At 33.1% G+C, this 144,179-nt stretch overlaps 1 protein-coding gene across 1 annotated transcript; it reads left to right on the top strand.

Annotated features, from left to right (window-relative positions):
• The first annotated feature begins 38,901 nt into the window (after window positions 1-38,901).
• Window positions 38,902-110,813, top strand: LOC126880712 (uncharacterized). Its single transcript, XM_050644755.1, has 3 exons — window positions 38,902-40,832; window positions 101,463-101,861; window positions 110,606-110,813. Exons 1-3 carry the CDS (start codon window positions 38,902-38,904, stop codon window positions 110,811-110,813), a joined length of 2,538 nt encoding a protein of 845 aa, XP_050500712.1.
• The last annotated feature ends 33,366 nt before the right edge of the window (window positions 110,814-144,179 follow it).

Below are 144,179 nucleotides of genomic sequence, written 5' to 3'. Positions count from 1 at the left end.
CTATCTGTTTTTGACACCTGATTCCTATCATTTCCCTGATTCCATTCAAATCTGTTTTTATCTCATTAACATGGGATACACAAATTTCGTTTGCTTTTATCTACCTACCAAATGTGCAACACTTTTTTTATTAATAATACATAATAAATAACAATTTTTTAATTAACATCTGTGAGGTAGGAAATGGTGTAGATATCTGGTTACAAAAAATACTATACCTTTAATCAATTAAATCATTCAGACACTGATTTCGTAAACATTCGAACGGCATACTTTCATTTATTTTTTAATAAACTAGAGTATGTCGAAATTAGAAATCTATTTTGGCCCCGTAGTCTCAAAAATGCAGCATCTATCTGCCTTGTTCGTTTTAAGGTCAGTTTTTTGCGTTGTGTTCCATGCAGTCATTCATCATGCAGTATATTATCAATACATACAATACGTTTCTAGAGAAAAGTGATGAGCATATTTACTGAATTATTTACTTAGCAAAATTGATAACATACTACACTAAATGATAATTCCGAATTGTTCATGAAAATTCTACGGAAAAAAATGTTCCTTAAATTTCTTAATTCTCTTCTTCATCAATTGCCCTCTTCTAATGAAGTTTGGTGATGACTTCAACTATTGAGCTCTTGAGAGCAGCGGTAGATAGAGTAAAGATAGTAATGTTGATATCCGACCTCCGATTGGCAGACGACACTTAAAGAAGATGGGAATATTGTTATCTTTTGTTTTAGCTAAACAACTCTTAACAGATTCAGACTACCGAGGAAAAACAAATGAACAAAAATTTTTTATAGATACCCAATTTGCATTCACAAATGATACATACATACACATCCAGTCTACATGTAAGAAGAGTTTCTTGAGAGTTGTTTTTATTGTTATTAAAAGGTGTAAGTTTATTTTCAAAATAAAAAAAAATATATTTTAATATTTGTTAATACAATCTATTTTATTTACAATTTTTAACTGTTTAAAAGAAGCTTGTACGTATTAAAATTTTTCCTGCAAATTCCGTTAAATGTCTTTAATGCTAATGTCAAAAACAGGTATCAACAAAGAACAATCATTTGGTTATCAACGTTTTTAAACGCTTTAGTCCCGTTGGGATGTCATAATATTAATTTGATCTTACATGACGAGCTACTCCAAATTTTATTGTTCTAACCTTTAGTGGTGGTAATAGTAGTATACCTACATTTCAAATCGCGATTGAATTCCGCCGTTGCGTTAGCCGCCATATTGAATTTAAAGGAGAACAGTTCTCCTTTAAATTCAAAATGGCAGCGGGATTCAGTCGCAATTTTAAATTTACACTACTATTGGCTCCCCCTAAAGGTTAGAAAAATAAAATTTGGGGTAGTTCGTCAAGCAAGGCTAGGCCTTTTTTTAATTTCCATTTAGAAACCATATTTTTATTTACTTATATAATTGTCAAACCAATAGAAATTAAAATATTTTATATAATAAATGATGGTTTTGCTTGTTTTCGACTCAGAGAGTTGCACACCCGCTAGACAGGCTGTTTCTACCATTTCAGGCGTCATCAGTAGCTTTGTGTTAGCGTGCACACCTCTGAATCGAAAAATAGCTCCACCATCATTTTAAAGGGAATCTGAAAAATAATTCAAATTTCCCATTAGACGCGATACAGCGACATCTCATAACAAATTGAAGAGTCTCAGATGCAGAATCCAACAATTTAATAAAAATTAAAATGGTAAATAGTAATTTAAACCTGAGACTTTTTGCGTTGAAAGTTCTTACTGGTACATCCTTAATCTGCGACTTTTTCAATTAATAAGACAGCAGACGACGAATATAGAAAACGAAAGGGAAACGATCACATTCCGCCTTCATTTTCATTAGGAACTTTATGTACTCAAACCGAGTAAAGGAAATAAAATAATAAATTATGGTTTTGCTTGTTTTCGATTCAGAGGGTTGCACACCCGCTAGACAGGCTGTTTCTACCATTTCAGGCGTCATCAGTAGCTTTTGTTAGCGTGGACACCTTCAATTTAAAATATTTTATTTTATATTTACATATTATTGATATATTTTGAGTGGGGGAACTCATTCCAGATTCACATCTGCAGTAGAGTATGTCCCTGCTCTGTATGTAATTATATTAGTATACAAAAAATTATTCAAAATCCCTTATAAAAGGTCCCTTTCTATTAGAAAGACCCTTTCGGACCACATCACACAACGTTTTCGGAATGGCAATCATATCATCAGTGCTTCTTACGAGGTATACATACTAGAGCCACTAAAAATATTTTTCAGGTGCTATCTAGTGACCAATTATTGAGGTTCCCCCTCAGGGCCTGCAACCCTCATAGTTGGGATTTCTGTGTTGGCTTGATATAAAATCAAGGAAAAATCACATAATATTCATATATCACATTCAATATCATATATATTTTCACTAAAATATTTTAGTTGCTAAAGCATGCATATCTATATCTTGTAAGCAGCCCTGATGATAGAATTGTCATTTCGAGAACGTTTTGTGATGTAGGCCGAAAGGGTCTTTTTTAATATAAATATACGTTTTATAAATTTTGTTGATGTCGATTACAGTAAATTCATTTTTCCTTGGGGGTACTAGTATACCTACTAGGGTGGCCCACATTATAATGTTAATTTTTCAAAGTTATATTAGACACCTGGGCACCCTCTAACTTTTTTACTTATAATATTAATAGTATTTATGCAAAATTTCAAGATGATATTCCATTTGGAAAGGAGTGCTCAAAGACATTTTATGTTGGGCATAATTTTAGAAAATCGGAATATTTGAGGGAATTAAAAATCAAGAAAAAACAGCTCAAAGTAAGTAAACTAAATGTATTTTATTTACAGTATAAAGGTACAATAAAACAATGCAATGATATTCATGAAAAGAATTTGCTGTGGGCGATCAATCCTTTGTTGATATTTTCAAACTATCGACGATCGCTTGTTTTGTAGTCTTTGTAGGCACCATCTTTCTGTTAGCTTCTATGACCTGGAGAAGCACCTGCTTTTCATCTTCATCATTTGTTAACAGATTGTTAAACTCTTCAAACAGCTTTACTCCTCTTTCAGCCAAGTCATTAACAACTTTCAGATTTCTGATGATGTTTTGACCTTTGATATACTCTTGGTCATCGGTCCATTCATCTGGGTTTTTGGTGAAAAAATTGGTATTGATTTCCAATTTCTCAAGTAACTGCAGTGATCTTTTTGAAGCAAAATCAGCCAAACGCGCTTTCTCAGTTAGGAGTGCTGAATTGCCTCTCACTTTCCGTTCAGCAGGCTCACATTTCATTTTTTCAACGATTTCCACCTTATCATCAACAGATACTTTTTTTGAGAACAGACTCAAACCAACCAACTCATCCGAAAGATACCAAAGATGAGATTTGAAAGCCTTTTTGACAATTTCAGTTACTTCAGGATCAATATCATGGTACTTTGTCATATCATTCCACAGTGAGAGATCTGACCATGGAGCATTTGAAGCTAAAGGAGCTTCTACCCAGTACTTGACGTAGACAAGAACTCCAAATTTCACAAAGCGTTCAAGCTGAGCTTTCTCCCTTTGCGTTGTCACGAAACCACTGTCATCACGAAACAAATAGATTTTGATGCCATATAACAACTTAGCCATCCAACGGGCGTGGTGTACCGCACCAGGAGCTCTCCAATGAATTTTGGCTGGAGTGTGGCCTAAAGCAATTAAAGCCAGCTCAATCAACTCCATATAGTCATCCCGAGGCTGATTTTTGCCTTTTAAGGCAACTTGGAGAACATCAACTGCAGATTGTTTGAAATCTTCACTGCCAGGAATGTTTCCCAAAGACTGATAACTATCTTGTCTGATATATTGCCATGATGCTTTGAATCTTTTGAATATAGGTATATCAGGTGAACTGGAGGGACCAAAACAGAAAGTAAATACTTTACTGAGTACAATCTCTAAAACATGGTGTCTGCATGCTAGCCATAACAATTCTCCTTCAACTAGGTGTTCAATCAGAACACAAGCTCCATTTTTCAACCCTGTGTTTACAGATGTTGTGTCAAAACACATACCCACTACCTTTTTACCCAAACCCCATTCAGTAAGCTTTTTGTAAACAGCATTAGCTGAATTTTCACCAGTACCACCAACTAATTTTGGTACACCAAGCAATTTATCTGTATTGTCAGCAGGACAAGATACTATGACAGGCAAACGGTCTACCTTGTCACTTCCCAAAATATCAGGAAGAATTTTTCCATCCCAGTGTACAATGACGGGATTATCAAAAGAGGTAGATTCTTTAATAGTTTGAACTATAGTTTTTCGTGCTTCCTTCCTTTCCCGTTGAATAGTGCTTCTTGAGAGCGGCAATTCACTGGGATCATGACCGAGAGCTGCTGCGATAGGAGCCATTAATCTTAAAGCTTCCCTATCAGAAACTTTGTTGCGATCCAATGCACTAACAACATGTGTGGAAAACAAACTTCTCTTTGCGATTGGTGGAGATGACAAGTCTGTGTGTGAATCTCTTTTGTTTCTTTGGGATGCCGAAGATGATGATGATGGTTTATACAGCTCTTCTTCTGATGAGCTGTGTTTTACTGGAGTACACTCATCTGATGAATCATCCTCTGAACTTTGGCAGGAAGCAGTCGGAGTCACCAGAGGCGAAGCGGTTCCCTCTTGAGCTTTTTGAAGTCTTTTTTGTTCTTTTAACTTTCTTTCAAGGATTCTCTCCTGTTTTTTTTTATATTCCTTGTCTTCTGATGTTATGATCATTTTTCTGTCAGTTCTTTGATCTATTAGAAACTGTCTGTCCTCATCTACTTTACACATAACCAGGGCTTCACTGTGAGCAATATCAAAAAGCTGATCGAGCTGCTCTACAAACAGATTTTGTCTTTTGTTCTGGGCATCGGAGTTTCTTCCTTTATTTTTCTTTAGCATAAGCCATTCATTGTGTATTTTCTCAACTTTTTCAATACAATGTTTTTTTAATCTGGTAGGAATCGCAGGCTTTTGCCATACTGACATCACTTCTTCCAAGGTTAAGTGGCTAGCATTCCTTATGGATTTTTTCTCGTTTAGGAAAAAATGAAATCTGAGAAGAACTTGCCTTACAGAAGGTAGTTGGTTCAACTGAGATATGGGTTCTAATTCTCTTATTCCAATTAAAAAAATATTGTCTGCTTTACGCGTTGAAGTGGAGGGCGAAGCCATGACTACGCACATGCACAAATCACAGTTCTTACTTTTGTTCACTTTTTGCACTTGACTCGTATTTTCTACTAGTAACAAAATGGTCTTTTAAGACAAATATTATCAGTTTTTATATATATATATATATATATCAATTACTTAAGTCTTTAAATGCACAATTTTCACAATTTCAGCATCTGAAACAAAAAAATAATGTAAGATATTAATTTTTGAAAATTCGACGAAATTGCGAAATTTTCAAAACTTTGAAGACTTTGAGCACTGCTTTCCACTCCACCTATGACATTGAAACTTTAGGGATTTACTTCTATTAGGCAAAGTAAAAAAATGAGAGGGTGCCTAGGGATGTTCTACAATTTTGAAATTTTTGGGCCACCCTAATACCTACATGTTTACTAGAATTATGATCACATTTAAATAGCCGATATTATGTTGTATATAATATATGATGTTTAACGGATCATGCAGTAAAAACAGCAATTTATCAAATGATATTTGACAAGTGACATTTGGCATTTTGACAAATAACATTTGGCATTTTGACAAATGATATTTGACATTTTGAGAAATGACATTTTGACAAATGACATTTGATAGATATGCCTTAAAACTTAGAAATATAGTTCATTAATTGAATCGAAGATGTTGGGGAGATGTGGAGATATATGTTGTAAGAAGCCCGTTAACCACATAACCGTAATGACCTCTTATTAAGTCCTTTTTTTGTGTATAATGAAATTTCGAATATATGTTTCGATACGCGAAAATAGATCATTTTTATAGTTTATTTATTTATATTGTAGATAAAAAAATAGAATCTTTATTATTTGCGCGATATTTTTAGTTTGGACTCCGGTGGAAAAAACTTTATGAGGCCAGTGCAAAACGTGCAATTGTTTGGGAGCTTTAGGACTTCCGTAGTGAAAAAAAAAATAACACGAACTAAAACCCGGGTTTAAATTTTTTTTATAAATATTTTATATATTTTTAAAAGATGTGGCTGAGAATGTCTTCGGCGTCGGCTTCCCGATTTTGGAAAGTTGAGGTCAGTGAAAACATTTTTGTTCTAAGAAATGTGTGTATCGTTGGTAAATCATTGGGGATTTTTTAAAACACTGGTTTGGCGCGAATAATATAAAATACCATAAAAATATTTTAAAGTTGGTTATTTCAACAGTAGAGTTCACAAATTGTCCAAACATTTCGCAAAGCGTCTATTGAATGAATCAACCAATCAGCGCTTTGTTCCATGTTCATATATAATAATCCTAACCAAAACAAAAATTCTGTTATTTTTTAACATGCAAAAATTTGTAAAAGCTTTACTGATTTTGAAAATTTTAGTTTATGAAGTTTACGAGAAGTTCGCAAGTTTATGAAGTTGTTTTTTCACAAAATCTTGCTCTAAGACTGCTTTCACTCTATAGTTCGTCATTAATCCTTAAAAGAATATCTGAATAATTTGAAAAATTATTAAAACTAATCATGAATTCAGTTTACGTTTTACTATCTAAATAATAAATGAATAAAAATATAATGAGGGAATTAGTAAGCATGAAACATGTGCAAATATTATTTAATTCGAGATGTGGATGTTAAATATTTAAGAAAATCAGGCATTCGAAGAATAAGAATATTTTTATCTGTAACGTAAAGAAACGTTTCATTTAGGACTGTTTATATTTGGAAGATGAATAATTTAGATGTTTAAAATGGCCTTGGCTTTGATACAAAAATAAAACGAATTTAAATAAAAACTCCTCAACAATACAGAGAAAACAAAAAGAATGCTAGAAACAACAGAGATGAAAGCCCTTAGAAAAATATTTGGTAAGACACTATGGGACATGGGACAGAGTAATATAAGTACAGATATACGACAGAGATGCAAGATGGAGAACATCAAGGATTGATTAAGGAAGAGTAGAATGGAACGACCACATAAGCCGAATAACAACAAATATAGTTGTAAGGACGGCCAGAGACGGTTCCCCAATAGGAAGACCACGAAAACGATGAAATGACAACTTATTGGAGACACATTAAAAACAGACAGAGCCATCTCTTAACAAAAAAAGAAGAAGAAAACTTGTGAACAACAAATTATCTGTCTAAGTAATAAACATTTGACGAAATAGAATATTTACAGAACAACGATAGCATAATAACAAAAGAGAATTTTAGAAACAAGCTAGGAAAAACAAAGACTATAATATAACAACTGAACCCCATGATGGAATGCGAAAGGGCCGAAATGTCATAGTAGATGCACTCAACAAACAAGGTTGGACAGAAAAAGAAATAATAACATAAGAGAGAAGAAAGACAACAAATTAAATAGATGGATATGTAAAAAAGAGCAAAGCACACCAGATGAACTAACTATAGGAAAATAATTTCCCCTAGGTATATAAACGGAAGAGAAATCTGTACGAAAATAATGGAGAAATAAAGAAGAATTTATTCTAAAATGGAAGAAGCAAAAATGGGAATGAAAATGATAATATCCCTGAATAGTATTAAATAAAAGTAGAGGAAGAACTAACTTGTCCAATGGAAGCTGGCAATGGGATAAGACAGGGGTAGGTATTCAATGAGTTCATGAATGAAATATTAAAAAAGTAACTAAAAGAGGATACCTACCAAGGAGAAAAACAACCTACAATAATCTGCTATGCAGACGTCGCAACATACTAATCTACCAGATTGAAGATAATTTACAAAGTATGCTGCATCAATTTAATATAATCGGTAGAAAATTTAACAAGTAGTTAATCTCCCCACAAAAGTCTGAATTAGAGCTGGAGGGTCAGATAATAGAACAAGTGATGGATTTTAAATATCTAGGCATTACACTATCTAGCTACAAAAAGCTAGAAACAGAAGTGGAAGATCAAGTAAATAAAGCAAACAGGGCCTTAGGCCCTGTGTGAATGAAGCAATATGGGGAAATAATAATATTGGTCGAATTTACAAAACACTCATTAGACCAATAATTATACGCGGCAAAAATACGACATGACACAAAGAGGAGAAAATAATGCTAGAATCGATCAGTGGGAAGACCACGAAAATGATTGAATGATTGATGTACTGAGTCATGTCTACACAAAAAGAAGATAATGAGAATATTAAATAATAAAAGTATGAAAGCATGCATATTATTGCTAAGCAAATATGTATAAATGAACCAAAAGACATCTAAGGGAAGATGAAAAAAGGTCATAAGAGGCAAATTTTAAAGTTAATTTTACCACGGCGTTGTAGCAATAAACAAATTTACTAGTGATGAGAAGGAGAAACTGATATTGCCGCTAGTCATATTTTGTAATTAGTCAATTTCTACTTAAAATATTAATGTCGACAATCAATATCTAAAATAAGAAAATAAGAATACTATATGTAAAGTCTGACAAGCTATCTAAGATACTCATTAATATTCAGCTGAGCGGGGTGCTCTTGTTCGAGGTGTGAAAATTCATAAACAAGGGATCTGCCTGCTTCATGAAACGATCCCTTGTTTATATAATTTCACACCTCGAACAATAACACCCCGCTTAGGTGAATATTAATGAGTCTCCTAGATGGCTTGTAAGACTATAATATTACTTAAAGTTTTGTTTCCTATATTAACAGTGTATTAAAATTTGAACTGTCAAACTGGTGTTTTAAGAATACCCCCAATTTCAAGCTAACCCGAATGAGATTTTTAGAATATTTCCGAAATTTTGTAAAAAGGTTCTAGTTAGCTTGTTAACAAGATTTTAGTATACTTAGAAATTTTTGTGTTACAAAAAAAGCATGCAGATATTTTCTTAGATTTTGAACCCGTACTATTCTGGATGGTGTCAGTTTCAAAGAACGTTCCCCGAGTCTAACCTTCCATTCCATGTTTGACGTACTATTTTTGAGAGAAAAGTTTAAAATTGTAAAACAATTATTATTGATTTAATCTGTAAACAATTAAGTTATAAAAATGTTAAAAAATGAGCAAAGCTAAATAATCGTATTTTAGACTAAATTTTGAAGCTACATGTATGTATTTACACTGTACTTATAGTTCTGCAATCGAACTAAGAAAGTCATTAATATTCAGTTCAGCGGAGTACTATTGCTGGAAATGTGTATTTAAATATACAAGGGATAATTCCATAAAACAGGTAGATCCCTTGTTGATATAATTTCACTCCTCGAAGAATAGCACCCCGCTGAGGTGCATATTAATGACTCTCTTAGTTCGATTGTAGAACCATAAAACAGTTTGCATCAATTTTTGTCTACGATTAATGTTGGACTACCTTAACCTTTTGTTAGATTTTTATATTCTAAACACAGCCAATCTAGGCTGTGTTTAGAATATAGCATCACTAACATCAGAGAATTGGTAGATATTAGTAGTCTTCATGTCATGCGGTCATCTGGTACCAGATCTTCTGCATGTATTTACTCATTGCAATCTGAAACTAAAAAAAAATATTTATTATATAATGAATTAAAAAAAAACTGAATGTTTAACAGGATATGCCTCTTCCAATAATTATGAGGTAAAGAATTTATTCTATTTTGAAATATAATATATGCGTTTAGTAATAAGTGTAATGACGTCATTACTCTGGCGGTTCAATGATAAATTGCTATGCAGGTTGAATAAAAATCAAGTTAAGTTTTAAAATATGGTAAAAAAATATAATTTTTGGATATTGTTCTTAGCTTTAGAATAAAGACTCAAATTCAGCATGTTTATGTCTGCAACCGCAATAATACCTAACTTGAAGCTTTAAAAGTATCATCGAAATACTTACAAAATATTTCTGTGTTTATATGTTTACTCAAATCTTTACATGCATGTCTGTGAGCTCATCTTAACCCCGAATATTGTGATAAGAGTAAGTTTTAAGCTTGCTCGTTGAAACTGACACCTCCATAAACCTTCAGGTGTCTGCTGGCTGACTGGCAATGTAACTTCATCGACGACGTACTCAAAACGAATCTGCAACTTTTTTGAAATATAGTAAACAAACTACCTTTATGAAGTGTTCGAGAAAATGGACCATTTTTCAGAAGACACCAATAATATCTAGTTGAGGTAGTTAAACGTGGCTTAATCAGGTGTTTTTTGTATATATGTGTGTTTGTTTTTAATCTGATTTTACTTACCTATTAATTTCTGTAGTTTTTATCTTTTTAATATGAGTCAAACTGGCAACAGGTGCATGTTCTCAAAAAACTTGATAGTGTGTAAAATTACACACTATTAAGTTTTGTGAGAAGATACACCTGTTGCCAATTTGATGTATATTTTGGAAGTGTGTATACCTACTGTGCTTTTCCAATTTTTACATAAAACTACGCTTACTTGCTATATATGGTGCTTTCTTTGACGAGCCTCTTATTATTATGTTAATGTTGTTCCCTAGTCGTATGGTTCAAGCATTTTTGTATTACCAACACATTGTGTTTTTAGTTTAATTTTTTGTAATCTTATACACGACAATCTTGATCTGTGATGAGATTTATCCTTCCTAATTTTTTTGTTTACGAAAGCAAGAAAAGGAGCAAAAAAAAGAAAATATACAATACTCTAGGTGTAAAGCAAGAAGTTTTAATTTCCATGAAAGTAATAACATTCAAAGCTATCTCTGCATGTTTCTTTCTTACTATTCCTCTCTATCTCACTCTCCCTCTTTATCCCTCTACAGCTTCACAACTTGGGTCTATGCAGTTCTGCTGCCAACATTATTTACCTCTATTTGTGTCAGCCATAATAGCTTCTGAAATTGTATGATCTTGTATTTCAATCGCATGTCAATCTTGTGTAAGTATATAATAAATATATTTAGTAAAATGTTACAATGTTGTCACTTCATCTGTTGAGCTGTTGTCCGATCCTACCGATTGGTGAATTATCTCTTGCGATTTTGACCACACGGGCGTCCCCCATTCTGCTTTTGTGGTTATTCCATTCTTTTTTTTTTCTATTTAGTGTCCATTTGTTTAGACTGTACGTTACCTACTCTTCTGTCTTAACTCCTCTTTCCATTTCTCAGCGTATTTCCTGTAATTTTTCTTAGTACATACTCTCTAACTCTCTTCCTGCCGTTTTAAATAGTCTTTATGTTGTTGATCTGTATGTGATGCATATCCATGATTGTTTCTGATTATATACAATTCAGATCTATTTAATTTATACAATTCACATGGGACGTTATCAATACCTGAAGAGTTGTTATTCCAGTAATGTTTGTTTGACCTCTTCTTTCGTCGGGGGTTACATCTTTTTGGTGTCTCCCTCCATTCATGTTCATATGCTCTTCATTTTCTTGCGTACCTAAAATAATTTGGAAATCTTTTTTCCAGACTAGTTTAATTTCTGTTAAATCGCAGGGTATCTATCTATCTTCGATTTCTGAAAATATAGAGTTGGGGTAAAATATAGAGTTGGGAACCAAGCAAATATCTTTGAAACGAAAAGAACAATATTCATGAAACTTTGCATGCAAGTACAGTGACGCAAAAGACGTCTGATGCCATATTTTTGTTACTACTCCACTTCCGGTTTCACCGGAAATACCCTTAACTTATTTACTTTAAATGAGACACCCTGTATATTTTTGCCGATTTTAAAAGAACTTGTTATTTTTAATTCATACATACCAAGTTTGGAAGAAAAAACTATTAAAACAAGAAATAAATCTCTTTCTGCAGTTAAAAAATTAGGTTAATTTATTTACGTTAGACCAATGATATTAAAAATAAACAAAATAATTTCAAATGTTGAAAATGTTTACTGTTCACCTGCTGACAACGTGCAAGCCTATAAATAAATTCGTGAGTCACTTCTTGCAAGATTTCTCCACGTATTAGTTCACATTCATCAAGTATTCTGTGTCTCAAATCCTGCACGCATCTTGGTCGCCTAAAGTAAACACGTGATTCTAGATAACCCCAAAGAAAAAAAGATCTAACGGGTTGAGGTCCGGAGAACGAGCGCGCCACTCTATGAATCCTCTACGTCCAATCCATCGATTTGGAAAATTCACTTCCAAAAAATGAAAATTCACCATAACCGATTATCGCATTAATATTTCAAAACGATCTTTTTCACTTATATGAACCATTTTTAATACAACTTATTTCTGTCAATTAGTTCAGTAACAGTTTTTCGTACTATACTAAATTCAAATAAGTCATGCAGTGCATGTAAACAACAATTTTAGTCTACAGTATAGATGGTATAAATATAAGTATAGATGGTATAGATGGTATAATACTCGTTTATTGCCTACTACATTGTATTAATACAAAAATTATATACAGACACTTTTTAACAAATTTTTTCTACCGAATTTGGTATATATGAATTAAAAATAACAAGTTTTTTTTAAATCCGAAAAAATATACCATTTAAATTAAATAAGTTAAGGGTATTTCCGGTAAAACCGGAAGTGGAGTAGCAACAAAAAATATAGCAACAGCTTTTGCGTCACTGTACTTGCATGCAAAGTTTCATAAATATTGTTCTTTTCGTTTCAGAGATATTTGCTTGGTTCCATACTTTATCCCAAACCAGTATTTGTTCAAAGTTTATATCCTCCTCTTATTTCATGCTGCTTCATCAAATTTACTAAATTAATTTTAAAAATGTGCGATGGTTTAGTCTCATGGCGTTCTCCTACTTCAAAAACTGCAACAGATACCAAAATACTGATAGTGGATAATTCGTCATTAGAAATTATGTGAAAAAATAATGACTTTTTACAACCTTTTCCTAAAATCCATATTAGATTAAAATCGGAAAAAGTATATAGAGAAAAAAGCCAGTACTCTCTACTTTCTAACATAAAATGTTTCTCCCTACTTAATAGTTTTGTTTTATTAAAGAAATATATCTTAGCTTTCTTTTAGCTTTAACTAGCTAATCTCGAAGTTCAAGATTCTTCATCAGCAAAGACATGAGATCATTACCAAACGCAATGTATGCTGCAAACTATATATTGCTCTTTCTTATATTTTCAATCTGTGAACCTTTTTTTATATACGTATGTATCTACGTACAAGCACATTTATTTAAAAAGCACCAAATAAAGTCACAATACAGCACATACTTACTCGTATTTGGTTAACTCCAAACAGAACTCCTTTGCTTCTTCTAAGAAATGGTCCACTGGTAGCATTATTTATTAACATGTAGATATCCTTTCTGTATATTTGGTTGAAAAATAATTTATAATATGAATGATGTATATAAATCCGGAAAGAAAAGGATATGAAATATACGATATTATTAAAATTATGCACTTTCATGCCAAAGTTAGAGTAACGTTATCCATGTAGGATGATAATTTTAAATACTCAACATACGTAATATGTTTATAACACCATTTTTCTAGCGTGTAAGCAAATGTGTAACATTCAAGAGATAAGGAACGTTGGCATTTGGGCAATTCGTACCGCAGATATTCAAATCTTACTACTTACTTCTTAATAATGCTTACTTAACTTACTTCATAAACTACTTTCAAGTTAGTCAAAGTAGGAAGAATCTAAAAAAATCATTATTTTGTCAAAATTGTAATTAATTTATAATGTAATATCATTATTTAGACCCCATTGATTGGGCGCAAATGTTGAATCAACAAAAATGAAATATATGAGCACAGGAATATTTTAGAACGATAAACTAAACTTAGAAGACGCAAAGGTAATTTCTTGATGTTCTAACGTGGTGTTCCAACGTTCCAACTCATTAAGAAAACGGAACAAAAACTCCTTGTTCTGGAAATAGATTTTTCACGCAGATTGGCATATATACCTAGAATGATACACGTAACACATAAAAATAATACCTCCATCATAGAAGAAATACAACAAAAACAGCTTAGTTGGTACGGACATGTTCATAGAATGACTGATCAACAAATGACAGCTTAGCGAATTTAATATTGGATTAGCAGCCAGGTGAGCGAAAAAACGAAGAAGGCCTAAAACAACATGAGCTTGATGGAGCCCAAAGGAAATGTCAGAGAGAGATCTATGACTAGGAGACTGGACCGATAGACGTGAATGGAGACCGGAAGATGCAGGACACTGAACCGGACATTATATCCGCCTATTTTGTATATCGAAAATGCTTGCTTCCATTCATTGGCTTATACATTTACATTTTAACAATTTTAGATTCCAAAAAGGTCGTGTGACATCGTAGGCCTCTCCACACCACGATCTGAAATATTTTTGTTTATCCTAAATCCATGTTTTAGTTCAAAAGACCTAGGCTTCCCAGAATTTTGGAGCTACGCTTGTTACCTAGTCAGTTTCTAAATTGACCCCTCCCAGATACTTATGACGTTGACGAGCAATACCAAATCTGCTTGTTGCTCTATCCACTTTGCCCATTTGACAGAAATGATATCTGAGTGGACAGTATCCAATCGGAATAACTGATAAATTTTGAGTTCGGTCTTTTCCAATATTATTTTTAAGTAGCTAGCAGAAGGTTTTAATGATCTTTATTGCCTAGATAACTTCATTTTCCGATTTTCAGACACCTTCCAGGATCCGGACTGTTTAAAGCTTGAATATCGAATATTAAGCTTGATGTCTCATGTCCTTGATTGGAAACACGAGAATCTCTTTTTGTTTTAAATGTGTTACCAGAACGATGCAGAGACATAAATATAAATGCATATGCATGGTTTATTGATTATCGAAAAGCATTTGACTGCGTTAATCATTAAAAGAAGATCGAAATTCTAAGAACAACTGAAATTGACGAACAAGACTTGCGAAATATCTCTGAACTATATTGTCACCAAACGGCAACAATTGAAATAAGACACACAACATCCGAAGATATACGAATTCGACAAGGAGTGCGACAGGGTTGCGTCTGATGACCGCTATTATTTAATCTGTATTCGGAATCTATATTCAGAGAAGTATTAGACAAGGTTCAAGGTGGAATCTAGATTAACGTAACCATAGACTAGACAACATTAGGTACGGTGATGATACCGTCCTAGAGCAAGCAACGCACAATACTTACAAAATATAACCAATGCGGTAGTTCGTCATAGTGAAATGTTCAGTTTACATCTAAACGTTTCCAAAACTAAAAGTCTAGTATTTTCAAAGAAACCAATAAACGTACATCTGTATACCAGGGGACAAATAATAGAATAGGTAACTTCCATAAAATTGTCTATCCACAGTATCCACAATATCCAATGTAACCCAAAAATAAATCCTATCAAAAATCGAATATGCGAGAAAAACACTCATGATCATCAATAAAACATTTGTTACAAGAATCAAGAATCTCAGAATCGAATGATCAGATATTACGTTTTCTCTGTCTTGCTCTATGGCTTTGAAAGCTGAACTTTCGAGATTATATCTACAGATGGATGCTGAGAATTCCATGGGTACAAAAGTTACCAACGATAAGATATTGAATACAAGAGTACTTAGTACAGGGATAAGATAGGAAACGATATTCTATGATATGATATCTAAATCACAGTTACAATATTTAATATGATATTATGTACTTTTTGTTTGATCGTTTTGAAATAACCAAATATAGTTTTTAGTAAAGTCTCTATTGTCTAAAGCGCTTTTTTTTAGAGTTGTCTGACTAGGTTTCGGTGTTACTATGCGAGTTCAATAGGAGATTTCACTAGGTCAACGAGAATACATGAGTCATTCTGTCAAATCTGTCATCAGTTAATGCCATAATGAAACATAACTTAAAAATACATTTAAATATTTCTGCTCTCATAATACAATAACTTACAAACATGAAAAATAAAACAATAAAGGGGACTATCACGATCAAGCAATAGCGAATTATGCACCTACAGTGATCAAAAGAACAATCGAAACAGAAGGAAACACAACAGACGAACAGACAAACCAATGAGCTTTTGCTTGTGCAAATAGTTTTGCTTATTGATATTATTAATAACTAATATTAACTCTTCTTTTTAATTTTTGCACAACATATTTGTTTGCTTACCACAGTCTTACCCTTACCACAGTTTGCTGATCAGTTACCATCTGATCTTCCTTTTTGACTTAATAATCAACAATCTTCTACAGAAGTATCATATTATTTGTTATATACTTACCTACAATATTTGATAACATATTTTTTTGGTATTTAATAGAAAATTAGACATATGAATCGACTACGAGTTGCCTAAATGCCAAATTTAATTTTAAATTTTATAGATTGACAAATTTTAAAAAACTATTTTGTACATCAGAAATTGGATTTTGCAGTTCCAGATCCTCAAAATGGAATTATCAGAATTGCTAGTGATAATAGTAACGAAAATACGTAAACCTATGCTACAAAAAGAAGTATACGTAATTATTTTACTATGACAAAAATTGTATTTTAAGGTTAGGCAAGTTAAATAGGTCCTTATCGTTTCCAAATCATTGATACTCATTAAATACGTAATTTATACTAAAACTTTTGCAACTAAAACAAATCCTATTTAAATTGGTTAACCGTTTTTTGGAATAAAGAATATTTATACTCTAAATTTTAGGGATATAGATCGGTCTGTAGCTGGACCACAACAGAAATAAGGTGGATTAGTGATGTTTGTTTTACTTTTTTGTTTTAACAGAATAAATGTAAATAAGTAAAAAATTTGTTTCTTTTTATAAAATTCGTAAATATCAAAATAAAGAAAATAGATTTTTCAGTAACCTTTTCTCTCTAATAGCATAACTTTAACATATTCCATCTTTTGCCTCTTCTTCTTTTTTCATGCACTTCTTTCAAACCTTCCAGTTATAGAAATATTATCCATGTTATGATTATCAGCTAAAGTAACAGTCTTTTGTATTTTGATTGCATGAAAAATGGCCAAACTATTCCTATTTTGTGTCAAATCTTCGTTGAACAATAAATCCAAGACATTCTAATACTTGGCCCTCTATGCTTTAACTCTTGAGTTTTTTAATGGAATGTTATAGAATATAATAGAATTTAACAGAATTGTTTGACTTTACGTTTCCAATAGCACTTTCGGACTAGGCTAGCATCATCTATTTGAATTTTTTGATAGCATAGTATACTTTTGGGAGCATTTCCATCTAATATGTTACCTTATTTGTGTGCTACATAAAACTGGTAACTTAGCCACTAAACAATTGAAAAATATACGTAATATACACGTGCCTTATGTACCATTTTATAATAATATTTCCTGCCTCATGATCATATTATACATGTTCAAAGTATCAGCAGCTAAATAATTTAAGAGTGAACAATTTATGTCATTTGTTTAAAATTATTTTTAATACTGTGATGTTCACTTTATATAGCGGTAAACAATCAGAAATAAACTACAACTAGATGGAAGCAAAATATAAGTGGAGCTGATAATGAAGATAATGTTGAAAAATAAAATTATTAAATACTACCATTAACTTAAACTTCATTCTAATCGGTTATACATATTTTCAGATAAAATCTTAGTCTGTTCTGTTAATTTTATTGACAGATAGATGGTCTGGATAGCTTGAGTACTTTTACTTTTAGTCCACTAGAATATTGGAGCAGATTGCAAAATTTACGTTGGAATCAGATTATATCATACCAAAGAATTCATGCCTCAAGATACTCGCTGAAATACTGACCTAAAGCACTGTACTATATAACTAAGTAAGTGTGTACTAACCGCACTATTAAGTTTGATAATATAATAATAAATGCTTTATATTTGATATATCTACATTTTATGTAGTTTAGAATCTAAGCTCTCTATCCTGGAATTTATTTTATTCCCAAACATATTTAGTGTACAGAAATAAATTTTTTTAGCTTTATCCTATTTTCTGCGCCAGTTTGAATCTTTTTAGTGATTTTCCTGCATAACTTCTGCCAATTAATAGAAGATTGCTATGTCTTAAGCGAAACGAAACAAAAATAGATTATTGTATTTAAGGTTTATAGTTTTTTACCCAAAAAAGGTGAAACAAATATAAAAAGAAAAAGCCCAATTACTCTTTACGCCTGTCTACAGAACGATCTATCTTGCAGTGGCATGCTGTATATTTGTACCTATATGGATAAAAAATAGAATTATAGTTCTTTGTGCTGTGGTGTAATATTTTAGATATTAGAAGTACTAAGTTTTCGACAGATATCTGTTGTTTCGAAGGAAAAATGATTTTTTTATTATTTTGTAAATGACGTTATTGTAATATAAATGATTATTTTTAACCAGCATATAAAAATTTATATTTTGAGTCTAAAATACTTTAATACCTGGAGTTCTGTCTTGTGGATTTCATCTTATATATACCGTACATATATATTATATGTAAAAATAAATATTACTGTAAATTTATTACGGTCTTTTATATCAACACCTTTCGTACCTTTTAAAATTAACCAAAAGCTTGATGATATATCTGATAAATGAAGAAAACAAAAAACGAAACCTAAACTACGAATTGTTATATCTAAAAAGTACCTATCGTGAGTGTTAACGCTAGGTTAAACAAGCCAACAATCTTATGAAGATCCAAGAAAAAAGTAAAGACTTAACATGTAGGATCTTAAATCTTTTATCTATTAAGAATCTTGTTCTACTACAAAGAGGTTAAGATCTTACTGGCCCCACGTTGGGTGCCATTATAGTGAACTTCGGGTTTTGGCTGAACACAATAGGGATATGTTATTCCCTTGTTTGTTTCTGCGTTTAATACTTTTTATTCTCCTTTTCATGAACATTTTTCAGTGCGTCACAAATTATAGAAAAAAAGGTAAGTCCGTGATAATACATATTTATGACATTTATTCTAACGTGACATTTTAGTTAAATCTGACAGTTGTCAAATTTTATTTTCAATTTGGAATAAAACCAAATCAATTGTGTCTATTGCATTTATAAAATGGTATTTTCTTTCATTTGTATAGTCTTATAAATTGTACAGATTATATTGATAATATTATTATTTTATTTAATAAATAATTCTTTTTTGATTATGGCGCCATCTATCGACAACTAGAATAATCACCGAACTAGAATAATTACCGAAGTATTCCCAGACGTGCCTTTTTTTCTGTCACATACAATTTAATGCGTTAGAGAGAAATCGAAAAACTGTGACGCACTGAAAGATGATCATGAGAAAAAGAATACACTGAAAAGAACAATAAAATAAAAATTATTTAAGCAAATTTATGATAATCAATAGTAAAGTCGATACGTTTGAGTAGCCATGAATTAATGACAGGATACAGTCATACCATTTACGTCAGTTCTCGGATGGTATTGCTGCCGTATATTGTGTTATTACAACTACTACTGTGTTATTGTGTTAAACAACTGTTTTTGAGTTGCCGAAAGCCAGTCAATTGGAAGGCAAGTCCCAGAGCAGGACATTTAATACCTATTTACAATACACAATTGGACAACTTTGAACCACTTTTTTACGTACGAATAAAGCTTATAGCTTTACTGATTCTCTGATGGACTATATAGTTATAGTTATTGATATATTCTAAAAGGCAACAATATTTGTTAAAATCATGGAAACAATGAGCCCATTAAAATAGACCCGAGAATCAAAGAGTGTAATTTCGTATCACCAAAACTATTTAACCAAGCACTGGAAGACCCTTAAAAAGCTAGACTGGAACAACTCAGATATTCACATAAACGGACAATATACATAGCTTGATGCTATGTCTGCAAACTTGATGATGCTTCAAATTTTTTAAGTAAATTTAATGATTTGTGATGAGGAAAACTTTTATAGTTAATGGAAACATAAATTAACACAAGGCATAATTTTCGTTGGATGCGTGAATGCGTTGGATGCGTTTTCGGTGCACACAGTAGGTATCCAGAAAAACTTAATGTATTGGTTAGAATAAGTGGTGAGAAAATAGTTGGTCCCTTTTTCTTGAGGGAAATTTAAATGGCCCGGCGTATGTAGATCTATTGAAAACTAGTGCAATGTATGAGTTGGCTTGGTTATTTCCAAATTCAAGTAAGTATTATCAATTATATTTTAATGCATATTTCATTATTGAAACTTTCAGACAATTACAATATCCCAAACGACAAAATTTGTCTGCAACAAAATGGTGCTCGACCTCACTATGAGCACGTAATGAGGCAATATCTAAATGATCAAAGACGTAGTTTTATCGAGTGGCCCCCGCAATCACCCGACATGAATCCATTAGATTATTTGTGTCCATTGATTCTCTACGAAATTCCATTGACGATCCCGTGAGCTGACTTCAAAAACATCGTTTATAAAAAAACTTGCCAATATTTGGGAATTAAAAGATATGATCACTGATCACCACAGAGATAAGAAGAATTGAGCTGTCAAGGATGTTGCAGAATATATTGCAGACATAGAGTCGCCCAAATTGTTATCAGTTGTATTAGGAGATGCTTTCAAAATACTGAACTGGGAGGACAAAGGAATTATTATTGAAAAAGAATACTTAAATAATCTTCGTTTTGCAGATGACATTGTAGTGTTACTAGCGGGTGACTACATATAAGGAATCTAAAAACATGCTGAAAGAACTTTTTCAACAATAGGAAACTTTGGGTTGGAAATTAATGAAAGCAAAACCAAAATGGTGGACGTTCAACCAGTGTATGTCGACAGTCCTTATACATGGAACAGTGGTATTACTGTTGCCAAAAGAAAAAGAACATTGAGACAGGTTAAGAAATGAGGAGATACGTAGAAATTCAAAGGTGGATGATGTTCTCGAACACAATACAGGGCTTTAATAGAGATGATGCGTTTGTAAAAATGAACAATTCTCTGCAACAAAGACTATAGAATTAGAATTAGAACTGAGACTAAGAGCTCTGAAATGCTACGTTTTTTCGATACTGCATCATGGACTTGAAAGCTGGACATTGAAGCAAGAACACGTAAATAAGCTGCAGTCATTTGAAATGTGGTGCTACTTAGGAGCATGGACACAGAAGAAAACGAACACGGAAGTATATCGAGAAATAAACAAAGAATACGAAATAATAAACACGATAAAAATAATAAAGTTACAATATATGGGACACGTAATGAGGGGATAGCAATAAGAAATGTTAAGTCTGATAATAGAGCATAGGCGTAACCAGGATAATCCTAAGGGAAGATTACAACTACTGGAATGTCTCCGAGGGTATGGTGTTAAGCGTATAGAGCTCAAAGTACATCCCAATGGGGGGGGGGTTATAACCCCCAAAGCCCACCCTGGTTACGCCCCCCCCTAATAGGGGGCAAGATAAGAGGAGGAAGGAGTATAGGAAGAAGGATAGTGTTATGGTTAAAGAATTTAAGGGACTGGTTTAAATGTTGGTGAAATGGTGATTACGATTGTATTGATGGTTTACAAAATATTATTTATCTATTAATATCCCATTCTAAGCGTTAGTCCCGTTTGGTATCCTTTTGGCTCTACTACTCTTTCTGTAATATATTATTTGATTTTCTTTAGTTCTTAGCTATGTTCCTGCGTCTTGCAGTATTTGTATTACCTGCCTTTCAATTTTGTACTGATATTTTGTTCATTTGACATTTGATTTACAATTTTCTGGCTTAAAAATTCAGAATATTTAAGTGATGTTAAGTCCACTTTTATATTCTAATTGGTATTACATGTACCTATCATATTGTCCAATTATTATTTTTAACTAATTGAGTTGGTATAGGTACTCATGCAGGTTTATTTTTGGTGAAATGTTTTGTTTTCTCTGATCTACAGAAATATATTCTCTTCTGCTAACGTAAATACTTTTCTGTAAATCTCCGATATTAATTTTCACTTACAGGAAGTGCAAGTTAGTATTAATACAAAACACACATCACTTATTGCTTTTGTGTTGTTTCTTTTTAGAGCTCCACGTGTATGTCTAGGTTTCCACGTGGTGAGTAAGCGGCGAGGGTTCCTACATGCCAAGTAACAGTAATCAATCAAAACGTCTAATGTGGATGGATAGGCGGAGCCTTAGTCAGTGACAGAGCCAATAATACACCCTTGTAAAAGTGGCCATCTTGCCTTATTATAGACATACTGCAATAATTTCATTAATCACACAAATGAAAGTTTCATTTTTCATGTGGACACTTTCTGGGAAATGATAGGGTGGTTTTAATGGATTTTCTATAACACCCTAAAATAATTGTGACAAAAATAGCGTTAGAGTAAAAAGGAAATTAAAATAACAAAGAAGAGACGAATAGAATATAAATACACTTAGCAAAATATTTACTTATTGAAATATTCTTGCTTTTTTAGGGGTATTAGTTGTCTGGTAGGTATCTGATCGTGAAATCTTTGTAAAACCCAACCTTTCTTTTACCCCAACCCAATCTTTTACTTAACTCTGTCATTTCTAACACCTCGTTTTCAAATTTATGATTAATTGAGGAATGTAGTACTTTTCGTTACGTAGCAAATGACTCTTTGTTTTTAGAGACCACGACTCGACTATTTGTTTGATATCGATAGTGTATCACAGAAAAACAAACGTTGAGAATTACCGACCAATATCCTTACTACTATAAATTACTAGACAAAAAATAATCAACCGCCTAACAAATAAGTTCCACTTCTATCAACCTATAGATATAGGTATCGAGCAGGCTGAATTCAGAAAATATTTTATTACCATAGTCCTTTTGCATACCGTAAGAACACTAATAAAAAAGTGTACCGAGTATAATCTTCCAACTCATATTGTGTTTGTGGATTTTCAAAAAGCATTTGACTCCATCGAATTATGAGCTGTGCTTGAATCTCTAAAAAATGCATGTACTGATTCAAGATGTACCTACCTACTGATGTAAATAAAAATATACAGTGCTAGTCAAAAGTCCGTACCCCCCTCGTATCTTTTGAACGGTTATACTTATAATAGTGGAATTTGGAGGGAGGAAATAAACGGATATAGGCTTCTTAACTAGTCATGACAGGTGACGTAATAGTGGCAGATGACGTTACAGCGCCACTATGACAGATAATTTTAAATGGGACCTTATGGCAAGTGATACCTCGTTTGAAAGGTATTGAAAATACCTATCCAGTCATACTATTTTTTTTGGGTTTAAGTTGATTTTGATTTTGGTGAATAAATTAAATAAATATAACATTGTAGTTTCGTATTTAACTAAAAAAAATTCAAACGTCCGCCTATGGTTTTTTTGTCAAAAAAGTTGACGTTTTTCAGTTCTCTAGTAGTTTTTACGTCAACGTCAACCTTTTTGACAAGTAATCATAGGCGGAGGTTTGAATTTTTATTAATTAAATGCGAAACTACAATTTTATATTATTTCATTTATTCATCAAAATGAGCTTAAACTCAAACAAAATTAGTATGACTGAATAGGTATTTTCAATACCTTTCAAACGAGGTATCACTTGCCATAAGGTCCCATTTAAAATTATCTGTCATAGTGGCGCTGTAACGTCATCTGTCACTATTACGTCACCTGTCATGATTGGTTAAGAAGCCTACATCCGTTTATTTCCTCCCTCCTAATTTCACTATTATAAGTATAACCGTTCAAAAGATACGAGGGGGGGTACGGACTTTTGACTAGCACTGTATAAAATACCTATTCAGTCATACTAATTTTTTTGGGTTTAGGTTGATTTTGATTTTGGTGAATAAATTAAATAAATATAATATTGTAGTTTCAAATTTAATTAATAAAAATTCAAATGTCCGCCTATGGATTTTTTGTCAAAAAAGTTGACGTTTTTTAATTCTCTAGTAGTTTTTACGTCAACGTCAACCTGTTTGACAAGTAATCATAGGCGGAAATTTGAATTTTTATTAATTAAATGCGAAACTACAATTTTATATTTATTTCATTTATTCATCAAAATTAGCTTAAACTCAAACAAAGTTAGTATGACTGAATAGGTATTTTCAATACCTTTCAAACGAGGTATCACTTGCCATAAGGTCCCATTTAAAATTATCGGTCACAGTGGCTCTGTAACGTCATCTGTCACTATTACGTCACCTGTCATGACTAGTTAAGAAGCTTACGTCCGTTTATTTCCTCCCTCCAAATTTCACTATTATAGGTAAAACCGTTCAAAAGATACGAGGGGGGGTACGGACTTTTGACTAGCACTGTATATGAAAATACCACCAAACAAGTAACATAATATGTAACAGATATAGAAAGAGTATGATGTATACCTACTGATTTTATAACGAAAAAGGTAAAGAAAAAAAGGGACAAAAAGATTAAACCAAAAGATGTAATTAAAATTTGTAGGTTTATTAAAAACTATTATTATAAAAGCCAATCACTCGGGTACCACGATAATACTCGTATACGAGTCTACGATAATATACTCGTATACGAGTTCTATAGAAGTCATATTAAGTATTTTAATATGTAGTAAAGTCTCGTTCTTTTGGAAAAATCAATGATCACATTGATAACAATGTACCTACAGTATCAAAAATAATTTTAGAGACCTTGTGGGGCCTTGAAGAGACGAGATGCCAGGTGAGTGGAGGCTGTAACATAACCAGAAAGTCCAAGCACTCTAGGAGACCAAAATGTAATACGAATATTAAGGAAAATCCTATATGACGGGCAGAACATGTAATGAGATCGAATGATGAAAGACTGGGAGATGTGAGATTACGGGAAAACAATGGGAGATTATGGCAAAAGACCGGTAAGAATGGGGAGGTAAATAAAAAAGGCGATTGAGACTGAATTAGAGTTATAGAGCAAAGAAAGAAGAAAAAGAAGATCAACAATAATCTTTAAATTAAGTAAAGTGCACAGACTTGCTTTTCTTGGAATTACAAAGACTCTGAGGTGCACACCAGCAGCAGTTATGGAGGGTATACTAAACCTTCCTACTCTGCTCTGCTCATTGCTGTCAAACTGTCCGAGGGCTGAAAAGCCTGTATGCGAACTCAACATAATTGTCACTGGGAAAGAATATCCAGTTAAGCACATGGCAAAATGTATATTCGACGGAAAACAATCAAGAATCAGATTAGAATCTTCAACGTTTTTCGTGTTATAGAGGCGCCAGTCAAGGGTCACCTGCATGTACTGAGCTATTACGTAAAATCTATGCAAAATATAGTTGACTGTTTCGGGTTTATTCCCATGGAGTCTGTATAACTTTAATTTCATTGAGTTTAATTTCATTAAGCTGCTACAGAAAATCTGGAACAGTCAACTATAGTTTGCATGATTTTGAGACACGATATCGGAGATAGAAACACTTTTTGGAGACAATCAAGTCACTCCAAAAAAACCATAAGTAACCCACCCCCAAGACATATGCAAGCTGGTACAGGGTTCCAGAATTCCCAAATTTGAATGGGTATCACAAATCAATGGCAAATGCAAGATGACTTCCAGAAAAAAGTCCTATCAAAGACTATAATTACTGAAAACTGTCAAAACTTTATCTCTCAGCGTACTTTCGTTGTAGCTGTAAGTTATAATATACTTACTGTTGTGTTAAATTTCGTTACATCTTTTCTTTTATACTTACTTTATATTTGAGCTTAAAAATTGCTTGCAAGCAAGACTTAATAATCTTTTGTTCTATTATAAAAATAAACTCTATTCTTAACAATTGTATTTAAATGTTAACAGAAATTTTGTCAAATACCCACTACCAGCATTGGAGAAGAAACTGCAACATCTTTTCCGAACTCCCAACATTTTCTTTATGGGTAAGACTTATAAGTTTCAAGAATGCCGTTTAGAAAATCAGTGTCTAAGCATGATGAAGATGATTGATAGTAGCATGTATAAACTATAGTATTTAGGGTGTCAATTTCCATTCATTTTTTTTTATATGTAGATTACTTAGTTTGTTTGATATAGTTTTTTTAATGTAAGTAAATTTTACAGTTATAGATAAACTAATCAAAAGTTAGAATATACGTATATAATTGGTTAAAAGTGATAGGTTTTTCTGTTTTGATGTAAGCATGAGGAAGTAGCATATTTGTGAATAAAAGCTGTATATCTTACTGACATTATCACATATTAAAGATGTGATTTGTTAAACAATTGTAATCATTATATTCTTGAATTTATAAAAGACTAATGCCTGGTTGCACCAACAGATCTTAAGCTCCAGCTTAGCTAAGCTCTACTTTTAGATAGGGTCTCCTTGAGTATTACTTATGTTGCACCATAATTTTAGATTCTTACCTTATTATCTTTTATATTTATTATTGAATTATGGTATTCTTATTATAATATATATTATAATTATATTATATTAATTCTTATGATATTCTCGACTTAAGCTTAAGATCTGTTGGTGCAACCGGGCATAAGACTGTTGTTGTTCCATACAATACTTAACATTATTTTCAAGCTTTTCGGAAAAGATACCAATTATACAGCTTCTCCATATCTCTATGTATTTTTATTAATAGGCCAATCAAGTTAGGTTTTTACTAGACATAACGGGAAAGACGAGGTTTGACAGTTGAAATGTGTAGTATGAGATATTACAAAAAGACTACCATCTTGGGCTTCATCAATTTTTTAGTGGAACATTTTTTAAATAAACAATCAAAACGTCAAACTTAGTTTTTTACTCATAACTTAAAAACTTGTTTATTTAGAAATTTGACGTCCACATGTAACTTTCTCAGAAAAAAAAAGATACATCGAATGAGATACGCTAAATAAAAATCGGTTAATAAACAAAAAAGTTATTGCAAAACGGACGACAAAATCACTGTTTTTGAATATTGTTAATAACAATTTTATTGTTTGTTAAAATACGTTATAATATACCCAAAATTGACGGCACTATGGTGTTTGAATGGTGTGCAAAAAATGGTCCAGATCTGTTAAATAGTTTTCGTAAAATTGAATTTGTTCATAAAATTTTTTGAAAAACGAGCTAATTTCTGAGGCTGGTCCAGTTAATATGGCTGAATGTATCTCAATAATCCGGGGCTCATTTCCTTTGTTAAGATGTCTACTAAGAGCTTATGAAAAAAAAAGTAAAAAAAAATTACATATACGTACACAAAATTATTTGTTATTAAATAGCAGTTTTTAAGCTTATAAACAATTACAATAATTTCGTAGAAATTAGATCAAATTAAATGGCAATAAAAGATACGGAAAGCTGGTTAAAATACACAACTTTCAAAAAAAATTTTTAGGTCCTACGACCCTTGGGGTCTGAGATAGCCCCTTTTTTTGAAAAAATCACTGTTACGTTAATTAACAACACTAAGAGCTGAAATTAACCAATCTTTTATAAGAAAAGTCAAAGTTTTTAACAAAGTTTTTAGTAAGAAAAAATGTTAAAAATTGTTTAAATAGGAGTGTTATAAACACAGAGTATTTTGCGTTCCGACTAAAATAAAAAATAGCGGGCGTAGTCGACTGACTGAATAGTGGGCGCGGTTGGCGACCGGCATGCGGCAGCAACTATTAAAATTACGTTATCCCGACCACAAAAATCCACTTTAAGGTGAATGACAAATTTTCGTCATTCCTTATGTTTTCGAGGTCTCTGAATCCGAATATGGAGTTAATTTTTTTCTAGAATTAGTGGAACATGTTCAAAAATCAAATTTTATGCAAAAATGCGAAAAATCAATTTTGATGATTTTTCAATTTTAACTCACTGTATTTTTGGTCGCTGTAAATATTTCCTTTTGAAAATTTTACTGTGTTATCTTTGAAGCATTTAGATAACAATGAGATTTGTCCAAAATGACTCAACACGTTAAAAGAGAAGTTGTTAATTTTTAAACATTTTGTCGTCAGATTTCGTTAGTTTCATGTTTACTTAAAAAAGTTGAGTGACAAACTTTTTAGTTAAAATTTTAATTAACACAGAAATAAAATATAATTTATGAAGAAGTTTTCCAAAAAAAATTTAATTTAAAATATGCAATAGGAAAAATGTTATGTGACTTTATAGACGAGCGGCACCCCCCAAAAAAAGCTTATTTCTCGAGATACTGATACTAATTTTGGTCATACTTTAAATTTTTGATGGTGCTCAAAACTAAAATTAGGGTTGTTTTGAATTTTACGTGAGGGAACATTATCAAAATCGCAACTTTACCCTAAAAATAAAAAAAAATCACGTTTTTTTGAGTTTAATTTGCTACAACTCTGTTCCATTGTAATATTTTTTTCTGATATTTTTATAGTATATATTTCTCACCTTTCTGAAGACAATGGGACCTGTTTCAATATTTCTGTCTTGCCATAAAGAAAGTTATAAATTGTTTGAAGTAAAAGGTACAGATTCTTGAATTGCAAAGTTTAATCGCAAAAGTTGAGTAACAAAATTTGAAATTTAGCTGTTTAATTAATTTTAAGTTAAAATCTAGAGTACAGAGAACAAAATGTTTTATAGAAAGAAAGTGGTGTAACTTTTAATTTTAAGAAAAACGTGATTTCATCTTTTTTTTATTTTTAGGGTAAAATTGCGATTTTGACAATGTTTCCCCATCTAAAATTCAAAATAAAACTCATTTTCGTTTTCAGCACCATAAAAAGTATAAAGTAAGACCAAAATTAGCCATTCACCACACCGTGGTTGATATCTCGAGAAATGAGCGTTTTTTTGGGGGGTAGTACCACGTACCACTCGTCTATAAGGTCGCGTAACTTTTTTTCTGTTGCATATTTTGACATTGTGGCCTTTTTATTGTTATTTTTTAAATTTATTTATTTAAAATATAATTTTACTAAATAGATGTGCAACATAATAATATTCATAAAATTCAAGTCTCTACCAAAATATATAAATATAATATTAAGCTTCAAATCCGGCATACTGTCAATGTTAAAAATGGGCTGCAACGGTCTAGCGCTAGCGAATGCTAGTCCGCGAATTTATTCTCATTCGGCTGCGCCCATCATTTTTTTTTTTAAAATCCACAAGGAAAAGAAAAGGTTTTCCTGTAGTTGGCTGTATACCATCAATCACAAAATTGGAAAGAAATCCTTTGTAAAAGGTATAAAATTTTTTTATTAAAAATCCCTTAAAAGGGCTACATCACAACAAAACCTTTTCGATTTTTATAAAAAATCATCATCAGTGTTCGATAAACTGGATGCTAGCTGAGCCACAAAAGAAAAATATCTGGGTAAAAACCCTTTACATATAATATAGATGCCTTAAAAGTGCATACTTCGATAAAAAGGCCTGTGATGGTCACATGGCAAACAGGATAATGCCCTAAGGTAAGGTATACAGGTTTCCCAACACGTGGGATCCAAATTGAGTTGATCACATTTCAATGACTTAATGGCAACTCGACGACTAATGGCCAGTTGCCATTAAGTCATTGAAATGTGATCAACTCAATTTGGATCCCACGTGTTGGGAAACCTGTATACCTTACCTTAGGGCATTATCCTGTTTGCCATGTGACCATCACAGGCCTTTTTATCGAAGTATGCACTTTTAAGGCATCTATATTATATGTAAAGGGTTTTTACCCAGATATTTTTCTTTTGTGGCTCAGCTAGCATCCAGTTTATCGAACACTGATGATGATTTTTTATAAAAATCGAAAACGTTTTGTTGTGATGTAGCCCTTTTAAGGGATTTTTAATAAAAAAATTTTATACCTTTTACAAAGGATTTCTTTCCAATTTTTTTTTACTTTAGTCGGAACGCAAAATACTCTTTCTTTATAACAATACTATTTAAACAATTTTTAACATTCTTTCTTGCAAAAAACTTTTTTAAAAACTTTAACTTTTCTTATAAAATGGTTAATTTCAGATCTTAGCGTTGTTAATTAACGTAACAGTGATTTTTTCAAAAAAAGGGGCTATCTCAGACCCCAAGGGTCGTAGGACCTAAAAATTTTTTTTAGAAGTTGTGTATTTTAACCAGTTTTCAGTATTTTTTTATTGCCATTTAATTTGATCTAATTTCTACGAAATTATTGTAATTGTTTATTAGCTTAAAAACTGCTATTTATTAACAAATAATTTTGTGTACGTACATGTATTTTTTTTTTACTTTTTTTTCATAGGGTATTAGTATACATCTTAACGAAGGAAATGAGTCCCTGATTATTGAGAAACATTCAGCCATATTAACTGGACCAGCCTCAGAACTTAGCTCGTTTTTCAAAAAATTTTGTAAACAAATTAAATTTTGCAAAAACTATTTAACAGATCTGGACCATTTTTTGCACACCATTCAAACACCATAATGCCCTCAAGTTTAGGTATATTTAAACATATAACAAATTAAATTTTGCAAAAACTATTTAACAGATCTGGACCATTTTTTGCACACCATTCAAACACCATAATGCCCTCAAGTTTAGGTATATTTAAACATATTTTAATAAACAATAAAATTGTTATTCACAATATTCAAAAACAGTGATTTTGTCGTCCGTTTTGCAATAACTTTTTTGTTTATTAACCGGTTTTAATTTGGTGTATGTCATTCGATGTATCTTTTTTTTCTGAAAAAGTTACCTGTGGACGTCAAATTTCTAAATAAACAAGTTTTTAAGTTATGAGCAAAAAACTAAGTTTGACGTTTTGATTGTTTATTTAAAAAATGTTCCACTAAAAAATTGATGAATCCCAAGATGGTAGCCTTTTTTTAATATCTCATACTACACATTTCAACTGTCAAACCACGTCTTTTCAATTATGTCGAAAAACGGCTTATTTTTTACTAACTTGATTGGTCTATAAAGGCGAAACTAAACCAAACAAAATATCGGAGAGAACCACAAAAAGCAAGTGGTGCATGAGGAAAGTCTGTTGCGAATAAGCCACAAAACCGGCTTATTCCCAACTAAAATAGTAAACTGATGTTAGAAATTATTAATTTGTAAAATTAAAATAATACTTCTCATTAATGCAATTTGTTCACTTTGTAATTTTTTTTCTCGGTACCTACTGTAATATAATACAAGGAAGCTAGAACAAATAATCCCCGGACAAATAATCCCGGACAAAAAATCCCCTGACAAATAATCCCCGGGCAAAAAATCTCGGACAAAATATTCCCACAAAAAATTCCTGACAAAAAATCTCCAAGAAATATTCGCTGTCAAATAGTTCTCTAAAAGGTTTCCTGAAATTTTACCAAATTTCGAATTCCAATTCCATGCTGAACAATTTAAATTATACATGACAAAAAAGTGTGAGTTTTTTCAAAAATCGTGGAAGATATGGGGAATGAGCTAAGGTCCCGTTTTCATGACAGGCGCTTAACGCTCGTTTTTATAATGTGCGATTACTACATACATTTTTACTTAAGACCGTTCACATGCCAACGTGCCTCTTAATGACCTAAAACGCGCGTTAGCATGTGAACGGTCTTCAGTAAAATGTATGTAGTTGTAAACGCGCGTTATAAAAATGCGCGTTAAGCGCCTGTCATGAAAACGGGACCTTAGCTCATTTCCCATATCTTCCACGATTTTTGAAAAAACTCATTCTTTTGTCATACAAAATTTGAAGTTTTCAGGATGGAATTGGAATTCGAAATTTGTTAAAATTTCGAGAAAATTTTTAGAGGACTATTCGGCAGCGAATATTTCTTGGGGATTTTTTGTCCGGGAATTTTTGTGGGGATATTTTGTCAAAAAAATTGTGAGGATTATTATTTGTCCGGGATTTTTTGTGCTGATTTTTTGTCCAGGGATTATTTGTCCGGAGATTATTTGTCCGGGAATTTTTTGTCCGGGTATTTTTTGTCCAGGGATAATTTGTGGGGGTTTTTTGTCCGGGATTATTTGTCCGGAACCCGTTTAGCTGCACTGAGCTTCACATATTGAAGAAATACATAAATACTAACTGAAGCAAATGAAGCTTCTTAAAGACAAGACCCACAGTTTGCAGTACCAGAAAACATTTATCTGTAGAACCAGTGACTGCAAAAAATTGTAAATCATCTACATTAACAGTTGTCAACAAAATTAAAAAAGAGCTAACAGGAAAATTACTCAAACCTAAACAAATTTACTTAATCGTTAAGCAACTAGTTTGACGAGTTCTTCTAATTTTATTCATAAGTACTACCAGAGCAACTAAATGGGTTTTCGTAAAACGTAAAAATACATTTAATGTTTAATTAATTTTTATAGAAAGTTGCGAAATTGCAACACTTGCAATTATTGACGAAAAACAATAGTCACAATTAGAGATGCATCAAGTCAAACTAGTTTGATTTTACTCAACAAACTTGACTTGACTTGAAAATCAAACTTTTTGTATAAAAAAGTTTGACTTGACTTGATTTCGATATCTTTAGGTTTGACTTGAATTCAAACATCTTCAAACAGTTTGAAAAGTTTGAATATTACGCAACGTGTTTATTTGTTCAGTGGCGGATCAACGGGGGGGAGTAATGGGGTGGGGGAGGGGTAGGGAAAATCCCCCAATCCCAACAAAGTCCAAAAAATTTTGACAAATTTCAATAAACAGAAATGTATTGACTGATATGATATTTAAACCGCAGACAGACAAATAAAACCCAATAAGCGCGCCAGTTAGGATAATAATTATTAAGAAAGCTTATAGCGTTTTATAGTATGATACAATTGATCCAAATAATGGCATAAACCAGACATCCAAAGTGAAAGTTATCATCCAACACCAAATGTTCTATATGGTCCACATAATGTTCAGAAAAAAGTCACACCATTTTGAGCGTAGGGTTTGAAGGGAAGAGGGGGGAGAAATCGGTAAATTCGTAGTTTTTTACGTTTTTCGTCAATATTTTTAAAACTATGCGATTTAGCATGAGCAACCTTTTATACAAAAATGTTCTACATTCAATTTGAAATAAAAAAGGCCCATTGCATAATCCTTCTAAAATGAACGGTTGGTTCCAAAGTTACGGAGGTAGTATAGTATAACTGGTCAAAAAAAAGGCCTAACCCAAACATCCAAAGAAAGAGTCTTCCTCCAACACCAAATTGTTCTATATGGTCCACATATTGTGCAGTAAAAAGTTACACCATTTTGAGCGTCCGGGTTGGAGGGGAGATTGGGGAGAAATCGGTAAATTAGTATTTGTTTTACGTTTTTCGTCAATATTTCTAAAACTAAACTTTAGCGTAAACAATGTTCTATACAAAATTGTTCTACATAAAATTTAAAACAAAAAAGGTCCTATATATAATTGTTATATAATCAACACTTCCAATTTGGGCAATTGATGATGATTTTGGGTGGTGAGGTTGACGTTTCTTCGAGGGCTTATCACTAACATGCCAATGAAATAGCAAATTTTATTTACAAAACACAATCCTGTTAAAGAAAATTTCTTTCATCAGTAATAATATTATAAATTTCCCAAAAAATATAAAAAGTATCGAAAACTTCCACTTTTCACCCTCCGTAACTCTGGAACCTCTGATTTTATAACAAATATGTATAGGACCTTTTTGTTTTAAATTTTATGTAGAATCCTTTAGAAACCGCATAGTTTTAGAAATATTGACGAAAAACGTAAAAATCTCCGAATTTACCGATTTCTTCCCCCTCTCCCCCCAAACCCGACGCTGAAAATGGTGTGTGTGACTTTTTTCTTAACATTATGTGGACCATATAGAACAATTTGGTGTTGGAGGATACCTTTCACTTTGGATGTCTGGGTTTGGGACTATTTATAAGTTATACCATACTATTAATGCATATTTATACATTAATTTTTAAAAAATTTAAACCCAACATTTGTAGCCTGTCTCCGAAGACATTTAAATTGTAGATAAATGTAGGTAAAACCATATAGACCTGGATCCCGCGTACCAAAAAAAAGTTGATTAATAGCAAGCTGAAAATTTGTTAACAGATTAACGGTGTCTAGTCAGACAAACTTTCATGTATGGGAACACTGGAACAGGGAAAGTTTTAATTGTGGAACAGGTTAAAAATTTGAAACGACAGACTACGTAAACGTTCCATGTATTTTGTCGGATAGAACTTCCGATTGATTAACATCCAATTGATTTGTTACCCTTTCATTAAACTCTCATGCAAAAATCAGACTGGTGTTTATCATCAACTGGGCATTTTAATGAGTGGAACATGAAGAACATGTCAAATGACAGGAATCATGTTGGTTAGTAATAGCAGTCTGATTTTTGCATGAGAGTTTAATGAAAGGGTAACAAATCAATTGGATGTTATGTCCGACAAAATACATGGGACGTTTTCGTAATCTGATGTTCCAAATTATTAAATTGTTCCACAATTAAAATTTCCACCGTTCCAGTGTTCCCGTACATCTAAGTTTGTCCAACTAGGCACCGTTAAGCTATTAACAAATTTTCGGCTTGCTATTAATCAACTTTTTTTGGTACGCAGGATCCAGGTCTAATAACCCAATGGTTAGTTTTGAATTTTAAAGAAATACCAACAAATATACAGCAATACGTTTGTATTGTATTTTCGAGTGAACTAGCAGATTGGTATGTACCAGATGTTTTTCTAACTGGCCCTTAAATGCCTTTTTTAATAAAAGAAAGTCATAAAAATTCCAAATCATTTTATTTTGAGCTGTCCATTGAGACACATGTTACTGTGCTTGACTGCTAAATACAAATTTTAAGATTTTTTCACTTGAATACTATTTTATCCTATTGTAACATTAGCGGAGGTGAGGGGGCAATATAATACAATCCAGGGGTTCTATGTAAAATATAAACGAAAGTTGGAAAGGTGGAAGATTGTGATTCGGTAGTTTTTTTTTATTTAAGTTAAAAAAACAATGTTACGTAATAGTGATGTAACGAATATTCGTATTCGTATTCGCATTCGGGAATATCCGCATCTTTTTGCATATTCGCATTCGCGTTCGCATTCGCAAAATTTGTGCCAATGTTTTGCGAATATGAATATCAGAGAAGAGAAATAATAATTTGAAAATAAAGTTAGATTAATAAAATTAAAATCTATTCTCTTTCTCATCTTTTTTATTAAAAAAAGGTAACTTAACCTCGTATAATCAGATTATCAGCCTTCACGTTGTTTTATTATTTGGCATAAGGTAATAAAGCTTAAGGTTCAGATTGATTTACACTAAATATCAATTAACTTCTCATTACAAATTTAGAAAACATTTCAAAAATAAAAACAAATTAAAAAAACTGAGCATTCGCATTCGCATCCGCATTCGCGAATGTCGTTATTAGATATTCGCATTCGCATTCGTATTCGCGAATGTTCAAAAAATTACATTTGTTACATCACTATTACGTAATGCGCTGTTCGAACCATCCTACCCCCTCCCCGTGTAACGCGCCGTAACGTTTTACATGACCCCCCCCCCCAACTTGCGTTACGTAATACTTGAACCTGAACGCTCCCCAAAGTAGATTAAATTACACTTTGTATGATAAAAAAACTATCCAACGAATTCTTTGTTTTATTCTAGTAACACTCAGATATAAAAAAGTTATATGGATAAAACGAAACTTGCCAGCAAGCAGGTTAAGCATTCAGGAATCATTTTCAAGAAATTTAAATTTACGACCCTATTTTGATTATAATCGCTTCCCGTATTAAGTTACTTTTATGTGGCACTCATTGTATTGTTAATTTTCTTATCTTAATTGGCAACTAACATGTCAATCTCGACAAAAAAGTATATCTACTAAATAAATTATTTTTCAAACTCTTTCAAACTAGTTTGACAAACAGTTTGAATTTTCAAACCTGGACGATTGACCAGTTTGACTTGACTTGAAATATTTGTCAGAAGGATTGACTTGAGTTTGACTTGAAATTAAGTCAAACTCAAGTCAAGTTCAAACATTCAAGTCAAACTTGTGCAACTCTAGTCACAATAGAGGTAAAAGAGGAAAGGAACATTTTGACGCCTGTCAAAATTTTCAATATATTTTAAATGTAATCGTTTTTTTCGAATCCTGAGAAAACTAATAAGTATTTTTGAAAAATTTAAAGGCAGAATGAAAGACTACTGTATTACCGAGGGCCGAAAGTCTCTTAGAATGAATAAAAAGTTTCTTTTGAATGAGATATTAGAAATTAAAGATCACACTAAATTTTCTCTTAGTTTTTCACTCCTGTAACTTATTAAAATAAACAATATAGAAGTTTTCTGGAACTTTCGGCCCTCGGTAATAACGTAATCTTTCATTCTGCGTTTAAATTTTTCAAAAATACTTATTAGTTTTCTCAGGATTCGAAAAAAATCAATCCCATTTAAATAGCATTGAAGTAGAAAGTTCGTACCCATCTCCTTAACATAATTATAGTAACGGTAAGAAACAAGGGTAAGAGAATATTATAACTTGATAAAAAATTAATTAAATAATGCCAGTGCTAAAGACACATAATGAAAGTTGTAGAAATAAATCATAGGTTTCATTAATAATATAGGTACAATTGTTGGACTTAATTAAACAAGAAATATTAAACACTTAAAAATAATAATCACAGGAAAAAGAAATTTAAAAATAATAGACAGGAAAAGATGTGTTTAAAAAATAAACTAATTGGCAAATTTAAAAATAAATAGTTACAATAAGAAAAATAGACGAAGAAAACAAGCCACGAGAACTGATGGAGCGATATGGAATAAGACTCTAACCAATTAAAACAAACAAAGGATTTTTCAGAGCATAGTGCTGAAAAGTATCCATAATATATATAAGATCAGTTGAATTGGATTTTATGAGAACATGTTTACAAATCACCAGAAAGGATAGAATAAGAAAAAACGAAGAATGGGAGTCAATTACAAAAAAGTTAGAAAACAGAGCCCTGCAGTGATACGGGCATGTACAAAGAATGCCAGAGCACAGGTGGCTTAAAAGAATGGGGTCCGGACAAATAATCCCGGACAAGAAATCCCCACAAATTATCCATGGACAAAAAATCCACGGACAAAAATCGCCGGACCAATAATCCCCGGACAAAAATCCTCACAAAATATCTCGGAAAAATAATCCCCACAAATTTTTTTGGACAAAATATCCCCACTAAAAATCCCGGACAAAAAATCCCCAAGAAATATTTGCTGCCGAATAGTTCCCCAGAAGTTTTCCCGAAATTTTAACAAATTTCGAATTCCAATTCCATGCTGAAAACTTCAAATTTTACATGACAAAAGAGAGTTTTTTCAAAAATCGTGGAATATATGGGGAACGAGCTAAAGCCCCGTTTCCATGACAGGCGCTTCACGCGCGTTTTGATAACGCGCGATTATAAACTACATACATTTTACTGAAGACCGTTCACATACTAACGCGCGTTTTAGGTCATTAAGACGCGCGCTGGCATGTGAACGGTCTCAAGTAAAATGTATGTAGTTGTAATCGCGCATTATCAAAATAAACGGGGCCTTAGCTCGTTCCCCATATCTTCCACGATTTTTGAAAAAATTCACACTCTTTTGTCAAGTAAAATTTGAAGTTTTCAGCATGGAATTGGAATTCGAAATTTGTTAAAATTTTGGGAAACCCTTTAGACAACTATTCGTCACTTCGGCAGAAATACTTCTTGGGGATTTTTTGTCCGGGATTTTTTGTGGGAATATTTTGTACAAAAAAAATTGTGGGAATTATTTGTCCGGGGATTTTTTGTCCAGGGATCATTTGTGGTGATTTTTTGTCCGGGATTATTTGTCCGGGGATTGTTTGTCCTAGCTTCCTTAATAGATAGAGAGCTCGAGCTCAGAAAAGGTGACTGGAAAAATGCCGCATTCATAATGGGAAAAAGCCGAAGAAGAATAAATCGACACCCCCGTCGAACAAGATTGTAACTCAAGTTACATCTATTTTCAGATTTCTGTTAAGTACATTGACTTTGAAATTTATTAGACTCTGCCAATTATTGTACAAGTGCGTATTACCGAAGATTGCCGAACGAAGTGACCCAAGTTCATTTGCCAGGGTTACTGGGTGACGAAAAAGTACATAACGACGAGAATACACACAAAACCAACGCTTCGATGAACGAACATTTTTACTCCTTACATTCAAGTTATTGTAATTTGTTTTAGATCTGTTGTATTAAAATTTACGTGAAATTCTGAAAATTCTTCACCACATCCACAACTATTGGTCCTTCGAACTGCGAATCTACAGTGCCAGCAGAACTACAAAGAAAATAGCAGCTTTACATTCTACGAACCGACGTCGTACTTGACCCGCTGTATCAACCCCAGGAAGCTACATTTACAACACTGAATACTGAATCCTTTTTATAATTTCACATTTTTTCAGTCTCTATTTGATAAATATTTTAAGTACATGAGTTTCAATCTAAATTAATATATTTATTTCGAATAGTGACATATTTGACGTTTTACCTACTCTCGTATTCATTGTGAATGTGCTAGCTGATTTTTTATTTTATTCTGACAGATCGTAACTAAACGTTAATAATAATTCTTACGTACATAATAATTGAATTACAAAACATTTATTTCCGTTTTCTGCACTTGAATAAATCATTTCTTTTTATTTAATTACATTCATCGAAGATCAAATATTTATTTCTTGAAACATCAAACACAGTTTGATTGTTTATATCTGTATAATATACGTCACATACATTAGATTACTAAAATTACATAATTTAATTAACATACATACATAATATTTAATTATTTTGCATCCTCGTACATTTTGGTCATATTGTCAAAAATGTCAGACCAAAACAAAACAAAGAGAATGGCCACTAAAGGTGCTCTTACACGTTTAACAACATATTTTAGAAGTATAGAAAATAATGAAATTATCGACCTCGTAGATTTAGAAATGCGATTATCCAAAGCCGAAGAGCTTTTAGATGTTTTTAATGAGGTTCAGCTGCTTATTGAAACTGATGATCCTGACTGCGAGGAAAATTATGACACAATACATGCCATTGAAAGGCAGACTTTTGAGGACAGATATTTTAAAATAATATCTGACATCAAAAACCTTATTTTATCTAGACGACCTACTGACACGTCTGATTCACGTAGTGTCAATGGTTCAATAGCAGCTGGGCCTACAAATACAAGTAACATTAAGTTACCTCCATTGAATCTAGCTACATTTGATGGATCGTTTGATCAATTCCTCTTCTTTCGCGACAGTTTTAATTCTATTATTAATGATGATACTTCACTTTCCAATGTACAAAAGTTTCATTACTTACGTCTGTCATTACGTGGCATAGCTGCCGACACTATTAAATCTTTGCAAGTCTGCGATGCAAACTACGACATTGCTTGGAGTTTATTGATCGAAAGATTTGAAAATAAACAGTTACTTGTAAACAATCACATTAAAGCTCTCTTTAACCTACCACTAGTCACAAAAGAATCAAATCAAGGTCTCAGACAACTTCTAGACAATACACAAAAACATTTACGTGCTTTAGAAGTTTTAAAACGCCCCACTAAACACTGGGATGATTTGATTATTTATTTGTTAACAACAAAATTTGATAACTCAACAAGACGCTCTTGGGAGTCACAAAATTGTAAAGACAACCTACCAGTTTTAGATGATTTACTGAAATTTTTAAAAGAACGATGTCGTATCTTAGAGTCATTAGATAACTACAATGATAATAAACAGGATCAAAATTCACCACGATACAAAGGTAATAAGTCTGAAACAAGAGCCTTTGTTTCTAACACAGAGAATAGGTTTAAATGCAACTTTTGTAACAAGGAACATAAAATATATTATTGTCCTGACTTCTTAAAACTAAATCCTACTAATAGGTTAAACAATGCAAAACGTCTACGTTTATGCCTTAATTGTCTTGGCACATGCCATCGTACTAAGGATTGTCGTTCTACTGGTTGTAGAAAATGTGGAAAGATCCATCACACTCTGTTACACTTCGAGAATTCACAATCCTCAAATTCAGTTTCCACAGAAAACAATTGTTCTCAATCTTCATTACCTTCCAATGTTCCAAACACTGGGCTGCAGTCAAATGAATCTACTTCTACCTCTAACTTCTCTTCAACACATCATATAAGCTCAAGTGTTCACACTGCTATTAAACCGTATATTCTACTCTCAACTGCTGTTGTTAACGCTTTTGACAAGTTCGGCAACTCACATAAATGCAGAGTACTCTTGGACAACGGAAGTCAATCCAACTTTATATCTGAGAAATTTTGTGATATTTTACAACTTTCAAAGGAAAAAATCAACACTTCGATCTCGGGAATTAATCAATTAACTCACAATATTAACTTCCGGACATCACTAACATTTAAATCAGATATTAACAATTTCTCGAAAAAAATATCTTGTCTAATTTTGCCCAACATAACAAGTAATTTACCTTACATACAGATCAATCGTTCCCAGCTCAATATTCCAACAAAATTACTTCTAGCTGACCAGAATTTTGAAAAACCTGGTCCAGTAGACCTTCTTATTGGAGCTGACACATTTTGGGATATTTTAAGCGTGGGACAAATCAAACTTGGTCCTGGGTTACCGATCATTCAAAAAACCACTCTTGGTTGGATAATTTCTGGCCCAATTCCAACAAATATTCAACACCACCCCCAACATAATTGTTACTTTTCTTCTACCAGTGAATTAGATTCACAGCTCACAAAGTTTTGGGAACTAGAGGAGTGTCCTAAAACTAAGTTTGTTTCCGAAGAAGACATCTATTGTGAAAATCATTTTAAGCAGCATATTTCTCGCCATTGTGATGGTCGTTTTATCACTACTCTTCCACTAAAGGAATCTCCATCAGTTTTAGGGGATTCTCTAACTACTGCCAAAAAACGTTTTTTAAACTTAGAGAGAAAACTTGAAAATAACATTCAATTGAAATTAGAATATCATGACTTCATACGTGAGTACATTAAACTTGGTCACATGTCCCTAATAAATGACACTAATGATAATTCTGGATTCTTCTTACCTCATCACTGCGTTTTAAAGGAAACTTCAACCACTACAAAGTTAAGAGTTGTATTTGATGGTAGTGCGAAAACTACCACAGGCTACTCATTAAATGACATCATGTATGTCGGCCCTCATTTACAAGATAATTTATTTTACATTTTACTTAGATTTCGTCAACATAAATTCGTAATGGGTGCAGATATAACTAAAATGTATCGTCAGGTTTTCCTTACTCCTGAACAACGTTACCTTCAAAAGATCCTTTGGAGATTTAATAAAAATGATGAAATTTCTGCTTATACACTGAATACTGTTACCTACGGTACTGCATCAGCAGCGTTTCTTGCCATTAGGTCTCTTCATGAAATTGCTCATCGACATATTTCCGAATACCCAAAAATTTCCTCTATAATTTTGCACGATTTTTATGTAGATGATCTATTAACTGGTTGTGACACATCGGAAGAACTCCGAGAAATCAAGGAAACTATTTCATATTTATTATCTTCATACGGTTTTCCTCTGAGAAAATGGACTACCAATGATTCGTCTCTACAAAATCATTCTGATCCTGATTTTTTGCATTTTGGTTCTGACGAACATAACAAAACACTAGGATTACTTTGGAATCCGTCTTGTGATTCCCTACAATATTCTATAAATATCTCCACAATTAACTTAAAGATTAGCAAAAGACAGATTTTATCCTGTACAGCACAAATATTTGATCCTTTGGGGTTACTTTCACCCGTAACAGTTACATCGAAAATTATTCTTAAAGAGCTCTGGAAACTCAAGATAAGTTGGGATGAATCTGTTCCTGAAAGTATTTACACGCTTTGGTCGAAATACTATTTCGAACTTACAAAATTAAACACTTTAAAAATACCTAGACATGTACTTTCTTCTAACCCAGTTTCTGTTCAACTTCATGGGTTTTCTGACGCCTCGGAGGCAGCTTACGGTGCATGTATTTACATATGCTGCACAGATACATTTGGAAATTACACTTCAAATCTTTATTGTTCTAAAACTCGAGTTTCTCCTATGAAACTTATAACCATTCCAAGACTCGAACTTTGTGGGGCATCACTACTTTCTGAACTTGTCGAAAAGGTCACTTCATCTGTAAATGTCTCCTTTAAAAACATTACGTATTGGACTGACTCTAAAATTGTTATTTCATGGATAAACACCTCTCCCCATTTACTTAAGACTTTTATAGCAAATCGAGTCTCACAAATACATAAACTGACCAACCCTGAATTTTGGAAATATATTAATACTTATGATAATCCAGCAGATCTACTGTCACGAGGTATAAGTCCTTCTTCGCTCAGTAATTCCCACATATGGTTTCATGGCCCTTCTTGGCTCACTTTGCCTCAAGAAGAATGGCCTCAATATACAAAACATCAAGAAGTTTGTATAACTTCTGAATTACCTGAACTGCGTAACAAAACTCTTGTGTTTCATCACATCAACAACGAATTTACCTTTTACTACAAATATTCTTCATTAAATAAACTAACACGCGTCTTTGCTTATGTCTTAAGATTTAAAGACAATCTGTCGATTCATAAACATTTACGAATAACAGGTCCCTTGACCACAATAGAACTCAATAATTCCCTTTTAACCTTAATTAGGTTCGTACAACGTCAGTCATTTCCATATGATTATGATGCACTTTCCAATTCCAACCAAATTGACAAAAGAAGTAAACTTCTTGGCCTAACTCCATTCTTTGATACAACAACAAAATTAATACGCGTTGGCGGTCGTTTACATCATTCGTCATTTGATTTTAACAAGAAACACCCCATAGTACTACCTCAGAAAGATCACCTCACGATACTCATTGCTCGCCATGAGCATTTGAAACTTTTACATATTGGTCCTCAAGCACTTCTTGCTTCCTTAAGAGAAAATTACTGGCCAATATCAGGGCGCAATTTGGTTCGAAAAATTGTTCGTGATTGTGTCCGATGTTTTAGATTTAACAATAAACCCGAACAGTATCTTATGGGCAATCTTCCGGAGTCACGAGTTACCCCTTCACGTCCCTTCACGGTTTCTGGTGTCGATTATGCTGGTCCCGTTTTATTACGAGATAGAAAGGGTCGTAATTACAAAACTTTGGTGGGAGCAAATAATGAACTCAGACAATTTTTTAACACAAATGCTGATCACATTATTACAGACCTCTCAATCGACGGTATTCAATGGCATTTCATTACTCCACGTGCTCCCCACTTCGGTGGATTATGGGAGTCAAACATTAAATCAGTTAAGCACCACATGAAACGTGTAGTAGGTAATGCAATTTTAACATTTGAAGAATTTACCACGGTTTTATATCAAATAGAGGCTTGTCTCAATTCTAGACCACTCTATCCTCTTTCTAATGACCCAAATGACCCTAACCCTCTTACTCCTGCACACTTATTAATTGGATCTTCATTGACGAGTATACCACAACAAAACTTAATGGACATTAATGAAAATCGTCTTTCAAGATTCCAAAGGGTGCAACAGATATTACAGCACTTTTGGACAAGATGGTCCAAAGAATATGTATCCCATCTTCAGCAGCGGGTCAAGTGGAAGGAGAATTGCCAACAGCTGATCCAGCCTGGACGCATGGTTCTAGTAAAGGATGATGGACTTCCTCCCTTGAAGTGGCAGTTAGGCAGAATTTTAAAAACTTACACCGGAAGTGACAATATTGTGCGGTCGGTTGTGATAAAGACAAACTCTGGTGAGATTAAACGACCGGTTGTGAAATTATGTGTTCTGCCTAACCAAGATCAATAACTTTTGTTTGAAAACTATAATTAATATGATCTTTGACTTTTTCTTTAAGACCTTTTATTGAAACCCGGTCTTTGGGGTTTCAAGGTGGGGGAGTATATGTTAAGTACATTGACTTTGAAATTTATTAGACTCTGCCAATTATTGTACAAGTGCGTATTACCGAAGATTGCCGAACGAAGTGACCCAAGTTCATTTGCCAGGGTTACTGGGTGACGAAAAAGTACATAACGACGAGAATACACACAAAACCAACGCTTCGATGAACGAACATTTTTACTCCTTACATTCAAGTTATTGTAATTTGTTTTAGATCTGTTGTATTAAAATTTACGTGAAATTCTGAAAATTCTTCACCACATCCACATCTAATTTCAACACAGGCGAATTCAGCAAAAAATTGCGCACACGTCAATATAAACGACATAGTTTAATTCTCAATAGTTTGGATAATAAGAAGTTGTATTTTAAGTTACGTATGCCATTTTACTCCATTTTAGCGTGAAGAAGGCAGTAACACTGGATACTCCCTATGTTAAATTTATTTTCGTTATACTTGACGATTAACAAGGTTTTTAAATCAGTTACAACTTGGTTGCACGTATGTTTAATTTATAAAGTAATCAAACATATGGTGTATCTCATAAGTCAATTTATCGAAATGTAAATAAAAAAGGATTTACGGACTTTTTTTCCTTTTTGATAATTGCGGTGGACAAAATAAATAATATTGAATAGTTTTTACTACGTACTTCTACGTAGTAAATAAGTTTAATATCCACAGAGAACGGCAGTTCTCACCAGTGGCGCACAACACCCCTACATGCGACACTATATATACACGAAATTTTCGATTTTCTAAACCTGACTGAATTGAAAATTGGGCCAAATCCCATCTTAAAGTTTAGGAAAAGACTCGTCCATCCATATGTTACTTCTCCATTTTGGTCGAAGGGTGTGGATTTTACGGCCCTTCCCATTTAAAGCCTGTATTTCGTTCTCGTCCCCAAAACTCCCAAAAATTTCAAAAATTTAAGCCCGACCTTTGCGGCTTCTGATAGCACATATCATTATCTTTCCAACGCATGTTTAATTTTGAAAATCGGTTATACCATTCAAAAGTTATCGAGCTCAGAAATATGACTCAATTTTTATTTAAAAAATGGAAAATGTTTGTGGATATGTATGTATATATGTATGTATGTATGTATGTGCGTGGAAAATTTAAACCGATCTGAATTTTTGTTTTCTGTGTTTCAAGAGAGTGTGAGGGCCGATTCATAACCGGTCTAATTTTTGACTTCTGACTACCCGTAAGTCAGCTAGAGGGCTAGGTAGATACAAAATAGCATATTTTTGGGCGTATATATCTTAGGTTCAAGGTAAGACAGGAAAACCGTAAATACACCAAATCAATAGGATTGAGTTAAGCTTTCAAATGGCGCCTAAGCGATCAAGCTGAGACATACACACTGCTCACCATAGCTAAAAAACTGAAAAATGAAACTTTGAAAATTTTGGTTTTTCGACAATTACTCAAAATTTCAACCTACGAATTGCGCCAATAACTGAGCGTTTGTAGAAGGACTCAGGTCGCTTCTAACGGTATATACCTTATATCTGGGAAAATTCTAATTTTTAAGTTATAGGCTTCATAAGTATGATCAAATCTATTTCTTATGGGAAAAACGGTTTTTCAAGCTCAATAATTCCTGTAATACGTTCAGTTATCATACTCGATCTTGGATGCATCAGATACTACGTGTCAATACGTTTCAAATTCATGTTTAGTGATCAATATCAGGTAAGCCGTTCAGAAGTTATAGAGCTCCAAAAGTATAATTAGTCCAGGAACTGAAATTTTTCACTTCGCAATTTTTACAGAATGGATAGATTTGCTTGAAAATTTGACAATAAGTAGCGGATAGTCCAAGGATCAAAATCTATATGATGCCGAAAGACGATTTTACCATGAGGTGGTTGCCACCTCATCTCGAAGGTGGAATTTTTTTTATATTTTTAAGTTATTAAGATACAAAAGTATAATCCAATTAACGATTATTCCCCAAATGGTTTATGTAGGCTAAATGGGTTTATGTGGTTACGACGCTAAATTTGATCTGGCAACGGGCAATCCGACTTCATTTACCTGCCATCTCAATATATTTTTTTCAATCTATTTCGAATAGAAAAAAATCTAGTGTACATTCGATGGACACTAGATCATTTGGGAGATAATGCAACAAAGGTGACCATTTATAAAGCTTGACGTGTAATAAAGGAACATTGCATTCAACTTCATACATTTAATTTTTAACTAACTTTGAAAAACTCCTGATACAAGAATAAAAAACCGCTAAACGCCGTAAAAATGAGTGGCGCATAAAATATTCCAGCTACAAAAGATCTGATATGAATGTTACGTGGCGCGAAAATGGATTTTCATTTGATGCAAAACAAAATTCTAGTTTTATTTTAAAATATTTTTCCATAATATTTGCTAAATTTGAAGTAAACGCGCCACAAAAGAGTTTCAAAATTCAAACTGTATCAAAGTTACTCTTTTATGGCGCGTTTACTTCAAATTTAGCAAATATTATGGAAAAATCTTTTAAAATAAAACTAGAATTTTGTTTTGCATCAAATGAAAATCCATTTTCGCGCCACGTAACATTCATATCAGATCTTTTGTAGCTGGAATATTTTATGCGCCACTCATTTTTACGGCGTTTAGCGGTTTTTTATTCTTGTTAATATTACACATGTATTTTTTGAAATGGCACATTCCAAAGCGAGGGTGATTCAATGACCCTTATAGAAAAACGAAAAAAAAACAAGTCGTATATGTTCCAGACCAATGGATAACCATGATACGATGTGCCAAAGCATCAGGCAAGCCTTAATCCTTAACTGAAATAAAGTAGAAGCAAATTCTAAATTTTAACCTATTTAAGGACACACATGTTAATTTTGAAGTAGATGTTAATAGTAAAAGAGTTAAGTAATAAAACAAAACGGTCTAAAATTAAATATTTAGAGATATGCAATAGAAATGCGAAAAATTTGAGATATTTTATAACATGTTTTCTTCATATTCATAATGATAGAATATTATTGTTATTGTAAAATTTATAATTTCCAATTAAAGTTGTGAAAACTATGAGTTGATATTTTGTTTAAATATACCATAAAAACTCATTTTTTCCCATCTATATTGCCGATGAGTCAAAACATACAGCCTTTTAGTAGTAAAACTGGAAAAATAATTAACACGGAGAGTGTAAAATGGTTGTTAGGCAAGTTAAAACCTTTTTCTACGAAGAATCATGTTTACTCTTAAGGTTGTATCTCAATCAAACTCAAGATTTTCAATAGTTAATAAAATTAGAAAACATACATCTTACAGTAATCCCTTATATTATGTTATAAATATCATATCACATTAGTGTAAAAGAGTCTAACCATTTCGGTACAAATTTTTAAAAATTTAAATTTTCGTTTTTTGCCTTTCCTGTAAAATCGCTAAAAATGAGTTACAACCTTGTTCGATGGGGGTGTCGGTGTCGAAATGTAGTGTCGGCAAAAGGAGAGAGTGGCACAATATTGCAGTGGATTGACAATAAAAAATAAAACAGATAGAGATACTCCGCAAACTAAAAAAACGTGGCAACCATTGGATATAAATGTAACTGGGAAAACCTTCACCGCGTAGAGATAAAGAAAATGCATGCATCTGATGATCTTAGATATTTAAAGAAGAATCAGCAAAATAATGTGATGAAAATGTATTCAACAATAAACTAAATGTGAATCATCTTCTACGTGTAGTCCATGCAAAAATATAAGAGCCCATTGACAAAATAAAAAAGAAATATATACTGCTGTGATCTTGATTATTGATGTGAGATAATATTCTTATATGTCATTTAATTTAATCAATGCATTAATAATAATCTAATTAATTTTCCAGATCACATATCAATATGTTTTCAATCTCAGGGCTTTTTATAAAATTAATTACTTACTTACGTGGCTTCTAAGTATTTCTCAATGGTTCCTAATCGGGATAGGAAAGAAAAGAGTAAAATACACATATGGGTTACAATTATAATCAAAATATTGTTTATTTTATTTAAATGGCAATCACTGCTTAATATTTGCTATATCTTATTATTCTTAAACATAACATTTACACATGGGAATCTTATTTCCTTTTGGTTTCCAATTGAAAGTTTTTATTAACATTTAACTATTATGATTTATTAGCAACAATTCTATTTAAGTTTGATGAAGCTTTTCTGATATTATTGATTATGTTCTTCAATTTAATGTGGTATTTAATACGACAAATAATACGGCAAATAAATGTGGTATTTAATACGACAAACCCATACATTCATGTCCAAACAAATGAGACTGACCTTTTTCTGGTGAACTGAGAATGTCTTCACACAAGACCCGTTTCCTGCTATCCTTGGCTGCGATCAAAACCTCGTCCTGGCTTCCAGTAATGTTCTCCTTTGAAACTAGCTCGTATAGCTCTCGTTCCTGCTTCTGTCGTGATGCTGTGTTCTACCTTTTTCGAAACTGCAATCAGCTACCGGGAACTCTTGGCTCAAGGAGGTTCTTTACTCTCAACCTGGCCTACCTCTCGTTCCACGATAGATACTCCACACTCACGGAACTACACCGGCTTTCTCACTCTCCGTACACTACCGTCTACTACTGGACTTCACTTCTCGACAGCTCAAAACATTCTGATCTCTCTTTTCAGTCATTCACCTACTTTCTAAATATCCCTTCCAGATTCACAAATCAACCTTCCACCACCAACTCTCATTCGCAGTATTCCTCAAAACCAATTTTTAATCTTTCTAAATATGCTTAATGGATTTCAAAAAAAAATAGTTAATTCCCATTCTAAAATTACTTTCTACTATTTACAAAATTTAATGACCTATTATCTACTTCAACTGAGTCTTATTTAGCATAGGCTAATGATCGAACCTTCCGCGAACAACGATAATGACCTATTATCTATTTCAACTGAGTCTTATTTAGCATACGCTAATGATCGAACCTTCCGCGAACAACGATAATGGTACGCGCCATTCACTTTGTTTATTCTCGGCGCATTGTCCCGAGTTTCGTAAGCTTCTTCTAATCACTTCTTAAAATTAAACATAACAATTTGTTGTATACAGGTTGTTCTAAATTTATATGCCCGTGGTTGAGAAAATTGAAAATATTTTATATTAAATTGAATTTTGTTTATAATTATCAAAATGTAATTTTCATATCAAATAGAAATATAACAATACATAGGTAGAAAACCAGTGCAGAAAGTGTCTTCGGGAAACTAATTTATTTCATATTTTAAAAATTCAAGCTAGCCTTTACATTCAATTTAATTACTTATTTTCCTATTAGTATACTTCATAGTTTCATTGGGACACCCTTTATTAAAACATTCTGAAGACATAAAAGTTATGAGGCTAATTAAGTTGGTTTAGACAAGCTAATAGAATGTAACCCCACACAAATCTTCAGTTGGAGTAATAAACACCTCATAAAATATTAAACGGCGCAAAAGACAACAGACGATCTTAAATCATCATCTGCGATTTTATGGATGTTGTCGTATTCATCGTCCTCTCTTTTGTGTGTCACCGCTGTATCTATCCGTCTTCGTCGCGCGCATTGAACATCCTGTAGTCGACCGAGATAAACTTGTATAGCGTGTGCCCACAATGATTTAGTGGGAGATTACTTTAAGAGACCACTTGTTATTGCCCATAACTTCTGATTCAAGTGCTTAAGAAACACGTAACGCATGCGGAAGAGAGGTAGAACAATGATCGAGAGGAAGATGGACGATTAAATCGTTGTTGTCGTTAGCAGGGCAGAACTCAGGGTTCATAAACCTTTTGTAAATAAAAATACCTTTTAAAAAGCTTGATTATTCGTCTTAAATATTCGTTCAATTATTTAGACCGGTCTAGTTAGACTCAAAAATAGGAGTGAGGTTACAATAATTATCATCAAGCTGAAAATTGGCAGGATTGTTTAAAATACCATCATAAATGAAATCTAAAAAGTCCTCATGAATCCTACCCGAGCTAAAAAATTTACGCGGGGTCAAAGGTACCAATCACCAAATATAGTTTTTACTTAGCGATTTTTAGCGAAACGGTAAGTTTTATAATAAAATTAGTCCTAGCAAAAAATGTAGATTAGATAAATTATCTATAAAAAATGTCTTAATACTTTTTTACCTAAGAGCCACCGTTTTTGAGATACAACGATTCAAAGAGTTGAAAGAGTTGTAATAGATGTATTCTAATAGATGTATATCTAATAAATGTGTTCATAATATGTATTAGTACACCACGTATATACATCACTAAAGCTGTAATACAAGTAAACATAATATTCTATCGGTCAACTAACTTATATTACACATAATATGATAATGTTTCTACACATATGTCCAAAAGTTTGGAATATTGGAATATTTCGTCTTTTTATTGATTTTTATATATCAACTTTTCTGAATAGTTAAACATCATTTTGTTTCAATTCTTAACAATACTAAATAAATTTCAAAACCAGATAAACGATATGCAAAAAAAATTATTTATTCTCTTGGAGTGAAAAACTTAGAAAGTACAACTTACATTTAAAAATAAATTAGTAAAGAAAAAAATAATTTTCAATAAAACTAATAATTAGTATTTCCTCCATTGGCCTGTATGCATGCCTGTGGGCGATTTGGCATGCTGCCGATTAACTGGTCGAGCTGGGCTTGCGGAATTCTCTCCCACTCTTCACGAGCAGCATCTTTTAGTTCGCGAAGTGTAATAGGGGGATTGTTTCGCTTTTTGATGCGTGTTTTGAGAATGTCCCAAGCATGTTCAATAACGTCCATATCGGGAGAATTCGAGGGCCACTGTAATGCAGATATTCCTTCTTCTTCCAGAAAATTTTGTACTGCTGCTGCTCGATGAGGAGGTGCGTTGTCATGCATAAACACAAATTCATCACCTACTGCCCCTCGGAATAGACGTTCTCTGGATATACCACTTGTGGATTCCAGACGATTTCTTAGAGCTATCAATGTTATCTGCTGATTTTGTGCTGCTGTTGTACATCGACTTCTACCACTTCTGGGACGATCCTTGACGTCATTTGTCTCTTGGATTTTTTTAAATTTTAGATACAGCACTCTGAGTAACATCAATAATATTCGCGATATCACTTTGACTAAAGCCCTGTTGTAACAAAGCAATTACTCTAGATCTGTCAAAGTGAGATATCACGTTTCTAGGCATTTTTAAACGGCTCAATTCAAATTTAAACACACACTGAAATAATGTGTAAATACGCTAATTAGTTGAGTGTGATCAAAATGGGCAAAATGATACAAAAACGATTCAAAGTTTTTATCATTTTCATGTAAAAACGCTCTAAAATTAATATCAACAACAGTTTTGAAACCACCATAAGCGTAGATATATTATTTGTACGTATTCCAAACTTTTGGACATATTATGTGTACTATACCCCTTGCGGTCTACCGAGGGATGCAATGCATAAGCATTATTATATTACAGTGCAAACAAAAAAAATCTTTACAAAGTGAATGTAACGCGAAAATAATAAGAATTATTATTTCAATTTTACGGCGTATTCCCAACACAAATAGTAAATTGATATGACAAAGTATTAACTTAAAATAATTCTTCTTACTCATGCGTCTTATTCAATTTGTAATGTATGGAGCAATCCTACTTAATATCTTCAATTCGTTGGTTTCCAGATGTCTTCGTGTTTTCTGGTTGTATCTGGTCTTGTTTCGGCCGTGTAAGTCATAGCTGGCCTAATAACTGACTTATATATTCGGGCCTTTGTTTCCAATCTTAGGTGTTTGTTTTTCCAAATTGTGTCGTTTAGGCATCCGGCCGTTCTACTGGCTTTAATTATTTGGTCTTTTACCTCTTCTTCGATATTGTTGTCGGCTGATAGATTAATTCCCAGAGATTTGAAAGTCATTACTTGTTGTATAATTTGATTGTCTAACTCCAGTTTGCATCTTATTGATTCTTTGACAATTACTAAGCTTTTTGTTTTTTGGCCTGATATTTTCATATTCATTTCTTTTGCGTTAATGTTGAACTCGTGCAATAATCTTTGTAGGTCGTCTTCGCACTCTGCTACTAACACGGTGTCATTAGCGTAACAGAGAGTATTTTTATCTCTTTATTGTCCATTTTGTACCCTCTTGTTTTCTTCACTTGTTTTATTATTGCATCCAACATTATGTTAAACAGTAGAGGGCTTAGTGAATCTCCTTGCCTGATTCCTGTGTTTCTATGGGCTCTGTTATTATTCCATTGACTTTCATTTCTATTTTATTTCTTACATATGTTTTCTATCAGTTTTATGATATCCAGAGGTAAATTTTTGTCATATAGTAGGTGTATCATATCTTTTAATTGGATTCTTTCAAACGCTTTCTCTAGGTCTATGAAACAGAAAAAGTCTGGTTTGTTATACTCTAATGATTTCTCCGCTATTTGCCTTATCACAAAAACTGCATTGTTACATGATCTTCCACTTCTAAATCCTTGTTGTTCATCCGATATATTTATGCACGTCATTATTTTCTCCATAAGTATTTTTGTTGTGAGTTTCAGTATAGTGCTCAGTAAATTTATCCCTCTATAGTTACTGGGGTCTACCCTATATCACCTTTCTTAAATAACGCTATCATTTGAGTAGTTCTCCATTCTTCTAAGATCAAAATAAAGAACATGTAGACTGTGAGTATCGACCTTTTGTTACTTTTGGCCTATTCTACTACTCTAGATTTCATTCTCTAGCCGATTCTTTCCAAAAGGTCTAATAACTTCGAGACTGAAGCTCTCATTAGCTCTTTGTCGGTTTCTTCTCACGCTTTACCCTATCGAAAAGAACCGCACATTTGCCAGACTGTCACACTGACATTCAAACTGCTCCATTGTTTCTTCCTCTAGGTAACAGAATCTGCATAGGCTATCATAGGTCAGTCCCATCAGCTCTAATTGCCTATTCAGCTTACAGTAAAATATTACATTTACGTCTATAGTATGCAGCTAAACTGTTAACTAACCTAAACAATCCTGTCCTATCTCCATAGTTCTTACAGAGCATCTTACTCTCACTATGTTGAAATTTAAGGATCTCTAAATTACACATCGATGTATGTACTACGGTCTTTAGCCCCTCTTTAGTTTATCTAAGCATCGATTTGGGTTTGAGTATCTAGTTAAAGGCTCCAATAGTGCTACTTCCTTTTGCCATTTGTAATTGTCTCTCTCTGGCCAGCATAAAAAATGTCTCTTGCTTTCAAATCATGCACGAAACTCGTATATCTGGTAGCAAAGCATGTTTTCTTCTTCCTTGACCTCTTCTTATTTCTAATTTAGCCATTAGAATCTATTTTAAGACCTTATACTTATGGGCCAAATAGAAATTTGTCACATGATCAACCAGTGATATCAGTGGCGGCTCGTGATTTTTACAATAGGGGAGGCTATACCTAACTGTAAAATATCTAGACAAATTTGCACTAGCAAAAAAATGCGCCAAAAAATGTAATTTAAGGCTCCATTTTTTGACCATTTTTTATTTACATTTTATAATATCATCCTAATTCATAATTTCATGATATCATATCATTTTAAAAATAGTTAGTTTAATTGTAAAAGTTTAATACCAAAGTTTGTGTCGTTTATTTGTTAACAATTCCATCTATTTGTAAATAGATACCTATGCATATCAAAATAAATACAGATTTGAAGTTTTGCAGTCCATACATAATGAAGCTTAAAATTTTTTAAGATACTCAACTGAATTTTTTTAATTCTAAACGCGGCCTATTGCGAATTCAAAAACACGATAAATTACCGATATTTTGATTTGCATATAAATTCGCACTTTTAGATTTTTCATTATTTTTAGTCAGGACCCTAAAATTCGTTGTCCCGAGACGCACGCAACCACGCAACGGAGCCGAGAAGCTACTGTGCCTCCCTTGGTATATCTCCGGGCAGCGTGTGATGGCGCCGTTGATACCACTGTTAGGCAGGCCGCACATCAAAGAAACATGAAACGTAAATTACGTTTCATGGAAATAAACCACTGCTAAACAAATATATGCCCGGCCATTTATGAAACTCTCCGAAAATAAAAATGTGTCATGAGCATGAATCACACTCGTTTCATTGGTAGGCGGACTTTGAGATTTGTTTAGCAGTGTTTTCTTTTCATGAAACATGTTTTTCGTTTCATGTTTCTTTGGTGTGCGGCTTGGCTTAGGAGACCGGGTCTCCTTAAACGCCTGCTGCGTTGCACGTAGCATTAGCAACGGAGACTGCTGGGCTTCTCGGCTCCGTCCATGCATCTCGGGATAACCCAGGGTCCCGCCTACAATAATATTTAATAAAACTGAGAAGCGATCATGCGTTCTAATGCTATTGCTCCGTACGTATGGATAATTAGTGATAATATGGAATTTACACGTTGTATTATAGTGAGAGTGCTTATTGTTTTCGCGATTCATGATAAACAAAACAGTGTAGAGTGTGTAAAAAATTTATGGGGAGGCTGTGCCTCCCTTGCCTCCTCTGACGAGCCGCCACTGAGTGATATACGGAGTAGCTTACGAAGGGTACACATTTCAAATGCTTCCATGCGATTCGTTGATTTTATTTTGTTGTGTTGTGTGTGTGTTTGTGTTTTATTGGCACTGGTTTTAGCAACCAACTGGCCGGTCAATCTGTTTTGAGTTCTCTCTTTTACAAGGGACCATGTTTTAACTCCTTATGTTATTATGAGCCATATAAGATTTTATCAAGCGGAGTCGAAAGTATTGCGAAGTCTTCCACCAACATAAGTATTTTTGGAATTTAATATAGGTATATATTATACTCCTTAATTTTATAATTTATTTTTCTATTTCCTGCGTTCTTAATGGCCAACGTTTTATTTTGTTTATATTGATGAAATCCCAAAAAGTTCGGTTTTGATTTTGTTCTATGTCATCTCAGAATGCTGTGAACTACTGCTTCCAGTATGGTATATTATCTAATTCGCCTGTATAGTGCATTTCCCTTGCCTCTAATATAAACAAAGTTGTAGAAAAATAGTCTCATTTCTCATAATTCCCTACTTTCGTTGAACATTTTTGAGATCTCTCCCTCTTCTGTTACTTTATTTTCTGTTTTTTCTCGTTTAAATATATGTGTCTGGATTTAAATTGTGATCCTATCTTTTATGAAGTGTCTAACAGAGCTATTGCCCTATAGGTAGTTCTAGCATAAACTCTTTTTGCGAAAAGTGCATATCACCGCGTTTTTTCTTTATCCAGTTACACAAATTATTTGTAGCGTTAAGTTTAGTCTAGTCTTTAAAATTGAATAATAAAATAAATCAAAATTCTCTATGACCCCTAATATCTGTGCATGATTGATAAAGTATTAAAAATAAAAGATCTAACAAAAAACTAAATTTGATGCCAAGTTAAAATTGATGTTTTGGAGTATGTCTACTCGGTTGCTTATATTCTACTTTTGATGAATTCAGTTTAATGCTGAATGCTGCTCTGTATTGCTAATGGTCTCGATCTGTGCGTGTATTGTTCCGATGACTCAATTTTCAAGCGGCTGGGACAGTTACATTACCATACAATTCTTCTTGGAGACAAAATAGCAATTTATTTTTTCTTGACATATGGATTTGTTCAAGATGTAGGACACAAGTTTTCAATAACCGCTGGCCTTTTGAAATATGGCTCGAAAGATTTAGTTGGCTATTCTTTTAAAGAAACAGACGGCCTTATTAGTAACTATATAACTGAATCAATGTTATTACTAAGGACGATAAATGAAGTGGTTGTTATATTATACCGAACGGTTAATTTTTATAACTTGAAGCATGACGATGTTAGTGCCGTAAACTGACTATAAAATTGGAACCTGGTTAGTTAGCTTTAGATTTAGCAACAATATGAATGTAGATAAAATCGGGAATGTACAGAAATAGATAAAAACTATACAATTTTATGGTCTAATAGATTTGATAGAGTTCTTCCAATTGCTTTTATAATAACAAGGAACAACGTGCCTACATAAAAATGAAGTAAAAAGTGATTATTTTTAAACGCTTTTCTGTTCAATCGTTTGGGTAAAATCTTTAGACGTTAATTTGACTGCCTTTTCTTAATTGCAAATGAATGAAAATTTGCAGACATGCATTCGCTGGAACACTACACGAATAGTCAGTAAAAAAATATAATTTTATCATGTTTATAAAAAAAAAACGATTTTAAGGGAAAATGCTTTAATTCTCTTGTTTTTTACAAACTAGAAACTTAAAACTTTTACAGATTGTAGCTAATTATATGAGCTATACATAATTTCACTTTTTACGTTAATTGTTTACGTTGTGCTTCATAAATAAACAATAAAGTTTCAAATTGTTTGCCGATTCCGACTACTTTTAATGTTTGTACATCACGTACAATTTTTTTTGCATGTAGCACTGTGTCGATGAGTTTGACATTTCTTAACTAGTTGACGTAGTTCTGAATCATCTTCAGAAGGGAGTTGACAAAAACAAGTTTGGTCAATATGTTGTAAACCTTCAGGAGTGTCGAATGCAGGACAATTCTATAACCAGATGACCATGTGCAGATGAGGGCTCCCTCGCTTTTGAAATTCTATTCGCCACCAAAAATCGATCTTCGACCATCATCATTCGCTTTGCCTTACCCCTATGCGGGGTCGGCTTCCCTAATTGCATTTCTCCACACAATTCTATCTTGAGTCATATAAATGTTAATCCCCTTTACCAACATGTTCTGCCTTATCGTCTCCCCCAGGTCTTCTTTGGTCTTCCTCTCCTACTCCTTCCAGGAATCTACACTTCAGCTATTCTTCGTATTGGGTGATTAACGTCTCGACGTTGAACATGACCAAACCATCTTAACCTATGCTCTCTCATTTTGGCATCAATTATCCTTTTTTGTCACTCCACTCATCCATCTAAGCATTCTTATTTCCGCCACATGCATTCGTTGTTTCTCTTTATTTTTCACTGCCCAACATTCAGTTCCGTGCATCATAGCCGGCCTTATCGCTGTTTTATAGAATTTTCCCTTCAGCTTCATTAGAATTTTTCTGTCGCACAACACACCACTCGCTTCTTTTCACTTCATCCATCCAGCCTTAATTTTACTGCATGCATCTTCATCTATTTCTCCATAACTCTGTAATACCGATCCTAAGTACTTAAAACTATTGCTTTTCACAATAATTTCACCATCCAAAGAAAGATACCATCTTATGTGTAGCAACGCCATCTTTAAATGAACATTCCAAATATTCTGTTTTTGTCCTACTAAGTTTTAAACCTTGTTTCTCCAGAGCTTGTCTCCACTGTTCCAGTTTTTGTTCTAAGTTTCTTTCAATATTTCCTACTAACACTACATCACTAGCATACATTAGGCGCAATGGAATGCTACCCTGTAGTTTCGCTGTTATCTGGTCCAAAACTAATGAGAATAAATAAGGACTAAGCACCGAGCCTTGGTGCAATCCTACTTTCACCTGAAATTTATCAGTTTCTCCCACACCTGTCCTAACACTAGTCGTTACTCCATCATACATATCTCTCACAATCTTTACATATTCGCCAGGGACTCCTTTCTTATTGAGTGTCCACCACAGAATCTCTCGAGAAACTCTATCATATGCTTTTTCACGATCAATGAATACCATATGAGCGTTGGTCTCTTTATTCCTGTATTTTTCCATCAGTTGCCTTACAATGAAAATTGCATCTGTTGTTGATCTGCCCTGCATAAAGCCAAATTGATTATCGGATATTTCGATTTCTTCAGGTATCCGTCTATCAATTACTCTCTCCCGCATATTTTCATGGTGGGGCTAAGTAGTTTTACAGCCCTGTAGTTTGTACATTGTTGTATGTCTCCCTTGTTGTTGTAGACAGTTACTAATATACTGCTTCTACATTCGTCTGGCATTTGTCCAGCTTCCATAATTCTATTAAATAGACCTGCTTGTCAACTTATTCCTGTCTCACCCAATGCTCTCCATACTTCTCCAGGAAAATCATCTGGTCCAACTGCTTTTCCTTTCTTTATTTTTTGAAGCGCTTGAGCCACTTCCTCGTTTGTTATTCTGGTAACCATTGCTGTTATTTACTGTCTCCGTTAACTTCACAGGCTGTCATTCTTCATTTAATAAACTGTCAAAATACTTTCTCCATTTCTTTTTGACATCCTTTTCGTGAATTAGTATTTTGTTATTTTAATCTCGGATACATCTAATCTGATTAAAATATCTTGCTTTCTTTGCTCTTTGCTTGGCTATTTTATATATCTTTATAGGTTTGAATACGCTTCTGCTTTAGCTTTTGCTACTGCTACTTTCGCTTCCTTTTTGGCGACCATATAGTTTTGAAAATCTATGTCCGATCTGGTTTATTGCCACCTTTTATATAATTTTCCCTTCTCTTTTATTTTTCCTGGTACTTCATTTGACCTTGTACAACATTTGTGAAAAATCGTTCTTCGAACATGACGATATATTTAATGTTTGAAAAGTGTAAAATTAAAACATGAAAAAAAACTTAAGAAACGCTTTTCTTTCGTTACGAGTGACTAAAATTAAAAATATTATAAAAAATAAACTAAAAAGCAAAAAATAAAAAAAATTAAAAAAAAAGCGTGGGGCGTGTCTTCATCGAATAAACGGTTTGAGGATAGATACTTTTTGAAGACGCGCCCCACGCTTTTCTTTAACGAATGTGTTAGACTTTTTCAATTTTTTAACCAATGTGTGAGATGTTTGTATATTTAATCTGTCTAACAGTTTTTTTCGAATATTCCTTCGAGTTTAAATTTTTTTTATTTTTTGCTTTATAGTTTATTTTTTTATAACATTTTTAATTTTAGTCATTCGTAACGAAAGAAAAGCGTTTCTTAAAAATTTCTTTTTCATATTTTTTTTATTTATTACAGGGCCGAAATGGTTACATTTTTGTTGTTTCTCGTCACTAATTCCAACTGCCACTCGCTATTCCATGTGTTTACGAGTATTGGTTGTGTTTTTTCTGCCGCATCATTGAATAATTGGTGCTTCCAGTTACACACACTTTCAATAATTTCTTGCATTAGATGCACTCTCTTTTTTATAGCTATCTCTTTGTTGTTGTGGGTCAGAATGAAATATTTATGGTCAATAACCAACACATATTTTCAAAGAGAAGAAGAACTTAACACATCATATAAAACTGGCCAAAATTATTCTTAACTAAGCTATGTCCTGACAAGAAAGGAAGATATATTTCAGAAGACAAGTTTTCAGAAAATAATAAGATAGCTATATATAATCTCACTCTCAAACCAAGTTATTATACCAAGTTAAAACATTCATTTATTCATTTATTTTTCATAGAAATTTAGCCAATCGGCCCCCCTTCTTGGCGATGCTGGATCCTGCTGGATCCGCCACTGATCCCTAGACTAGAAGACCCTATTTTAGGCTTTAAATTGTGTTGGTGTAACTTTAATAAAAAGGGATAGATAGAATAAGTTAAGAATAATTTAAAATACGTGAGTGAGACATATACGTATATAATAGCGACAGAAAACCCTAAGGTGAACTTTAGGCTTGTCTGAGAATGCCAAGAGGAACCCGACAGACTGTCGAAACATATGAGATTGACACTTTTATGGGTTCCAGGCCAACGGGAAATATCCGGCAATGATAAAGCTGATGCACTTGCCAGAAGAGCATCAGCTACAAAATACTTATTTCCAGAGTCAGCCATGGGAGTACAAGAAAAAACGTCGTCCTCAACTGGATCCGAAGACCTGGGAAAAAACCGGTCTTACAGGTCAAACACATGGCAAGATATATGTTTGACGGACATGTGCTGATAGAGACGAAATACTGCGAAAAATAAGCAGGAATCAGCTCAGAGTCATAACAGGCTTCATTACTAGATATACGCCAGTCAAGGGACCCAGGTATACAAAAGGCTTGGAGACAAACCAGTGACTTCAAAAATATATGGTACCCATCCACTGGACCTGTAAAAGCTAGTGTAGGATTACAGAATCCTGGAATAGGTATCATGAGGCAATGGAAGATGCCAATAAGCCAATTGGCTGCAATACGACCGATACGGAAGCACACGGCTTCCAGGACAAAAATACCGACATAGCAAATCAAAAGATAATAGTTCATGACGCGCTGAAATATACAAGCAACACACTTCAAACGAGCTAATATAAGGGAAAAATTCCAAGAGAATGATATGGTATGACAGATAAGATAAATCTAGCAATAATATGCAGTGGAAATATTATTTATTATTTAAATGAAAAATTTGTCTTCTTCTTACTTCTTCTTCTTCTTTTATATAGGCAGTACTGCCTGTTTTTCTTCAACGGTGCCTTTCATACTGCACCACTGTTGTCATTCCATCTTTTCCTTGGGCGTTCTATACTTCTCCTGCCGAACGGTGACTTCAGTGGCGGTTCTAGACCAAAAAAACTGGGGGGGGGGCAAGGGAACACAACCGGTGAATAAACAAGATAACGTGCCTTTTTAACGAACGAAGATTATAGTACAAAAGTCCCTGTAAAAACTGGAGGGGCGACTGCCCCCCTGCCCCAGGCTACAACCGCCACTGGGTGACTTGTCCCTGGCTAGTCTTACTATCCTTGATTCAGACATCCTGCTTATGTGCTCATTCCACTCCTCTTTTCTGTTCTTTGCCCAGATATTTATAGAGTTTACGTCTACCCCACATATGCGTCTGATTTCCTCACTTCTTACCCTATCCTGTAGTCCTTTTCCAGCAATCCTTCTTAAGATCTTCATTTCGTTGGTCTCCAGATGTCTTGCTTGTATCTGGTCCTGTTTTGGCCGTGTAAGTCATAACTGGCCTAATAACTGACTTATATATTCGGGCCTTTGTTTCCAATCTTACAGGTGTTTGTTTTTCCAAATTGTGTCGTTTTGGGCATCCGGCCCTTTTACTGGCTTTAATTATTTGGTCTTTTATCTCTTCTTCGATATTGTTGTCGGCTGATAGATTAATTCCCAGATATTTGAAAGTCATTACTTGTTGCATAATTTGATTGGCTAACTCCAATTTGCATCTTATTAGTTCTTTGGCAATTACTAAGCTTTTGGTTTTTTGGGCTGCCTGGGATAACTATCGATCGGGTGGAGCGAGTAGCTTCGTAGTTATCACAGCCGGTCCCAAGCCCGGATAAAGTGGAGGGTTAATAGGCGAGGTTAGCAACCTACCTATCGTAACATGAAGCAATGCTCAAAAACCAATGGGATAAAGTTTGTCTAGATATCAAAAATGTATAACCATTTTCAATTTCGTTGCAACACGAAACTACAGCCGCATCATATTCTAGTTTAATCAGAGTGCTGCAAGTACCTCTACCGGTTTCGAGACTAATTTGTCTCTCATCAGGAGGCACATATGCTGCTCTCTCTGATCCAACCAGGACAAACCGCGTCTTGCAGTTACGAATTGCAACGAACGAAATAGCATGGATGCCCTAGCGGCAACTACTAACAAAAAGACTAAGTTTTCAATCTACTAGCACATAAAACAACATCAAAAATGTTACTCTACATCCTACCAGATTGAAAACAATGGAAACCTGCTCTGGTTACACCTCCGAGACTTCTACAATTTGCAAGCCATAACGGTTGCTGAGACTAAAGAAGATGAGAGAATTTTACAATTCATAATTCACGTCCCATCTGCTCAGCGCGGTAAAGTTCCAACGAGAATCATTACCTTCGTACTCCAATCAGAGTAAACATGTAAATCAAAAATGAATAACCATTTTCAATTTCGGTGCAACACGAAACTACAGCCGCATAATATTCTAGTTCAATCAGAAGGGAGTGCTGCAAGCACCTCTACCGGTTTCGAAACTTATTAGTCTCTCATCAGGAGGCATATATGCTCTGCTCTCTGACCCAACCAGGACAAACCCAGCCGCTAGGGCATCCATGCTATTTCGTTCGTTGCAATTCGTAACTGCACGCCGCGGTTTGTCCTGGTTGGGTGAGAGAGAGAGCAGCATATGTAGGTACCTCCTGATGAGAGGCTAATAAGTTTCGAAACCGATAGAAATGCTTGCAGCACTCTCTGATTGAACTAAAATATGATGCGGCTGTAGTTTCGTGTTGCAACGAAATTGAAAATGGTTATTCATTTTCGATTTACATGTTTACTCTGATTGGAGTACGAAGGTAACCATTCTCGTTGGAACTTTACCGTGCTGAGCAGATGGGACGTGAATTATAAATTGTAAAATTCCCTCACCTTCTTTAGGCTCAGCATCGGTTATGGCTTGCAAATTGTAAACGCCTCGGAGGTGTAACCAGAGAAGGTTCCCATTGTTTTCAATCTGGTAGGATGTAGAGTATTAACATTTTTTATGTTGTTTTATGTGCTATTAGATTAAAAACTTAGTCTTTTTGTCTACATACAGTCGGAAAAATGAAAGAATACCCATGAACGAACATATAAAACACGCTGTATTTTCCTGTCACCGTGTCACAAGGACCGTTTGTGTCACCGTTTGTGTGACTCGGTGACAGGAAAATACAGCGTGTTTTATATGTTTGTTCATGGGTATTCTTTCATTTTTCCTACTGTATTTTATTGTTGCCTTTTTATTCAAGATTGATCTAAAATATAACGCAAATTCTAAAATAATAAAAAATGTTTTCGTTGGTATATTTTATATACATTGCGTTTTCAAACAGCACTTTTCTGATCAACATAAAAATATATAAAACAATGCTAAATCCATCACCGGAATATTGATGTTCGCTTCTGTAGTATTTCGGGTTAATATAAAAGAAATAGGAACGTGGAAATGGAAAGGGTGAGAGAGAGACGGTGAAATACTCGTTATTGATTTACGAGCGCCACCCCAGCGTTTTCCATAAAGCTGTTTGCGGTCCTGACGACGAAGATCCCTGAAATATATGGCCAAACAAGTGTTTAGTATGATCATCTGAGAAGTGTTTCTCTTTTACTTTTTTATTGCGCCGCTTTTTTCGAAGATTTGATGGAGAATATTTTACAGATAGGTATTTGGTCTAGACACAGTTTTTATGGAATACGAGATGAAAATTTTAAAAAAGGAATAGTTTGTAGTTTGATATATGGTATGCAGATACAACGTCCAAAAAGATTACATCAAAATGTTAAATGGAAATTAAAAGGAAACAAAGATCTTGGAGCAGGTGACATTCCTTCTGAACTTTTAAATACATGGCGCAAAAGATCTGGGTTTCAGTATAAATAGGCTAGTAAAGCTAGCTTATAGAACTGATTTGGAAGCAGGTAAAATTACCAGAAGACTGGAAGGTAGAACGCAGCTATAATTGTACCTATTCACAAGAAAGGATACCAAACAGTTTGTGATAACTACAGAGGCATTACCCTCCTAAACGTGACCTACGTAATATGTAACCTAAGAATGCAGTTTTCGTACTTTTTACATAATCAAAAGGTGTTGCCTATCTTGGAAGCCCACTCTTCTCAATGCTGACTATTCCTCCTGAATATCCTTCCATAATATTCTAAGCATTCGGCGCAGGCACCATATTTATTTCAAAAATTGTATGTTTGTTAATGGATCTGGCCTTTAACATCCATTCTTACGTTCTCCTATCATCATAATCATTCTCTTTGCCTTATCCCTATGCGGAGTCGGCTTTCCTAATTGAATTTCTCCACACAATTCTATCTTGGGTCATATCAATATTAATCCCCTTTACCAACATGTCCTGCCTAATCGTCTCCCCCCACGTCTTCTTTGGTCTTCCTCTCCTACTCCTTCCAGGAATTTTCACTTCAGAAATTCTTCGTATTGGGTGATTAACGTCTCGACGTTGAACATGATCAAACCATCTTAACCTATGCTCTCTCATTTTGGCATCAATTGGTGCCACACCTAAACTTCCCCTAATATAGTAATTTTTAATTTTATCCTTTTTTGTCACTCCACTAATCCATTTAAGTATTCTCATTTCCGCCACATGCATTCGTTGCTCCTCTTTCTTTTTCGCTGCCCAACATTCAGTTCCGTACATCATAGCCGGCCTTATGGCTGTTTTATAAAACTTTCCCTTCAATTTCATTGGAATTTTCCTGTCACACAGCACACCACTCGCTTCCTTCCACTTCATCCATTCAGCTCTAATTCTACTGCATGCATCTTCATCTATTTCTCCATTACTCTGTAATACCGATCCCAGGTACTTAAAAATATTGCTTTTTACAATCAGTTCACCATCCAAAGATACCATTTTATTTGTAGTAACTCCATCTTTAAATGAGCATTCCAAATACTCTGTCTTTGTCCTACTAAGTTTTAAACCTTTTTCCTCGAGAGCTTGTCTCCACTGTTCCAGTTTTTGTTCTAAGTCGCTTTCACTATTTCCTACTAACACGACATCATCAGCATACATTAAGCACCATGGAATGTTACCCTGTAGTTTCGCTGTTATCTGGTCCAAAACTAATGAGAATAAATACGGACTAAGCACCGAGCCTTGGTGCAGTCCTACTTTCACATGAAATTTATTAGTCTCTCCCACACCTGTCCTAACACTAGTCGTTACTCCCTCATACATATCCCTAACAATATTTACATATTCACCAGGGACTCCTTTCTTATTGAGTGCCCACCACAGAATCTCTCGAGGAACTCTATAATATGCTTTCTCAAGATCAATGAATACCATATGAGCGTTTGTTTCTTCACTCCTGTATTTTTCCATCAACTGCCTTATAATGAAAATTGCATCTGTTGTTGATCTGCCCTGCATAAAGCCAAATTGATTCTCGGATATTTCGGTCTCTTCACGTATCCGTCTATCAATTACTCTTTCCCATATTTTCATGGTGTGGCTAAGCAGTTTTATAGCCCTGTAGTTTGTACATTGTTGTATATCTCCCTTGTTTTTGTAGACAGGTAGTAGTATACTGCTTCTCCCTCCATTCGTCTGGCATTTGTCCAACTTTTATAATTCTATAAAATAAACCTGCTAGCCACCTTGTTCCTGTCTCTCCCAATGCTCTCCATACTTCCCCAGGAATATCATCTGGTCCTACTGCTTTTCCTTTCTTTATTTTTTGAAGCGATTGAGCCACTTCCTCGTTTGTTATTTTGGTGACCATTGCTGCTACTGTTTTCGTTGACTCTACAGGCTGTCTGTCAAATTCTTCATTTAGCATCTCCTATCTCAGGTTGAAATCCTTCTTTTGAAATCCACCTTTCAGAAATCAGCAATCATTCAGAATTTTAGGAAGTTTTGGAAAAACATTTCTGATTTGTTCTACTCTGCTCTTTATTTAAGTCCCAGAGTCCCAACTCTCGTTTAGCAGTCAACCCAAGTATTTAAACTGCCTGACTTGTTCGATTTTTCCTCCATATTTTTGCATTTGGGTAATTTTTTCTATCTATAAGCATTGTTTTTGTCTTTTTCACTTGCAAGAGATCATTTAAGATATATTGAAGATCTTCGATGTTATCTGCTACTATCGCTGTCATTGGCATACCTAATGTTGTTAATAAATTTACACGTTACAGTTACTATAGTATTTTTACTACAAAAGCGATATTACGTAGGTCAAAATTTTTGACGTAAGAGAACTATCAAAACATTAGAATGTGACTTTTGATTATTGCCATGTTTATAGTATTTTTACTACAAAAGCGATATTACGTAGGTCAATATTTTTGACGTAAGAGAACTGTCAAAACATTAGAATGTGACTTTTCATTCTTGCCATGTTTATAATAAACATGGCAATAATGAAAAGTCACATTCTAATGTTTTGATAGTTCTCTTACGTCAAAAGTTTTGACCTACGTAATATCGCTTTTGTAGTAAAAATACTATACAATAAGTTTACGTTATTTTATTAGATTATCTTCTACCACTGATTCTGCGAAGGCATTTTTTACGAAAGTTAAACAACTTTGGAGAAAGTATACAACCTTGCATTTTTCCCTTTTTTATTGAGAAATTTGTAAGACATTTTTAAAATCTACTGTTGCTATCTGGTTCAAATACAGATTGGCAATAATAACTCTTATACCCTTGTTCTTATACTTATATCATAGTTCAGAAATTGAAATCAGAAAACAAGATAGGCAGGAATGTATTATAGATATCTCTATTACTATTCAATGTATATGGTGAATCTATTTTTGAAGAAGCATTATTAGCTCATAATGAAAAAATAATAATTAACGGAAGAATTATTAATAATCTAATATATAGCAGATGATTTAGTGATTCTGGCAGGCTCTGCTGTACAACTGCAACTAAACAAGACAAGCAGTTTCTTAATGTTGTTCTGAAGCTATTTTCTTGTGGCATTTTTATAATCAATTACTTTTAATGGGAAATCACAGTTTTACCAAAAAAATGATTTTATTAACGTTTCGAAGCCCAAATCGGGTTTCGTTGTCAAAATTCTTTCATTTATATTGGCAATTCAGACGTATATTATACATTTTAAAGTAGAAGACTTTAAAATTATATCGCCAATATTTATGAGTTGCGTTCCTGGGACGACTTTATTAAAAGATAGTTCGTTCGATTACATGAAATCAATCCCAACTCAAGAATATCCGTCACAAAAAAATCATAACGTGTGATCTGTCTTTAAAAAGACAACCAAATGCAACGATGACAGTAAAATTCTCGCGTTAGAGATTCCATATTCCATAGTAAATCTCGAGGGAAAACCATGAAAAAACCTCGTGATACTATCCCGACATCGTAAGTATTTGGTCTTACATTTAATTTACTTTCAAAAAAAGTAATACCAAATTCTGACTTTAATATGTTTAAATTATAAATAATATTAATTATACATAGATATACAATGAGTAATACTATACTAAAATATAAAATTTATATTAACTCGATCTGTTATTGACTTACTAATCGTGGTATTTTCTTTCTATTGACTTCCTCTTTCAGTATGGGTAACCACATCTTACTGCATTCTACCGAGGAATTTGCGACACAATTGGTTTCATTTAGCATAATTAGAGCCGTTTCTTTGATTTTTCTCTTTTTACTATGTGATTATTTCAGGACTATACTTGAATCTCTCCACTGAACTCTATGTTCATTATCCCATGCATGTTGACATATTTGAGATCTATCAAATTCTCTATTTTTAATATAAGACTGATGTTCACTTATTCTAACGTTTAATGGTCTTGATGTTTCACCTAAATAAAATTGTTCGTACTCACAGGGTATTTTATAAATACAATTCTTTGTTCTTTCTTGTTCACTGTTAGGTTTAGTTTTAGATAGAATAGATCTCAATGTGTTTGTTGTTTTGAATGTTGTTGAAATGTTGAATTTATTTCCTATTGTTTTAAGTTTCTCGGATAGTCCTTCTCGGTATTGATATTTTCCTCGTATTATTTCTTGTGGATGTTATAGGATCCCGTTCTACGTTGTTCTCTTCTATTCGATCCAGTCTTGACAATTCCTTACTTATAAACGATAATGGATAATCATTTTTCAATAAAACAGAGGTTAACAATTGTTTTTCTTCTAACAATGAATTTTCGTTAGAACAAGTAATTTTGGCTCTATCATATAAGGATTTAATGATTCCCTTCTTAACGTTGATGTTGTGATTTGATTTGTAATTGAGATATCTGTTGGTGTGTGTTGGTTTTCTATACACTTGAGTCTCATATCCAGTATCCTTCTTTGATACTAAAACATCGAGGAAAGGTAGAGTGTTATTATATTCCTTTTCCATTGTAAATTTTATTGTCTCTTCTTGATAGTTTATAATATTTAGGAATGTATCCAACAATTCTGATCTATGAGGTCATATTGAAAACACATCATCTACATATCTCCACCATACGGTGGGTTTTAAATTTTGTTTAGAAATGATATTAGTTTCGAAATCCTCGATAAATATATTAGTTAATAATGGAGATAAAGAAGAGCCCATTGCTAGACCAAAATTTTGTTTATAGAATTCATTATTTAGTTGAAAATAGGTATTATTAGTACATTAATTTTGGAATAGATGGATGAGTAACAGCATAGTTTAAACCTTTTGACAATACCAAATTTTCCGTTGCGTTTAAATGTCTATTTGATAGATTGACAACTGTCGCTAATATGTCATTATTTCTATTTAGGTTATCAAAAATATGTATACTATTTTGTTCTAAAAGAATATTAAATTTATTTAAATGTAATTTAATGTTAATATGAATTTTGATAAATTATTTGTAAACCAAAAATAATTCGATCAAAATCAGAACTTGATATCATTCCGAAAAGCAAATCTTCAATACTTACGATGTCTTGTTCAATAAAAAATAAATTTGACCTATGAAATTGTAACCTTTTCCGGATCATTGATAAACTGGCTCTATGTAGAATATTTTGGAGTCTTCTGCTTGAGTATGCTGGCCGTAACCTCAAGCCCTTTGGTATTAAATTGTTGTCCCTACATCGTCTTAAAAATTTAATTGAATTTCGACAGTGTGCCAGTTTCTCGTACAAGGTTTACAATCTCCTAAAATTTTGACAAACGATAGGCCCATACCGGTTTCTTTATGTTGTTCTGAAGCTATTTTCTTGTGGCATTTTTATTATCAATTACTTTTAATGGGAAATAATCCACAATTTTACCAAAAAAATGATTTTATTAACGTTTGGAAACCCAAATCGGGTTTCGTTGTCAAAATACAAAATACTACTAAAATAAACCAAAATGTTGTTGCTAAGTAAAAAATTCTTCTAATAATTTATTCAATCTGACTCATCTATATTGGCAATTCAGACGTATATTATACATTTTAAAGTAGAAGACGCATTCCTGGGACGACTTTATTAAAAGATAGTTCATTCGATTACATGAAATCAATCCCAACTCAAGAATATCCGTCACAAAAAAAGCAGTTTCTGTAAAAAGTATGGACAAAAACTGAATATCAAAAAACTAAATATATGATAATAACTAAGAGAACAAATTATATACATAAATATAAATTTGGGAGATGTACTGATTGAAGGATTTGATAAATACAAATACCTGGTAACCTCGATTTCAGAAAATAATGATCAAGCAACAGAAATAAGGGCCAGGATAAAAATAGTAACTAAATAAATAATAGACTAAATCAAATTCGTTATCTTCTTTTTTCAGACTAAGTGCTGGCTCTGGTATTGGATTCTGTAGATCATTCTGAGATTTGTTAAAATAGTAGGCTTTAAATATTTCTTCAAATTTTTGTATTGCCTCTGATTCAGTGGTGTCATGGCAAAATTAGCAGTGCCGGAACGCAGTGCCGGAACGCACTGCTAATTTTTGTTTACAAAAACTAAATTCTCTATTTATTTTTTTTTCTTTTCTTAACCAGTGCCGAAACGGCGTTCCCGCACCATAACACCACTGCTCTGATTGTAGAAGCTTTCTCCAATATGAAGAGGAAAATGCCTCTACTTTATACCGAGGATCCAAAATAAGAACTATACAGTATACTAAATTAGTTTTGTTATAGTGTTTCAGTATTTTATCTCTCGCAGCTTGAATGAAGTAAATTAATTATCTACTCATCGGTAGTGTCTCTATCAATTTAATTATCAAGTTAATGAGTCCAATATTTCCAGTTTGTTTAAAAGTAAGTTTACTAAAATTACCACCAATGGGAGCGTGCAATATTTTTCTCCTTTGAGCCTTCGAGTATTGAAGAAAGTGTTTTAAAGCTTCTCAGATACTGACAAAATTTACTGATCAGAACCCATTCTTTATCTAATATTTTGCACGCAAAGCACGCAACGCAATAAAAAGGTCGCCGGGGAATCGCCGGACCGACTTATCAAGAAATTTCAAGATCTTGAAATTTCTCGAGTCAAGACAAGATATAAAATGTCAAGAAAATATCAAGACAAGATTTTTTTAATTTTCTTGATTTTTTTCTCAAGACAAGACAAGAAGTTGTTGTCAAGACAAGAATTCTTGTCTTGTCGACCCTTAGTCACACAACACACCACTCGCTTCTTTCCACTTCATCCATCCAGCCCTAATTCTATTGCATTCATCTCCATCTATTTCTCCATTACTCCGTAATACCGATCCCAGGTACTTAAAACTATTACTTTTCACAATCATTTCACCACCCAAAGATACCATTTTGTTTGTAGTAACTCCATCCTTAAATGAACATTCGAAATACTCTGTTTTTGTCCTATTAAGTCTTAAACCTTTTTTCTCCAGAGCTTGTCTCCACTGTTCCAGTTTTTGTTCTAAGTCTCTTTCACTATTTCCTATTAACACTACATCATCAGCATACATTAGACACCATGGAATGCTACCCTGTAGTTTCGCTGTTATCTGGTCCAAAACTAATGAGAATAAATAAGGACTAAGCACCGAGCCTTGGTGCAATCCTACTTTCACATGAAATTTATCAGTCTCTTCCACACCTGTCCTAACACTAGTCGTTACTGCCTCATACATATCTCTTATCTCTCACAATCTTTACATATTCACCAGAGACTCCTTTCTTATTGAGTGCCCACCACAGAATCTCTCGAGTAACTCTATCATATGCTTTCTCAAGATCAATGAATACCATATGAGCGTTGGTCTCTTTATTCCTGTATATTCCAAGGAATAGAACTATCTCCAATAGAACTCTTTATAGTAGCTGTATATAATGTAAAGATAGTGATGATGACATCTAACCTCCAATTGGGAAACAGCATCTAAAGAAGTAGACTAAGGGGAAAAGTAGAAAAAAGCAATTTATTTCAATATAAGGCACAAAAAACATGCAGTTTTGGTTGGTAAAAATGGGAAAAAGTCATAGTCAGACGTATAAAGTAGTCATAACAAGAAAAAGAAGCCACTGTTCGGTATATTATCGATATATTGATAATTTTTAATGTTAATCGTATACCTACATTTTTTGACAGCTTTTTATTTTAAATTAATTTTTATCAAAAATATTTAGCTCGTTGATTTTATACATTTAATCAGTTAGTTCATTATTGTCAATATCATAAATTTATTTATATAAATCCTAAAAAACTTCAAATACATTAGAGCTAAATCTAGTTATTACATTTACCAACACAAAGAGCCCACAATCTCCCGAATGCAGACATATTACATCCTGTGAGTATTTTAAAAACACACAACGTACGAAATGCACGTCCAGATGTCCAAGAGACAGGAAGCCTGATCTTGACAAATTTTTGCGGATGCAAGCATGAGCTGACGTTTTCGATCAACACGATTCTAACTTTGGCCTTGTTTCTCTTGAAAAATGCATGATGGCAGTTTATCGATCACTGGGAGATAAGTGTTCATGTCCACAGGGATGTTGTCTTTTTGTGTAGAGGGTGTTGGTCGATTTCGGCGGCATATTAGATGAGCGTTTTTTTTTGACATCCATTTTATTTCATACATAGTGAGTGTTAAGAGAGAGAGTGTCACAGACTGTATTCACCAGCACCAGTGGCGAATAGCTAAAAGAGTACAATAATATTGCCGTCCTCAAATAAAACGCGGTATGTGAAGCTAACTTAAAACCGAGAAATCGGCTCTCAAAGTTTTTTCTCCGGACTCTATATGTTTTAACAACTTTTTAACGCAAAACATGTTCTAATAATAGTTGAACATTATTTAAAAATATATTCCTAAAAAAATCATGTTTTTGTCAAAGCTGTGAGCAAAAATTTATATACCGCGCTTTAATTGAGCAGCGGATATACTGGGTGTCCCGAAAAGATTGGTCATAAATTATACCACAGATTCTGGGGTCAAAAATAGTTCGATTGAACCTAACTTACCTTAGTACAAATGTGCTCATAAAAAAGTTACAGCCCTTTGAAGTTACAAAATGAAAATCGATTTTTTTCAATATATCGAAAACTATTAGAGATTTTTAATTGAAAATTGACATGTATCATTTTTATGGCAGGTACATCTTAAAACAAAATTATAGTGAAGTTTGTCCACCCCATAAAAATTTTATGGGGGTTTTGTTCCCTTAAACCTCCCAAACTTTTGTGTACGTTCCAGTTAATTCATTATTGTGATACCATTAGTTAAACACAACGTTTTTAGTGCCTCTTAGTATTTTTTCGATAAGCCAGTTTTTATGGAGATGCGGCTTCTCTTTTAATATATTTACATACAAATTTTATGGGGGCTTTGCTCCTTTAAACCCCCCAAATGTTTGAGTACGTTCCAGTTAAACTATTATTGTGGTACCGTTAGTTAAACACAGTGTTTTTAAAACTTTTTTGCCTCTTAGGCTTTTTTTGAGAAGTCACCTTTTATCGAGATGTGGCCTCTTTTTCGAAATATACCTAAAAATGTAAATTATAATAAAGTTTCAGATTATTAAGGGGTCTCTATAAGCGTACTTAACCATATACAAATATGTGGTGGATTCGCCAAATATTCAAAATATGTCGATAAACACTGGCTTATCGAAAAAGTACTAAGAGGCAAAAAAGATTTAAAAACATTGTGTTTAAATAATGGTGCCACACTAACAATTTAATTGGAACGTACACAAAAGTTTGGGGGTATTTAAAGGAACAAAACCCCATTAAAATTTTTATGGGGTGCACAAATTTCACTTTAATTTTTTTTAAGATGATGCTGCCATAAGAATGCCAAATGTCCATTTACAATAAAAAATCTCCAAGAGCTTTCGATATATGAAAAAAAAAATCGGTTTTCATTTTCTAACTTCAAAGGGCTGTAACTTTTTTTGTGTGCACTATTGTATATAGAAATAATTTATAAGTGTTTATTATACAGGGTGAGTCATGAGGAACTGTACATACTCCTACCTCGTATAGAGGCCCCTATGGGGAATAACAAATGACCATTAAAAAGTGTCTGCTCCCATTGTTTAATAATATACAGGGCGAGTTTCGCATTTTGACAGAAATTTGTATTCGTCATAATTTTTGAACGGTCAGATCGATGTGTCTCTTATTTTGATCAAGCGTTACACTATTACCACCTAATCAACTGATTTCTTCAAACTAGAAAAAAATCGGGTCTGGCTTTAAAAAATTAGTTCGTTTGGGCCTTACAAAAAAAATTCACTCTGTATACGCTTTTTGAAAACTCTAATATGAATTTTACAAATTAGACAAATAGGCAATTAAAATGACTTACTTATTTTTTCCCCACACGATTACTTAATTTTTTATAAAAAAATCAAATTTGACTATGAATTAAAAGTTTGGTAAAGTGAACCATAGATTTAAAAAAATTAACTTTTATTACAAAAATTAATTTTTTTTTGAACAAATATTTAATTTATGTTACCACCCAATCAACTGATTTATTCAAACTAGAAAAAAATCAGGCCCGGATTTAAAAAATTAGTTCGTTTTGGTCTTAGAAAAACTTTCACCCTTTATACGCTTTTTGAAAACTCTAATATGAATTTTACAAATTAGACAAATAGGCAATTAAATGGCATATTTATTTTTTTCCCATACGATTACTTAATTTTTTATTAAAAAATCAACTTTTTCAAAATCGGAATTTTACCATAAAAATAAAAAAAATCAAACAACGTTTTTCTTAAAATTAAAAGCTTCACCATTTTTTTTTTATATACCACGTCTAGATCTAAAACCCACAACACTTCTCTTTGGACTCTATAGTTTAACATAGACGTAATCAAATAGATAAATTTTAAATTTTTCACTTAATTTTTGCGAAAATGCCAAGTTTCTTGTAAAAGGTATATATTAAAATACCCTAAATAAGGGTCAAAATACAAAACGTTTTCGGATTAAGGAATCCATCATCAGTGTTTAAAAGCCAAAATTTGCATGCCTGAGCCACCAAAATGTATAGGGTAAAAACCCTTTAAATGTAAATAATAAAGATGTTTTACATATTTATATAAAATTCATCGGATGTAATAGATAAACCTGGATGTTACCCAGGGCAACACAGGACTCTCCCCACGTGGTTGGAACTTTTTTTGGTGAAAACCTCACATATTGGATTTCAATGGCCAACTGACAAGTGAATTCACTTGTCAGTTGGCCATTGAAATCCAATATGTGAGGTTTTCACCAAAAAAAGTTCCAACCACGTGGGGAGAGTCGTGTGTTGCCCTGGGTAACATCCAGGTTTATCTATTACATCCGATGAATTTTATATAAATATGTAAAACATCTTTATTATTTACATTTAAAGGGTTTTTACCCTATACATTTTGGTGGCTCAGGCATGCAAATTTTGGCTTTTAAACACTGATGATGGATTCCTTAATCCGAAAACGTTTTGTATTTTGACCCTTATTTAGGGTATTTTAATATATACCTTTTACAAGAAACTTGGCATTTTTGTGATTTATGGTATACAGCCAGCTACAGGAAGTTTATTTTCCTCGTGGATTTTAATTTTTGCGATTTATTCATATTAGAGTTTTCAAAAAGCGTATACAGAGTGAATTTTTTTTGTAAGGCCCAAACGAACTAATTTTTTAAAGCCAGACCCGATTTTTTTCTAGTTTGAATAAATCAGTTGATTAGGTGGTAATAGTGTCACGATTGACCAAAATAAGAGACACATCGATCTGACCGTTCAAAAATTATGGCGAATACAAATTTCTGTCAAAATGCGAAACTCGCCCTGTATATTATTAAACAATGGGAGCAGACACTTTTTAATGGTCATTTGTTATTCCCCATAGGAGCCTCTGTACGAGGTAGGAGTATGTACAGTTCCTCATGACTCACCCTATATACGCAAAATACCTACATGTCATAAATGTTCAAAATACGAGGTCGCAACACGAGTCTCGATAAAAACGCGGTAAATGCGCTGTGCTTAATTAAAACGCGGCAAGTACATGATACTCGATAGCACATACCGCTTTTTTATTTGAGTACATACGGCATACGAAATTTAGCACATACGGCATATTCCAATTTGTTTATTTTGGTAGTAAATAAAATGATACGGCTTTCAGACATTGCAGAAGCATAAATAGGATCAAAAGGAAACCACATATAGCAAAAACTCGATTTTCAATTTTTTTTGCAGATACCGCGTTTTAATTGAGGACGTCAGCATAATAATAGTTCATTCTGCAGTCTGACCTATGGAGAATTTTCTTTGTCTCTAGATAGATGTCGCTAACGCGTCCGTACGTATGTAATATTTTATTAATATGCGTAGTTCGACAGCTGGATTCAGTTCGCTTCGGGATACACCACAGGCGGCTCTGAAGACGCTGAAAAGCAGAAACTTTGGTGAGCCGATAGTGATGACCCCGAACCGAATTTAATCTAAAGCTATCTTTCTTTATTGATAATAATAGTATTAATTTAGATCAAGGTATCTACTCTTTTCAGTCTTTTATTCTCTAGGAGTGCCAGCAGATTGACAACCAATTTGTTTGGTGATCCTTCTGTCTATTGTGGTACTTGGAGCACAGAATTTCTTCTTTGACGACTTGGACTTGGAGTATCTGTGTATAGTATTGCTGGAAATGTACCAAGGACTTTTGCAGAGTTTCCGGATAGTCTTTTTCCAGATGGGTTTCAGTACACATGTGTAGGTAAAAGGTTTGTTGCCCAGACTTCTTTCTAACCAGTACATCTTTTGTATGTGACTCCTAGTTGCAGTCGTTTGTTCCAAATATGCCTATGCCATGTTGAGCGACTGTAGGTAAATCCCCAAGTATTTGACGTCACTTTTTGTTGGCAGTGGAGTGTCGTTTAAAGTTACAGCTGAATTAACACTATACAGTTACAGCATTACAGTAAACGTAATGTGTGTGAGCTATTGACTTTAACTCTCCACAGTTTGAACCATATTTCAAGTATATTTAAGTGACTTTGTAGTATCTGAGAGGCTATAACCTACAGGGGTTGGATTTTCCTGAGAATTAGTGCCAGTAGGATTAGGACAGTGTCATCAGCATACCATGTTGCAATTGTTGTACAATTTGAAGTCGGTATATCTGCTGTAAACAGGAGGTACAGTGTGGGTCAAAGGACACTTCCTTGGGATACGCCAGAGTGGATGGGATGTAGATTGTCACTCCCAGTTTTATCTAGAACGATCGACCGGTCAGATATGATTGTAGGAGCATACAGATTGAATGAGGCAGTTGTCTCTTGAGTTTTGATATTAGACTTCTATGTCAAACCCTATCGAAGACTTGAGAGACATCAAGGAAGGCTGCTGTACAATATTCCTTGTTCTCGAGAGCATCTCTTGCGATTCTGACTATCCTATGAACCTGTTTGATTTTGCCGTGTTGTTGTCGAAAACCGAATTGGTAATGTGGTATTAGCTTTTTTTCTGTAATAACAGTGTTTATTCTTTTCAGAAGAAGCCTTTCAAACTCTTTGTAGGGTATAAGCAGTAGGCAGTACGATGAAAGCTGGGTTGAGTCTGTGTTGTGTTTATTAATTGGGATGATTTGAGCTACCTTCCATTGGGAGGGGAAGTAGTACAATCTTAGGACAGCATTGAATATGTACATTAGTAGCTTTATAGCCTCTTCAGGTAGTTCTTTAAGTACTAGCCCTCTTATGAGGTCGTATCCTGGTTATTTTTTTATAGTTAGGTTTTTGATTACATACTTCTTTGATTTCGGTAAATTTCACTTTTCTGGTAAGTAGACACATCTAATCTGGTAGGGTTCATGTGTTGTATCAATAATACATTTCTCTTCGATCTCTGGAACCTCTCTGTTATGGGATTGGTAAACTGCATGTGAAGATGTTTAGTGAAGGTATTAGCCATCTCTTCGTCACTTTGAGACCAGATGCCATCATTTTTTCTAATCGGTGTTTTAGTCTGTGTTGGTTTTAAGCTTTTTACAAAATTTCCATAGGGAGTATTTTTTGTGTTCCTGTAGAACCTTTTTTAATTGATAGGTTGCTGTGTTGTATTTGGTTTTGTCTTCTGGAGCAAGGGTGGTCTGCCATCTTTTTGTTAATAGTTTTTTTTCTAAAAACCATATCATGGTTTTTATATAGAGTGGATATGAGCTCGGTCTCTTAGCGTACAATATATCTGGTGAGTGACTGCTTCTTCTATATCTTGCTCTGTTTTTAGTGATAGGTTATAATTTATAGTATTTTTTATTTTATCTCTGAAGAAGTACACAACGTACGAAATGCATGTACACATGTCCAAGAGACAGGAAACCTGATCTTGACAAATTTTTGTTGCTGCAAGCATGAGCTGACGTTTTCGATCAACGCGATTTTAACTTTGGCCTTGTTTCTCTTGAAAAATGCATGATGGCAGTTTGTCGATCAACGGGAGATAAGTGTTCATGTCCACAGGGATGTTGTCTTTCTGTGGAATACTTACGGCGCTACTGTTTGAAGTGTAGAGGGTGTTATACCATTTTGGCGGTAGCTGATGGGTTATCTGAAAGAAACACAATATCTGAGATTAATAACAAATGATATTAATCATCTAAATATAAAAATTTCATATCAAGACAAACAAAATCAAACTGCAGAAATAACCAGAAGAATACGAATGGCTTGAATAGCAGTAGGTAAATTAAGCTTTATTATAAAAGATCCAAAAATCCCAGTAAATTTAAAATGAAAGGTTTTTGAAACATTATTTATCCTTCCTGTCATGACTTATGGAATGGAGACCATGACACTTACTAACCAATCTCTTAATATACTTAGAACAACTCAAAGAGCTCGTGAGAGACTTATGATAAATGTAACTTAAGAGATCATATCTATTAGAAAGGAAAAGATGAAACCAATGGAAAAGATGTTATCGAAGCTATCGCAAAATCTAAATGGAAATGAGAAGGACACGTGGCAAGAGAAAGCGGAGAGGAGTGGAAAAATATAATAATGCAATGGCGATCAAGATCGCATAAACGAGGAGATCGAGACATTAAAGAAAAGGCAGAAGAAACTGGCATCAGATAGCTCAAGGCAGGCGAATATGGAGAACACAATAGCGGACCTATGTCGAGGAATGGATCAGAAAAGGCTGCTACAGAAGATTAATCAACTGATTTAAGGTTTATAAAAATGTATATCTTAAAATAAAATTACTTTATTAATTTATTCTGGAATCAAAGGAAGAATGAAACGAAGAACAACATAGAACTGCATTTAAACCAGTCGCTTATAGGTATTCTTCAAACATGGCTCTCTCCTTCTCCCTATATTCTTTCATCCTCGTATCTTCAACTCTGGCACTCATAAGACAACGCCTGAATAATTAAATCAATAATCGATTAATAAATTTCAAGGAACATATTCTGCAACATACTGAAAATGATACAAAATGATCATTAATAAAGACAGAACTGGATCAAAGTCAAAAAGAAATTTTGACATTAACCAGATACAAAACCAAACAATGGACGACGGAGGAAATTTTAGACTTACTGAAAGAAAGACGTCAACATAAAAACAAAGATAATAATCAGATGTACAAAAAAGTTGATAAACAAATAAAATACAAAATTAAGGAAGTGAAAGAAAAGAAGAAAGGTGCACAATGAGCAGAAACAAGAATGCCAGAAAAGAGCACACCAGAATAGATAGATTTTGCTGTTATTTGCTATTTTTGATAGGCGCACTAAAAAAATACTATGGTCCTGAATTCTAATTCTACAATCTAGCTAGAAGAACCTAGAGAGGGTTTAGTAAGATATTAACTGTGGACTTTATATTTTATATTATGTTAAAAAAAACCTACAAACGTATAGGTATTACCTACAAATACAACTACATAAACAAAATATAATTTACTTTTTATTAAATACTTCATTGATCTTTTATTAACTTTTATAGCATGATAGTACTTTATAATTGAACAATAAATTGTTTTTCTACGAGCGTGCAAAAATGTCTACTTTCGCGCACACATTTTAGTTTAGAAAGTTTTACTTTTCCGCAAGCGTGTTACTTTTCCGCACGCGTTTTACTTTTCCGCACGCGTGTTAATTTAGATATGTTAATATGGCCTTAAAGTAATTATAATACATGCAATAAACTAATATTTAGATTCACCGATGAGGTTCACCGATGAGGCATAAGGATGCTGAAATAGCTATATGGAGATGGTGGTCCAACTCTGAATCAAATATAAACAAAACCTGCCTTGATCTTTTTTATCTAATATTTAGATATTATTTACTAATTTAATTCAAATATATCTTATTGTGTTCATGTTTTAATGAAATTAACGCGAGAATTCGATGAAATAAAATAATTTTGACATAATATTCGAAAGTCAAATCAGTAGACAATAACAGTGGTTTTGAATCGTCGTCATGGAAACCAAGATCGTCGTCATGCTAACCAATTATGCTGAAACTTTGTTTTTGACAACCTTGTCAAAGAATTAATTTGTGTATATATTTTCATATTAATTAAATTAATTGATTAAGATTTGGTCATTTTTTAAAGACTCGTAGAAAAAATATTGTTCGTAACGCTTGCAGAAAGTCTCTTTTCCGCACTCGACTGCTTGCCGAACTCCCGCTTTGCGTCGTTCGGCAAACTGCAGTCGCGTGCGAAAAAGTATGACTTTCTGCACTTGTTAGGAAATAACTATTTCATATAAATTGTATAAGTACACACACCGGCAAAATTAGCCGAACACCTTAAAAATGGGACAAGTTTGATGTCACAAATTTTCTAAACCAGTGGTCCGATTTGAGTGATTCTTTTAGAATGTTATAGCCTTATTACTTGAGAATATGGATCTGATAATATTGTTGCTAGACAGGTAAATATCATTTTATACCGGGTGTACCAATCATACAGTGTTTTTTTCTTAAAGTTTGGAACACCCTGTGGAATATACTAGCATATGTGAAATATTAAAAATAAAACTCGTTGTAGAGTTAGGCTTTCTTAACATTTTACTTTTAAATTCATTTAATTACGTGCGATAATAAAAAAGTTATGTGCGTTAATAATGTTTTTCGTCGATAAATTCTCATAGTAGGGGAGGAAAGTATGCTAAATTTGCAGTTACTCGAGCGTTATGGGGGCCTATTGGATTGTGAAGAGTATGTGCTAAAACCAGAAAAAGTGGGGGAATAGTGGGGGGACTTTTCATTTTTTAATTTAATTTTCCCTTTGAAACCATCGTTTTTTTCCGATTATAACGCGATCTATCCATAATTCGAAAAATTGTGTAGAATAAAAGGTGCTTATTTTTACGAAAAGAATCCAAATCTGCAATAAAAATTGGGGCTCCTATTCAAGATTTTAAATTAAATCCCCCCACCCCCACCTCCATGGGGGCTCGTGTTTGGTGCAATTCGATAGATTTTTCAAAAATATTGAATAGGTGTACTTTGCAGTTTTTCGATCTGAGGTTCATTTTTCGACGATGTTGTATATAAAATTTGTAAAAAAACATGCAAAAATAAATATTGAATATTACATACTTGATTCAAATGCATGTGCATTCAAACTAAGCAGATAATGATGGTAGGGGAGCTCAAGCGGGGATTTTTGCAGTTACTCGAGCGCGTCAGATTATCACATGGGGAGAAACCTTGTACTCTGTAAATGTACCTATACCATATATTGGTTCTTAACACCAGGGAATTCATTAAGAGGGGACCGAAAAAAATCTATTCTTAGAAAAACTCGAAATCGTCAGATTAAGATAAGGTAAGTTAAGTACATGTAAAATAGTGTATATTTCAAAAATCTGACGATTTGAGCGGGGCGTAAGAAAATGGGCGAGTCACAAAGTTTCACAAAAAAAGCGAATATTTCGCGAAATAAACGTCAGATTAAAAAACTAAAAATACGTGTTCAATATTTTTTAAAAATCTATCGAATAATACTAAACCGTTCACCCCACGGAGAGGGGTGATGGGTAAATTAAAAATTATAAATACGATATTTCGCGAAATGAACATCAGATCGTAAAACTGCAAAATACACTTTCAAAATGTTTTTGAAAAATCTATCGAATGGCACCAAACACGACCCCCCACGGAGGTGGGGTGGGGTTTACTTTAAAATCTTAAATAGGAGCCCTCAATTTTTATTGCAGATTTGGATTCTTAGCGTAAAAATAAGCAACTTTTATTCGCAAAATTTTTTCCAATTATGGATACATGGCGCTATAATCGGAAAAAACGATTGGTGGAAATGGAAAATTAATTTAAAAAATGGAGAGTCCCACACTTTATGGAAAACTTAACTTAACTTTTTTTGGTTTTAGCACCCACTCTTCACAATCCAATAAGGCCCCCATAACGCTCGAGTAACTGCAAATTTAGCATACTTTTCTCCCCTACTATGAGGTATTATTGATGAACAACATGGCTAGTTGTTAAAGCCCATAACGTTTTTATTTTCCAACATACGCAAATGAATCAAAAAAGAAAATGTTAAGAAAGCCTATAACATACTAAAAGAATCACTCAAATCGGACAACAGGTTTAGGAAATTCGAGAAATCAAACATGTCCCATTTTTAAGGTGTTCGGCTAATTTTGCCGGTGTGTGTATATTAAAAGTTATCTAAAGTTTCTTATTTGTTCAGATCATTCATTTTTTGTTGCAGGTTATAAATTTTGGTGAATGCACAGGTACAAAAACACCAAAGAATCAACACCACTGTACAGGAATGAAGAAGTCGGATATGGTTACATAGTGAAATGTGACTACATGGTTCTATGGTGAAAACATAACTTCACTAAGACATAGATATTCGGTTTAGATAAGCTATGATCGACTCTAATAGTTGATGTTTCAATAGCCAGTAGGCAAGACCCGTAAAGAAATGTCTAGACGTTTAAAAAGGTTTTTTTAGTTACTGAAACTACAAGGGTTCTTTAAGTTAATTTTATATATGATATGTGACTGCCTGTATGACTAACGATTGAAGTCACAAAAATGGTTGTTGAGACAAATAAATAAGAAGTAATAGGTGTGTATTAAAAATAATAAAAAAACGTACCTGTAAGTACAGAAACACATACGTGAGTCATGTGAGGACACTATGCACCTGGAAATGCTTGTTTCATCCCCTAGGTTAAATACTACTAGTTCACATCATTTAATCAATTTCTTTCTGAGTTTCAGGTCATCCAAAAGAGGACAGCAATTCTTTTCCCCCAGCAAGGTTCCCCAGATGAAGCAACCGCGATTCCTTGAGCATTCTTCAAGAGCCACAGCCTCCCTCTTATTATAAAAGTAAGAATGTTGCGATTCTTTATCTTCTCTGTCCTCTTGTATGGTGTTGAATCGTCGACCTTGAACGAAGATATATGTAAAAGATCGGAAATATTTTAGATGTGGCTATATCGGAGAATAGGTACCGGAGACTGACCGAATCACAAATGACGAATTCCTTAGAAGAATGAAGAAGAATCGAGAGGTACTGAAATCATCAAATCTCGAAAGTTATAATACTTTGGGCACATTATGCAAAATGAATACAGATATGCCCTCCTACAAGTCATCCTGCAAGGAAAAATATTTGGAAAGCGAGGTCCAGGAAGACAAAGACTTTCCTGGTTACAGAATATTAGAACTTTCTTCACTACGACATACCTATGTGTAGGTTCTGCGCGCTGCTGCAGATAAGGTAAATATTGCACTGGTGATCGCCATTGCCGTGATATTCGTCACGGATAGGCACTTCTACAAAAAGAAACTAAATTTTCTATATAAGCTATTTTTTTTAAATATATCTATGATTTTAATTATTGTTTTATTGCTTATTGATTGATCTTTATTGGTTATTTAAACTGTATCGTTTATTTGAACATGTATTCACATTAGGTACTCATTTTTCTTTAAAATTTTTACTTAAATCATAATCTGTGGCCTTGAATATCGCCTATCGAAATGCTTAATATGAAAATGGCAGAATTTAAATAACATAGCTTGACAAAACGAACTCTTTAGATGTCTTAAATTTGCAAGTTCAAAATAATAATTCACTGAAAATACTGCACAAAACAGTTTCACCAGAGAGTCATATACCTAGGTAACCATTAAAAAGAAACATTAAAATTTATTTCCGAATAAAATCAACCAATATAGGTACCTACCCTTACCCTTAGTGATCTCTAAGAAAAAAAAACGAATATGATGAGATCTGTATTTCAAGCTAAATTTAAATAGGTAAGTAACACATAAGTAGGGTAAGGAAGGGTATATTGGTGATACAAGTAATTTGGTGATAATTTTTAATCAGATTACCACACAGTTCCCTATGCAAGCACATTCATGACACAGCGCTAGTAAGTTGTTACGAGTGTAAGCAGGACAAAAATATATTACGATTTCGCTATGGACAATGGAGAGACGATTATTGAATGTGAGAGACGGTTACATATTTATTGGAATAATTGCTGTTTTCTTTATAAAACTTTATAAAACCATTCAATAAACTAATTATCGATAAAAAAAGATTCGTTGAATTGCTGATTTAGTCAAGGTAAGTTAAATTCCTTAAATTGCGGTTGTTTCACCAAATTTTCTAACCACTATCACCAATATACCTTACCGTGTCACCAACTTACCTAACATAAGTTTGTATGTCAATTTGACATTTACTATCATTATTATTCATTTTTTTGTTAAATAAACTCTTCTAAACATTTACTTCAAATAATAAGTAACATAATAAAGCAAAACTTTATTTCTTGCTTAGTTGTCAAATTCCTATATTATTACTTTTTCATTTTTATCACCAACATACCTTTTCTTACCGTATCTTACACAAATCGGTAGTAAAATAGTCATATTATTAGACACCCATAATTATTAACAAAAATAAAGTTGCTTTAATATGGGTGCCGGGTTATAAAGGCGTGCATGGGAATGAACAAGCAGATATGTTGGCAAAACAAGGTTGGAGAGAAGCCGTTGCAGATACCAGCAAAGATTATTCCGAGAAACGAGGTGTAGAAGTGGCTGATAAGGAATCATCAAAATAAATGAAGAGCCACTTAAGGTCAAATCCAGACTAAGAAAATAATCAAGAATATTGATAAAAATCTGTCGGACTATTTGACCAAACTCAATGAAAGGAACGTGATATTAAAACGGTTACCGAAATGGTTACTAGACATTGCGTTGTCGTTTAAGAGAACACCTATACAAACTTGATAAGGTGAATGAACCATGTTGCAAACAATGTGAATTGGAAGAAGAAACTGCCATACACATCCTATTTAGGCAGATGACATCCAAGTCATCTGAAGTCGGCATTCACTGGCTCCTGAATTCACTGGTCTCCTTAAAATTACAAATAAGGACACTACCTATTGGAGTTTAATAGAAACAAGAAGGTAGGGTACCAAGATTTTATGCGAAAGAATAATCTGTCTCACCTGAACTAAGAAGAAGAAGAGGGGTCATATCATTCGCGAATACTCAAAATTTACAAAATAATTTTATGCCCAGAATATATTTTATTCCATTTTGAATATTCTCAAATTCTAAAAAATTTTATTCTGCGATTTAAAATAATTTTTGTTTACTAACATTGAATGTGTATTGGTGCCATCTAAACACAAGTGCATGCGTTTGACAAAAACATTTAGATTCTGGGGACGACGTACCTAATATATTGATGTGATCTTGATTATTGATATGAGATAATATTCTTATTTGTCATTTAATTTAATCAATGCATTAATAATAATTTAATTAATTAACCAGATCACATATCAATATGTTTTCAATCTCAGGGCTTTTTATAAAATTAATTACTTACTTACGTGGCTTCTAAGTATTTCTCAATGGTTCCTAATCGGGATAGGAAAGAAAAGAGTAAAATAATAACACATATGGGTTACAATTGTAATCAAAATATTGTTTATTTTATTTAAATGGCAATCACTGCTTAATATTTGCTATATCTTATTATTCTTAAACATAACATTTACATATGGGAATCTTATTTCCTTTTGGTTTCCAATTGAAAGTTTTTATTAACATTTAACTATTATGATTTATTAGCAACAATTCTATTTAAGTTTGATGAAGCTTTTCTGATATTATTTATTATGTTTCTTCAATTTTAAATGTGGTATTTAATACGAAAAACCCATACATTCATGTCCAAACAAATGAGACTGACCTTTTTCTGGTGAACTGAGAATGTCTTCACACAAAACCCGTTTCCTGCTATCCTTGGCTGCGATCAAAACCTCGTCCTGGCTTTCAGTAATGTTCTCCTTTGAAAACTAGCTCGTATAGCTCTCGTATCTGCTTCTGTCGTGATGCTGTATTCTACCTTTTTCGAAACTGCAATCAGCTACCGGGACACTCTTGGCTCAAGGAGGTTCTTTTACTCTCAACCTGGCCTACCTCTCGTTCCACGATAGATACTCCACACTCACGGAACTACACCGGCTTTCTCACTCTCCGTACACTACCGTCTACTACTGGACTTCACTTCTCGACAGCTCAAAACATTCTGATCTCTATTTGTCATTCATTCCCCTACTTTCTAAATATCCCTTCCAGATTCACAAATCAAACTTCCACCACCAACTCTCATTCGCAGTATTCCTGAAAACCAATTTTTAATCTTTCTAAATATGCTTAATGGATTTCAAAAGAAAAATAGTTAATTCCCATTCTAAAATTACTTTCTACTAATTACAAAATTTAAAGATCTATTATCTACTTAAACTGAGTCTTATTTAGCATAAGCTAATGATCGAACCTTCCGCGAACTACGATAATGACCTATTATCGATTTCACTTGAGTTTTATTTAGCATAGGCTAATGATCGAACCTTCCGCGAACAACGATAATGGTACGCCATTCACTTTGTTTATTCTAAGCGCATTTTCCCGAGTTTCGTTTAATCACTTCTTAAAATTAAATATAACAATTTGTTGCATACAGGTTGTTCTAAATTTATATGCCCGTGGTTGAGAAAATTGAAAATATTTTATATTAAATTGAATTTTGTCTATAATTATCAAAATTTAATTTTCATATCAAATAGAAATATAACAAATCCCCGCCTTGTATTCGATAAAATTTATCTGCATTTTTTAAATAAATTTTCTCGAGGCAAAACCAACTCCCTGTATATTTCCTTACTTTAATCTACGTCTTATACCACTTCTTCTTGTATTACTCTAATTAGTCCCACCTGTAGAGTAATTGTTTCCTTATTTTCAGTGTCCTCATCCTGTGTTAGAGTGTCGGCTATTATGTTGTCTTTCCCTTTTTCCCATATCAATCTTCTGTCTTTTTCCTCAGATTTTTCACATACTTTTACCGTGCATTCTGCATCCTCGTTTTCATATGCCTCCTCTTCAAATGCCACTGTTTCGATTATATCTTTTTCGCTTTCATTTGTTAGCTTTATTTCTTCTTCTCCTGAGCTCATCTCTTCTTTTGAGGAATCCCAGTTTTCTTTTGCTTCTGATACTCTCAATTTTTCTTCTTCTGGGCTCAACTCTTCTTTTGAGGAGCCACAGGTTTCATTTTCTTTTGTCTTTTTCTGACTTTTTCTCCCTTTTCTTCTTTGTCCTTGCTTCGTTGCCAAATTCATTTCCACTGTTTGTTCTTTACCTGATTCGTCCGTATTTTGTTTCTCCTGTTCCTTGTCCTGTTCTTCTTCTTTTTCTTCTGTTAGATTCATCGTATTATTTTTAAAATCTATCACTACATGTTTTTCTGCCAATTCGTCAACTCCTACTATCATGTCATGTGACATGTTTGGCATTATTACACATTGTAGTGCATACATCTTCTTACCCAGTCGTACCATTACTCGTATGCCTTCATTTATAGTTGCCAATGTCCGTTTGTTTGCGCCCACTAAATTTACCCTAGGTATTTTGTAAATTAAATTTGTTAAGTTAACTTCTTCTATTAGTTTTCTGTTGACCAATGTTATTTCAGATCCAGTGTCTATCATAATTTTAATTGGTTTCTCGTTGATAAATCCATCCACAAATTTTAAATTAACTCCATTTTTCTTTTCGTTGTTTCTTGCCAATTTAATAAACTCCTTGGGGTTACAAAAGATTCCTGTTTGATTTTTGGTTTTTAGTGAGCGCCGTCGTGAAAAAACGCCGGTTGCTCATCGTTGTTTATATTTTCGTCATAATGTCTCTCTCCGTCATATTCATCTGTCTGGGTATTATTTACTTCTCTTCTATTTTCTCTTGTTCTGTCGGATCTGTTTCGGTTTTCTCGATATCCCTGTTCATTTTGTCTACCATTATTTCTGTTTTCTTGATTTGAGCGTGTGATGTTTCTACTCTGGTATTCTCGATTTCTGTCCTCATTCCATTGCCTATTTCTTTGTTCATAATTTCCTCTTCCGTTGTCTCTATTTTCGTTTTCCCTTCTGGGATTAAAATCTCGTCTTGTATAGTCCCTCCTATTTTGGTTTCTATCTCTGTAATCCTGTGTTTCTCGGGGCCTGTAATCTTCTCGCGACCTTCTTGATTTTCTTTCTCTTAAACGTGATTCTCTTATTTGTAGGAATTGGCATAAACTATCTATGTCTTTGTAGTTTTGCAATGTGATATGGTCTTCCAGCGTTTCTTCGAAATGTCTTGCAATCAGTTCGACTAATTGTTCCGATGAGTAATTATATTGTAAATGTTTTGCGTTATAGTAAATTTGTAATGCATATGTCCTTTCTGATATACCCATCCTATCATTGTATTTCCCATTTTGCAATTCCTTGTTAATTTCCAATTGTTGGACTTTTCCCCAGAAATAATTCAAAAATTTTTGTTCAAATTGTTGCCAACTGTCAAATTCTTCTTCTTTGCAATCGAACCATAGGCTTGCTTCATATTTTAGATGGTTTCTGATAGTTTCTTTTGCTGTTTCGAAATTTCCGATGTGCTGTATTTTCTTTTTTAGGCTATTTATGAACGGCACTGGGTGTAATCTTCTTACATCCCCGCCAAACCTTATCTTCACGTCATCTGTGCTATGTATAACCATTTCTCTTCTTTCTCCGACATTCTGTTGCGTCCTGTTTTCGGTGACTTGTTTTTCTATTTCTGTGATTCTTTTTTCCACTTCTTCTCTGTCTACTTGAATAGCATTTTCCAACTTATTTTCCAAATTTTCTAGTTCCTTTTTCTGGCCATTCGTTAACTCCTCTATTTTGTTTTGAATTTTCTTTTCTTGTTCTTTCATGTGATCTTTAATTTTCATTTCTTGCTGTTCTATCTCGTTTTTCATTGTTGTCAAACATCCTTTTATTTCCTTTTCATACTTTTCTATGCGTTCCTCTATTTTCTTATTGTTCTCTTCTATTGCTTGTTTTGTTTCCTGTTGATTGTCATCCATTTTTTGCTGTGTTTCATCCATTTTTTGATACACTTTATCCATTTTCTTTGATGTTTCTTCCATGGCTTGTTTCGTTTCACGTTGATTTTCATCCATTTTTTGTTGTGTTTCTCTTTGATTTTCATCCAGTTTTTGTGACTGGAGTTGCATCAGTTGTAATAGTTTATCTATTCCTGATAATTCCTGATTTTCTGATGCCATGATTGTCGTGTCTAAAATATCTTCTTGGTCTGAATGTTCTTTTTGTTTTTTGTTGTCTTTGCTTTGGCTTCTTGTCACAGACATTTGTTTTCAAGAAGTACTGTCCCCGCCAAATATGAAATTTTACTAGTATGTTACCAAGACGACTTTTTCTCACCCAAATATTTTAAATTGTCAATAAATATATCAAATGTAAATATCGTAAAAATAAAATATTAAATCAGTTATGTAAATTTGTACCTAAAGAGATCTAAAATTTTATGTTATCAAATGTAAGTATCTCACTTTTTACCACAGGCACATAAATTTTCAAATACCGGCTTTACTCTCTCTATCCTTCAAATTTGCCACTAGAAATACTTTACAATGCTTTCCACGTTGGACGACAGTTGATGTGATCTTGATTATTGATATGAGATAATATTCTTATTTGTCATTTAATTTAATCAATGCATTAATAATAATTTAATTAATTAACCAGATCACATATCAATATGTTTTCAATCTCAGGGCTTTTTATAAAATTAATTACTTACTTACGTGGCTTCTAAGTATTTCTCAATGGTTCCTAATCGGGATAGGAAAGAAAAGAGTAAAATAATAACACATATGGGTTACAATTGTAATCAAAATATTGTTTATTTTATTTAAATGGCAATCACTGCTTAATATTTGCTATATCTTATTATTCTTAAACATAACATTTACATATGGGAATCTTATTTCTTTTGGTTTCCAATTGAAAGTTTTTATTAACATTTAACTATTATGATTTATTAGCAACAATTCTATTTAAGTTTGATGAAGCTTTTCTGATATTATTTATTATGTTTCTTCAATTTTAAATGTGGTATTTAATACGAAAAACCCATACATTCATGTCCAAACAAATGAGACTGACCTTTTTCTGGTGAACTGAGAATGTCTTCACACAAAACCCGTTTCCTGCTATCCTTGGCTGCGATCAAAACCTCGTCCTGGCTTTCAGTAATGTTCTCCTTTGAAAACTAGCTCGTATAGCTCTCGTATCTGCTTCTGTCGTGATGCTGTATTCTACCTTTTTCGAAACTGCAATCAGCTACCGGGACACTCTTGGCTCAAGGAGGTTCTTTTACTCTCAACCTGGCCTACCTCTCGTTCCACGATAGATACTCCACACTCACGGAACTACACCGGCTTTCTCACTCTCCGTACACTACCGTCTACTACTGGACTTCACTTCTCGACAGCTCAAAACATTCTGATCTCTATTTGTCATTCATTCCCCTACTTTCTAAATATCCCTTCCAGATTCACAAATCAAACTTCCACCACCAACTCTCATTCGCAGTATTCCTCAAAACCAATTTTTAATCTTTCTAAATATGCTTAATGGATTTCAAAAGAAAAATAGTTAATTCCCATTCTAAAATTACTTTCTACTAATTACAAAATTTAATGATCTATTATCTACTTCAACTGAGTCTTATTTAGCATAAGCTAATGATCGAACCTTCCGCGAACCACGATAATGACCTATTATCGATTTCACTTGAGTTTTATTTAGCATAGGCTAATGATCGAACCTTCCGCGAACAACGATAATGGTACGCCATTCACTTTGTTTATTCTAAGCGCATTTTCCCGAGTTTCGTTTAATCACTTCTTAAAATTAAATATAACAATTTGTTGTATACAGGTTGTTCTAAATTTATATGCCCGTGGTTGAGAAAATTGAAAATATTTTATATTAAATTGAATTTTGTCTATAATTATCAAAATTTAATTTTCATATCAAATAGAAATATAACAATATGTATTGTGTAAAGATTCTTTTTTTCTCCATAAAATTTACTGGACCTCACCACACCACTCTTATTTTAATTTGGAGCACCTTCTTCTTTTTGGATTCTTTGGTATATGTACCAACAAAATATACTTACCAGCAAATACTGATAAGTATATAGAGGAGAGGAGGGTATTATGGAATAGTCGGGAAATATGGAATACCGAGTTTACAGCTCTATTAGGTGTTGCCATCGTGTGAAAATACCGTGAATTACCGAATAATATGTAAATACTCGCATTATATTATGCAGCCAGGGTTGACCTCTTGTTGTTGGTTTGGTGTACAATGCGCTACAGAAAAAGTTTGTTTTATGACCTTCAAAAGTTTTTGCATTTTAATCATTTTTTTAAACATTTTAGTCTAATACTAGATATGCATTTGATTTAAATATTGTGATTAATCATAATATAAAGTAAAAGAAGTGTAGTTTTGCATAGCTTGGTCGTTTGTTATCTAATAGTGTTTTGTCCATCAGTTTAAAGGTTATTATTCCAAGATGGCGTGTCGGTTATTATGGAATATGTAGTAGGTATTTTTAGAAGAATGTTCTAAAGAACCAGAAAACAAAGACTCTGAATGTATCTTCTCTAATGGAAAATTCTTCGAAGATAAACGAGGAGAGATTTGGATTCAATGCTTAAACTGTTCTTTGTGAGCCCACCTTGACTGTACCGGAACAGAGAAAGAAGATTATGTGTGTGATTTTTGTAAATAGAGTAGAAGCAGTAATGATTAGCATATATTAAACTTAAAAATATGGTTTTTATAGTTGAAAATATTTCTTTTTGGTTAATGTTTCATGAACTCTATTTTTTTCAATGATTATAACATGTATTCCATATTACCCGACTATTTCATATTAACCTCCATTTGTAACATTTTTTTTGTTATAAATATTTTTATAAAAACAAAATAAATATTTCATTTCTTAAAGTGATAGTTCATTCCAATAAGTTGTAGTACGGAGTCATGATGATTTTGAGAATTTTTATTCAAAAATAAATAAGTTATTTTAAAAAATCTAAATGATATTCCATATTACCCTCCTCTCCTCTATATTAACAATATTAACTTTTTTAAAAGAAAAAAAAAATAGTTCTTTGAAGTGATTAAACCCTTTATGAACAATTTAAAACTTTTAAAGACATTAGGGGAAGCTTCAAATACTTCTATGAGACGATAAAAAATTGATTTGATGAAAAGTACGTTTGATCTAAGACGTTACTTACTAGAAATCTGTAAGATAATACCCAGTGATGTCAAAGAAATATATTGCACAAGGCAATAACATTATGTATAGGTACCTACTACCTACACAGGTAATATACCCTGACGATAAATTTACATTCTTAGACTATTCAACTCTTGTCCTATTAGCACCTATCCTGAAAAAGAAAATGTTTATACACTATTGAGCAGATTTGTGAAAATATTAATTCTAAAGGAGCAAAAACGTTTGTAATCAGTTACGACACTGGACATGGACAAGCAATAAAATATACAATAATACAAGTAACACTTGCGTGCTACATAAAGTCAAAAAAAATGGAGAAGCTTCAAAGAAATGAGTCAAAACAACTAATAGTCTTTGCCAGAAACCAAGAAGCTTAATTGGGTGTGCTGGTTACAGTTGTTATGGCTGTTATTTCCATTGCCATAGGTACCTGCAAAAACAATTGAGCTAGTATATTTTAAGAAGCCAAATAGTTCCAGGAAGTGTGGAAAATAAAACTACTGTCTAGAATGACAGTGTAAACAATAAGTACTCGTAATGTTAATTACTTACAAATCGGCAAAAGAGTTTATAATAATTTTAGAAGTACTTAATATTTTTTTTTATAAATGGTTCGGTAAGTTCAGGTTTAATAATTTTATTCAGGAGTTTTTGGAAACGGTTTGTTCAAAAAAAAAAAATGCAATTTTAATTAAAATTAATTGTGGTTTAATCCCATGGTTTAATCCCATCCGAAAAATATCTATAATTGTAGGGGAGCAAAGTATGTAAATGTGCAATCACTCGACCAATTTGGGGACCTATTGAGTTGTGATTATTAGGTCCTAAAACCAACCAAAAAAAGTTGGTGTACAATGGGGGGACTTGCCATTTTTTAATTTATTTTTTTTCCATTTCCAACAATCGTTTTTTCCGATTATAGTGCCATCTATCCATAATTCGAAAAAATGTTTCGAATAACAGTTGCTTATTTTTACGTAAAGAATCCAAATCTGCAATAAAAATTTGGGGCTCCTATTTAAGATTATAAAGTAACCCCCCACCCCACCTCCCTTGGGGTCTCGTGTTTGGTACCATTCGATAGATTTTTCAAAAATATTGAATAAGTGTATTTTGCAGTTTTCGACCTGATGTTTATTTTGCGAAATGTCGCGGGATTTGTATTTAAAATTTTAAATTTACCCCCCACCCCTCTTCGTGGGGTGTCATCTATCATTCGATAGATTTTTGAAAAATATAACGTAGTTTTTAGTTTTTCGATCTGACGTTCATTTCGCGTAATATTCGCTTTTGTTTGTGAAATTTTTGAACCGCCCATTTCCTTACGCCCCTCTCAAATCGTCAGATTTTTGAAATATACACTCTTTTGCTCGTACTTAACTTACCTTATCTTAATCTGACAATTTCGAGTATTTTTAAGGATAGATTATTTTTTTCGGGCCCCCCTTAACGAACTTCTCTGTGTTAAGAGCCAATATATGGTAGAGGACAGTAGAGGTATGTACATCTGCAGGGTACCAGGTTTCTCCCCATATGATAATTTTGCGCGCTCGAGTAACTGCAAAAATCCCTGCTTGGGATCTCCTACCATAATAAGCTTCTGTGTTAACAAGTCACTAATAGATATATGCAATTCCATTAGAAGAGATTATGTCTAAGTATTTAATATCTACATTATATGAAACTCTAGGTACCTTGAGAGAAAATTAACAATTTGTAACTGAGTAGAGAGGAAAACGAAAGAAAAACCTAACGAAAAAATGTTGTAGATACCTAGTTATTTAAATATAATTATAACTGGTAATTAGAAAAAAGCATGAATTAATAATGGATAGATCTTGTTCCAGATATATAAAATAAACAAGCGAAAACCTTCACCTGTCACGTGCCACCGAAATTAAAAATGCAATAATTACTTTCCCAATTAACTCCTCCGAATTTCGGGTAACAAAACCTACGAAATTAACAAATGATACATCTATCAAAAGTAAACGTGCCAGCATTATCGACATTTTAAAAACCTCATACACGAATTCCAACAAAAGTTTATCGACATAATACTCCCCCGATCAAGGACCACTACACCATGCAATTATATTCTCATTATTCCAACCAGCCCACGAAATTCCATCCAGAAAACTCCAAAAACGAAACAGATCAAGCGAATTCGAATTTACCGCGTTGAAGCCATGCTGATTAGGGTCGACCCAACTGAGCTCCTCCTAAACTACTTAGTATCCGTCAGGCGCACGTCGAGTACGCACTGCCTCCCGATTTGTCAAAGTCGGGTGGCACCGCCTCTGGAAGTCTAGGCTGCGCGCCATTGGCTGACGGAGTTGTGATCAGCGATTAAGCCGATGGGTATACAGAGCGGCTCTGTGTAGTAGCGACACTTTGTTGGGTTGACGGAAGTTTTTTGAACTAAATAGTTTATTGAGATGGTTTCGTGATGGGCGCATCTCACGGAGGAATAAAGAAATTGTAGGGTTTTCTGTTGTTAGGAATTTTTATGCAGAAGTGGTTGAGTAAGTTTACAAAATATGAACTGCTTTGGCGAACTTTTATTTCTAGGAAAATTGTTTTGTAGATAGGAGGTAGGTAGAATCTAGATAGATAGGTACATCCAAATTTAAGTGCCACAGATATTTATCTATTAGGTATAGCTAACTGACTTACGAGCCATTTTTTTAATCAAAGTTGTGACCAGTTGTAATGTTTATAATGTTCGTTTTGTTTTGTTTTTTTAATTTCTAAGATATGTCTACTTAGGTATATCTACGCTAAAAACTATAAAATTGATACTTGGAGCATAGTGGATTGCAAGGGGAGAATATTGTATTTAAGATTTATGTATAGGTAATATACAATTAGCAAACATATATTTCATCAATAGGAATTTCAACAATGGAACCAACATGCAATTAAAAAAATCAAGCTTCATTTTTATTACCTATGAGTTATAGAAAAAAGTTTCTATTAATATGTTTTTTTAAACAATGATACAGCTATATAGTTGCATGGTTTGCGACGGAGAATAAAAGTAAAAAAAGCATGTAAGAATTACTTAACAGTTTTAGAACAAAAATATCTAAAATAAATCTGACACCACTTCACTTGGTTAATATATAAAATAAACTAAAAACAAATTTGAAAATAAGTAGGTATGTACCTACTTATCTACTTATTTCTTTTAAAATGAAGTTGCTAGTAAGTAATTACTTACATAAGTAGTTTTCAGTGCCTATACCTATAATAAGTAGAATGATTACGGTTTAGTGTACTTAGGTATTTTTGGTGGAAATAAGTACCTAAGCCACAATTTCACTTTAACTGTCAAATTGACGTTTGAGTTTTCATTTCGGAAATTCTTCCCAAAACACAAAAAACCATAAGGTTTAATAAAATATTTATAATGTTTTAATATATCTAATAACATCATTATAATGTTTTGTATTTTGAGAACAATCTCCGAAGTAGAAATCAAATCGTCAAATTAAGTTAGTTTTAAAGTAAAATTGTACCTTTTCCACCAAAAATACTAAATTACATTAGGATGCCACAAGAAAATTGCTTCAGAATAATTAGTAAGTATTAAGAATTAGGGTTGGATGGATAAAATGGAAAAAAGAAAGCGAGTGACGTGTATGACAGAAAAATTCCAATGAAGTTGCAGGGAAAACTATAAAACATCCATAAGACCGGTTATTAGACACGGAACTGAATGTTTGGCACTTAAAAAGAAATACTTAGGAAAAACTAATGCATGTGGCGGAAATAAAAATGCTTAGATCGATGAGTGGAGTGACAAAAATTGATAAAACTAAGACTAAGTATATTAGGGGAAGTCTAACGTGAAATTCACACTGGGATTGCAGTACAGTTAAGATAGGAATGCGCATTCAGTGTTGCCACAGTTCCTGTGCGACGCTCTTGAGAGAGCAATCAACAACTGGTGAAGACCGACAACCCTGTGCGTTTATTCCCCATTAGAACTGTATTGCCCTATCTTAGCCGTACTGCATTTTCGGTGTGAATTTTTCAATAGAGGTGCAGCAATTGATTCCAAATTGCGAGAGCATAGATACGATCATTTGGACAGATAGTCGAGTCGATATATAGACCCTATATGAAGAATTGCTGATCTTTGGCTTCCTGTGAGGTATATGAAAGGAAGACCAAAGAAGACTTGGATCCAATATTATAATCACTCATTCATATCAAAAGTACAAACCATTATTCTTTCTTCTTCCGTCATTATCACAGATTCTCTATACTGTTAACAACAATCGGCCAACTATAGGTAGGTACACCAAGAACCCCATAGCCTTACTCGTCGAGAAAGAACTTGCTACTTTACAAGAATCTGGCTTCGAAGTCACATTTATGTCGGTTCCATCTCACATGGTAATACAAGTTACCAAATGTAAAATTAGACCTCCAAGAAAGAGAAGCTATCAAAAATGATCATGCTAAAATAGGGTCAAAGGCTATCTCCAGTGATTACTTACTAAAATAATTCGTCAAAGAAATGATTAGTGCCTGGCAAAATAAATGGGACTTATCGGAATAAAAACTAAAAGAAATTAAATCGATATAGGGGACCTGTCGCGCTAAGTACCTAACTATAACCTAAGAAGAGCTCATTAAGTCAAAATTTTTCGAGTTCAATTAGATAATAAGTATGTATCAATATTACTTATGGACCGATCATATTACGAACGAAATGGTGCTGAACAGAATGGCAAGAAACAGAGAAATTCTGACAACTATTACCCAGGCAACCAAATAACGTTTACAAAACGTTGAAAAGACGTCTTAATGATCACCAAACCACGTCAGTTTGTCACGGTTTTTCGACGTCGAAAGTCACGTGAATATGTCCCACAATAACTGACGTCATTTTTATCACGTTTTAAATAGGTGATATAAAAAACGTAGTTTTTATGTCGTTTTTTAGATTATTTTTCATTTTATGGTTTTAAAAATACACAATAATAATTATTCCTATGGGTAGGTATTGTTGATATTACAATTCTTCATTTAACTGTTTTAAATTTAGCTTATAGGCTAAGGTATAGATACTTACTGTGTCAAAACTGAAACAACATATAAACTAATAAATAATTTATTAACAAATTAATTTAATTAAACTCGATAACACATAATTAGTTCATTAACAGAAAATATTCACCAAAACAAAACACATAACCTCAAACCGTTTTCAAGAAGAACTATTGCATTTAACTAACTCACAACTCACTTGAGAAAAACGAATAAAAATCTCTTAATTAACACGTTTCTTCAAATTCAACTATCTAAATGAAAAGTCCTTTTTACCACACAAAGCACGTAAACAATTATTGAAAAATTTCTTTATTTCTTATGACAATTTAAGCTTATAAACGTCAATATACAACATTAACATTATAAGTAATAACCTGTTAAGCTCCTCCCATTTTTGTGACGTCAGACTTGGGCTGTCTGAAATGAAAACGTATTTTTAAACGTATTTTAACGCCATTAATCTTACGTATTTAAAATCACCTAGAAAAGACGTTTATACGACGTAATGTTCAAAAACGTGTAAATATTCAAACAAAACCTGACGTTTCCTCGACGTTATTGACGTCACTTGGTTGCCTGGGTAAAAGGCGAAATAAAGCATATTTGGGGCACATACTTAGAAATGATAAGCACGAGTTGTTGCAGCTAATTATGACGGGTAAAATCGAAGCAACAGGGGGTCCTGGTAGATGACAAATATCCTGGTTGAAAATCATACGCGACTGGACCGCGTTAAACACACAGACGCTTAAAAAAATAGAAAATAGAGACGAATTTGCAATGGTAATAGCCAATCTTCATTAGTGGACACGGCAGTAGAAGAGGAATATTACTCATTAGTACCCTTCTAATGACTAAGAAAGACATTCCAGTGTATGAATACTGTTAAGTCAACATTACTGTTAAAAACCTCCTAACAGAAAGTGAAAAATATGGAGAGAGCAGACAAAATAACAATATTTTTAGTGACTTAAAAACATTATTAGGTAAAAATTTAGTTAATAAAAACTTAATTAGCTTTCTAAATGATACATATTTATACAAGTAATATAATGTATCTAATTAATAATAATGTTGCTGACTGCTGATGAGCCAGGTGGTTAAAACGACTATTGTTTTGTAATTAAAAAAAAGATATTTCTGCATACGTACCTACGCTGATTTGAAAAATATATTTTTTTAACAGTAGGAAAGTGTCATACGACATTCTTGCAAGTTATATGAAGATACAAGTAGGTATATCAACTATTTAGGTACCTACTTAGGTATTGTGATTAAAGTACATATTGTAGATAAATTAATGTAAACTAAATTTTTTTTGCTGTAATGGATCACATTATGATTCAGTTCCTCAATTTGTAAGAAATATCTCTTCTTCCGACTTGTATAGGTACTAAACCGCTTACTAGTTTTTGTGTTAGTAGCTTATTTCTTAAATAATAGGTAGGTTTCCTAGTTAGGTACATATATTATATTTCATCCATAATGATTATGACTAAAGTCAATAAGTTAGTAAGTAGGTACCATATAGCTAAATAAATATGCAAAGATACCAGAAGCCATCCTTATCTTTAATAAACATACTAATCTTTAATAAACATACTAACCAAGCGACGGATAACACTGATATCATTCAAAAAATTTCCAAAATTCTACGTTAAATTAAAATAAAGATGACAAGGAAATCAAAGAAGCCTAACTCCAAATACTTAGTACAAAAATGTGTTACCTACCTTTTAAAAGTGCTACCTTTTAAAATCAACTGTAATTAATGGTAAATTTATTACTTAAATAAATTTGATATATGATATGTAATACTTTGGTGAAGATAAAAAAGAAAATATTGAGTCAACCTCTTGACACTTAAGTATTAGTGTAGATACCGAAATGTGACAATAAAATTTCAAATGAGACAAAAAACGAAAACAGTAAGAAAAACCCAAAAATGGAGTTAACTTGTCTAAAATAGGTGTAATTGAGCCCAAATAGAAACAGGTAGATAAAGTCGGCTCGCTAAACTCAGACACAACTGGCTAGTAATTTTAGCAAGTAATTTTGCCAATTTGGTAAAATTTGCAAAAAAAAATAATTACTAAATAGTTAGTAATTTTGCCAATTTTGGTAAAATTGGCAAAAAACAAAAAAAAATACCTACTAAAATCATTAGCCAGTTGTGTCTGAGTTTAGCGAACCGACTTAGTTTATTGTTTAAAAAATGTTTATTTATAATAATTTTTGTGACGGTCTTATAAAATTCTTTACCTTCTTAAAATGTTTAAGCATACCTACTTAACTTTAAAGCATAACTTTAAAAAGGTTCTGAAACATTCACATTGTGTTGTTAACTTTTTTTTTAGTGTTGACAAACAAAGCCTACTACATTGTGCTAATGGTTTTGCTACAAATTGTAGGATAAGAGATGCTTCTTTGAATTTTCTCTTTTTCATGTCTGTTTCTTTGTATCACATTGTACTCTGTGCTCGTTGTGCTAAGCATGTTTGCTTAATCTAAAATTTGTCGAAGTCTCTGGATTTTATGTAGGTAAGTAGGTACCAATATTCCATGCTCATAATATATATCCTTACACTTAGTTGTCTTGCGGTTTCTCCCTCATAGAAATTGTTGCAATCACAGGGTATTTTATAGGTGCAGTTCATTAATTTTTGTTGTGTATTTTTGGGTTTGGTTTTTGACAGGTGTGAAAATCAAACATTAATTAAAAATATAATTTTCTTTAGAATCAATTTGTAATTTACTTAGGATAAATATAGAATTTAGTTTATTTTAGTAGCTACTTCTTTTCATTTAGACAAGACGAAACCGGCGGGTTCGTTGGGAAAAATATGCCCATGAGATTTTTTCGCATCATCACATTCGTCAGACACCCCAGAATAAGGTTCAAGAAGTCGCCCACTCGAAAAGTGGTTCAAATTATTTTTAATCAAATTGCAAAAATTAATATTTTTGGCCCGGACAATTTTTTTTTAGGTTTTTTGGACCATTCTTGACAAAAAAGGTCTGTTATATTTTTTCTCTAAAGTTGATTGTTTTCGAGTTATAAGCAATTTAAAATTTGAAAAACGCGAAAATGACTATTTTCAAGGCTTAATAACTCGGTTAAAAGTTATTATTATGAAAGTCAGAAAGTGACTAAATCAAAATTTAAAGCCCCCGTTACATGATCCTGAAGAAATCTGTGTCATTAATTTATTACTTAGCTGTTATTTTTATTTAATAACAATGAGCGGTTAGATCGTATTGACGCGGCTGTAAATGTGAGTGCGAGTAAGATGCACAAGTGGACTGTCGGAATGGCATCTCTCTCGCAGTCAGCATTTACGGCCGCCTAACACGTGCATGGCGCTCTTTATTATTACTTAAAAATAACAGCTTGGTAATAAAATAATGACAAAAATTTCTTCAGGATCTTGTAGGGGGGCTTTAAACTTTGATTAAGTCACTTTCTGACTTTCATAATAATAACTTTTAACCGAGTTATTAAGCCTTGAAAATGGTCATTTTCGCGTTTTTCAAATTTTAAATTGCTTATAACTCGAAAACGCTCAACTTAAGTGAAAAAATATAACAGACCTTTTTTGTCCAGAATGGTCCAAAAAACATAAAAAAAATTTTGCAATTTGATTAAAAAAAATTGTTAAAAAAAATTTGGACCACTTTTCGCGTGGGCGACTTCTTGAACCTTATTTCGGAGGTGTCTCACGAATGTGATTATTCAAAAAAGTCTCATGGGAATATTTTTCCCAACGAACGCGCCGTTTTCGCCTTGTCTAATTTAATTTTGGGCAATTATGTTATTATTTATTAATGTATCGAAAGTTACAATCATACTATACTGCAATAAACAAGCAAATTTAAAAACAAAATTTGTCACTTAAATTACAAAATTATTATATTCTAGTTTAGTAAACTTATTGAGAGCACAACCTATTGACAGCTTTTTTCTATTTTTCGTATCTGTTTGTTACTTATTTTATTATATTCTGAGCATCATCGTCCTTTCGATGTTTTACCTTTGTACTTTTTTAACATTTTTACCTTATCATAATGATAGTATTATCTTAGTATTTTTTGAGCTTAAATTTAATTTTTACTTCCTTTCTTTTCTTTAAGTTTAAAACGACTATGCAAGCCCTATAAGATGTAAGAATTTATAATGTGTTCTCCAGCAGGTACATTGTATACCTACATATATGTGTTACTTGACTGTTGGGATATAAAAAGGCTTGTTCATATCTATAAAACATTTAGTGTGCAACCAAAACAAAGGGTAAATACAAAGAGAAATATTATTAGACGAATTAAAACGATTTGCTCTTACAGTTCTTACAACCGTTCAAGTTTAAATGTTAGATACTTTGTCTCAATTAGCTTCTCGTTGATGAGAAGGTTGTTTAAAAACATCCATTATTCCAACTTTTATGACACTAAACAGGCGTACCTAAACTTTAAGTATTGGTGAATGATTAATGATGTTGCTTAGTCAAACTTGAGCGGACAACTGGTGCGGTGTGACGATTTGAGTATTAACAAAGTTCCGGTTTAATCAAGTAGATACGTTGATATTGTTATTCAATATACAGGGTGTAACAAAAAGGTCAAAGTGTAATAACAGGCCATTAATTAAATCACATATTCTGGGACCAAAAATAGTTCAACTGAACCTAACTTACCTTAGTACAAATATATGCACATCTGACTTAAGCAGGAGACAAAAAGAACGGCAAAAAATCATTAGTTCAGGAGACAAAACGAAAGCTGAAAGAGCAGCTAAACCGAGGAAAACTGCCACCGCTACCAAACATGCTGCTACCGGTGAAAAGGCAAAATCTGTAAAGAAAGTGACTAAGGCTAGAAAAGCCGCATCAAAGACAGAGAAAAAGCCAGCCAAGGCGAAGAAAGTTGAAAAGAAGTCAGCACCTAAAACTGCGTCCTCATCCGCAGTTTCAACTTCCACAGAAGCTAAAGTAAAAACACCAACCAAGGCGAAGAAGTCAAATAAAGGAAGTCCTACGAAAAAACCAAAAGCACCCAAAATTAAAACTGCCAAGGCTGCTGCAAGTTCGCCAAGAGCTAGAAAGGCTGCTCCTAAGAAGAAGAAGAAGAAGTAATTGGACTAATGAATATCTTCGAATTATTAAAATCTGAGCAGACTTGAGCAGTTCCCTCTTCTCTCTCACACGCATGCACAACATATACACACGCATGCACAACATAGATACACACACGCTAACACATATGACCATAGAAAGCATTTTATCATCCAGCCTTCTGCATCCAAAGTTGAACATAGGCCTCCTCTAATTTCTTCCAGTTTTGTCGATCTTGGGCTTTCTGCAACCAATTCCCAGTAATCCTTTTGACGTCGTCTGTCCATCGTGTAGGTGGTCTACCTCTACTTCTTCTGTCTTCTCTTGGTAAAGTACTTAAGGAAATGAAAATACAAGAAAAAATAATAAAATCTCATCAAATAATTCTATAGTGTTACAGGAAGCCAAGTCCTACACAACGGTATAGGATCTGATCCAATACCTCTACTAAATGGAGAAAACAGGGCTGCATTTTATTGTTACCAATATTTAATATAGTATTGGAGTCCATACTAGCAGACTGAAAGATCTAGATTGCTAACCAAGTAACTAAAAATAGATTATAAGAAGCAGATTATAAGTAGATTCAAAGAAGGTTGGTCTAGAAATAAACATTAACCAAACCAACGAAATGCAATTTGGCACAAGAAACAACCAGCCTATTGTGACCAACAACCAGAAAATTGGGAGAGTGATGGAATGCAAGGGAAAATAGCAGGCAAATGCAGTCCAGAGACTTTCTGGTTAAAAAACGTGCGAGATTGGTATGGTATTGACACAAGCATGCTATTTAGGGTGGCCGTGAATAAAATTAAGATAGCTGTGATGGTAACCAACGTTCTAAAAGGACAGGATATATAAAGAGGAAGGTAGAATCTATATATCTGAGCATAAAGATGTGAGAAAACCCTGGCTTGAAATCAAAGTACCTACTAGCGAGCAATATGGTGGTAACAATATGTTTCTCTCTATTCCTCTAATTTATTTGTATATGTAATCAAAAAAAGTTGCAGGTAATTATACGTACTAAGCTAATTTAATTAAAAACTCGACAAATTACTTTCCATTTCCAACTAAAATAGATAAACATGGACTTACTTATAAAATATGTGATATTAAATAACACGATATAATTTACACTGCTAATAGTTTTTTAATTAAAAATAGGCAATTAATGCATCAACATTCTTGTTAAAGCAACAAACAGACCTGTGTCTATCGACAATACACGCCATGTTTTTTATATAATTCTGAACAGAAGCTTGTACCGGAAACGAAACGAGGGGCTATATTTTAGTTTCAAGCCTAAAAAATGTTTTACCTTATTCTTGATTTTTAGATAGATACGACCAAACCATATACAGTGGAACCTCGATAAGTCGGATTAATCGGGACCGCGGCCGATCCGGGTTATCGAAAATCCGGGTTAGCCGGAGAGCATGGTAAAAATTAATAAAATACGGTATGGGCCATTCCACGAACATACGCCTGTCTTGGATTACTTTGACAACGAATATTTTACTGTGCAACATAAAAAGTACGAAAGTAAATGGCGCTAATAATTATTCCAATGAACAACAATGTAATTTGCAATTTACTTTCGTTCTTCTTATTTTGCACAGTAAAATATTCGTTGTCGAAGTAATCCAAAACAGGCGTATGTTCGTGGAATAGGGTTTATACTTATAGATAAAGTCCCTTATAAGCAAAATAATATGAAATATATATGCACAGTTACCTATAGTTGTATAGAGTTTAGTATAGACAATATAGAGTATTATTAATTTCTAGATAAAAAAACTCAGTCAGTTTGGTTGTGTCAATTTCGTCTGGTCTGCCATCGGAATGATGTTATGTAATTTAAGAACAGTGACTCTTTCATTGTTTAAAAGACCATTGTTTAAAAAACAATTTTTTAAAAGACAGTTGAAAATAAATAAAGGAATAACAGGTGCCTGTTGTTTGCGATAATAAACGTCGCTCTGCCGCCGCCGTGTGCATGATTCATATAGTTCAAATTACGCAGATACCCATTATCTCTCAAATATTATAATATTATGATTGAAGTTTTATCAATAAAATTCGATATTTTTAAGACATTCCAGAAGCGGCTGCAGATAAAATGTTTTAACATAATACATACATTTTTATTCTTGAAATGTTTGTCCGATGAAAATCGGTCCGGGTTAGCCGGATTTCCGGGTTATCGGGGGCCGACTTATCGAGGTTCCACTGTATTAAATAAGGGTTTTAGAAAAGTTAGAAATATTTGTAATACCTTAATAATAAAGAAACTACGACTACATGAATATAATCCGATTAGATTCGTTTTATGTATGTACTGTAGGTGCTATAGGACTGGATCCCGCGTACCAAAAAATGTTGATTAATAGCAAGCTGAAAATTTGTTAATAGCTTAAGGGTGTCTAGTCGGACACACTTTGATGTACGTTATGATTGTGAAAAATAGCAAGTTGTGTTTAATTTTATTTAATAGCAAACTTTATATCCTACAGGGTGAGTCATGAGGAACTGTACATACTCCTACCTCGTACAGAGGCCCCTATGGGGAATAACAAATGACCATTAAAAAGTGTCTGCTCCCATTGTTTAATAATATACAGGGCGAGTTTCGCATTTTGACAGAAATTTATATTCGTCATAATTTTTGAACGGTGAGATCGATGTGTCTCTTATTTTGGTCAATCGTTACACTATTACCACCTAATCAACTGTTTTATTCAAACTAGAAAAAAATCAGGTCCGGCTTTAAAAAATTAGTTCGTTTGGGTCTTAGAAAAAATTTCACCCTGTATACGCTTTTTAAAAACTCTAATATGAATTTTACAAATTAGACAAATTGGCAATTAAAATGGCATATTTATTTTTTTCCCCACACGATTACTTAATTTTTTATTAAAAAATTAAATTTGTCAAAATCGCAATTTTACCATAAAAATAAAAAAAATTAACAACGTTTTTCTTAAAATTAAAAGTTTCACCAGTTTTTTTTTCTATAACACGTCTAGATCTAAAACTCCCCATAACACTTCTCTTTGGACTTTATAGTTTAACATAGACGTGGTCAAATAGATAAATTTTAAATGTTTTCACTTAATTTTTGCGATTTACCTTTGCAATTCACGAAGCTGCACCTTTTATTTTTAAAAATTCATAACTTTTACGAGAAGAAGACTGAAAGTCTACAGCAATTGTCATAGTATTCACAATGGTAAGAGATATGTGCTGTAAAAATTTCAGAAAAAAAATTTTAAATGGAACGTTGTAGCGAGTTAAACCGTGATTTCATCTTTTTTTTTTTTTCATTTTTAGGTTAAAATTCCGATGTTGACAAATTTGATTTTTTAATAAAAAATTAAGTAATCGTGCGGGGAAAAATAAATATGCCATTTTAATTGCATATCTGTCTAATTTGTAAAATTCATATTAGAGTTTTGAAAAAGCGTATACTGGGTGAAATTTTTTCCAAGACCCAAACGAATTAATTTTGTAAAGCCCGACCTGATTTTTTTCTAGTTTGAATAAATCAGTTGATTGGGTGGTAACATAAATCAAATATTTGTTTAAAAAAATTATTTTTGTAATAAAAGTTATTTTTTTTAAGTCTATGGTTCACTTTACCAAATTTTTAATTATTATTCATAGTCAAATTTGAATTTTTAATAAAAAATTAAGTAATTATGTGGGGAAAAAATAAATATGCCATTTTAATTGCCTATTTGTCTAATTTGTAAAATTCATATTAGAGTTTTCAAAAAGCGTATACAGGGTGAAATTTTTTCTAAGGCCCAAACAAACTAATTTTTTAAAGCCGGACCTGATTTTTTTCTAGTTTGAATAAGTCAGTTGATTGGGTGGTAACATAAATCAAATATTTGTTAAAAAAAATTAATTATTGTAATACAAGTTAATTTTTTTAAATCTATGGTTTACTTTACCAAACTTTTAATTTATAGTCAAATTTTATTTTTTAATAAAAAATTAAGTAATCGTGCAGGGAAAAAAATAAATATGCCATTTTAATTGCCTATTTTGTCTAATTTGTAAAATTCATATTAGAGTTTTCAAAAAGTGTATACAGGGTGAAATTTTTTCTAAGACCCAAACGAACAAATTTTTTAAAGCCGAACCTGATTTTTTCTAGTTTGAATAAATTAGTTGATTAGGTGGTAATAGTGCAACGATTGGCCAAAATAAGAGACACATCGATCTGACCGTTCAAAAATTATGACGAATAAAAATTTCTGTCAAAATGCGAAACTCGCCCTGTAGTCTAGTAAAATAAAATTACACTACATGTAAATCAAAATGTAAATTCGTACAGGTTGAAACAAATTTTATATCAAAGTTTAGGTGGGTACAAAAGATATTTTCAAGAAAGTATCCAAATCATACAAGGGGATCATTGTTTAAATAATTAAAAAGGGGTCATTTTTGCAAAAAAATACTTTTTTAATTGCTGAGGTCATTCAATTACAGATAAAGGTCTATAGGATTATTTTCTGTAAAGTAGAAGGGTAAATCTTTCACATAAGTCTTACTAAATTAAATTTGACCCCCTAGTTATTTAAATAATTATACATAAAACTTTAAAAACAAATTTGCAAAAAATTATTTTTAGCGTTTTAAATAAGCACTATAAAATATCTTATTTTACAGGATAAGTTGTGCTATATTATCTGTATTAAGCAAAAAAAAAATTGGTTGAAAAATATTTAATATTTTTTGAGATATTGAATTTGTTTATTAAATGTTACTATATTTTCAATTGCAAAAACGCGGTTGTTGCCAAAGAAATATTCACCTGTATTAAATCTTATTATTTTTATTTTTATGTATATTTTCGATAAATGTATTGATAAATTTAAATTTCAATTAAACTGCCCCCTAAAATTGCATTTGAAAATAATTTAAATTTGTTTATAATTTGTTGTTTTAATAACGTCGCTGTGATTAAATATTTTAAAATGCCGTTTCGATAATTGGGTTCCTGGGAATTTTTCACTAATTAACAAATTTTTTTGTCTTTTTTTCCTCTTCTTTTTTTTTTCTTGGCATTGTATTACTACGGGCCCTTTTTGGGTTAAGGGTCATTAAGAATGTCGAATCTCTAAGTTGTAGATTCTAGACCTAAAAATATCAAGATTGGTCTAAAATCACTTAAATAAAATGTGGCTACTTACTGAGTTACAGGGTGTTTTATTTAAAAATTTAAAAATTATTTTCACCAAGTACTTTCAAACTATTTGACGTATCCTTATCATACTTTACAGAAAGTGTGGGTACTATACAGTCTACTAAATTGTAATAAATAAAAGTTTCTAGCTACCACCAGAGGCGTACGACAGGGGCCAGTTAATGGTTGACTCTTCCCAAATTCTACGCCACTGAGGGAATTACTATTTTAGCGAAATTTTTCGATTCTGCAATACTTTCTATGTAAATAATAGACTCTTTACTGGTAATGATTGAGTCATTAGTTTTCGAGATATTGGACGTTAAAAATGAAACGGCATAGTTATTTTGATTTATTCATTCATTCATTTTAAACTTCCAATATCTCTCAAACTGATGACTTTATCAATACCAATACAGTTATTTACATACAAAGTATTGGAGAATCGAAAAATTTCGCTACAATAGTAATTCACTCAGTGGCGTAGAATTTGGGAAGGGTCAATCATTCACTATCCCCTGTCGTACGTCTCCGGCACTAGCTAGAAACGTTTATTAATCACAATTTAATAGGGTGTATAATAGCCACACTTTCTGCCAAGTATGATAAGGATACGTCAAATAGTTTTAAAGTACTTGGTAACAATAATTATTAAATTTTTAAATAAAACACCCTGTAACTCAGTAAGTAGCCACATTTTATTTAAAAGATTTTAGTTAAATCTTAATATTTTTAGGTCTAGAATCTACAACTCAGAGATTCGACATTCTTAATAAAATTAACCCTAAAAGGGCCCGTAGTAATATAACTCCAAGAAGAAAAAGAAGAAGAAAAAACGACAAAAAAATTTTGTTAATTAGTAAAAAAATCCCAGGAACCCAATGATCGAAACGGCATTTAATAAAATACTTAATCCCCGCGACGTTATTAAAAAAACAAATTATAAACAAATTTGAATAATTTTCAAATGCCATTTTAGGGGAGAGTTTAACTGAAATTTGAATTTATCAACACATTTATCAAAAATATACATAAAAATAAAAATATTGAAATCTTAATTAGGTGAATTTTTCTTTGGCAACAACCGCATTTTTGCAATTGAAAATATAGTAAAATTTAATAATCAAATTCAATATCTCAAAAACTGTTACATATTTTTCGACCAATTTTTTTTGCTTGATACTGGTAATATAGCGCAACTTAGTCTGTAAAATAAGATATTTTATAGTGCTTATTTAAAACGCTAAAAATAATTTTTTGCAAATTTGCTTTTAAACTTTTATATATAATTATTTAAATAAATAGGGGGTCAAATTTAATTTAGTAAGTCTCATGAGAAATATTTACTCTTCAACTTTGCAGAAAAAAATCCTATAGACCTTCGTTGGTAATTGAATGACCTCAGCAGTTAAAAAAGTAATTTTTTTGCAAAAATGACCCCTTTTTAATTATTTAAACAATGATCCCCTTGTATGATTTGGATACTTTCTTGAAAATATCTTTTGTACCCACCTAAACTTTGATATAAAATTTGTTTTAACCTGTACGAATTTACATATTGACTTTTTTTAATTTTATTAGGCTACTGTATATTATTAAACAAGGGGAGCAGACACTTTGTAATGGTCATTTGTTATTCACCATAGGAGCCTCTATACGAGGTAGGAGTATGTTCAGTTCCTCATGACTCACCCTGTATGAAAAATGTTTGCCCGACAAATATGTTGGGCATGTTCCGTCCGACACGTAGAGCATGTCAAATGACACAATATTGGTGGTAAATAGCAGTCTGATTTTTGCATGAAAGTTTAATGAAAGGGTAACAAATCAATTGGAAGTTCTGTCCGACAAAATACATGGGATATTTTCGTAGTCTGACGTTCGAAACCTGTATCCTTTTCCACAATTAAAAGTTCCTCTGTTCCAGTGTTTCCGTACATCAAAGTTTGTCCGATTAGACACCATTAAGCTATTGACAAATTTTCAGCTTGCTATTAATCGCCTTTTTTTGCTACGCGGAATCCAGGACTATGACTATGACCCTGTCTGATTTCAGATGTGCCAGTTGAACGACAACTTTCAAGTAAGCATAAAATCCTTTATAAAAGGTATATTTGTTAAAATCCCTATACAGGGCTACATCAAAGACAGAACTAGTTTTCGATCGGTTGACCGATCATCATCAGTGCAATCCTAAAATGTGTACAACCAGATAAAATTATGCAAAGTATTTAAAATGTTGACTAAGGTTATAAAAAGTTATAGGTTATACTCACTTAGAATCTACATGCAAGCCACCAAAGTAAAAATAACAGGGTAAAAACCCTTTACAATTGATCCGTCATCGGAACATATGACAAAGATGTGAATTATAACATGGATGATTAAGATATCCAATGTTTTTCGCCCAAGGTACCAATGAGCTCTATCTGACAAGTTCACATCATGACTGTATGGAAGCAAGTGATTTTGCTAACGGAAATTCTGAATGGTGACATGATAGGAATGACAGTTCCACAGGAAGTTATAATTTCCCTGTTGTTTTGTGGTATTTATTGTAAAATTTGTTAAATTAATAACAATAAAAACAGTCGTTCCCACTGTGGTAGATAGTCTGTAAAATTGGAAATAGACTTAGCGTAAATGTTAAAATATTGTAATGGAGGAAGTAGGCAAACCACATTACACATAATATAGAAAACTTAGTAAACATTATCAAACCCTTTATATGTGATATCTAGGGCTTAGAAAAGCAGTTGTGTGTTTATTTAAAAGTTATCAATTATATTAGAATAATTGGAAGTTGTTATAGTATGTGGAAGTACCATAAAAATCACTGTGTGGGTGACAAAGGTGTAGAACTGTTTTCTGATCTGGGAGGGATATATAATAGAAGCTAAGATACATGCCACCATTTCTCAAGATCCCTGCATATCACCTGGAACTCTGGTTTTTACCCTGTTATTTTTACTTTGGTGGCTTGCATGTAGATTCTAAGTGAGTATAACCTATAACTTTTTATAACCTTAGTCAACATTTTAAATACTTTGCATCATTTTATCTGGTTGTACACATTTTAGGATTGCACTGATGATGATCGGTCAACCGATCGAAAACTAGTTCTGTCTTTGATGTAGCCCTGTATAGGGATTTTAACAAATATACCTTTTATAAAGGATTTTATGTTTTTGTAATGGTATACAGCCAACTACAGGAAATTTTTCCTCGTGGATTTCAAGTAAGCGTTCATTGCATTGTTTTCATTGTCTTCCCACTGATCGTCTTCCTATTTTCTCGTCACCTATATTATTCTATTTGTTGTTATTCGGCTTATATGATAGTTCCCTTCTGCTTAGCCAGTCCATGATATTCTCCACCTTACATCTCCGTCGTATCTTTGTACTTCTAGCTCTGTCCCATAGTGTCGTACCATTAATTTTGACCACTTCATATTCTACCATATTTCTTACATCTACTTCTATCAATAATAATTAATTTGGTTCTTTGTATATTATTTTTAAATATTCCTTTATCGCCGTGCCCAATTTTAATAATTTCTTGCAGTTCTTCTACTGAAGACGCTAATCATGTCTTCAGCATTCTTGAAGAACTGTCCAAGGACGAAAGAAGAGACCTACAAGACATACAGTTAGAAGAAAAACAAACAAGTGAAGAAATCACAAAGGAAGAAAAACACGAAAATAGAAAAGCCCTGGGTCAGATCAACTGTCTATTGACAAGGTTTTATGGATGCCCTGATAAAACAAATTAATCAAATTTATCAGTCGGGTAACATACCCAACATTTAAACTCAACATTCTTCTTCTTTAGGTACCGTCTCCTCTAGGAGGTTGGTAATCATCACAGCTATTTTCACTTTTGAGATTGTAGCTCTGAACAAGTAGACTTTCTCAGATTGTTGAGCCAGGAGATGCGTCTTCTTCCAATCGTTTTCCCTGTATTTTTCCCTGCATTATGGTTTGTAGCAACACATATTTATCAGCTCTCATAACGTGGCCGAGATATTGTAACTTTCTTATCTTAATCGTATTCGTGATTTCCTTATCCTTTTTCATCTTTCTGAGGGCCTTTTTTTTTCTGTTAGCCTTGCGACATCCAATATTGGACATAAGCCTCCCCTTCGCTCCTCCATATTTCTCTATCCTGAGCCATGTGCATCCATTTTGAGCCTGCTTGGTGTTTTAGGTCATCTACTCATCTCATCTGTGGTCTCCCTCTCTTTCGTTTATATGTCCATGGTCTCCACTCTGTAATAATTTTATTCCATCTTTCGTCTTTTTGTCTAACCGTATGACCGGCGAATTTCCATTTTAGTTTAGCTGTTTGACGAGTAGCATCTTTAACTTTTGTGATATTTCTTACCCAGGAATTCCTTTTTCTATCTGACAGTCTTACGTTGATCATTTGTCTTTCCATGGCTCTTTGTGTTTTCGCAATTCTGTCCATATTCGCTTTTGTGAACATCCATGTTTGACATAAGGACCGGAAGAATACATTGGTCGTAGATTTTCATTTTTAGATATTGAGGGTATTTTTTATTCCTCAATATGAAGCTGAGCTTACCAAACCAGGCCCACGCTAACTTCGTTCGTCTCTTTATTTCTGCTTTTTGGTTGTCTCTATTCGATTTTATTATTTGTCCCAAGTATGTGTATTCATTCACTTCCTCTATTTGGTTTATTTTAAGTACTATTCTTAACTCATCCTCTTGATTTGTTATCACTTTTGTTTTGCTGTAATTCATATTTAATCCAACTTTACTGGCTTCATGGTCTAGTTGTTGTATCATTATTTGTAGTTGTTCCTTGTCTGTAGCGATAATGACGATATCGTCAGCGTATCTTAGGTGATTTAAGTATTGGCCGTTAATGATGATTCCATATTCTTCCATTGTAATCTCTTGAAAATGTCTTCTAGAGCTTGGTTGAAGAGCTTCGGCGAAATCGTATCTCCCTGTCTAACGCCCCTTTTGATAGGTATGGGGTGTGTATTCTGTTCAAGTTGGATCAAGAGGACCTTAACATTTGTTATTCTATCTACCCAATTTATTTTTAATATCATTCGGTAGGTCCACATCTCGAATGCTTCAAGTCGATCGCTTGTTTCTTTCTTTAATGTCCAGGCCTCCACCCCATACAGCAGCACCGAAAACATATGAACGTAGTACAGTAAAACCTCCGTTAACCGAAATAATTGGGGGCAGGCCGTTTCGGATAACAAGAATTTCGGTTAAAAATAACATTGTTTTTTGTTTTTTTTCTTGTATCAAATTACATAGTACTCTTGGTCAAAGTTAGTATTAAAAATACGGTGATTTCGTAATGTGTTGTATATTTAATTGCGTTCTTTAGTTGATGTTGACAAATTAACATCGGTTTTACGATAAAGATTTACTTTTATTGACGATATTATCGAAACTGTCAGTCGTTTCGGTTAAACGATGTTTCGGTTAAAAAGGTTTCGGTTAACGGAGGTTTTACTGTATTCGTTGTTTGATTTGCAAACTAAGGTCTCTACTGTATAATACTCTTCTTATCTTGTTAAATGTTGCTCTAGCTTGTCCAATTCTCATTTTTATTTCTTCTGTATACACGTTATTCTCATTAATGATTGTACCAAGATATCTGTATTTTTTAACTTTTTCTATTGATACCCCTATTATGTTTAAAATGTCTTGTTGTGTTTTGGAAATTGTCATAAATTTTGTTTTATTAGCGTTAAGCGTTAGTCCGCTTTCCTCACTAGTATTTACTACATTATCTAAGAGTGGCTGTAGGTCTTGTATATTCTCTGCAATTAGTATAGTATCATCGGCATATCTGATGTTGTTGATGCGGGTCTGCCGTTGACTTTTATTCCAATTGTTACATTTTCGAGTGATTTTTTAATTATTTCTTCCGACTATAGATTTAACAATAAGGGGGAGAGTATGCAACCTTGTTTTACGCATCTTTTTATCTCTGCTTCCTCCAAAAGTTTTTAACCTACTCTGACTTTTGCTGTTTGGTTAAAGTAAAGATGAGTTATTATTCTTAAGTCTTTTTTATCAATGTGTTTATCTTTAAGCAATTGTATAAGATGGTTATAAACTCAACATTAATTTGTCTAAAGAATCCATGCTACATATTTCAGCGACCACCAGACCACAGGTCTGATGTCTAACACACTCAAAATGTACTTAAACATCATTTACAGACAAATATAGTATGTCTCACATGTTCTCAGATAAGTTCTCACATAATTGTTCTCAGAATGAAGGACACTAAACGTCAGCTGCTGAACACCACCAAGAGAAGAAAAACGATGTGTCCAAAGCATTTTGAGACTACCCAAATACCATTTACTTCGCCTTGTCACACAGAAAAATACGGAAAATTTCGCAATCCTAAGGCGGTAGGACAGCTTAACTATTTCGCAACTAATGGAGAACCATTTCAAAAATCTTGAGTTACAAAATTTTATAATCGTAGGAAATGAGATAAACCATATTCATTGAACAAGAAACTATTCAAAATAGGTAGTCCATTTTTATTATTAAACTTTTTTGTATGCAGTGATTTCCGGGAAAAATATTAAAATAATTTCCTGAATTTACAATATTCAATAGACATCCAGTACAGTGAGCTCTATAGAACCAAGTTCACAACCCAAATCCACACATATAATCACCCTGATTAAACATAAAAAATGACCGCGTAGCTTATACCTCCGACAAAACCCATTTTTTTAACCAGTGTCATAATAATCGCACAATACTTCTATTATGGTAACAACAACCGCTTCCAATTCTTCCGAATTCCAGCGATAATTAATTCCCGAGTGGGGAACGAAAGTAATTAAAGTGGAGCAATAATTTTCAATTTTTCAAAGTAACACCTACGTCCCATGCATTGTCAGTCGACTTTTGAGTAATGGCTGTTGCAAAATGATTCGAAACACAGTAGCCACTGCTTGATTGAAGTCAGGCACAGTGGTGTGTTGGGAAACTGATAAAGATTCAGTCGGGGGAGATTAAAAGTAACTCTCAAGGGCCCGTGTAGAGAGATTGGTTGCTTTATTCCTTTAGTTCCTTAAAGCGATGTATGGATAAATCCATATGATTATTTACGATATTTTTTATTTTAATAATTATTAACATAATAATACATGTTTACATTGTATTATCAAACGTTATCAACTTACCACGTTTGTTATTTTTCTTTAAATAAATATTTTATTTCAATTTTTTTGATTTTATTTGTATATTAACTTTCTCTTTTCTTTTACTATTTTTTTTTCTAACAATAGATGGTGCTCAACTCTTCTATCAACTAAATATTCTCTTTTCACTCAACTAAAAAGGTACGTAATATCAATAAAAATGTTAATTCAGACAACAAACGCAATACTTAAAATTTGTCCCATTCTTGGTTTTATTGGGACAACAAAACGATGTTCATCAATTCATTATTTTCGTTCGTTGAGCCAATGTATTACGTTTATTGAATGGATGAACATTCATTATGTATACCATAATATCACTTTATTGGTATTACGAACTCTGTTCACTGAGTCAACGAACACTATTTATTGATATTACGAACTCTGTTCACTGAGTCAACGAACACTATTTATTGATATTACAAACTCTGTTCACTGAGTTAACGAATTCTATTTATTGAAACAACAACGTCGTTAATTGACCGACGAAGACTATTCGTTGTGTCAATAACAGTGTTATTTCTCCTAACGTATTTCGTTTATTTCTACAATTATTTCCGTTTATTGTTACAATTAATTCCGTTCATTCCCACAATAAATACGGTTTTTCTTACAAGCAATTCTATTCATTCTTACAATCAGTTTCATTCATTCCTACTATGAACGTATTTTATATTAATAATTACTGAATGCAATAGCCCAATGTATGATATTAATTGATTAATATTAATTGTTTAAATTCCCATTTTTTGTCCTTAACCTAAAGGACTTTACACTGTGTGATTTTTCATATGATTTCACTTATACAGTGTACTGGAATAAGTGTTACACTCCCCCACCCCTTTATTAACTTATTTATTTTTAGCACATAAGCAAAACGCTCGGACAGGTCGATTTTTAAAATAATCAAAGTATATTATAACATCAATGTTTCGAACTTTACACGATCCCTCTTCAGGTGACAGGCGCGGCGTAACTTTGATTTTTTTTAATGGGAAAGTACGTCATGTGACAGCTTATTTAAAAGCGTTTGAAATAGTGATTCCAAAAATGTATAACACTTTAATCCTTTTTGAGAGCGCAGGTGCAAAATTTCGTTCGAATTCTTTTTAAACGCATTCATTTTTTTTTAGATTCTGAGAAAACTAATAAGTATTTTTGAAAATTTAAACGCAGAATAAAATATTACATTATTACCCAGGGCAGAAAGTCCCTTAGAATAAACAAAAAGTTTCTGTTGAATGCTATGTCTATTTGAAATTAAAAATCATACTAAATTTTCTCTTTTTCACCCTTGTGACTTATTAAAATAATCATTATAGAGGTTTTCAGGGACTTCAGACCCTCGATAATACTGTAATTTTTTATTTTGCATTTAAATTTTCAAAAATAATAATTAGTTTTCTCAGGATTCGAAAAAAATTAATACATTTAAAAAGAATTCGACCGAAATTTCACGATAATAGACACACAAAAACTTCCTTCTACTACGGAGTACACTTGAAAACGAAATGCAATTATTATTAGGCACTTCGGTAACACAGAGAAGTTAGGGGTATCACGATAAGGAAAAGCCGTTAACTTTCAAATGGTCAAGCAAAACATTTATTGTCTCAACAACTACGATTATTGTCACAATGAACGCATTGATTGTGGGTATTAAATGCAGTAGTAGATTGATTAATGCATTCGTTGTCACAACAATCAATTTACATCTATTCAATAATCATATATTACTCTATATTAACAGCATTTTTACATTGTTTTAATGAAATCTGTACGTTGTCACGATAAACCAAGGTAATTGCTTGTCATCTACGAAATCAAGAATGTGAGTTGCTGCCAGAATTAACAGTATTTATTAAATAAACGAAACTAAGTTATTGGCTGAATAAATTGCGTGTTATTGATTAATGTACTCTAGTTATTCTCACAATTATTATTCAATCATTGTGACAATAACCAAATACATTCGTCAATGTCTAAAAGTTCGTTGAAACAACAAATTTAAATTCTTGTGACAACGAAATACTATTCAGTAATCACTGTTAATCAATATTACGAACTAAATTTTTTTGAGTGTTATTTTTATTCTTCTAATAGGTACATATTTTTAGTTCTCTTTAGTTCCATTTACGTTATTTCTTATATTTTTTAGTTGGCAACTCTGACTGCTGACTTCTTTCATGTCAGTTTCACTTCAAGGTCTATTTGAAGTGCGACTTTTATTCCAAATTAATTCATTTTATTCATTTACATTGTTTAAATCTAATCCTGTGGTATGCTGACAGTAAAATTTAATATTTTACTAAGTGACTCAGTGTCTTTCTGATAAAATTATTTTATGACTTTATAGCTTTCTTAACCTCTCTAAACCACGTTTCTGTTCATTTAAATTTTAATGGGTATCTGGAATCTTTTAATTTATTATATTATTTATTTTATTAATAATTGATTATATTCATTCGATTGTATTTGCCAACTGTTATTGTTTTATTTTGTAAAACATCATGGTAAGGCAATATATAAAATTGATTGTGTCACTAATACAAGGTCTCTTGTTTAAGTTTTTGTTCTACATTTTACTCCGTCTTGCCCGCTTTTTTGGTGGGATTGTGGGATACACATGTAGCAAGCAACAATTTAATACCATAGCTGCTACCATAATGAAGCCATCATCTACATAAACATTAAAATTACGACATCAGATACAGCCAAGAAGTTCCTAAAAACTCCAGAAGTACTGCAACTTCAGCTTACATCCAGATAACAAAAATACAGTAAAAGTATGAGATTTATATCTTGTTTTTTAAAATTCATTTCTTTATGTACAATAAATATGATTAGTTAATATAATCTTTTATTTATACCTGCCCAACTCATTGTTCAGATTTGCAGTTAAGATAGGGTGTACCTACAAGGTCACAACAAAAAACATGCAAATAACATCGTTGATAGAGACGGAAAACTGATTATTAATGATTTGGATAAAATAGACAGATGGAAAGAATATATTGAGAAACTGTTTAATGATGAAAGGCCCGAGCTTGAAATTAACGAACTAGTTACAAGACCTGACAACTATGGACGAAATTAAACAATCAATAAGATTAGCAAAAACCAGAAAAGCGACGGGACCAGATGAAATACCGAGTGAAATAATAGGTTCGTTCTAGCAAACAGTCAAACTAGTCAGAAACCGTCAGCAAACAGTTGGTCATTGAGAGAACATAATACAGTCACCAGTGCTATCCCCTCTACTCGCGCTGGTCCACTATTCGCTGATGGTTTCAAACCGTTTAAAACTGATGCTAGAACAAACCTATTAATAAAGCTCTTCAAAAGTTCAGGTAAAACAAGTCTCGTTCATCTTTTTAATATTCATGAAATTGGCTTTAAACGAACGGATTGGCTGCTGTCGACTTTTGTGACGATACCTAAAAAAGAAAATGGGAAAAGATGTAGTGACTACCAAACCATCAGCTTGATCAGCTGTTTTAAAGATATTTCTACGAATTTCACACTCTAGGATGTCCAAAAAAATAGAAGAACAACTTGGTGATACACAGCTTGAATTCCGGGGTAACTTGGAATCAAAGAAGCACTATTTAGTATTCAGGTTGTGGTACATAGATGTAGAAATATCGGACATCCGGTTTATATGTGTTTTATTGACTTTTAGAAGGCTTTTGATCAAGTAAAACACTGAAATTATTGCTATTCTTCAGCAGGTGGGTGTTGATCTACGCATTATTAAAAATCTTTATTGGCATCAACATGCAAACATCACGATTGGCCGGGATACCTCTGAAGAGCTTCAAATAGGAAGACGAGTAAGGCAGGGCTGCATTTTGTCCCCACTAATATTAATATTTAACATCTATTCCGAGTTCGTTTTCACTAAGCAGTATGGATAATGTTCAATGTGGTATCAAAATGGATAGCGTCAATATTAATAATTTGAGGTACCTACGGATGACACGGCGTTAATTAAAAATAATTAAGAAGAACTTCAACATCTGATAAATAGGATTACCACAACGTGTCATGAATATGAATATTCAAGCTAAACACCGCAATGACAAAGGTGATGATTGTCAGTAAAATGTCAATACAACCGGAAGTGGTAACAGCTTAGGATGAACAACTGGAGATAACTAACAGTATCACCTACCTTGGTTGTAAGCTAAATGAGAACTGGGACATGAGCAAAGAAATTAGAATACGTATAGACAGGGCCAGAGGCGCATTCTTTAAGATGAAGAAACTGGTATGCAGAAACAATATTACTTTGAGCCTGAAAATTAGATTAGTTAGATGTTATGTGTTCTCTACTCTTTTATATGGTGTCGAAAGTTGGACTTTAGCGGAGACACTTCTCAAGAAACTGGAAGCTTTTGAAATCTGGGTGTGTCAGAGAATCCTACGAATAATTAACTAGTTAGATGAGAAATACGAATAAGTTGGGTGGTTAGAGTTCGTAACGAAGTGGTTTTGCATCGGATGGGAAAAGTTACGGAAGTCGTCAGAACAGTTAAAAGTCGCAAATTTGAATATTTTGGCCATGTTATGCGACACCCAGAAAGATAAATCTAATATACATATTCCATTTAATAATAAAACGCAAGCTAGAAGGAAGAAGGGAGCTAGGTCGAAGAACAACGTCATGGCTTAGAAACATGACAGAATGGTTTAACAGACCCTCTTCAACTCTGCACCCCTTTTCCGAGTTGCCGTCAACCAAATTACTATAGCCAATTTGACAGTAAACGCTCGATAATCGAGCACGGCTCATGAAGAAAAAGACACCTGATAGACAAAGCTAGTCGAAGCCCTAAAAAGTATCACCCAATGATATACCTAGTGGTCCACTGTTATATATTGTTTGTTGGTTGTATATTGTTATGCATTGGCGGCCACCCCCCCTCCCACGACACTAAGGCTATAACATATATTATCCTTTTTTGTTTGTCTTCCCTTGTGTTGTAAAGAAAGCATGTATTTATGCATTGCATTTTTTATTCGTATAGGTACATATTTTTTCGCATCTTCTGATGTTGTTGTTTTATTGCTAATTTTTACCTTAAAAAATAGGTCAACAATACAGACTATATTTGTAGCCAGAAAAATTGCCAAGATGGCAACGGAATATTACAAATAAAACAGAAAGAACTTTAAAAGATAGAGATCTAGTTGACAGTTACCGAAACAAATACTATTGTAGTCGTAAAAATGAACAAGACAGGCCTAATGCCAAATGTATGACAATAATATGTACATCTTGGCACTAAAATATTGCTTTTCCACTACTCTAGCACTGACCATACCTTCACAATTGTCTCACACAAAGAAGACGAAGTTTTACATATATTTACACCTCATTTAACATTATTTAGAAACAATTTCAGCAAGACTTCTAAAAAAAAATACTATTGGTTAGAATATGGCTTTTTAATTGAGCTGATAACCTGCAATTTTTTGTTACAAGGTTGTTCAAGAAGCAAACTAAATAATTATTCAAATATTAGGATGTAAATTTTTCGGGTTTAGTGGCAATTATTTGGCAATTTGTTTTTATTTTGGAACTAAGTTAGTTTTAATCGCTGGGTGTTTGTTCAGATTAGTCAATTCTAAATTAGTTGATAAAAAAACTAAAAAAAAGAAACTGTTGATTTGATTACATTTAGCGTAATGCATAAGATATTTTAAGCATTCTATTTGCAGTCGATCTTTTCTGCTTTCGATTTTACCATGTAGTATTAAGAGGATATTATTTGCAATTTTTATCCCTTGTACGAAATATACCGTATTTTTAGATTTTACTGATGTTAACAGTTCTGATCCTTATTTAGTGTATATAGAGTTAAAAAAAGCATACAACACTGTGCCACATAGTAAACTTTGGGAAGCCCTCGAAAAGACTAACATCAGTCTGAACCTCATTAAAGTTGTAAAAAATCTTAACCGCCAAAATATAGCAACAGTTGTTAGGCAAGGAAATCTCGTCAGGATTTGAAGTGAATAAGGGTCTGAAACAGGGCTGCTGTCTATCGCCGACGCAATTTAAAATATATTTGGAGCAAGTTTTGAAATTCTGGAAAAGAAAATGTAAAAAATATGGTTATACCGTTAAAATAATATGCTATACACTCTATGTTTTGCGGATGATCAGATTCTCATTTCTCATGGCCCAGGATTATCATGATATTGAATGTATTACCCGCAAAATCATGGAAGAGTACCGGAACTGGGGTTTAGAAGTGTACAGCAAAAAAAAAAACGGAATGTGCGTCGGAGGTATACAGCAGGATCTAGCGTTGGAAAATAAAATAAATATTAATCACTGTCAGGAATATAAATAGTACTTAATTACACAATTAAATTAAATTACACAAGATGGAATATGGGATAAGCATATCCAAGAAAGGTGCACACAAGGAAGGAAAGCTATCGCATTATTGAACACAATCCTATGAGACCAATGTATTTCCAATGAAAATAAACATAACATCTATAACAGCATTTTTAAGAGCATTATAACATATAGCCAAAGTTTGGCCACTTGAAGAAAAATTCTAAAATACGCTCAGAACAACTGAAATGGACTTCTGGAGAAGAGCCGCTGGTATATCAAGAAAAGATAAAATCAGAAAGACAAGATAATGTATGTAAAGCATACTATAAGTGACAATATAAAAACAAAGCAACTAAGATGGTTTGGCCACGTAAGTACATCATATGAAAGACGAACGATTATCAGAGCAAGTACTACGATGGGCACCAAAAGGAGAGCGGAAAAGAGGAAGAGCTAGGAAAAGCTGGATAGAGGAAATTATTAGGGAAATTAGGGAAAGAGGCTTGAACGAAGACATGTGTTACGATAGCGAACAATGGCGATTGGGAATCGGAAGACGTCGTAGAACGTTATGAACCGATTATACAGGGGGTCCAGAAACTCTATCGACAAACGAAGATAGGAGATTCCTCAGATAATTTTAAGACAATTTAACTCAATTCACCTAGTCGGAAAATGCTTCCTAAGGGAGCTAGAGCTCGTTGAAAATGGCGTCTTGTAATTAGATTTTCTTAACTACCTCCAGAACGCTTCTAGTTAGAAAAACGAAAATTGGTACGCATATTAATCTTCCAGAGATAAATCGACTACATCTATTGCGAATTTCTAGTACCGGTCATAGGAGTCCTTTTTGGGTAGGGCCAGGGCCGCGCCAAGGCTTTCAAGCGCCCCGGGGCAAGAAATTTTAGGCGCCCCTTTTCTCCTCCATTTGTAAGTACATAGTTTTTTACAACTTATTGAATCGGTTTACCATATTCGCTCCGTGCGTGACTATGGTGGCGTTGACATTGAAACAATGCCAACGTGAGTACTGGTGAAATATGACAATATTGGAGCTATCTTTGTAATGTCATTGTCATTGTTTGTATAAAATTTTTTTTCAAAAATGGTACATAACTGTTACCTATTTATAGTCCGTCCGCTATAACTTTTCCCATGCGGTACGATTCATTTTCAATCAAATTAAGTCAAAACATAAATTGAAACGAACGTCGATGTGTATATACATTTTGTATACTGTATACTATATACTACACACATTGGCGTACGTTCCACTTTCTGTTTTGACTTTCTAATTTGATTGAAAATGAATCGTACCGCATGGGAAAAGTTATAGCGGACGGACTATATATATGCTCAACGTCAATTTGAGAGATCTAAAAATGTTAGTTGAAGGCGCTAGGTGATGTCGCGTCAGTCATGCACAAAGCGAAAACCTACAAACTATTTGTTTCATCATCATTCTCTTTGCCTTTATCTCTATGCGGGGTCCGGGGTCAGCTTCCCTATTTGCATTTCTCCATAAGTTTCTGTCTTGGATCATATCGATATTAATCTCTTTTACCGACATGTCCTGCCTAAGCCTCTCCGCCCAGGTCTTCTTTTGTGTTCCTCTCTTACTCCTTCCAAGAACCTGCAGTTCAAGAATTGAACCTGACTAACGCCTCGACGTTGAACATGACCAAACCATCTTAACCCATGCTCTCTCATTTTGGCATCTATTGGTGTCAACCCTAGACTTCCCCTAATATATTCATTCCCAATCGCATCCTTCTTTTTCACTCCATTCATCCATCTAAGCATTCTCGTTTCTGCCACATGCATTGGTTATTGTTCTTTCTTTTTAACTGTCCAACATTCACTTCCGTACATAATAGCTCTCCTTATGGCTGTCTTATATAATTTTCCCTTCAGCTTCACTGGAATTTTTCTGTCACGCAACAAACCACTCGTTTCATTCCACTTCATCCATCATCCATCCAACTCTAATTCCACTACATGCATCTCCATCTAATTCTTCATTACTATATAATACCGATCGTAAGTAGTTAATAAAAGTATTACTTTTCAAAAAGTTTTAAACCCTTTTCCTCAAGAGCTTGTCTCCACTGTTCCAGGTTTTGTTCTAAGTCGCTTTTACTATTTCATATTAACACTACACCAACAGCATACATTAAGAACCAGGGAATGTTATCCTGTAGCTTCGCTGTTACCTGATCCAAAACTAATAAGAATAAATAAAGACTAACCACTGAGTCTTGGTACACGTGCAATCCTACTTTCACATGAAATTTATCAATCTCTTCCACACCTGCCCTAACACTAGTTGTTACTCCCTCATACATATCCCTGACAATATTTACATATTGATCCGGAACTTCTTTGTTATTGAGTGCCCACCACAGAATCTTTCGAGGAATTTAGAGAAATTCTAAAGATTTACCATCATATTATAAGCGTTTGTTTCTTTATTCCTGTCATTTTCTATCAGCTGCCTGATAATGATAATTGCGTCTGTTGTTGATCTGCCCTGCACAAACCAAAATTGATTATCACATATTTCAATCATTATCAATTACTCTCCCCCATATTTTCATGGTGTGACTAAGTAGTTTTATGGCTCTGTAGTTTGTACATTGTTGTATCTCCCATGTTTTTGTAAACAGGTACTAATATACTGATTCTCCATTCGTTTGGCATTTGTCCAAAGTCCATAATTATATTAAATAAACATGTTAGCCACCTTGTTCCTGTCTCTCGTAACGCTCTCCACACTTCCTCAGAAATATCATCTTTTCCAACTGCTTGTGCTTTCATTATTTCTTGAAATGCTTGACAAATGCTTCTTCGTTATTGACAAAAAACAACGATTACACTATCACAGAACAAATATATAGTTCAACATATAGTTCAGACAGTATAGTTCAGATATATAGTTCAAACAAATAGTTCAGTTGAGATAAATAAGGTTTCGTACACTTATGCGATCAAAGTAATACTATAGCTGCTATTTTTATTTACCTACGATTGGTAAGTTTTCAATTTTACAATAAAATATTGCTAATATTTCTGGTTTGAATTTACCAGTGGGTAAAATCCTTCTTGTCCTTAGTCAATGTCATTACTTTTATTTATTGTTTCTGGTAATAAAAAAAATTCTGGTAATTTCGGTATTGCCAAAAAATTTTTTCGGCACTTACCGGCGCCTTTTTAATACGGCGCCGGGGGGCACCGCCCCCTTCGCCCTCATGAACGGCGCGGCCCTGGGTAGGGCTACGAATATTTTATAGCATAGCTGTTATGTCTTTAAGTTTTATGCATTTTTGACTCTGGTTTATTAAGTTGTAAGATATTATAGTACTAAAAGGTACTCTTAATTTAAGTCGGTAGTACACACAGTTTTCTAGAAAAATCGATTTGAAAATTTTTCGTTTTTTGAATTTGAAAAAAAATTAAAATAAAAAAACACCGTGTATTTTGGCAACATAAAGCAAGAGTAACTTTTAGTACTAGAATACCTCATAATTTAATAATCTAGTATCAAAAATGCTTAAAAATTAACGACAAAAATGTTATGCTTTAAAATAACCGTTGACCTACCCAAAACGGACGCATATGACCGGTACTACAAATTCGCAATTAATGAAATCGATTCATCTCTGGAATACAAATAAACGTACCAGTTTTTGTTTTTCTAAATATTTTTTTTATATTCATAAAACCCAAAATTTTTCAAATCGATTTCTCTAGAAAACGGTGTATCCTATCGACTTAAATCATGAGTACCTTTTAAAACTAGAATACCTCACAATTTAATAATCCGAAGTCAAAATTCTTATGAATTAAAGCCAAAAAAAGTTATGCTATAAAATAACCGTTGCTCTACCCAAAAAGGACGCCTATGACCGATACTATACATTCTCAATAGATGAAATCAATTTTTCTCTTGAATATAAATACGCATACAAATTTTTGTTTTTCTAAATAGAACAATTCTCGAGGTATTTAAGAAAAAAATTACAAGACGGCATCTTCAAAGAGCTCTAGCTTTCTTAGGAAGCATTTTCAGACTAGGTGAATTAGGCTAACTGCTGAGTGAAACTGACCCTCAATGCAAAAGCACACACCGGCACAATATTAATTTTTTTTTCTTTGATATTAATGTTACCTGTGTGCATGCCAAATTTCATGTCAATTTAAGCGGTTCTTCAAAATTTGGAGGTTTTGCAATATTTTACCCTGAGTGAAAGGACTAAAATAAAAATATTAGTCTCCTAATACTACCATGCAGGATTCTGGGGGGTTCCTTTTAAATCTATATATTATACAAGATATCCATAGACGATCTCACCTACTTTGAATGCACCTACTTTGAATGCACCTCACTGCTTTCAAGGTATCACCTCCAATTTACGAACTTGATAAATGACCTTCCATGCGTAATTCATCAATTTTCATTCCCTTTCGTCAGTATGAAATCTCACGAAGTTGTGTACAACCCGGTCAGTTATAATTAATTCTCGATCGAAACTATTGTTTGGCTATTGTTTGCTGGTTTGTTCCACTTCATTTCAAATTTCGTGTTGATGAATCGATTCCCTACTGTTTGCCATTCCATTGTTGCTGGTGCCAAAATATTCTTGGATACATTAATCATTCATAATTTTCTACAATCGTTGCATCAACTTTTCCGTCCTTTTCTATAATGCTCGGTTTCTTTTGTAAGACGATGGATTGTTGTAGTCTAAAACAAACATAAAATTGGTTTAATGTACAACTGGATTCTTGGCCTATCATTCTATCAAAATAAATTTATTACTAATAAAAATACATATACACGAATACACGAGAGTACGAGACAGCAGAAACGAAAAATCTATCATATATTACTTTTTGGTAAGCAGCAACAAATGGAAAAGAGTTCAAGACCCGAAAGTGAAAAGAGGCCCAGAGATTGGCAGTGACCATCATCTAGTAAGAATGAGAATGAGAACAAGAGGCGAAAAAGAAGAAAAGAAAAGAAAAGAAATATAGTAAACGAACAAATAAAAAGTTATAAATTAAAAGAGGAAAGATATAAGAAGAAATTCCAAGAAAAATTTGAAAGGTAGGGCAAAAAATACAGGTCTACTCCAAAATCCCGACAGCCAATCCCGACAGGTTTGATAAGTTCCTTTTTAACATATAATTACATTTATTTCTGGTTTTTTGTTTATGGCATTCTGTTTTTTATTTTTTTGAAGTTATACTTCTTTACCGGCGATAGAGGGTGAATTTTTATATGTTAAAACCTATCAGCCCGGCGCATGCGCATTATAACTTTGTTCTGATTGGATGTTCAAATGACATGTCAAAAATTATCCGATATGGCAGCTGTAGGACAGCTGTGGTTTGGAGGTAAAGGTAAAGGTAAACAAATGTATAATATATTAGTTTTATTGTTGTGAGGACAGAAACAAAAAAGTTTATAATATTGTAGTGACTTTTAAATAGTTTTTAAAAGCAACAGGTATGTAATAATTGTTAATGTATCATGTGTATAAACCTACCTATTTGATCTGCCAAAATACATAGTATGTATTTATATAATTTGATTTCAATTTCTATCAATATTCACCTAATATATTGTTTTCTTACTCTATGTTGTGTTGTATTTTTTCAATTCTAAATCATTTCAATTAAAAATTAAAATAATTTGATCAATTTTCAAAATATCAAAATATCACAAGTTTAATCCGTTTAGTTAGTCGATCTTCGTAAATAATGACACATAGTGTCCGTGGCTAAGCGGTGAAGGCGAATGAATTCCAATACCAACCGAGCTTATCAGCGCTGGTTCGAGTCCCAATAGAAACTTTCTTTTTTGTTTTTTTTAATACATTTTATGATTGTAAGTATATTTATTATATAATTGTATTTTCAGAAAATACGTATTTAGTTAAAAAAAATTTCGACAATTGATGTTCAGACATCATTTGTGGCTTGTTTAATGTGTTTGTGTGTGTTTTATTCTTTTATTATTTTAATTTTTGGCACTGTTCTAATAAAAATGTTTGAGAAGTAGTAAGTAAAAATTAGTTTAATATTTAAACAAAATATAAATAAAAAGTATATTAATTTCGTTTAAATCATATAATAGAAGTATAACTTCTTACGTGCGTACAAAGTACACACACATTCTTTTTGTTACTAAACCAAACTATTTACCATTTAATATGAACTAATTTTCTAAATAAAATTTCTAATATGGGTATATGAATTAAATTATTTTTTGCACGATTGATCATTTTTGACTGTTTACCGTGACAGATTTTACGTCAGTAGGTGACATTTACTAGCAACTCGACGGTAAGTAATCCAACTCGACGGTAAGTACTCCAACTCGACGGTAAGTAATTTACTTACCGTCGAGTTAAAAAATCTCTTAATTTTAATTTATTTTTTGAAAGAATAAAGAAAACTAACGAATTATTTATTAATATTGAAACTTATGGTACAATTTGTTAAATTATTTAATGGAATCCCACTTGTTTGGGCTGTGGTTTCACTTCTAACAGAAACTCCTGCAGAATCGCATACATTAGTAGTATTACTAGTATTGCACAATATTTTTTCGGCAAAATCTATTTTATTTTGAAGATAATCTTCTACATAGCTTTCTGCCACTGTCGATGAACGCCAACCTCCATGACGCTTTAATCCGAGGACATCAACATTCCCAAGCCCGTTCAATTTCTTCAAATTCACTTTCGCTCATATTTTAATTTATAATAATCAAAATTGTACTTAAAATTATTGACAACTAAATAAAAACTCAATTCTCCATTGTTGTTATGCACCCTAGTTACTACCTAACAACCAAAGAGTATCTATCTTGATAAAATGAATGAAACTAGTCAATATGACGAAAATGTTTAATTTTATAATTTATAATGGTATAAATCGTGCAAAAAACGTTATAAGCATGTCGAACGTTAAGGGTAACCGATCTCAGATAATAATTGGAGTCGTCGCTCCGCTCCTCCTCCAAACAATTGTCTTCGATCGGTATAAAACCCTTACCGTTCTCCATACTTAATATACTATTTTTTGCCAATATAGTCCAATATAATATGTATAATCCAATCCTGAATTCAAGTATACTTTCATATAATTGATGTTATCATGTCACTTACAATCTTCCATTTCAGTAAGTATACCTCTTATCTTATAAAATGAAGTGTTTAATATTTTTGTCTTTTAAAATACATAATAATTAGTAACCGTACTTATTAGTAGGTAATTAATTTTTCAATTTCAATACTCTATAATATGATTTCGTATTGCATTTGAAAAGGAACAATAAATATTCAAAATGTAGTGGTCGGGATTTTTACTTATGCGAGGATTGTTGCATGTCGGTATTTTGGTCTGTCGGGATTCTGGCGTGTCGGTGTTTTGATCGTCGTGATTTTGGCTGTCGGGATTTTGGGCGCCACCGAAAAAATACAAATATGTAAAGATGAAAAATGGGAATATCTCAAAATCAGCAAAATCAAAGCAGCTGAGGAAACTTGCGGGAAGGCAAAAATAACAAAAACTAACATGAGGAGAACGGAATGGTGGACGAACGAAATACAAGAGGAAATAAAGAATAAAAAAGACAAATGGAAGAGATACCTAATCATAAAGCACCCGGAAGATTACGATGCATACAAAGAAAAAAGAAAAGAGGTTAGAAATAGCGGTTAAAGCAGGAAAGGAAAGGTCATGGGAGAGATTTAAACAAAAAAACGACAAAAAATTAGAGGGGAAACCAAAAACTCTTTTACGGCGCATTAAAGCAACTCAGACAAAAGAAAGAGCACATGATGCCGAATATAAAAGACAAGAATTGAAACGTACTAACAGAAGAAAAACAAATAATGGAACGATGGACAGAACATTTTAAAGAGCTCACACATGAACACACGTCCAGACATGGACAACATAGTGGAAATACAAGAAAATAATGAAGAATGGAATTTGGAATCTGGAATCCAAAAGAAGAGAGGAATTGAAGAAAGCAATATAAAGAGTAAAATTAGGCAAAGCACCAGACAAAGATCATATCACCCCGGAAATGATAAAATTCATGGAAATAAAGGGAATGGACAGCATGAAGGAACTAATGAATGATATTATACATGGAGCAGAAATACCAAAGGACTGGAAGAAAGACGTTATATTACCAATACACAAAAAGGGAAACAAGAGAATCTGTAATAATTACCGAGGTATCAACATATCAAGTATCTTTGAAAGGTATTTGCAAGAATAATAGAGACAAAAATAGAAACAACTATGGAAGATACACAGTGTGGATTCAGGAAGGACAGAAGCACGCAAGACCTAATATTCACAATAAGACAAGTAAGTGAAAAGGTTATCAATAAGAATAGAGAGATACATATTATTGTTCATCGGCCTGGAAAAGGCGTTTGAGAGAATTCGAAGAAAGGAAGTATTAAAGACACTATAAGAAAGGGGAGTCGACAGGCACATAATAGAAGTAATAAAGGATAATATGTACAAAAATAATACAAATAGAGTAAGAACCAATAACGAGGAATCCAGAGAATTTCCTACAAGCCAAGGTGTCAAACAGGCATTAGGATACTGGCAAATGAAACAGACTCAACTATCGGAGCTACTATTTGCAGACAACATCGTATTGATAGCAGAAAACAGAGAATACTTACAGAACAATCTTGAAATCCTAGAAGAACAACTATCAAATATAAATATGAAAACTAATACAGCGAAAACAAAAACAATGACAATTTCAAATACGAGGAAACACACTCAATAGAATTAGACGGGAAACAACTAGAGCAAGGAATAATAAGGTAGCAATATTTTAAAGACCTAGGAGTAATCCTTTTTAATAAAAAATTTACCTGACGCTATATCGTCACTGACATTCATTCTAAAATAATTTTTTAAGTAAGGTACTTTTAAATCCCCTTTCTTCTCGGTAAATTGTTAAATCAGGGTTATATCGTCATCATATTGCTGATGATACAAGTACTGTCAATTTGTTTTAATAATGTAGCTTTTTAACTACATCCTTTAATAACTTAACCAATTTTGGAGAGATTGAGTATCTCTGATTCGTCTTAATTTAACTGATTCTGTTTCTGAGTATAATTTATTCCAGTTAACGATTTATGTTCGCTATTATATATCTCTGTGTCTTTAGTCAATTGGACTAGATAAAATAAGATGTCTAATGGCCGGTTTCACCAACGACGAATAGTAGTCTATTTGATGAATAAAGTTATTCGACCAATAAAACTGACACATCTATGTTTCACCAACGTCAAATAAGACTTTTTCTTCGAATAAACTCAAAATAAGTAATTCGTTCATTATCGGTCAAATAAAAATTTATTCTTCGAGTAAATTGACAAATATCTATAATAAAGAATTTAACTTAAAATTATCAAAATTGTATTGAAGGTAAACATGATTATACCACATGATGTCAATTTTATATCTTATATGGTTTAACTAAGATTATTATCATTATCATTATCCCCTGATGAAGACCGACTTACTTTTGACTTTACCTTGCAATACGGACTGGACTGCAGCAGGGAGTAACGGTGCTGATTTTTCATAACGTGTCGCAGATACTGCAGTTTTATGCATTTGATGGTAAATAAAATCTCTGATTCCTTCTTCATTCTTTCTAGAACTTCCTTGTTCGTGATCCTTGCTGTCCAGGATATTCTCAGTATTTTTCTATAGAGCCACATCTTAAACGCTTCAAGTTTTTTAATAGTGGCCTCTGTAAGCGTCCATGCCTCCGCTCCGTATAATAATATAGAGAAAGCATAACATCTCAAATATCTCATTTTTGTATCTAGGGATATGTTGTGGCTTTTGAAGGTGGCGCTCATTTTATTTAAAACCGTTCTTGCCTTTCCTGTACGTTGCACTGCTCATTTATAATAGTTCCATACCGCTAATACCGTTTTGCCGCACACCGTAATAAAATCTTCTCCAATTTTAATTGCTTCTGATACTATTCCATCTTCGCCTGGGTTCGATTATTTTTTATTTTCTTCGGGGCCTCTTTGATTTCTGATTTTGTTATATCAGGCATTAAATCTAATACTTAGTTTAATACCACAGTTTTTATTATGAATAGAGGTTGTGTATTGTTATCTTTTTTTAAAAGTAATTTTTTGTGAACTTTCTAAACTTATATGTATTATAAAGTTTTAACTTTATAAGGATATGCTCAGTAATACTATGTAAATATACGAACTCTTCCTAGGTAACTTCATGGGGTTACCGTGGGATTGAAGAAAGTTTAAATTATTTAAATCACATGTATCTGCTTAAAACTTATCAATAACGTCATCAACGATTACAAAGGAATAAATGAGTACATTCAGTAATATGCTAATAGGCAGTAACACGATCAACTGCACTTCAAACACAATTATTCATTGATAAAGATCTCACAAATCTCATTACAGTATTTTTCACAATACCAATCACATTCATTAAAGTGGTGGTCAATTAAGTGAAACTGGAAACTAAAGATGCACCGAATACATGGGCGTGCATATGCTTTTTTTTTATCAGAATGCATGTTGATTTAAGAGTAAAGTATGTTTTTATCCGCTGATTACGTACAATTTGGGAAAATATGTATTTTTATGTGGCAGCTTATATCACATATATGCAGACAGTGACTAATTAGGTGACTGCACGCAACAGTGCCAAAAATATTGAACGCTGATAAAACTGCTAAAGAGGTATTTGACTGTATTTTTAATTAAAGGCGAGAAGGTAAGGGAGAGTGTAGAGTGAAGATAAATAAGACAGATATGTATAGGAGAAGAACAGTTAGAGTTTATGTCAGGAAGAAGGACAACGGATGCCTCGTTTGATTTTAGACAGTTAATAAATTGAGAAATACGGCGACAAGACAAAAAAAGCTACATTTGGAGTTTATAGGTCTTAAGATGGCGTACAACACAGTCCCTTTGCTAAAATAAAAATGTTACGATGGATGCTGGATAAGCCTAGAAGGGACAGAATCAGGAACGACTTAATTATAGGGAAACAGCCGGGGACTATAGTCCCAATAGACTGTAATGGTTTGGTTACGACAGATGTAGAAATCAAAACTGTGTGAGACGAAGGATACAACTGTTACAAGTTGATGAGACGAGAGTTAGAGAAAAACCGAGTAGAAAATAGAGAGACTGTGTGACAGAGAGAGAAAGGTTTAGGTTAAGAATACGCGATGTACAGGAATGAGTACCCAAGAAGGACATGGCCACAACAGTGAACAACAATAAATTAGAAACGAAATTTTCCTATTAGGTTAGGTCCTAGCTAATCGATATAAAGCGTCGTTTAGACACAGCGATAAGTCACAGCAACTTATTGTGATGACAAGTTGCTGTGATTTGTTGATGATTGAAACGCTGTTTAGACGCTGCGGTATGTTGCTGTGATTTATCGCGATGTGATTGACCACAACAAGTTGAAGAGGGGAGTATTGTGTATTCTCAGTAAAATTTAAATGGGATACCCTGTATTTTACTATCACTATTGAAAAGTACCATTACCGTACTTTAATTTGTATACAACATTTCCTATGTCCAAATTTATTACGAGATATTTTCATTTTTCAATGGACCAATAGTGTGGTTACCCAGATCACCAGAATTTAATAAACTGGACTGATTTTTTGGGGTTACTTTTAGAATAGAATGAAGGTTATAAAATGCTTCCAACAACAAGAGATGAGATTAAAAATAGAATAAAAAGTGTATTTCGAAGTGTTAATTTACAAATGTTTCGTAGTGTAAGTAACTCAAACAATGACCGTTTTTAGACATGCATAAAATGTGTTAGACGGTCATTTTGATCAACTTTGTAATTACATAAATATTTAAAATATTTTAATTTTTTCAAAAATGTTGTGTTTTATGTTCATGTCTTTTTTGTAAAATTTTTTACTGATAAATTGTTTTTCGTTCTTTATTTGTTATATTGGTACATTTACATACAAAAGTAGTTTTTATTTGTTTTCACAAAATGTTTGCTTTGTGTTTCTTTTTTTTTGGCAAAATTTATAATTAATAAATTATTTTCTTTCTTGTTTCTTTCACTTACACACAAAATTAATTTTTAATTGTTTCAAAAATTGTGTAAGTATGTTGTGGTTGTGTTTTGTTTTGTAAAATTTATTACTAATAAATAATTTTTCTTTCTTTCTTTGCTATATTGTTACATTTATTACCAGATTGATAATCAGTACTTAATCGTAAATTGTCAGTTTTAGACAATTAAGTCATGGCTTACTCAAAATTTGGAAAGTTTTAGACCCGTAATTAATAATTTACTCTGAAAAATGAAAATATCTCGACAACTAATAAATTTAGACATAGATAATGTTTTATAAAAATTAAATTACGGTAATGATACTTTTATTAGATTAGAAGCAAGGCTATGGTAGAGAGGCATAATGGAAAAAATGTAAAAATAGGATACCAGAAGCTAATCATTAATGGTGAAATATGGACATGGAATAACAGCCAACAACAACTCATAAAAGAGAAAAATATACAACCAAAAAACTAGCAATACAACGAAAGCAGACTGAAATAACGGAGACGACATGGCAAAGTACAGGTACACGAAATAGACAAAATGTACAGATTATTAATGAAAAGCAGCCCATAAAAGAACATATATTAGTAGGAACATGGAATGTAAGAGGAACATACGAAGAAGGAAAACTGAAACACCTAGTAGATGAATGTAAAAAATATAAATTCGAAATAGTAGCACTACAAGAAACGAAACAACTAGGCCAAAACTCAATGGAAATAAATGACTATTTATTTTTCAATAGCGGAGGCGAAAATAGAATGTTAGGCACAGGATTTGTAGTAAACAAAAAGCTGAAAGATCTAATCGTTGACTTTAAACCAATTTCAGAGAGAATATGCATACTAAGAATAAGAGGAAAATACCAAAAAATAACATTTATAAACATACATGCACCGACTGAAGAGAAAAACATAGAGATAAAGGAAGACTTCTACAGTCAAATAGATACAGTATTCGAAAATATTCCCAAATACGATATAAAAATAGTACTAGGTGATGCTAATGCCAAAATAGGAAAAGAAGAAATATACACACCCACCATAGGAAAATATAGTCTGCATGAAACAACGAATGAAAATGGTCACCTCTTAATAGATTTTGCAAAAGAAAAAAACATGATCGTTATGAGCACGTACTTTCAACACAAAAGAATATATCAAGGAACATGGAGATCACCAGATGGAAAAACCATAAATCAAATAGATCATGTGCTCATCGAAAAAGACATGGAAAAATGTATAAAGAACATAAGAACATATAGAGGACCGGATGCAGACACAGATCACTTTATAGTCGGAATACAACTTAAACAGGTTATACCAGTTCTTAGAAATCAACAGAAAAAAAGGTACAAAGTAACTAAACCTATTAGACTACTGTCAGAAGAAGAACAAAGTAAATATGAAAGACTAGTCACTAGAGAACTGGAAAATATTGCAAAAAATGAAAACATCGAACAAAAATGGACGCAAATAAAAGTATGTATGACCAAAGCAGCGCAAGTCAGTAATAGAAATATAAAAGATGGATTCAAAGAATGGTTTGATGAAGAATGTAAAATAGAACTGGATGAAAGAAATAAGTTAAGACTCAAAATGATGCAAGTGAAAACACCAGAGATGGAGATACAATACAACGAACAAAGAAAACGAACTAAAAGAATCATAAGAGCAAAGAAAAGAAAGTACAACGAAGATAAATTGAAATGCATAGAAGAAAACTATAAAAATGGAGAAGTCAGGAACTTATATCAAGGAGTAAAAAATGAGAAAAAGGGGTTCCAAAGAAAACCTGTACACTACAAAAGCAAAAATGGAAGGAATTTAGTAAGCGACGAAGAAATACTGAGCAGATGGAGAGAATACTTCGAAGAGCTTCTAAATGAAATTCCCACAACAGAATATGCAGAAGAAGAAGAAGAAGGACCGAATGAAAATATTGATCAAGAAGAAATACAGGAAAGACCGCCTAATGAAAAAGAAATAAAAGAAATAATAGAAAAACTAAAGAAAAACAAGAGCCCAGGTAAGGATGAAATAACAGCTGAAATGTTTAAATATGGAGGACCAGTACTAATTAAGCATTTGGAAAAGCTGATAAAAGAAATTTGGGAACAAGAACACATACCAAAAGAATGGACTGAAGCCACACTGTGTCCAATTCACAAAAAAGGCGACAAAAGTTTATGCCATAATTACAGGGGAGTAGCCCTACTAAACGTTGCATATAAAATACTTGCAGTACATATAAAAGACAAGATAACACAAAAGATAGATAATGACATAGGAGAATATCAATGTGGATTCAGAAGAGGACGCAGCACGGTGGATCAAATTTTCCTGCTGCGTGAGATACAAGCGGAAAGCTACGAATACGGAAAATCTACAATGGCCCTATTCATTGACTTTAAACAAGCTTTTGACAGAGTTAAACGAAAAGAAATATACAAAGCACTATGTGAAATTGGAATTAGTAAAAAATTAATAAAGATGGTAAAAGTTACACTCAGAGAAACAGAGAACAGGGTTAAAATAAATGGAAAGGAAACAGATAAGTTTAGGGTCGGTGAAGGGGTACGACAAGGAGACCCACTGTCATCACTGTTGTTTAGTATCCTTCTTGAAATAGTCATCAGAGAAGCCGAAATTAACAGGACAGGACTTGTATACCAACGAAAACACCAATGCTTGGCATTCGCTGATGACATAGTAATGATAGCCAGAAGCAAACAAGAATTAAAAGAAATACTAAAAAGACTAGAGGCGATAGGAAGAAAGAAAGGGATATACATAAACGAAGAAAAGACTAAATATATGGAATGGACAGAACGAGAATACACACAAGGACAATACCTGACAATAAACACAGAGGCAAAAATATATAAATTCGAGGAAGTAGAGAGATTCCAATATCTAGGAGCGACATTCACTAGGAGACCAAATATAAAAGAAGAAATCCAAGCGAGAATTATGGCTGGCAATCGTTGTATCTTTGCTCTAAACAACTTATTGAGAAATAAGAACATATCTAGAGGGGCTAAGATAAGAATATACAAGACAGTGATAAGACCTATAGTCTTGTATGCCAGTGAAACATGGACGATGAACAAATCCGAGCAAGTCATGCTTAAAGTATGGGAAAGAAAAGTCCTAAGAAAAATATTTGGCGGAAAGATATGGAATGGAATGTGGATAAGAAGACCAAATGTGGAATTGGAGAGGATGTATGGTGAACCAAACATAGTAGGGATCGTAAAATCACAAAGACTGAGATGGTTGGGACATATCCAAAGGATGCCAAACACGAGACTTCCCAAAAAAATACTAACGGGAGGAATAGGAGGAAAGAAGAAGAAAGGTAGACCGAAAACCAGATGGAAGAAAGATGTTGAAAAAGACATAGAAGAACTGAAAATCACAAATTGGAAAAATAAAGCAGCAAATAGGAGAGATTGGAAAGGAATAGTAAACCAAGCCATGGGCCTTCTAGGCCTGGAGAGCTAAACTATATATATATAATGATACTTTTCGATAGTGATATAAAATACAGGGTGTTTCATTTAAAAATACTGAGAAGATAATGTAGATACTTGCGTTTTGACTCACCCTGTATTCAATATAAGGAAAATTAGCAATATCAATAATGTATAATATTGATATACGAACTAACTCCTAAAGTACGGAGAACAAGATCTAACTAAACAACTAATAAAACTAATACAAAACATAATAGAACAAAACAAGAATGGAGATCAAGCATCCACAAGAAAGGTAAGCAAGCATTCTAATAAATCCCTTTAAAAACGGAGACAAATCGGACCCGGAGAATTATAGAGGAATTTAAGTATTAAACACAACATTAAAATTAACAACCAGAGTGATAACAAACAAATTGACTGAAATTATAGCATTAGCAGAAGAACAACAAGGTTTTAAGAAGAAGAACAACAGTCAGACCCGATACAGAGAGGACAAAAAAATTGCTTGGAACAGCGGAGATGAAAACCCTTCGAAAAATCAATAGTAGGGGAGAAGCGGGTAATTGGAGCGTACTAAGGAAAAAGATCAATAAAAGGTTAATCTATAGATTTTTTAAACACTTTTTATTAGAAATTAAATTCTTACTTATTTGACTACCGTTAATTCACGGTGTCAACAGTCAACGTTACATTATAAGACAGTTGGCCCCAAAAAAAACTTTTTTCAAAAAAACGTAATAGCTCCCATTAGCCGACTTTGCGGGAAATGAGAGCCTATAAATTCCTATATGTGTAATAAAAGCTACTTAAACTTAAATCATTTTTAAAACTAAAACAAAATTTTTTAAAGTTACTCTAAAATCTTAGTGATTCATATAAACATTAATATAAACAAAACCGCATAGTTTAATAATTTAGTTTAAGGATTTAAACAGAAAACGCAAATATATTCACCCGGGCTATCGCAGACCCGCAACACTCCTTAAGAGCCCATTTACCGCAACATCTACAACGGTACCATATTTCCATATTTTTTCCAGCATCACAGCAAATAGCACACGTCTCATCTTCAGAATTTTCTGAATCATCTTCGCAAAGATTCTCAACGTCCTCTTCTTCAGAAGTGTCAGTTTCATTCTCAAAAAGTTTCCTTTTTATTCTTTTCAGTTTTTTGTTGGTTGTCTTCTTTCGTTTTTCCCTTTTTCTGGGGTACATTTTCTTCCTTTGTTGTTAGTTTCTCCCTTTTCCTTTGGATTGATTTTAGTTTTACATTTTTTTTCCAAACGTTTCTTTTCCTTCTCTTCAAAAACTGTTTTCATTGGCGTGCTAGCTAAGATTACTGAATGTTGTTTTTGCCGCGAAGTTTTGTTCTTGTTGAGTATGTTAGTTAGTGGACTTATAGTTGATAGAACTTTGGCAAAATCTAATTTTTCTGCAGTTGATACAATTTGTCATATAAAATTGATTATAACTTTGTAAGATACCCTGTATAACATAACAATCCTTTATACTTTTGTAATGGCCAAGTTAAGAATATTTTGAATATAAAATAAAATACAGGGTGTTCCATTTAAAAAAAACATAAGTTTGGTCTGCCACTATGTTATCGGTCACCCTGTAACATTCTAATTAATTTTGAAATGTGAATCTCAAAGTTATCTACAATTTTTGTTATTAACTTTTATTGCTATCTATTATTATAACGGATCTACGGAGCTTAACCCCACTAATCAATCACCCTGTACATATAATTCTTATAGTTGATAAAAGTATTATATTATTAACAAAGTAAGTTATCAATCGAAGTAGCACAGAAAACGACAAAAAATATCGTTCCCATACCACCAGATTGACAACAGGTGGAATACTTTCTTTGGTTACACCTCCTGATATTTTCAAAATTTATAAATCATGCAGGATGCCGAGGAAATTAAGATGAGAGAATTTTAAATATTTCACAACTCATCTGCTCAGCGTGGTAAAAGTTCCAGCAAGAAAGATTCCTTAATACTCCTACAAAAGAGTAAATGAATTAAAAACGTATAAATATTTTCAATTTCTCTGCAACAAGTATGATACCTGGGGAAATCGGAGAGAAGAGGATATGTGACTACTGATGAGAGGGAAAAGACCTCCGAAACCGGTATAGACTCTTCCTGCACTCTCCGATTTAACCAGAGTATTATGCAGCTGCTGCATTTTCGTGTTGCAGAGAAATTGAAAATGTTTATACATTATTATATTATTGTTGATTGATGCAACCTAACTCCAATGATACATCGCTGTACCGTTTAGACACGACGATAAATTAAAACAACTCAATCGTTACAATAAGTTGATACAACCTGATACCAACTTCAATCCAACTCCAACTTCGATAAGTCGCTGCGATGCACCGTTTACACACAATGATAAATTGCAACAACTCGATTGATATTGATAAGTTGTTTGATTTATCGCTGTGTCTAAACGACCCATAATAAATAAAATAATTATAAACTAGCTTTAACCTTCGGATGACCAAGCGGGGAAATTGTGACCCCAGCGTATGTTTTTCTTTAATAAATTCAAAAGTATTTTCAATTTTTAACTGATTATTTTTTTATTTGACTTTAATATCATTCTAGATATCCTCATATTTTGAAATAAAAAAAATTCCCTATATTTTACGAATAAAAAATATATTCTGAAGTTGATGTTTAGTAAAATAGCGTCTATTATGTGTAATTACAAGTAGTTTCATGCTAATGACGTCGACTTTGCAAAGTAACAAGACACTTACTCAACATACACACTACACATGATACTAATACTCATGTTGTGACTGGCTGAATGACATAAAGTCCATGCCAAAAAAAAAAAAATTAAAAATTAAAAAAAACTTAATTTTTTTGTTAATTGTCATTTTTGACCTGGGGTCATTCCCCCCCCCCTTGGTCATCCCTGTAACAAAAAAAAGGTTGGTCATCGGAAGGTTAAAGGAGTAGCTGCTTCTCTGTGCACGTAGGTATTGACTTTAATCATAACCCACAAGTTAGTAACTGTAGATAATGATCCCTAGGCCGACAACATACGTTTCATAGAATATTGAAGCTTTAAAAAGTGATAAAATTAGAGAAAAATTACAAATTACTAGAAAATCAATATTCAATATTACGTAAGAATGGGAAGGAAAGCTTGGAAAAACAATGGGAAAACAACAAAATTACTTTACATAAAGCTTCACAAAAAACACCAGGTTACAAAAAAATACATCATCATCAATGGTGCTACAGCCCTATGCAAGAGCCTCGACCTTCCCAAGTCTACTACGCCAGTCAGTCCTATCCATTGCCAACCGTTGCCAGCTTGCTGCGCCTAATTTCTCCCATCCTCATCTACACCATCCTTCCACCTAAGTTTTGGCCTACCCCTATTTCTACTTCCCACAGGTTGTGACATAAGGATTCGTCTAGGAGGGTTGTTATGCTGTGATCTTGCTAGATGCCCTGCCCATCTTAGTCTTCCTATTCTTATAAGAGATACTACGTCACAAAAAATACAAGCAAAGAATAATTGGATGATAAAGAAATTTCTATGCGTGATGAAAGAAAAAATAAATTTACAAAATAATAAAAAGGAATAAAAAAATAAATAAACGAATTAAAACGTTAAGCGCTGGTTTCCTCGAAAGTGGTGCCGACAAACTGAGACCGTAACACTGCGATGAATGACGTCATAAAAAACTGTACCATGAAAAATAATAGCGGTGGTTTCCAAGGATGCGTTGGAAGCCACCGCTTGCTGAGTTTGCACATTCCATTGCCGCAGTGAAGAACCTTGAATTTTTCACCGTAATCTGACGTAATTCATCGCAGTGCTACGGTTGCAGTTTGTCGGTACCGCTCTCGAGGAAACCAGCGCTTTAAGTTAGTATCAATAAATTAATTAAAATATGGCAAGACCGGAAAATATTCAGAAATACTACGTTTAGGTTGGTCAATGCTCTTAGTTTTCCAATTGCTACATACGCAGCTAAAACATCGACTTTCAAAAATTAAAATAAGATCGAAGCCTTCGATATGTGAGCCTACAAAGAATTCTACGCGTGTCCTGGACAGAACACAGAACCAACCTGTCAATTCTGGAAGAACTTCATTTAAGACAGGCTACTTAAAAAAATAAACCGAGAGCACCTAGGCTACTTTGGCCACATAATCAGAAGAACGGGGACCATAGAACTAATTGTAAAAGGCCGATGATTAAGAGGAAGATCTCAAACATGATGGGCAGACCAAATGACGACTTTGGTGGGAACATCCCTACGTGAAGCCCAGTGGTGACTCGTCAGAGGAGGCAAGGGATGCTTAGCCTCCCCATAAATTTTTTACACACGCTACACTGTTTTGTTTATCTTGAATCTTGAAAAACAACAAGCACTCTCACTATTATATAACGTGTAAATTCCATATTATCACTAAATATCCATACGCACGGAGCATTAGCATTAGAACGCATGATTGCGTCCAGTTTTTTATTATTATTGTAGGCAGTACCCTGGGTTATCCCTAGATGCATGAACGGAGCCGAGAAGCCGGCCAGCCTCCGTTGCTAATGCTCCGCGCAGAGCAGCAGGCGTTTAAGGAGACCCGGTCTCCTAACAGTGGCATCTACGGTGCCATCACACGCTGCCCGGAGATTTACCAACGGAGGCTAACTAGCTTCTCGGCTCTGTTGCCGTTGCGTGCATCTCGGGACAACGAATTTTAGAGTCCTGACTAAAAATAATGAAAAAACTAAAAGTGCGAATTTTGTTATGAAATTTGGTATTTGGGGTTAGAATAATATTTGGAACAACTTGTTCAAATAACTTTTTCCGATATTTGTAATGCAAAGCAAAATATCGGTAATTTATCATGTTTTTATTAATTGTAATCATGTAATTAGTCTAATTGTAAAAGTTTAGTACCAAAGTTTGTGTCGTTTATTTGTTAACAATTCCATCTTTGTAAGTAGATATGCATATCAAAATAAATACAGATTTGAAGTTTTGCAGCCCTTACAGGTTGAAGGTTCACATTTTTTAAGATACCCAACTGAATTTTTTTAATATCTAAAGGCGGCCTACTGCGAATCCAAAAACATGATAAATTACCGATATTTTGCTTTGCGTTACAAATATCGGAAAAAGTTATTTGAAGAAGTTGTTCCAAATATGATTCTAACCCCAAATACCAAATTTCATAACAAAATTCGCACTTTTAGTTTTTTCATTATTTTTAGTCAGGACTCTAAAATTCGTTGTCCCGAGATGCACGCAACGGCAACAGAGCCGATAAGCTAGTTAGCCTCCGTTGCTAATGCTCCGCGCAGCGCAGCAGGCGTTTAAGGAGACCCGGTCTCCTAACAGTGGCATCTACGGTGCCATCACACGCTGCCCGGATATTTACCAACGGAGGCTAACTAGCTTCTCGGCTCTGTTGCCGTTGCGTGCATCTCGGGACAACGAATTTTAGAGTCCTGACTAAAAATAATGAAAAAACTAAAAGTGCGAATTTTGTTATGAAATTTGGTATTTGGGTTAGAATAATATTTGGAACAACTTGTTCAAATAACTTTTCCCGATATTTGTAACGCAAAGCAAAATATCGGTAATTTATCATGTTTTTGGATTCGCAGTAGGCCGCCTTTAGATATTAAAAAAATTCAGTTGAGTATCTTAAAAAATGTGAACCTTCAACCTATAGGGCTGCAAAACTTCAAATCTGTATTTATTTTGATATGCATATCTACTTACAAAGATGGAATTGTTAACAAATAAACGACACAAACTTTGGTATTAAACTTTTACAATTAGACTAATTATTTTTAAAATGATATGATATAATGAAATTATGAATTATGATGATATTATGAAATGTAAATAAAAAATGGTCAAAAAATGGGGCCTTACAATACATTTTTTGGCGCATTCTTTTACTAGTGCAAATTTGTCTAGATATTTTAGAGTTAGGCCTCCCCTATTGTAAAAATCACGAGCCGCCACTGGGAAGCCGTACTGACACAGGATAGCAACCAATGAAGGCAGCAAGCTAACAATATTTAGAGTATCACAACGCCCTGACAAGGGCTTGAAGAATAAGGAGGAGGATGATTTTCAACAGTGTTTTAATATAAGTCTTAAGTCTATGTACACAATGTACAGTACTTACCTACCTACCCAAAGAGGTAATGTTCTATGTTATGTAGTATAAAAGGTAATATTTTATTAACCCAGGAGCAGTCGCGCTCACTTCTGTCACGTAAGTAGTCGCGCGTAGAAAAAAAATCTCACAATACGAATTTAAATACTAATTTAAAACAAATTTCTAGTTTATAATATTTTTATTTATTTGTTATGTTAAAAATATCTATTTCTAACAATGTTAAAGCTAATTGGTTCTCACCAAAGTCATAAATTCCAAAAAAATAAAGAAATAAAAAAAATAAAAAAAATCCCACACGTTACAACAATTTTCCTCGAGGCACTTACGAGTGGAAAGTTATGTTACAAAATTTTTCATCAAGTTATCACGGAAAAGGATAAAATGTGAGATTTTTTATAACGGCGCGACTGCTCCCAGGTTAAAAATAGACAAGAAACAAAGCAAATGCAACAGAACAAATCGATTTTAAATTAGAGAAAACTACAAAAGTATAAAATGTAACAAATATTAAATGTAGTAAATGTGTTTAAAGTAATATAAAATGAAATAATTATCAACAGAGATTTACATAGAAAAAATGAAAAAGCAAAATAGATATTGTATTGATTGACATTTTGTTTGCCCTTATTTATTTATATAATTCAGTTCACTCCTCTTTCCTGTTGAGATTTACAAAAAATAATCAAAAAAGAAACTTCCTTTCTTTGTTTCCTTTCATATTGCGAGCGACCATGTCGAAATCCTTCTTTTTCCTCGCATTACTCTTGATCCCATAACCAGCTTCATACAACTTCTTATTTATATTCCACTATGCAACCAGATCCGCGATTGTTTTTAATATAAATGTTAATTAAGAGGCAAATGTAATCTTTGAGCGAAAGCGAATCAGTCATACTGCGATCATAACAGCAGAGCGGTGTCTTTGAAATACAAAAAGAGATTATTAAGATGAGGTTTGTTAAGGAAATATATTCAAGTGCGGTGTTAGTGAATAATGCCGATGTTTCGCTTAAACAAAAATGGTAATTTTAATCTTCAAAAAAGATGTACTGAAAGTAAAGAAGACAACTTCACGTTTACTTCAGTTACTATGCGATTGTTCTTTGATAATGTTAAAAAGCAAATTATTTCAAGATATAAATATACTGTTATATTTCTATTTGATATGAAAATTAAATTTTGATAATTATAAACAAAATTCACTTTAATATAAAATATTTTTAATTTTCTCAACCTCGGGCATATAAATTTAGAACAACCTGTATACAACAAATTGTTATATTTAATTTTAAGAAGTGATTAGAATAAGCGTACGAAACTCGGAACAATGTGCTTAGATAAACAAAGTGAATGACGCGTACCATTATCGTTCTTCTCGGAAGGTCGATCATTAGCCTATGCTAAATAAAACTCAGTGAAATAGATGATAGTTCATTATCGTTTTTCGCGGAAGGTTTCGATCATTAGCCTATGCTAAATAAGACTCATTTGAAAGAGAGAATAGGTCATTAAAATTTGTAAATAGTTAGAAAGTATTTTAGAATGGGAATTAAATATTTTCTTTTGAAATCCATTAAGCATATTTAGAAAGATTAAAAATTGGTTTTGAGGAATATTACGAATGAGAGTTGGTGGTGGAAGATTGATTTGTGAATCTGGAAGGGATATTTAGAAAGTAGGGGAATGGATGAGAAAGTGAGATCAGAATGTTTTGAGCTGTCGAGAAGTGAAGTCGAG

The sequence above is a fragment of the Diabrotica virgifera genome, chromosome 2 (assembly GCF_917563875.1).
Source record: "Diabrotica virgifera virgifera chromosome 2, PGI_DIABVI_V3a".
Taxonomy (NCBI): Eukaryota; Metazoa; Arthropoda; class Insecta; order Coleoptera; family Chrysomelidae; genus Diabrotica; species Diabrotica virgifera.
This window is presented reverse-complemented; position numbering and strand designations above follow the sequence as displayed.

What these genes read in the sequence shown, in the direction of transcription:
- LOC126880712 (XM_050644755.1), top strand. Translation starts at nt 38,902, where the DNA reads ATGTCAGACCAAAACAAAACAAAGAGAATGGCCACTAAAGGTGCTCTT. An exon ending in TTAGATTCACAGCTCACAAA is followed by an intron (nt 40,833 to 101,462) that starts GTTTTGGGAACT and finishes TGACTTAAGCAG; the next exon opens with GAGACAAAAAGAACGGCAAA. An exon ending in CCTAAGAAGAAGAAGAAGAA is followed by an intron (nt 101,862 to 110,605) that starts GTAATTGGACTA and finishes AATTTCTTGCAG; the next exon opens with TTCTTCTACTGAAGACGCTA.